This window comes from Poeciliopsis prolifica, unplaced genomic scaffold (assembly GCF_027474105.1).
Source record: "Poeciliopsis prolifica strain line A6 unplaced genomic scaffold, Auburn_PproV2 SCAFFOLD041, whole genome shotgun sequence".
Taxonomy (NCBI): domain Eukaryota; kingdom Metazoa; phylum Chordata; class Actinopteri; order Cyprinodontiformes; family Poeciliidae; genus Poeciliopsis; species Poeciliopsis prolifica.
Window position 1 is genome coordinate 3,515,629 of NW_026562416.1, and position 131,857 is coordinate 3,647,485.

The following is a 131,857-nucleotide window of genomic DNA, read 5'->3' on the forward strand; positions in this document are numbered from 1 at the left end:
AAATTTAAGAAACTCAACTGAGTTGATGTCTTCATTCAAGAAAAAGACACAGCAACACAAAAGAGCAAGACTGGGTGTACTTTCTATGGGGAAAAAACTGAGTGAATGAAAGTAGTTTCTAGTAGTACCGAGAAAAAGGGCAGAAGCGAGTTGCAAAAGCAGGGACAGTTTCTCTTTATGTGGGAAAGAAAATAAAAGGTGGCTGTAAGGCAATTACAGCCTCAGTGCATCAACGTCTTCCTCTTCCAGAGAAACTCACAGCAGGCCAGGCTTACTTCCTGAGGACATGAAAAATAGAGATTTCCCAAAGTTAATAGCAACAACAGTTCCGCAAATGTCTTCATTCAGGAAAGATACAAGAAGCACAAACACTGAGTGAGTAGTGAGTTCTATGGAAAGGTTTTCAGTAGAACTTTGTCTTTTTACTTTGCAGTAAAAGGATCAACTGACAGCCAGATATGAGACATAGTTACTTCCCATGAAACAAGATGATGACAGACTGGCTTTCTTCAACTTCCCTGTTTTATTAATTCATTATTGAGCAAATTGGCAAAATCCAGTTGTATTAAATAATGGCTTTAAATCAGGAAATATTCCAACTTTACCTTAAAAAAATTTGTATTTTAGTAACAATATCAGAGTTCATTCAGGGCAGACCTTTCTGTTGACCTCCTGCAGTAAAAGATTTGATTTTTTGACTAAACTGGACAGATAAATATCAAATGAGGACAGTTTCAGGTTCCAGAGTGGCAGCGAACCTGAAGTTTCTGGTTTAAGTCTCGTTCCTTCCCGGGGATAATCAGGGTGGCTGCGACAGGAGGGGCAAACAAAGTCTGTAGCAAAACAGAGGTAGGAGCTGTGGAAAGTACAACTGTTCTGGTTTCCAATAAAAGTTTATAGCATAACTTTATTGACATTTTTCAGAAACAACAACCTTTAGGGTCATAAACTTTATTAAAACAATTCTTGCTTTCTAAGTTTATTTTTCAGACTGTGACAATCACAACATGACCAAGACTTAAAATTCAAAATAAGAAAATAGTTTTGCGTGAAGCTTGTAATCTACGATGGAATCATCTAAATAAAGGTCCTTTTCAATCACAAACACAGAAGATTTTCTGAAGAAGCAAAATTTATTTGATCCAAACACTCAGTTGTTCCTCATGTGAAGATTGCTGATATGTTGACAACATGCTAAGTACGGGAAATGACTCTCTGTTGACTTTTTCTCTGTTAATGTCTTTAGCACATGTATCTGAACACATCCCAAAAGCTACTGAAGCAAAAACACAACAGATGTTAACAAAAAGGGAAATGAAGCAGCATTATCTTTCACCAGCGTGTGCATTTTCAAGCAGATGAAAGAAATGTTTAGGAGTATTTTTTGTTCATTTATATCCTGACTGTTACCAGTTACCAGGGATGCTGGCAACCAGATGGCCTAAATGTCTTCAAGAGGTCCTGCACACATGGGATGTCTCTGAAAAATGTTCACAGTTTATACAGAAGAGGCAGGAAGTCTGTTCATGTTCTAACATGTTGGGACATGTCTGAATTCACCCAGTTTAGCTGTAATAGGACATGTTTCCCATTTTTCTTGATATTTTCATGCTGGGAAGCAGGAATTCAGAAAGTAAAAGGTTTCATCTACTCTTTCAGTTTTTTTGTTGTTTTTTTTTTTTATCAAACCTTAATCTTCAATATTCAGTGGAAATAAAGCTGACTGCTCTCTGGGCCAATGGTAAATCTTTGCCTAAAGTGGAGGAATTCAAGTGTCTTGGTCTGTTTTTCAGGACTGGTTGTGTGATGCAGCAGTAGGTGGTCAGCTGGATTTGGGCATCATAAATATTGCCATATGTTATGAATTGGTGCATTAAATTCATCTTAGACCTATTCTGTTATAAACCTCCAATAGTGAGCAATCTCTGATCTTTCCATGGAGAGCATTACTGGTCAAAAGCAAAGAGGATTACAGATACAAGCTGATTAAAGACTGTCACTTACAATAAAATTTCCAGGCTAATTTTGCTCACCTTTCTACTCAGTAAAACAAAAAGACCCCATAAAATTAGGAAGTTTCCACATCAATGGAAAGTCAAATCAGCTCCAGATGAGCTAATTGTCTCTCAATTTCCTGCCATAAGTCATTGCCCTGCATCAATCACAACGTTATGTGATTGTTTATGGGTCATGATACAATTATTACAATCAGCTTCAACTGAAATGCATTAACAGGCATTGCTGTCTTATCATCAGAGTGTATGAGCATGGTAAGATAACTTCCCCTTAATAACATAAATGACTTGTGCAAATGTCTTGAGTTTTGTCACTTTGGTTATCACTTCAAACACAGAAAGAGAACGAGTCCTGGAGGAACTTCAGCATAGTGGCAATTAATTTGCAAAGCTCAGAACAAACTGCCTAAGGTTCCTTTAATCCCAAAGTATGCACAGATGTTGCGCAGAAAGCAAACGCAGGTCAAAAGTTGTGATCTATTTGGTAAGTGAAGAAGTCAAAGGATGTTTCATAACTCTTAACATTTCCGTCTTCCAGTGAAGTCATGTCTGACTTCACTGGAATTCTTCAACATGATAAAATATGCAAGAGTTATATGATAAAAGTCTACTGTTTTATAGTATTTAGAATGATAGTTTATAAACATTATGAACCATCAGTCAGTTCACACAAAACCATTACTTTGGTCATTAAAGAAAACGTTAAATAATAATTAGCTAGCTTAAATTCATGTTCAGCATTCAAAATTTGACCAAATAATTCCTCACAGAGTTAAAGTATTAAAAGCAATTTATGCAGAGTACGAATTCTATTATTCAAATTCCATTTTTGTTTATTAAATGTCTTCATAAACTTTATTACAGTATTATCTTTACTTTGCAATTTAATGATTTCCAATGCATAAGGTACAACTTGCAAGGATAAATACTCTACAGGTATTCATATAACTTGTATAGATAAACATGTTAGAGATCACTCTTTAACTACAAAATTACACTTTAGTTACTTGAATTTATTTTTGAAAGACTAACCCAGAACGTAAAGCCTCACCTATATTGGTTGGTTAGACTTGTAAACCAGTGATTTTCTAACTGTTGGCAGCAGTTAGCTGTGCTGCATCCCTAACAACATTCAAACAAGAACAACAGGTGGATTTTTGTTTCAAGGATCTCTTTGCAGGCATAATCAGTTTTCCTTTGTGGTCCTCCAAAGAAATTCAAAATACAACAGAGTCAAAATCTAACATTAACTTAATGAGACTTTTGAAGGATGAATTTTTATGGTTCTAATGTTGCTCTTTCTGGTAAAATTAATTAATGTTTAAGTATTTTCAAATGCCACAACTGTCAGAAATTAGCATAGTAACACTTTGGCGTACAAGCCATATTTTTTATTATTATTTGTTTTTACTCTAGCAGAGAGTTAAATGGATTAATGGATCATCTCAAGAACAAAAAGGCTGTTCAGGTTGAACTTTGTAATATCAGAATGTGAATATTTTAATCACAGGAAAAAAATAATGTTGAAGTCGTCAGAAAAAAAGGCTGACTGATGTGGATGTTGAAATTAGCAAGCCAGCCACTTTCCTTCCCCGCTGGCTTCCATACAAGATTTTAACCAGACAAATGGCTTCAAAGGCGCTGCTGTGACTGAAAAAAAAATCTGTGTCACTTCGGCCTCATTAATTTGCTCTGATTTACAAGCAGGAAAGCTGAAGCCTGCAGTTCCTTTGATCTGTTTTGAGAAATTACAAGTGTGTATGATTGTTTATGGGTCATTTTTCACTTTCAGGGAACCGCCGGAGTGTCGTCAGGGAACAGACGTAAAGCCTGATGAAAGCACGGATTTCTTATATGTGTTCATGGATTCTGAATATTTGCTTCACGTTACATAAGTAAGGAGACATACTTTACATGATTTGAAAATGTCCCCATCTGTAAGCTAATGAAATGTTAACTTTTAACAGAATATATTCAGTCTTGTCATGATCCAAAACGTCAAGATTTCACTGAACATTTCTTACAGTGTTGACAAAACTTGAAGAAAATAAATTTTGTGAAAATTGTTTAGATCAAATTAGAGTAACCTGCCATGATGCAACAATCTCCTTTTTATACCGAGTGATGAAATGACCCTTTTGGGCTGAAGATTTAGTAATATTTTTATAGGATCACTCAGTTCAAGGTGTAGGTGCTTGTCTCTGATTGGTTCCCAGAAGACGACGGAGACATCTAATTGGTGGCCTCCAGGAGGTGACGGATATAAAAGCTGCAGACGCGCACTTCCTGCCATCCATCCCCAGCTCATCTCAACCGACCACACTGTTTGACTGTTATCACCATGTAAAGTTCTGGAGTTTGCTTAGTTTTCTCATGTTTTTATTAATTAGGGAGGTAAGTTTTTGTCATTTGGTTTATTTACTTTCAATTAGGTAAGTTGGTTAATATTCAGATAGTTTCCTTTTCTTTGTTGTTTTTAGCATTAGCTCACTCTGAAGCCATATGCTCCCCTTGTTGTGACATCTCAATCCAAAAATACATGAAATAAATAACATTATAAAATGTTCAACTTTGTGTGTGTCAGTAGATCTGAAGAGGATGGATCCTTCATGTTATGATCCGGTCACCCCTAGACGGGTCGTAACAGTGTATTGAGGTTTGTTGGTATTATAACTGTGAAGCTACTGCAGTTGTGTAATTGTTGAGTCCAAACTATTCAGTAAGTTTTTTGGGATGAGCATCAAAGAATTTGTAAATAAAAAAATATTTTTTTTTTAACTGTTTGCTTCCTGTTTGAACGTTTGAATGATTTGGTGACAGATAATGATGAAGTTCTGCCTCAACCTGCTTCCGGTTCCAAAAACTAATTCAGAACAGTACAAAAGATTTTTGTTTTTTGTAAAATTTTCTGTTTGCTGTGTCTGTTTTTGATTACTGTCTTTATGTTATCTGAACAAGAGCATTTGACCAAAACTCACCCCAATTTTGATGAATAAGATTGAAGATTTTAAGTGAAGTCTACTATTGTGTTTTCATTCTCTCTGCTTATTGATCAAAGTAGCAAACAATTGTGTTAAAATGCGAAAAGCAATGACTTTATGATAAGATTTAGGATTTGTTAACATGTTAATCTTATTTTTCTCTTTCTTTTTCTTGTATGTTGCCTCAGATTTAACTATATGACTAATCTAGTAAAAATTATATGACTGGATCAGATATTTTCCATCCAAAGAGTTGAATTTCAGTGATGCGAACTGACGTGAGCCTGTCTTTGTAAACTGTTGAACTTCACAATCTTAACCTTTCACTTCTTGGCAAAGCTTAATAAGTTGTAGAGCTATTTTTGTCTTCCTCTACCAGGAAGTTACAATTAAATAATTCAGAATTAAACAGTGCTCCAGATTTTTCTCAAAAGCTAATTTTGAAAAGATAATTAGCAGAAGTAAAATTTCTTGGTAGTTTCAGCTTCTATTATTTAATTCAATTTTGTTGCTTCCAACTATGGGAGAAAGCCACTCTGCTTCTGTTTGTTCAGTTTGATCACATTTTTAAGATTGTTGATCATTAATCTATAATGTTGTCACTTTTTCTTGTGTTCATAAACACAAAGGTATACTTGAAGATGATTGGATAAAAATGAAGGGATTTCAGACAAAGGGTTTGTAATGATGGAACAAACTTTAAACATATTTTCTTCTGAGTTACATCTACAAATGTAGTTTGTAGATGTAACTAAGATCACATGCAGATGTTTTCCAGAGAATGAAGATGTTAATAAATTAACTCTGCTGGTTGTGTGACGTCAGCTGAAATTCCTTGCATGTTAATTATGCATCTTTGAAAAATCCCTTCCTCTCCTGCATGGATGACGAAAGCCTCAGCGTCATCTGTTTTTGACTACACAACTTAAAAAAAAAGGTCTACTTGGGCCTCTAAACTATTGTCTGGAAGCTTGGTCCCTTGTCCTTTTGCATCTAAAAATAGTTCTTCATAACTTTGGCTGACGGTTTGGAATATCTGTCATTCTTTAGAAATGATTGGGGACCACTTAACCCAAACATGTGGTTTACATTTACCGGTCTATATGTTTCCAAGACCTCAAATTCTTTCAGTAATAGTATAAGAGAGAAAAAAAACAGATGGAGAAGTTTCTACATTCTTGTTCTATGAAATGTTCAGACAGGGGAAAGTGAAACATATGTCTGTCTTTGCTGGGAAATAGTAGCTTAAAATCATACGTAATATTTATGTGTGATGACATAAACTTTTAGGGAAGAAATATCAGGATGAAATCACCATAATGTGAGTGTTTCAGACAGAAAACTAGATTCCCAAGGAGTAAGAAATGAAAGGAAGGACTGTCGAGACCAGTTCCTTCAGCCTTTGCTTTGATGACATGCTTCAGTTGGTGTCTAAAGGGATATCAAGCGCTGGTTGTCATGGTAAATTCCCTCTAATTGAAGTGCCAGTTAAATTTTTGGGTTTCTGCAGGGGCCACCGGCTGTTGTAATCCCTAAAAATAGCCCTCAGGGTCAAAGTGTTTGCACGCATTGTGCCAATGTGCTGTTTGAAGTGTCTGATAAAAGCCCTCTCTTTTTTGTAAGGGGTCAAAAGCTTTCAAAAATGTTTTTTTTCCGTTTCCAACGGAAGCCTCCTGCTTGTCAAGAGTGATTTAGTAACATTCCTTCAAGAAGATGTATAAACTTTGGGTGGTATCAAATTTAAAAAAAAGAAAAAACCTGGATCTGTCAGTGACTTGAATGATGTCTCCCCCATTTTCCCATTCATAGCTGAATTCCTGCCATTCCTCCATTCAGCAGAGGTCAGACAAGACAAAAAGAGCAGGAACTCCAAAGTGAGAGAGATATCCAGAACGTGGGTGGTTGGGGAAATGATGAAACAAGTGAGTCTGACGGTGAAAACCTTTTATTCAGGACCAGCCCCCGTCAGCGCCCCCAGACACATGCACACACACCCTCTCCATTACCCCATATGGCATCATCTGATGACAATATACAGGAGGTCTGATGCGTTGTTACTTCCCAGAATTGATAGAAAAACACAATCTAAAGCCCAAAAGGATTAACATATTATTAGCTCATTTAACTGCATCCTGGTGGGTGGGAACTGAACTATCAGTGTCTTTCAGGAGCAGGAAGCTTCATCTGAAAAAAGTTGGCGGCTTCTTGGAAACTCTGCAGCGTCACACTGCAGAGGCACTTTGATCCACCCTGACAATGCAGTTTAAAATGAAGCCAAACCATCTACTGAATAAAGTGAGATAATGATGCTCCAATTAGATTGGATTTACAGTTTTTTAGCTGACGCTTTGGTGTGGAGTGACTTAACCCAAGTGAGTAACTTGTGACTTGAACAGAAACTTCAGCAGCTTCAATAGTGTCATCTGCTGACATTCCTGGTAGGAATGTGCAGAGTTTGACTGTTTTTATGAACCAAGCCTAAAGCAGTCACATCTAATTGGTGCCCATAACATCACCAACTGAACATCTGGAGAACATGAAATGTGTGATTCTACTACAACCTGAATCACCATAGCTGTTGTTGAATTTGGAGTCAGAACTTGATGAGTAAAAACAAGAAAAGCAGGCGAAGTAAATTTATAGAAAACATATTCCTTTTCTGGTTTGCACTTTCACTTCTTAGTCCTTGCATGTGTAAAATTTATGGGCAGTTTTTTTTTTTTTTTTGCCAAAGGTGTTTTTAATCCCAAACTTTTTAGATCTATGGAGATCAGTTGTAGACTTGGAAAATTTCTGCAAGTGCGTTGACATTTATAACCATTACAGATAAGATGGCAGAAGTCAATAATAGTTCTGACTCAAACTTTAAAAACCCACAGTGTTTTTAATCTTTTTCCATCGGTGATGCTGCTTACATCCTGCCAACGTCGATCTGTTAATACTCAAACACATTACTGATCAACTGCTTTATGAGACACCTCAGCAAACTAAAAGTAGTCCGAGTCAAAGATGGTGGTATTTGATATAAAAAGTTTCGGAATCATTGGCGTGGCCTACATCAAACTATATGGTGATTATAAACATGAATCATGATTAAAAGCATGAGTCAAATTCAACCATCCGGTATGGAAGTTAAATGTGTTCGGCTTCCACCAAACTTCTCCAGGCTCTAAATGTAGACGTTTAGCTTGTTAAGTGTAATAAAAGCACAAATGAACACTTGCCTGAAGGCAATAACCCCCTATATAGTTATTTTTGGTGTGTATGGCAAAAAAACATAAAAACAAAATCCTTTTTTAGAATTTTAGGAGCTTTTTTGGCTGGATTTCTGAGTCTTTTTTGGAAAGTGATCTGCAGTTTACAACTAACGAAAAACAGTCCTTTCCTTTATCTCACAGAGAACTATTTTTGTTTATTTACGACATGTAGTGGAAAAAACTAAGGTTTCCTGACAGGAAAGTATCTCATCTTCACAATGTGTACATAGCCCTGAAAGTGGTTATTTCTTTTCAAGTTGTGCAAAACGGTTCTTTCAAACTTGGAACCACAATAAAGTAGCAGGGAAAACACCATCTTTAACCGGTGGTGACCTGTTATTATAAAAAATAAACAAAAAACTGGACTTTAGACTGGCCACAAAGAATGGATTCACCTTACAGTTGGTGAGCATGACATTTTAAAATATAAGGGTTAATTATTGTACTGAGTAAACTAAAATGGTCAGAATGTAAGATCAAGTAAATAAATAAAAAATATTGTATATGTATATAACACCTTTCTCACATAGTAGTCACGTAATGCCTGGGTTGGGTAAATTAATGAACAAAATCAGACTTAGTACTGATCGGTGCAACTGAAAGGCAACAAAATTAACTCTTGCAAGAGTTTTTTTTTTAGCAACATAGCAAGCATCTTTGCAAAACAATAATATTTGGTCATAAAACGTCTTCATAATTCAGTGGACCTCCACCTCTTCGTAAATCAGGATTAGCACATTTGCCTACAAGTGGATTTTTCTGCCAAAGTACAGCTCTTGGTTTTCTTTATAGAGTATATCTAAAATATTCTAAACAAATTTCACCTTGAGAAGCTGAAATACATAGCAGCAGTGCTACTTCACAATCTATTAGCTGGTGTTTGCAAAGCAGATAATCCAGGAGCTCCATTCATTTTCTTGGAGATGATTGGCTGTACCTCCAAGAGTGGAAATTTGAAAGATGTTAGCTTCTGTGATAGCGCTAGCACTGTTTCCACTGTGTTTCAATGTGTTATCTTAATTATGCAAATGAGTGTGTAGGTGCCTGTCTCTGATTGGTTCCCAGAAGACAATGGGGACATCTAATTGGTGGCCTCCAGGAGGTGTCGGATGTAAAAGCTGCAGACGCGCACTTCCTGCCATCCATCCTCAGTTCATCTCAAACGACCACACTGTCTGACTGTTATCACCATGTAAAGTTCTGGAGAGAATGAAAACACATATTGTTTAAATTGATCAAAGTAGCAAACAATTATGTTAAAATGCGAAAAGCAATGACTTTATGATAAGATTTAGGATTTGTTAACATGTTACCTTATTTTTTTCTTTCTTTTTCTTGTATGTTGCCTCAGATTTAACTATATGACTAATCTAGTAAAAATTATATGACTGAATCAGATATTTTCCATCCAAAGAGTTGAATTTCAGTGATGCGAACTGACGTGAGCCTGTCTTTGTAAACTGTTGAACTTCACAATCTTAACCTTTCACTTCTTGGCAAAGCTTAATAAGTTGTAGAGCTATTTTTGTCTTCCTTCTACCAGGAAGTTACAATTAAATAATTCAGAATTAAACAGTGCTCCAGATTTTTCTCAAAAGCTAATTTTGAAAAGATAATTAGCAGAAGTAAAATTTCTTGGTAGTTTCAGCTTCTATTATTTAATTCAATTTTGTTGCTTCCAACTATGGGAGAAAGCCACTCTGCTTCTGTTTGTTCAGTTTGATCACATTTTTAAGATTGTTGATCATTAATCAATAATGTTGTCACTTTTTCTTGTGTCCATAAACACAAAGATATACTTGAAGATGATTGGATAAAAATGAATTAATTTCAGGTGGCAAACTTTCATTATTTTATTAATAAACAATATTTTCTTCCTGCTGCTGTTTTTTGACACTATTTTCTTTCCAATATCTTTCAAAATCTTTGCTGTGTGAAGAGATGGAGAGGAATTTTATATTTTCTAGGACTTCAGGTTATTCAATATAAGATTGATTTCATGCAGAATTACCTCAGCAAACAAAGAAATATGGAGCTTGCTCAGATAAAGTGGGGTGAGGAGGGGAGGTTGGACGGCGTAGGCGTCGAAGCTCAGGCGGCAGCTACGGCTGATGACTCAGGTGATGTGTCATACTCCAAGCTATAAAAGGGAACTTTTACATTTTGTCCACACAAACACAACCACACGCACGTACAGTACTCACACTGGACTCAGAGGGACTTTTGTTTACTACAGCAGGAGCCTAAAGATGAAATGTAAGTTTGTTCATCATACTTTCAGAGGAAAACATCGTGTGTGTTTGTTTGTGTGTGCGTGTGTATGGGTGTGTGTGTAAGAGGGAGTGTGTTTGTGCAGAGGAGGTGGTGGTGATGGGGGTGTGAGATTCACTACACGTGGTCTTAACTTTTACTTTTTGCCTGTGAATGTTTTAGAGTGAGAGTTAATGAAAGAATGAATGAATGAGATGTTGTTTTAGTTCATGACTGAAGCATGAGAAGTGTTTTTTATTTATTTAATGTGGAATCTAAATGACCCACTGTTTGGCTTCAGCTTGGCTGTGATTGGATAATCCTTTGTGTGCGACATGGTGTTTTTGTGTGTGTGTGTGTGTGTGTGTGTGTGTGTGTGTGTGTGTGTGTGTGTGTGTGTGTGTGTGTGTGTGTGTGTGTGTGTGTGTGTGTGTGTGTGGTAGGGATTTCCCCAAATACTTCCAACAAAAACTAAATCGGTGTATTTTTCTTTCCTCAAAACATCTGTGGTGAATATTCTCCTGACTTAGGAATAAATTTTCACTGAAATCACTCTTTAAATTTATTGTGTCTGTAAAATCCATTTTAATCTTAGAGCTGTTTGTTAGGATACTCGTTTAAACAACTTTATGTAAACTGAACAAATTTAGCTGCTCTTATCAACAAATCAAAACTACATAAAAAGTTAGGCTTTTTACCAACTAACACCAATCATCTTCAACTGATGTATTGAAAAGTTCAAAATTTAGTTTGTTTAGAGTGAAACTCAATAACTGACATGATTATGATCAGTTTGTAGTGATTCAATGAGTATCATGTAAATCAGGGAGTATCATCCTGGCAGATGGAGTTTGCTCTGTGTTTGGTCTTCTGTATAAGTTGTTGCGTCATTAAGCGGACGCAGTGTTGGTGTTAACTGGGGGAACGAAGGACTCCTCACACCACATGTTGGTCACTGAAAGCAGCAGCACTGACTGGCTTTGTGTTTGTGCTTTGGTAAGAAAGTGAGGCTGGTGATGTTATGATGCCTCCTCTGTTTTCTTTTCTAGCAAAATGAAGGAAAAAAAGTGGTTTTGGGGGGATTTACAGGTCCACACTTATATGTGATGGTGAAGTTTTGCATTGTGTAAAGGCATAAAAGCACAATTCTTCTTGCTTTTGTGCAAGAAGAGAGTTTGGTTGAATTAATCTTTATACAAATGGTGTTTTAATGTATTTTTATTTTAGACTTTGATAGATTTTAAGTTGCTATGGTAATTTTCTTGCTTACCCATCTGGCTATAACACCTATTATAACATTAATGTTACAAAAGTAAATCAGAAGAAAAAACTAATCAAGAAAAGCGAGTCACTTCTGCAGACAGCGATGTCGTCATTGCACATCACCAGATCATTTACAGTAATCTATCCTGTAGCCACATCGACCCTGAATCCTGTGCTGACTCAGCACTTAGCAGATTGCCCCTAGTGATCAAATGTGGTACTACAACTGAAAATAGGAAGCTTGTTGTTTTTTTGTTGTTGTTTTTTTCACCTCTTTGTTTCCATAACTGCTGACGTTGTGAATGCACCATGATTCATGCGAAGGCTGGTGGCTCAGCTTCTTTTATATGTTGTATCACCCAGATGGGGGTCAGAGAAATGAAGACAGAGCAATAATAAGGTTGCATTTGAACTTGTGTCAGGGATAGAGTTATACTAAGTAGTAACGTTACCCTGCATGTGTCAAACGTGTTTATAGATCAGAAAACAGAACACTTCTACTTGAAACTGCATGACACAGCATGGCTGCTCACATCTATCCAGTTACTCAGACGTGACGTAATATAATCAATATCCACTTTTTACAGGGCCAAGGCAGGTGGCTTTGGATTAGTTTCACTTTTTTTATGGAGCCAGAGATCTCAGCTTCCTCGACTTGCACAAAAATCAACAAACTGTAGAGAAATGAAAGTCATCAGATTTACACAGCTGAATAAACTTTCACTTACTTAATCATGACATAAGCCTCTGAAACTAAGCAAAACTCATCATAAATGAGGAACTGCATGACACAGCATGATGCATTTATCTGTAATTGTAATATGAAATCAAAGTCATACTGAAAGCATGTAAACATTGACAATGGAATAATAAATAATAAATAACAATAAACCTTTTTTTTCTAAATTGTACATTTAGGACCTGTCCAGCATAATATAGATTGATAGCAAGCAAAAAATTTACTGATTTAACATCCATTGTCTATTTGCATAAGATAACACTGAGTTTCTCTAAGCTGCTTTTCAAAATGGGAAAGACAAGAGAGTATATCATTCCACTGAGGTAAATGTGTGTTGAAGTAAACAACACATAAACTTGCCCATATACAGAGTCAGAGCAATAGTTATAACATTAAAAACAACTCATGGTGTGACTAACCTGGCTCTTGCCATCACTTATGAGCTCACTCACAGTGAGAACGTAAGGGAAGTAATAAAAATCTGTCAGATAATTACACGGACCGGTGGCGTCTTGGGGTCACTTAAATCCAACCTTTTTGGTTCTAAGCTTGATTTTGCATGTGTATATTTGAGCAAAACACCACTTTGCTTGATAAAAGCTGTGACAGTAAGCAAAAAGATTGCTTGTTTCATAAAAAAATTTGGTTTTGTCCACCTGAATGATCTGACGATAACTCTGTGATGCTAAAGGAAGTGTGTGTTTTAAAATCCACCAGCCGGTTTGTGTCTGTTTTCTGTTTGGTGCAGAGCAGAGTGGGGATTTTCGCTGAGTTTATGGCTGGAAGCAGCTGCCTGTTGCTGATTAAACCCAGACCCCCAAGTTGCTAACTGTCACACGGAAGCAGCAAGTCAAGGAAGTTAAACTGTTGAAAGTTGGGGAAAAATCAGTCCCTAGCTACTAATTTACTGCTAATACCGTTTCAGGCCACATTAATGTTGAATATTTTACTTTCAACAACAAGACCCAGTTCACAGCAGGAGTGTGAAATTAAAAACTGTAAACATTAGCAATGCATTCATTTATGAAAGTCTCTAAGCCAAGACTTCTTTGAAGCGAACAGAGCACCTGTTCATGAGTCGATTCGCTGTCCTTGAGAGCAAAAGCAAAGAGAGCAGAGGAAATAAGGCGTCCACTGAGCACACACAGGAAACTCCAGTGTTTGTTTGTCTGACCCAGCAAAAAAAAAAAAAAGGGGGCACGAACTCAAACGGAAACTGGGGAAGTGGGCGATTATGTGATACACTGCACGCACTTGTTTGTGTTTCATGTTTGAGTGAATGTGTTCTGACGAAACGGCCTGCTCCACACATCAAAGACGGCCCATTCACTCTGCTTCTGAAGCAACTTTACTGTGAGCCGTAATGCTGTCACAGCTGTTTACTCAGCCAGATACATGACTGTACACTGCTCTGCCTCTGGATGTTTTTCTTCAGCTTTTTTTTCTCCCCGTCTCTCCGTTTTGCTGATTTCTTCCTCAGTAATTTTCCAACTGTTGACTGAAGGTATTCCAGTTTTCCAGTGTGTGTCCTTTGGTAACTGAAAACTCCTTCATTACTTCTTGAAACCAAGATAGCAACTGATAACAGATAGCTTCATTTTGATTCATTTTAAATGCCTGGCTAGATGTTAATCTGAAAGAGGACATCTGTTTGTGATTTAATACTTTATTTAGTTTGGCTCTCTCAATTTGGATGCAGTGTTGAACGTTTCTGGTGCAATCAAACCACAAATTTACTCTGTGTAAATAGCTAGACTTTTAATTTCCAGATGTCTTCTCACCACAAGTGCATGCCTCTGAAATTTCTGTCAGACTAAATAGATTTTTTAAAACTGGAGGTTAATGTGACTCATGTTGACAAATATTTGCTGAAACATTTTACGATTCCCCTGATAAGGGACTTTATCTTGTGTTCTACTTTTGCATCCCCTCTCCCACATATCATGAGCAAACAGAGCAGGAGGAGATATGAATAAAACAGAAAAATCTCAGAGTCTGTGATTTCATTCTAGTGGACAGTCAGGTCAAAGGCAAAGCATACATAACCTTGAATCATAATTGTAGCTAAGCTATTCTAGCATTAGATTACAAAATGAAGAGGCCAGCGTTCCCAGCAAACAGAAGATATTTAAATTTAAACTGTAGTATCTTATGCATCATTTACACATGAATAAATCAGATGCACTCAATAGAATACATTTAAAATTCAAGAACTTATCATTATAAATCATCTCTGGACTTGAAAGTTGAATATTCTAGATGTCAATTCGAGCTACAAATCCAGGTTTCTTAATTATCTTCATTTTATTGTAGCCTTTACACTAATATCCCTGACAAATGAGTAGCAAAGCATAGTTTGAAACTTAATTTAGTGCTGCAACATAATTCACTGAGTTTAAAACTCTTCAAAACTTTGAAGACTTCTATATAATGTTTTGTCAAAAAGTCTCACAATTTAATAATAATAAAAAGTTGTTTTTGTTGTTTACGACCTTTGACCTTTTCTAGAAATTAGATTTGGCCCATTGAGCATGAAGTTTGGAAAAGGTCATCTATAAATACATCTTTGTGATATTATTCACTCCTAATGTACCATTTATACAAAAAATGGATCAAGGAGTCAACAATAAGCCTCATTGTTTCCATGAACTTCTTGTTTTTCATTTACTGCATTGATTTTCATGTAAAATCAGTGGCACAGTTTTTGAACCTCCACCTAACTCCTAATAAATGTAAGATTCTTAGCAGATGGAGAACAAATGAACATTTAGAAATTGAAAGAGTTATGTTGAAACTAAAAGGGTAACCGCTGTGGCAACCTCCTGTCTTTTAGTAAAGTCATAAATTAGACTCATTTTAGTGTCTGGGAAGCAGTAAAAGTGTCTGAACTGGCCCAACACCCTTGACAAAGGAAATATTTTCTCTCCAAAGAGCACAGCCCAAGGCGTCAGTCTGCTGATGTCATCACATACAGACCAATCTGAGTCAGAACGGTGGGCTTGCTCGTCTCTCTTACAGCAACAGAAGGCTGAAAGCACGCTCTAAAAAAACCCCTGCATAGCTCACATTCCATGAGCATGACCTAACACATCTAACGGACAAGCCTTTTCTTTGTTGATTTGAGGTTTGGGATTTTTAAGCTTGCATAAATCAGTGAATAGGTTTACAGACAAGGAGCTAATCTTGATGTGAAAGGTATTTCTTCGAAGACAAGCGATTAATGATTAAAAAAGTTTAAAGTACCGGATTCAAGCCATTAATTTTGAGATTATTTTTTTTCCTCTATTTGGATTCATCGAACAAAGTATGAGATGTTTGACCTGAGAAGCTTTTGTTAAAACTTTGGCTCGTATTTTTAGATCGGACTGAAACAACAAAAGTTCTTTTTTTAAAGTGTTTTTTGAAATATTCAAATGTAAACACAATAATGACACTAAATAATTTACAAACTCACAGGCAACAGTGACAAATTCATGCTTTAACAACAAATACACAAAAGAGTTAAACATTTATTTAAATAAACCTCACAACATTTTTGAAAAGCCAAAGCATTGTCTATCCTTGTCTTCATGTCCGTCTCCTGTAAACCACCCATGCCAGCATGATGCATGAAATATTTGCAGATGACAGTGCAGACTGTCTGCACAGCAAATGCTTTGACCCCACCTCAATACCCAGCAGTTGTTGCTTGAGTGGAAACATGTCCAAGCCTGCAGTGAAATGAAGTCAAGTCACGTTTCTGATGCTTCACATCATAAAAACATCATGCAGTCACCAATTATAGTGCAAGTAATAAATATTACATTTTGTCAAATACCATTATCAAAATCATCAAGCAAATAAACATTAAATATGTTGACCAATGTTCCACAGATGCCAAAGTTGGAAGAAGTTGCATATTTTGTATCAGTTTTAGATACAAAGATACTTCTTATAGTTAGGCAGCAGAAGCAGGAAATAACTGTAACAAAGGAGTATTCATTGACATGAAGATGAGAACGGCCCTCTAAAGACAGAGCAACACTCATATTAAACTCTTGGTCTAATTATGAAATTATAATACATAATTTTGGGACCAACATGGGGCCAGTGTGTAGACATCTACCCATCAATGCTCTGTAATTTCCTTTAATAAAAGATTTACCTTTGGGGGAGAATATGGCACCTTAAGCGGCTTTAGGCCAGAGGACCTTGTTCTTCCAAATTTAGCCCTAATTACACCTGCTTTACACTTGCAGGGACAGGGAAAGATTGTGGGTTTATTCACAAGGTCACATAGTTGTACATGTGTAGTGAGCCCTGATGGCAAATTTAGAGAAGCCAATTATACACGGTTTTTTACACTTTGGGAGGAAGCCAGGCTACAGAGAATGTCTAAACATCATGTGAGAACGACCCCCAGAGGGATGGTGAACCTGTATGTCAACCACATTTCATTGTATGTGAGTTGAGCTCTTTATTTCGTCTTTCTGGTTCGTCTTCCCAGAAAGACGAGCCACGATTGGGCAGAATCTGTTTGTGTTTGACGTTTCTGCTCTCTAAACATCCGTCCTCATCACAGCGCCTTTCATCCTGTCACAGAGATCCAACTTCTCACAGCTCTTATCTGATTTTACAAATGACTGTAAATGTCTAGACGACTGGGTACTTTGATATTATCTGATAAAACTGATAATGCAATAAACAGGTGCATTGTAACAGCAAAATAAATGTGAGTGGTAGCTGGAGTTTTTAAAGTGCTTGACCCAGTTCAAGTGTTGTACAGTGTTACTGCTGCTTTGAGAGCAGCTAGCATTAATTATGTCAGCCAAATGGCCTCCTTACTGTCGTGACAAACTACAAGCTGACTGCAGCTGCCTCAGAGCTGATCTTGTGCGTCATGAGGTGTAGAAATGAAAACAAGCATCGATCCAGTCTTGTGGTTTTTCACTTTGAGTAACAACCACACCAATTCTGGGTAAAGGAGGAGAGAGGAAATTTAAGATGCAGCGTTGCACACACCTGTCTGTGCAGCTGTGTGAACAACCACAGCTGGATGACAGTCAGTCAGTTGGACTGGATTTGGTGGATTCTTTTGAAGGAGAATCATTTCTTTGTTGTCACAAACGAGGCTTCAATGAAACCAAAACCGTTTTTCGTGGCTCATTGTGTGCGCCTCTCTCCTGTCTCTGCAGTTCTTCCTGAGACTTCTTCGTTCCTGTTCCACCTGCTGCTTCTGACTGAGCTGTTAGTCCGATCTTCATCTCTTCCCATCCGCAGCTCCTCCCATTGTGGATTTTTTGGATCAATGATCCATCAGGTGGAAAGTTTGATGAACTTATCGAGAAAAATCCATCAGCTGGTAAGGCTTATTTAGAATTTCCTTGATCGCTGGCTTGACATGTTTTTTATTTATTTATTATCTCAGAATCATATCTTATAAATCTTTTTAAACTTTCACTGACGTAGCAACAGTTTTGGCAAGAAAGAAAATACAATTTCCTACTATAGGAATCATGGAACGTTGTGGGGTTTGTCTGGTATATCGACCAAATGAATGATGTTTTTTTTAACTTTTACTTTTTATTGTGTTTTGAACAGAGAACAGAAGAACTCGAACACTTTGAAGATGCCAAATTCAGTCTGGATAGCCTTCCTGAGTTGTATCACACTGCTGACCATCTTAGATCATTGAAGGTATAAAACTATAAAGATAAAAGATTAAATCAACTTATCTCTTCTCTTCATTCCTAAATGAATTAAATATGTGTTTTATGTGCCTGCAGGTTAATGAATCCCTCTCTCAGATGTACGGATACACTCAGTCCTTCAAACTGCATATCGACTGGTTGAAGGCGGCAAAAGAAAATGTCAGTTTGCCTTTCCAGACAGAAGAGGGCGCCAGCTCTCACCTTCAGCAACTGTCCAACCTCATTGGCAAATGTCTTCATCCGGTAGGTCCTCCTGCATTTATGTGAACATTTTCTGTGAAACCAAAGTCCAGAAATTATAGATATTACAGCACAGAAACTGTCAATGTATTGTGAATTAAATCATGTCAAAGGATAGTGAAAAAATAGAAATGTAATGTTTGAGCAAAAGATCACATTTATCTGAAGTTATAAGAAATGCAACAAGCTTATTAAAGATAATTGAAGTAAATGGGAGTAAACACTTTTTTTTTAAATATCAAAATAACTGTTATTTTAGCACTTTAAAGTGGCTACAAGGCATGTCAGGTGTTTTTATATTTGTTATTCTATATTTGTTAAGTTTTGATTATATTATATTATATTATATTATATTATTAAAATGATGTTATTATATTATTATACTATTATTAATGTTATTATTTATAAGAATATAAATATGAATATTCAGATTCTTAATTACTTATGCCAGTAAAGACAGATACCCCTTTATTTTTTCCTGTTACCATAGTTTCATGAATATGCATATTTATTTGAGTCAATCTGATTTCCTTTCCTTTTTTCTTTTTGTTTATAGCAAAACAAAGAGGCTCTTCCGTCATTGGCACCCAACCTTCCTGTTGTCTCCAATGCCTTTGATGCTCTTGTGTACTCTGTAGAAATTTCTGAGAGGTTAAAAGTTTTCTGTGTGTGGTCAAAAAGAATCTTACGGTACTTCCAGAGGCATTCTTAAAAAAAAAAAAACATTTTTCTTGCAGTCCTTTCGGAGGCAGTCCTGCTTTTGTAGACAGCGTAAGCCTTAAGGGGCATTAAAACATCTTCCCCAAGGAAACCACTGTTAACTCCAGAATGTTTTTAAGCAATATTATGTCATGTTAGTGGACTACCTCAAGATGGCAGCGTTAGGTAATCTGCTGTGGTGGTGCTGACCCAAACATCTCAGCAACAACCAGTCGGATCACTATGAAAGCTTAAATAAGGATAAAAATACTTTTTCTTAACTTTATTATCCACTTTTTTCTAAGCCCGCCTGTAGTTTACAAATGTGATTTTCCAAAAGATTCTCCATATTCATAAAGACCCTGTAAAAACTCATCAAAACAAATTTCCAAAAACTTAACGTTTTATGCATCTTTTCTTTTACTAAATAGCTGCAAAAATGTCAATTTGTTTGATTTTAAGAACAGAAGAGAAATGGTGAGAATAAGAAACCTGTCTGGCAGCTTCATGCACACTTGACATGACTTTGGTTTGCATTTAATTGAAGTATTTAAATGATATTTTCTAAATGATTTAAGAATAATTTTGCCATGCTTAATGGAAAGCTACTCTCTCTTATGTATGAGCAACAGCTCATACATAATTGGCATATCAGGCATCAATTATCACAGAGGATGGAAGAAATTCATTCCTGCGCTATTTTTCTGCCTTTGCACCTTTAATCCATATGTGAAAAGTATTTTTAGATAATAAGTTTTAGAAATAGATAAACTGAGAAGATACAGAAACAATAGTCTATTTTTCTTAGATCATTTTGCATATATCTAAATAACACCCTCTGGAAACAAATATGTCAAGTTTCTTATTACTTTTTTCTGCTCTTCTGCCATCATTATGCATCAGCTGTGTGCTGTGATTAATAATCAATAACAAAAGGTTGAAAATGTTATTTTCAGTCATTTTACCAAAATTTCCAGCCTTGCTTAGACTGTTCTTTGCTTGAATGTAGAACTTTTGCTCATATCAACAGCACTAACCATGAGTGTGGCATGACCATTTCACCATTTGATTGAATGCTTGCCAACTATTTTAACATGTCTGTTTAAAATAGGTATGATGAATAGTGTTGATGCAAAAATCTAATCTCTTAATGCTAGTACAGTGTTCAGAACCATCTCCATTTGATGTGACTGAGATTGGTGGTGCATTGTTTACAAAGTATTTTTTTGAACATGTTGTCATATGAATTTTTTTTTTAAGAAAGCAGAATGTAGGTTTATCTTGTAGGCTTGAGGAAATGTATATATTTCTTTTACATGTAGCCATTTGAACTGTACTCATGCACTGTGCCGAGGTAGGATAACCTATGACCTTTACTCCCACTGAGACTGTTTACACTCACAGTGCCTGCCAGGTGTTGATGAACCGAGTGATAAAAAATATGGATTCTGTAACAACTCTTCTGTTATATTTTTTTAACCTATTTAGAATGCTATTTATCAGTTTTTATATTTTGTATTTCAGCATTGAGATGCAGGCATCTCTTATTTTTTTTTATAAATATTGTTTTATGTCATATATATTATTAATATTAATGTGTTATTTTTATTGTAACTTATATTATTTATATGATTATAATGTATTGGTTTTATATGTTTAATGAAATTAATAAAATAATTGAAACATAAAGATTGTTTCAGTGTGGTGAATAAATAATGTCTTGTGATAAACAAATAAGCCAAAAAGCCATTGATGATTTGAAGTAAAATCTATTAACATTTTTCCTCCAAAATGATCAAAATATAGACATTTATTTGACATCTCTCTTTATAAAAATGTAATTATCAGGGAGTCTCATATATAATTTTACAAAGCTACTCAAAATCCTATTCACTAGGTGGATAAATATTGTGTGGAGGTCAACACATATTAATTATTTATTTTTTAAATATGGTAAATTTGCAATAAAATCAACCAAATTAGCTTGTATGGTAGAATTCAAACACATTAGAGATTTAAAGCTTTTTTCGTTTTGGTAGAACGATGGAAAGAATCACTTAACACTTTATGACAGAAAATAGCTCTGATTGTAGCTTATGTTGTTAATAAACTTCATCAAAATTCAAAAGTACATAATAAATGTGAATGAAGTCCAAATTAGGAAGCTTGGAAATTTTTCATCAAAAGACAATGGAGATTATAACCTTAATCTGCTAGTAGAGCTGGCAAACCTAAATTCATTGGAGTTAAAGGTCCACTGCATAGAAATGTGAAAAGTTGAAGTCACGTCACATGTAGTCTCTTGTATTGTCCCACAATGGAAATATATCCATAAAACAGTAGAAAAGTGACAGGCAATAACAGCAAATTGACTTAAACAAAGATAGAATATAAATATATATAACCCAGATTAAAGAATAAAAATACTGTGCAATAAGAGCAACATTTCAACATAAATGTTGCATTGTTATAAAAAATACTCGAGAGGAATTTGCCTCTGAGCTGGTTAATGAAGAAATTGACAAAATGTTCATGTCTCTTTGAGCTTTAAAAGGCAGACTATTAGAACGATGACTATAACACTATGAGTGAGCAGGGCAACAGAGACTTACATAACACCAGCGTGTTGATGCAGGACCTCAGACAGATGATCTCACACACAGACAGACTTTCATTGTAACAGAGCAAACTGTGTAGAGTACATGTAGGCTGAGGCCAGAAGCAACAGCTGACACTGGGATTTACAAATCACATGGGGTCTGGGTGTTAGAGGAAAATCCTTCCCCTGAACACGGAGTGAGGGAGAACATGCTTCTGAGTGCAGAGAGTGAGAAGGATGTGGGAGAATTTACTGGCTGACAGAAGCTAAATACAGATGACTCAAGAGGAACCTTCACATTTTACTGTATTTGCAATTTGGAGGGAACACTAAAACCCCAATGCACTAAATGCAGCAATGCTTAAGGTTTAAAGATCTGATACTGATACTGAATACATGTTTGGCTGGTTTTAGATGTTCTGCAAGCTGTAATTGTACCGTATGCCACACTCCACTTTGGTTTGCAACCTGCACAGATTGAGTGTGTTTCACTAACAGATATAGTGAAGAAGATAATGGTGATGGAATTTTATAGAGCTGCGAATCGATTGTCATGATCTGAAATTTTAGTGAGGCACAAATGAAGTTAAACTTCTCTCAATCATTCTGAATATGAGTCAGTATATAATATTTTATCATATTTTATACTATTTATGATGCTATAAGAGGCCAGGAGACCATGAAAGTAATTATTATTTGATGTTTGCAGAAGAATGTGCAGAAACATTTTCTTTCATCAAAATGTAAAACAATAAGTTTAGCTTTTTGCATCCTTACCATGCCTTTAAAATTAATGTCACTGCATGCCATCTGAAAACACAGGTCTTTCTTTTTATCAAATAAATCAAACTAATCTGGAATTTCTAATGCTATTTTTATTTTTGTCATTGACCATCTTAAACTAAGTTCTAAAATGAACAAAGCAGAAATGTTGAACCAATTGTGCTTTCTGGTCCTTGTTGACGTTATGGCAGCTGCGTTAGCTGTTATAGAGCTACATTTCTTTTAGAAAGTACAGAAAGCAGATTTGGACCGGGAGAACTTAGCATTAGCTGTGTGTTACCACCCAGCCAGCACACCTAGGTGGGCCCCATATGGGATATAAGTGGGCAGGCAATATGGGTCCCAAAAGGGTTTGTCCACGGTTTCCATGGTGGCCCCACATGGGTTTGCCCAAGTAGATTTTAATGGGTGCTGACTGGGTTTTCAGTGGGTCCCACATGGTTAACTCACATGAGGCCCATCTGTGGCCCACTAGGGTGCTGTCAAGAATATTTACGTGGGTCCCAATTGGGTCTGAACTGGGCTAGAATATGGGTACCAAGTGGGTTTGTCCACGGTTTCCATGGTGGCCCCACATGGGTTTGCCCAAGTAAATTTTTATGGGTGCTAACTGGGTTTTCAGTGGGGCCCATGTGGTTAACTCACATGAGGCCCATCTGTGGCCCACAAGGGTGCTGTCAGGAATATTTACCTGGGTCCCAATTGGGTCTGAACTGGGCTAGAATATGGGTACCAAGTGGGTTTGTCCACGGTTTCCATGGTGGCCCCACATGGGTTTGCCCAAGTAGATTTTTATGGGTGCTGACTGGGTTTTCAGTGGGTCCCACATGGTTAACTCACATGAGGCCCATCTGTGGCCCACTAGGGTGCTGTCAAGAATATTTACGTGGGTCCCAATTGGGTCTGAACTGGGCTAGAATATGGGTAACAAGTGGGTTTGTCCACGGTTTCCATGGTGGCCCCACATGGGTTTGCCCAAGTAAATTTTTATGGGTGCTGACTGGGTTTTCAGTGGGGCCCATGTGGTTAACTTACATGAGGCTCATCTGTGGCCCACTAGGGTGCTGTCAGGAATATTTACGTGGGTCCCAATTGGGTCTGAACTGGGCTAGAATATGGGTACCAAGTGGGTTTGTCCACGGTTTCCATGGTGGCCCCACATGGGTTTGCCCAAGTAAATTTTAATGGGTGCTAACTGGGTTTTCAGTGGGGCCCATGTGGTTAACTTACATGAGGCTCATCTGTGGCCCACTAGGGTGCTGTCAGGAATATTTACCTGGGTCCCAATTGGGTCTGAACTGGGCTAGAATATGGGTAACAAGTGGGTTTGTCCACGGTTTCCATGGTGGCCCCACATGGGTTTGCCCAGGTTGATTTCAATGGGTGCTGACTGGGTTTTCAGTGGGGCCCATGTGGTTAACTTACATGAGGCTCATCTGTGGCCCACTAGGGTGCTGTCAGGAATATTTACCTGGGTCCCAATTGGGTCTGAACTGGGCTAGAATATGGGTAATAAGTGGGTTTGTCCACGGTTTCCATGGTGGCCCCACATGGGTTTGCCCAGGTTGATTTCAATGGGTGCTGACTGGGTTTTCAGCGGGACCCAGATGCCTTAATCCTGTAGGAACAATTCTCATCTATGGATGTGAATTACATTCATAGATATGCAATCTTGATCAACAATCCAAAGTCCAGCTTAAAACATGTTCAAATAAAAAAAAAAAAAAGAGATGAAAAATTTATTTTGCTCAAGGCTTTTATTTAGTAATTTAAAATATTGTCAGGAGTTATTTTTTACCTCACTACAGCAATTATTAGAACTTCATTAATACTCAGGGAATGGTGCCACAAAAAGAAATCTGCAATTATTCACGACATCTTTGAAAATAACAGAAGCTAGTTTACTATAACAAACTTATAAACAGATCTATAAATATATATCTATAGATGCACACAAATAAAGACACCTACATATTTTCCTACAGGTCTATAAATGTATACATCTAAATACTATCTATATAACTTTATACACGTATATTCACATTGATACACACAATGTGAATATACACACCTATATAGATCTTTCACAATACATTTTTGTTAAACATTTTTAAAAATAACCTACATGCCATATGCATGCTTAAATTTGAAATCTCTCATACTTTACTGAAACTGTCCATCTTGAAAGACCTCCCCAACCTGAGTTTGAACTGGCAGTCTCTCTAGTCTATTTCCACTTCCACTCGGGCTCCAGTAAACCACTTCGAGAGTCTTTGCTGTATGCTTGTGTGATTCTGTAGATGGATAATTTCTTTTAAGTCCCCTGAAATAACAAGCAAAGGTAGAAATTGTATTAGTGTTTCATTTTAGCACAATGTAACATTCATGAGATTTGCATCTCCCCCTTCATGGGGCAAAAATGCTTGCAGAGATATGCCATAATCAAAAGGACTCGAGTCATCATTATTATGTACAGAAACTATATTCTTACTGTAAATTTAAAATATATCCATCTATATAAATCAACTACTAGGTTCTATCGTGGTTTTGTGGTTATTTTAATATTGTTTGAAATGCAAACAATATTACCTTCAAATTTTTAAGTTCTTAACAACAGTGAAAGAATACTGTTCAAATAAAACCAAAAATTGAAGACTCAATTTTTAACCTAAAAACATTACTAAAAATAACAAAAAGCATAAAACAACCAAAATAAATTAACATATGTTTAAGAAGAAAAGTGAAAAAAAAAAGTTACTCTGACAATAAAAACTGATATTTACCATACAAAACATCAAAGAGACGCAGGTCCAAGAGCTTGTTTCCCATGTTGGCCAAAAGGTTGAACTGGACTTCCAGTTCATGGGACATGAGGAATCGCACAGCTGGTTGTATTGTGTCATCTAAGGATGCTCCTCCAATTTCTGTAGCCATGGCAACCTTAAGTACAATGACAATAACAGGACAACATTTTGTTTTTGTTCATCAGTTTGTCATTATATCACTCTTATGTGCTTAATTTTACTAACATATTAATCTACCTTTTTCAAATCATTATAAAGTGATCTTCACACGCTGATCCTCTTGAAGCCTGCAAAATATATCTTTTATTAGTGCAATATAACATTTAGACTTTTCAAAAAAATAAAAAAATTAAGGCAAAACAGCCTTTGTATGGATTAACTACTGAAGCCTTATATTGTAAACACTGAACAGTTTTGCAATTATCCTAATTTCTTTGTTAACGTGACAGGACTAAGACAGTAGTATTACTCTTAAGAGAAGTTTAGAAAATCACTATAAATGTAACTAATAAAGCCTAAAACATTGCACATATAAAAAAATTAGAGCTACAATTAAATATAAGTACATTTCACATAACTGCTAGCTAAATATTGCAAAAATATCAAAAAGAATTTCTTCATCTTTCAATATTTGTTTCAGGCTTGGCCACTGATTGACATGATGGGTTTCAATTTACGGACCCACATGCAGTAACCACACGTTGGATAGGGATGAGTGAGTGATTTATTTACAACAGGACAAAATAAAATCTATTTCCCGGACATCAGCGGAAGGGTGAGGACCACTCGACCAGGTTGGCCTGAAACGAGAACTTAGTTATGACGGGCTTAGAATGAGTGATCGGAGGGGAAACAGGAACAGGCTTACTTCGGTGCGGGTCTTTCGAGGCGTGGGTGTGAGATGCCAGGTTCCTGAGAGAGGGTGTGCAGCGGTTCCGAAGGTAAATGCGAGGTGGGAATGGAAGAGAGCTGGAAGCTCAAAGGGTGGAGTGGAGGCAGTGGAATCGGCGGAGCGAGCACGCAGGTATTCACTGGTGAGTTCTCGAATGAGGCGACAAAACCCCTAGGATCGAACAAACACAGAGACCAGGTGACTTCTAGTAGACACAGAAACGTTCTCAGAAAACTGTTCACAACAGGAGAGGCCAGAGTGACTACCGGTGTATGCAACCATCTAGCATACACCAGTAGAATCTTCAGTCAATCTAGCGTAGACTGAAGATTCTGCTGCTCCTCCACCTGTGCCAAGCTCCACGGGCTCCTCACAAAGATCCTCGCTGAAATAAGATGCGACACTCACATACACACACAGGAACCCTGACACTGATGACTACTCTAGACCAACACAATAGCGGCAGATTGAAATAAACTATGACATAACAAAACGCTTTAAAGTGTCACACAACAATTAAAAAAATTTAAAAATATGAACTACAATGCCTTCATCCTATTTACAAAAAACCTTTTAGGCCCAATATACTGAAACCACATGGGCCCCATATAGTGTTCCCATTTCTGTCCCATGCCCAGTTAGCCCACGTTAATGCTGAATTGGGCCCATACATTTAACCCAATTGAGCCAACAATATGAGTCCCATTTCGGTTAACCTTTTGAGCCTCACGCAGTTGGCCCAGATAAAACCCATGCCCTCTTATCATTACCTATATAGCCCAAAGCTAAACGATTCAATGCAGTTTTATTGAAAAAAACGACAATAATAATCTTGCATGGGTCCCAGCCAAACCAGCCTGAATCCATACATGAGACCCACCCATGCATGCTGATGTGACTGAGAAAGATTATTAAAAGCCCAAGTACATAGAATGAAAGCACAATAGTTACTCTTTTTAAATCATACAAATGGTTTTATTGTGTCCAGACACTGTAACAACCTCTGCTAGCAACATAGATTCTTCAGTGAACCGATTTCATTCTGCCTCGTTGGCGCTCAAATGAACCAATGGCAGCTCAACAAATAGAATGGCGGCGGTATTTGAAAATGGTTTGGCCCACAACGCTGCGTTTGAAATCGGTCTGCACTAAAATCTGCTTATTGTGTGTAGCTGTGTGTGTTAGCAATATCAGAAAAAGTATCACCCTAAAGAAAAGCAAAAATAACAATAACAATTAAGTCTCTTTTGGGATACTGTCGTCCGATTTGTTACGAGCAACAATTTTTTTAACAAGCGATTTAAAATCTCTCCCTAAAATTTGGTACTAGGTAAAACAGAAGAAACGTACTTACAGATTCTTTCGTAGATCAGCCGGCAGACTCCGCGCCAACGGACTGATGAAGAGAACAGGCTTGATTTTGAAACCGCATATCCATCCGCGGGTCATTTTACGTTTTCCAAGAAACACAAGATTAATTTTTGAGAGTGCTACATCGGTTTAACAAATGTAAAACCGATGTAGCAAAAGTTCTCAATGTAAATAAATACATTTCGTTGTCCTCCTTATTCAAATATGTTTTGGAACTATTTTCTTCAGTGGATGTGTAAAGTGCCTACCGGTACTTCAATTCACCAACCTTTATTGGCAACGGTGCCTCAGAGCAAACAATGAACAAAAAGGTAATTGGAACCAAATAAATCATTAACAGAAATGTTACGTTTTTTTATTTTTTATTTTTATTTATACTGATGACTTGGAAAATGTTTGCAAATATATGAAAAAACAGATGCTCAAAATTTTACTCTTGTCTCTCACTTGCTAATGAGTTTTGTTTATTTTCTAAACATTTTGTGATATTTTTCACAATGGTCTAATCTGAACTATTTGTCCAAATAAAAATTTAAATCTTGCTGCGAACAGGCTGCAGTAAACTCTATGGATGTCTAAACATCCAATTGATAAAAAATAATAATAAAAATAAAATAAAAAGTTATTATTATTAAAAATAAAACAAGGACTAAAGCTCAACCATGACCACTCTGTGCTTAATTTTGAGTAAGCACCAGAATATGAGTTTACGTATATATTTCAAACAGATTATTTCAAAAAAAATGTTTTAAGACATTCAGACTGCAATAATAAAATGAAAAAAAGTTAGGGGTTCAAAGTGTAGCAAGAGCAATACTGAACTGGCTTTTGCTTTGACATACAGTGAAAAGTTTGAAAGTGACAGGGTAACCACATTGTCGATTAAAATGTTCTACAATTTTGTCCCATTTAGACCATGAAAAAAAGTACTAGGGGCTACATTTTCCTGCCCAGGTCCAACCCATGTATGGTTAGCCCATGCTCATGTCATGTTAGTTTAATGTGGACAGCGGTCCACATTGGGCTTCTCATGTGGGGCTCATGATACTGAAACCACATGGGCCCCAAATAGTGTTGCCCATTTCTGTCCCATTTCCAGTTAGCCCACATTGTTGCTGAATAGGGCCCATACATTTAGCCCAAATGGGCCAGCCCATAGGGGTCCCATTTTAGTTAACCATATGTGTCCCATGAGGTTTGCCCAGATAAAACCCATGACCACTCATTACCCATATGGCCTACTACAAACCCAAGGGGGGCCCCTCATGCGTACTGGCTTGGAGACTGGACTGGACTGTTCTAGCATAAAATAATAACATGAAAAAATGTTAAGGGTTCAAAGTGTGGCTAGAGCAATACTGAACTGGTTTAAAAAAATAAAGCATTGTAGAATTATTTTTAATGTTTTAATATCCTGGTCCTCTGGAAGCCTATTGTTTGTAAATGAGCCAGGCATAGATATCACACAGTGAACATGTTTTAGGTTCAAACATTAGGAAGACATGGATGTTCTGTTCTATCAGCAAAATATATCCTTGGGTGATCTCCAAGACGAGGTCACCTTCGTCCTGGAGACCTCGACAATGGTCAAGGTCACCAACCTTTACTATCGTCGAGGTTTCCTACAAGGAAAAAATTAAATTCTACAATTTACCTTACATCAACTCCATTAGAGGCCAGCTGAGTAACAATTGCCTTGGCAAAGACTATAAAGCTGACATCTCGGGTAATTCTTTCCAAGTTTTGAGAATCTTGCTCTTGCAGCTTTTGCTTTGACATACAGTCAAAATTTTGAAAGTGACAGGTTAACTACAGGGGTTGGACAATGAAACTGAAACACCTGGTTTTAGACCACAATAACTTATTAGCGTGGTGTAGGGCCTCCTTTTGAGGCCAATACAGCATCAATTCGTCTTGGACAAGTATGGGGCCAAGGGAATGCCATGATATGGCAGCCCACACCATCAATGATCCACCCCCATGCTTCACTCTGGCATACAACACTCTGGCTGGAATGCATCTTTGGGGCTTCTCCACACCGTAACTCTCCCGGATGTGGGGAAAACAGTAAAGGTAGACTCATCAGAGAACAATACATGTTTCACATTGTCCACAGCACAAGATTTTCGCTCCTTGCACCATTGAAACCGACGTTTGGCATTGATACGAGTGACCAAAAGTTTGGCTATAGCAGCCCGGCTGTGTATATTGACCATGTGGAGCTCCCGACGGACAGTTTGGTGGAAACAGGAGAGTTGAGGTGCACATTTAATTCTACCGTGATTTGGGCACCGTGGTTTTATGTTTTTGGGATACAATCCAGGTTACCACCCAAAATCTCTTTAAGACAGCTTCATCTTGCATCCACAGTTAATCCTGTTAGATGTGGTTCGTCATTCTTGGTGGTATGCTGACATTACCCTGGATACTGTGGCTCTTGATAATCACAAAGACTTGCTGTCTTGGTGAACAATTTGCCCTCTTTTGAACTCCAGTATGTCCCAAATAATGTTATGCATTGCAATATTTTGAGCAAAACTGTGCTCTTACCCTGCTAATTGGACCTTCACACTCTGCTCTTACTGTTGCAATGTGCAATTCATGAAGATTGGCCACCAGGCTAGTCCAATTCAGGCATGAAACCTCCCACACTAAAATGAGAGGTGTTTCAGTTTCATTGTCCAACCCCTGTACATTGTTCTACAATTTTGTCTCATTTAGCCCACTTAAAAAAGGACTGGGGTCTACATATCCACACCCAGGTCCAACCTGGGCGTGGATATGTACTGACCACACTGAACCCACAGTGGGTTCAGTGTGGTCAGCCCACATGGTCTCCCCATGTTGGGCCCATGACATGAGCCCATGCTGATGTCATGTGGGTTCAGTGTGGTCTGCCCACATGGTCTCCCCATGTTGGGCCCATGATACTGAAACCACATGGGCCCCACATAGTTTTGCCCAGTTCTATCCCATTCCCAGTTAGCCCACTTAAAAAAGGACTGGGGCCTACATATCCACACCCAGGTCTAACCCATATATGGTCAGCCCATGCTGATGTCATGTGGGTTCAATGTGGTCTGCCCACATGGGCTTCCCATGTTGGGCCCATGATACTGAAACCACATGGGCCCCATATACTGTTGCCCAGTACTATCCCATTCCCAGATAGCCCACTTAAAAAAGGACTGGGGCCCACATATCCACACCCAGGTCTAACCCATATATGGTCAGCCCATGTTGATGTCATGTGGGTTCAATGTGGTCAGCCCACATGGGCTTCCCATGTTGGGCCCATGATACTAGAACCACATGGGCCCCACATACTGTTGCCCAGTACTATCCCATTCCCAGATAGCCCACTTAAAAAAGGACTGGGGCCCACATATCCACACCCAGGTCTAACCCATATATGGTCAGCCCATGCTGATGTCATGTGGGTTCAATGTGGTCACCCCACATGGGCTTCCCATGTTGGGCCCATGATACTAGAACCACATGGGCCCCACATACTGTTGCCGAGTACTATCCCATTCCCAGATAGCCCACTTAAAAAAGGACTGGGGCCCACATATCCACACCCAGGTCTAACCCATATATGGTCAGCCCATGCTGATGTCATGTGGGTTCAATGTGGTCAGCCCACATGGGCTTCCCATGTTGGGCCCATGATACTAGAAACCACATGGGCCCCACATACTGTTGCCCAGTACTATCCCATTCCCAGATAGCCCACTTAAAAAAGGACTGGGAACCACATATCCACACCCAGGTCTAACCCATAGATGGTCAGCCCATGCTGATGTCATGTGGGTTCAATGTGGTCAGCCCACATGGGCTTTCCATGTTGGGCCCATGATACTAGAACCACATGGGCCCCACATACTGTTGCCCAGTACTATCCCATTCCCAGATAGCCCACTTAAAAAAGGACTGGGGCCCACATATCCACACCCAGGTCTAACCCATATATGGTCAGCCCATGCTGATGTCATGTGGGTTCAATGTGGTCAGCCCACATGGGCTTCCCATGTTGGGCCCATGATACTAGAACCACATGGGCCCCACATACTGTTGCCCAGTACTATCCCATTCCCAGATAGCCCACTTAAAAAAGGACTGGGGCCTACATATCCACACCCAGGTCTAACCCATATATGGTCAGCCCATGCTGATGTCATGTGGGTTCAATGTGGTCAGCCCACATGGGCTTCCCATGTTGGGCCCATGATACTGAAACCACATGGGCCCCACATAGTTTTGCCCAGTTCTATCCCATTCCCAGTTAGCCCACTTAAAAAAGGACTGGGGCCTACATATCCACACCCAGGTCTAACCCATAGATGGTCAGCCCATGCTGATGTCATGTGGGTTCAATGTGGTCTGCCCACATGGGCTTCCCATGTTGGGCCCATGATACTGAAACCACATGGGCCCCATATACTGTTGCCCAGTACTATCCCATTCCCAGATAGCCCACTTAAAAAAGGACTGGGGCCCACATATCCACACCCAGGTCTAACCCATATATGGTCAGCCCATGTTGATGTCATGTGGGTTCAATGTGGTCAGCCCACATGGGCTTCCCATGTTGGGCCCATGATACTAGAACCACATGGGCCCCACATACTGTTGCCCAGTACTATCCCATTCCCAGATAGCCCACTTAAAAAAGGACTGGGGCCCACATATCCACACCCAGGTCTAACCCATATATGGTCAGCCCATGCTGATGTCATGTGGGTTCAATGTGGTCTGCCCACATGGGCTTCCCATGTTGGGCCCATGATACTGAAACCACATGGCCCCCATATACTGTTGCCCAGTACTATCCCATTCCCAGATAGCCCACTTAAAAAAGGACTGGGGCCTACATATCCACACCCAGGTCTAACCCATATATGGTCAGCCCATGCTGATGTCATGTGGGTTCAATGTGGTCAGCCCACATGGGCTTCCCATGTTGGGCCCATGATACTAGAACCACATGGGCCCCACATACTGTTGCCCAGTACTATCCCATTCCCAGATAGCCCACTTAAAAAAGGACTGGGGCCCACATATCCACACCCAGGTCTAACCCATATATGGTCAGCCCATGCTGATGTCATGTGGGTTCAATGTGGTCAGCCCACATGGGCTTCCCATGTTGGGCCCATGATACTAGAACCACATGGGCCCCACATACTGTTGCCCAGTACTATCCCATTCCCAGATAGCCCACTTAAAAAAGGACTGGGGCCCACATATCCACACCCAGGTCTAACCCATATATGGTCAGCCCATGCTGATGTCATGTGGGTTCAATGTGGTCAGCCCACATGGGCTTCCCATGTTGGGCCCATGATACTAGAACCACATGGGCCCCACATACTGTTGCCCAGTACTATCCCATTCCCAGATAGCCCACTTAAAAAAGGACTGGGGCCCACATATCCACACCCAGGTCTAACCCATATATGGTCAGCCCATGCTGATGTCATGTGGGTTCAATGTGGTCAGCCCACATGGGTTTCCCATGTTGGGCCCATGATACTAGAACCACATGGGCCCCACATACTGTTGCCCAGTACTATCCCATTCCCAGATAGCCCACTTAAAAAAGGACTGGGGCCCACATATCCACACCCAGGTCTAACCCATATATGGTCAGCCCATGCTGATGTCATGTGGGTTCAATGTGGTCAGCCCACATGGGCTTCCCATGTTGGGCCCATGATACTGAAACCACATGGGCCCCATATACTGTTGCCCAGTACTATCCCATTCCCAGATAGCTGTCAGGTTCTGTGTTTTATTCTGTTTCTGTGTCCTGAGTTCTCCTCGTTGTCCTGTCTTCCCCTTGATTGTTCCCAGGTGTGTCTTGTTCTCCTGATTACCCTCAGTGTATTTAGTCCCTCCTGTGTCCTTTGTTCCTCGTCGGGTCCTTGTCATATTGTCGTTGTCGTACTTTTGCCTTGGTCTGCCGTTTTGTGTTGTTTAGCCGCCTGTAAGACCAGTTGCTACCGGCGTTGAGCCGGCTTCCGCTCAGCCGTGCTGCCTGGCCGCGGACTCCGTTTATTGACTGTGTTTTTGTGGACTATTTTGTTATTAAATTACACCACCGTCAACTTACCTGGGTCTCCAGCGTGCTGCCTCACCATCTTCACCACCACATTTCATGACAGAAGGACCCGACCAAAAGGAATTACGGTGAGGCCGCATTATGGACCCAGAGGGTTTAGAGGAGCTGCTCCGAATCATTCGCGAGAATGAGGAGTCAAGGAGTACGTCCTCGTTTGCGTTGAGGCGACTGGGGTTCGCCATACGCCTGGGACTGCTGTTGGACTACTGGGTTCCACGTCTCCAGCACCCCGCGCTGGTGGAGCTGCAGCGGGAGGCAGAGGATATACGCCAGACAGCCTTCGCGGCGTGGGATGCTAAACCTCTGCCTCCCAGGCCAGACATCCGCTCCGCCAGCCCAGCCCCAGCTCCAGCCTCTGCTCCTCGTCCTGCTCCGCCGGACCCCGCTCCGGCTGCCGTTCCTGCTCCGCCGGACCCCGCTCCGGCTGCCGTTCCTGCTCCGCCGGACCCCGCTCCGGCTGCCGTTCCTGCTCCGCCGGACCCCGCTCCGGCTGCCGTTCCTGCTCCGCCGGACCCCGCTCCGGCTGCCGTTCCTGCTCCGCCGGACCCCGCTCCGGCTGCCGTTCCTGCTCGGCCGGACCCCGCTCCGGCTGCCGTTCCTGCTCGGCCGGACCCCGCTCCGGCTGCCGTTCCTGCTCGGCCGGACCCCGCTCCGGCTTCGGCTCCTGCTCCGCCGGATTCCGCTCCGGCTCCTGCTCCTGCTTCGCCGGATTCCGCTCCGGCTCCGGCTCCTGCTCCGCCGGATTCCGCTCCGGCTCCGGCTCCTGCTCCGCCGGATTCCGCTCCGGCTTCGGCTCCTGCTCCGCCGGATTCCGCTCCGGCTTCGGCTCCTGCTCCGCCGGATTCCGCTCCGGCTTCGGCTCCTGCTCCGCCGGATTCCGCTCCGGCTTCGGCTCCTGCTCCGCCGGGTTCCGCTCCGGCTCCGGATCCTGCTCCGCCGGATTCCGCTCCGGCCTCCGTGGACTCTGCTCCTCGTGCCGCTGCTCCGGCAACCTCTATCCCTAGTGCTCCTTCCGAGATCCCTAGTGCTCCTTCCGAGATCCCTAGTGCTCCTTCCGAGATCCCTAGTGCTCCTTCCGAGATCCCTAGTGCTCCTTCCGAGATCCTAGTGCTCCTTCCGAGATCCCTAGTGCTCCTTCCGTGTCCCCTAGTGTTCCTCCAGTGTCCCCTAGTGTTCCTCCAGTGTCCCCTAGTGTTCCTCCAGTGTCCCCTAGTGTTCCTCCAGTGCCCCCTAGTGTTCCTCCAGTGCCCCCTAGTGTTCCTCCAGTGCCCCTAGTGTTCCTCCAGTGCCCCCTAGTGTTCCTCGGCACCATGGACGCCCTCCGGACCTCCCCTGTGGGGTCTGCCGCGGGCGCCGAGGACGCCCTCCGGACCTCCCCTGTGGGGTCTGCCGCGGGCGCCGAGGACGCCCTCCGGACCTCCCCTGTGGGGTCTGCCGCGGGCGCCGAGGACGCCCTCCGGACCCCCCTCGACGCCTCTGCCCTCTTTCTGTTTAGTTTTGGACTCTTGGCCCCTCCTTGTGTTTCCGCCCACCTTTTGTGGGTAGTTTTTTGTTTTCTGGACTCTGGCCCTCCTTCCGTCGCCCCTCCGCCCACCCTGGTTTTTGAGTTTTGGATTTTGGTTTTGGGCGTCTGGTAGCCGCCCTTTAAGGGGGGGGTACTGTCAGGTTCTGTGTTTTATTCTGTTTCTGTGTCCTGAGTTCTCCTCGTTGTCCTGTCTTCCCCTTGATTGTTCCCAGGTGTGTCTTGTTCTCCTGATTACCCTCAGTGTATTTAGTCCCTCCTGTGTCCTTTGTTCCTCGTCGGGTCCTTGTCATATTGTCGTTGTCGTACTTTTGCCTTGGTCTGCCGTTTTGTGTTGTTTAGCCGCCTGTAAGACCAGTTGCTACCGGCGTTGAGCCCTGGCTTCCGCTCAGCCGTGCTGCCTGGCCGCGGACTCCGTTTATTGACTGTGTTTTTGTGGACTATTTTGTTATTAAATTACACCACCGTCAACTTACCTGGGTCTCCAGCGTGCTGCCTCACCATCTTCACCACCACATTTCATGACAATAGCCCACTTAAAAAAGGACTGGGGCCCACATATCCACACCCAGGTCTAACCCATATATGGTCAGCCCATGCTGATGTCATGTGGGTTCAATGTGGTCAGCCCACATGGGCTTCCCATGTTGGGCCCATGATACTGAAACCACATGGGCCCCATATAGTGTTGCCCAGTACTATCCCATTCCCAGATAGCCCACCTAGTTGCTGAATAGGGCCCATGCATTTAGCCCATATGGGCCAGCCCATATGGGTCTCATTTTAGGTTAACCATATGTGTCCCATGCAGTTCGCCCAGATAAAACCCATGCCCACTCATTACCATGTAGCCCACATCAAACACAAGTGGGGCCCACTCATGCGTGCTGGCTGGGCAGGTAGGAAAATCAATGATGATTCCACCCAACAGCAGCATTTAGAGAATAAAACCTAAAATTGAGCCTTCTGCTAAACCGTAGTTTTGCTCCTGCAATTCTTAAAAATCAATGGGAAAACGTTAATCTGAAAGACGAACAATCCAGATGAGATTAAACAAAGAAGAATCACATATTAAATGTAAAAGTCACACACACACATACACACACCCTCTTTTGCACAGCCCCATGCAGGAACTTTCATGACACCCTTCAGGGTCTGTCCAGCAGTGCAGCAGCAGCAGATTAAAGGTGGGAGAAGGAAAGGACATGAGGACAGAACAGCAGCTGCTGAAGACATGAAAACGTGCATTTAATCGAGTCCAAAATCTGGTGAATAACTGAATACATCAAGACCAGAATTCAGAGCTTGTTTTTTTTTTATTAGAATTATAGCACAGAAAACCAGGGAGAGAAATATTCTGACTGCTGCACCTGCTGCATGAAGTCCTGTGGTGATTTCTGTTGGTCAGATTAAAGGAACATCAAACCAGGACACCAAGATGACAGTAAGTTGAAAGCAGTGCAGTTATTGTCACTGATGAATGTTGCAAATTAAGTATAATGTGTGTTTTCAGCAAATAAGTTTGTCCACTTCTTGTAGACAAAAGTGATATTTAGTGTCTCCAGTGCTTAGATTCTGTTTGAGACACTTTTAAAGAACATTTTCAGAAACAGTATAAAGTAATTATAGAAATTAAAAATCAACATTCACTGCACTAACATAAAAATAAAAATAACTTGTATCTTCACATTGACGGTTGAAAACATCCAACATATCTTTTCAAAATTATAACATGAATTTGCTAAGCAGAAAAAAAATACTGGAAATCTAAATCAAAATGGTTCATTGCAGGTTAAAATAAAGCTTTAATATTCTTAAAGTTTGAAAGTATGACATTTTTATTGCTGCAATAAGAAGCTATCAGCAGTTGCAGATAAAAAAAAAATACAAAACATCACTTGAGACTGCAAGGATTGTCTAATATTTTTGACAGTTTTTTTATTGCATCATTTACAAACTTCAGAAGATTATGGAGAAAAGCATATTAAATATTGCAAAGTATAAATAGATTCTTTATATTAAATTCATGCTTGCAACTAAGTTAATCTTGTATCAAAATTACATCAAAATATATTGCAAATTTTTCCCAAAATTGATCATACCTCTAGCAGATTTTAAATTGAATTTAACAAAGATGTGTTTCTCATAGCAAGTGAGACAAAATATCTTAATAAGTAATTCAGATTTAAGTTTTTACTTAAATAAAAAAAAAAACTAGTATAACAATCATCTACACTCTTCTCATTAATGAAAGGACATTTGTGTTGACTTTACAGTAATTAAACTTTTATAACTGCTCACTAACCTCCTGCAAGTTTTTTCATTTTATTCTTATGATTTATGTTTTGTAATGAGATCCAAGTCTTTGAAGTTGGAAGGCCTCCTTGCCATCGCCCTAATGTTTAGCTCCCTCCAGTTTGGACTCTGGTTGGGCCTCAGAAAAACATAATATTATTCCAAAGCAGAAGAAACATAATGGTAAAAACTGAACCTAAATCTGTCAGCAGTATGTTTACTTTTGTGCCTGACTGTCCTACTGTGATTGTTTCTATTATTACAAAAGACTTTGTTTTTCTGCTCTGCTAACATAAACCCAGCATCAATGAGGTTTGAGGAGCACAAAACATTCCTCCTGCTTTCAGAAGCTGTTTGGGTGACCTAAGCTGAGGAATTCAGTCTCAGTATGCAGAACATTTGCAGCTCTGATTTGGACTCTAATGACAAGTAATGAGCTGGCCTCTGTTTGGATCTGTATGTTGACACCTAATCTTGGCCTGAGAGGTGCCAGCTGCAGTGGAAACATAAACAGACAAAACCAAGACCAGTGTGTGTGACAGGATTTCATGTGGCTATTAACAGACATGTTTATGTCCGTGGATAAATGTTATCAACGTCACCATGGCGACAATCAGAGCTGAGGTGTTGCAGGACTTCAGTTCATAAGACGAAACTAGTCAGAGAGAATGAGAATGTCTACTTTTTCCAATTGAAAAACCCACTTTAAAAACCTTAAATACACTTTTCAGTTTTAATGTTAATCCATTTAGATTTTTGACCATCTGTTTCGCTGAGTCTCATTTGAACTGTTTATCTGTTTCTCAAGGCTGCCACAAAGCTTCTGGATGAGATGTGCCATCTGACGGCTCAATCTCTGACAGCGATGGACACGTCAGAGCACTTCCAGGTCCTGAAGCAGCTGGGCGAAGGATCTTATGGGAAAGTAATGCTGGCTGTGCACAGAAAAAGAGGTGAGAAGTTAGTCATCCAAAACCAAACAGTTCCAAGAAACTAAACTTGGAAATGTTGTTCCTTCTGTTTCCTTCAGGAACTCCAATGGCGTTGAAGCTCTTCCCACGGGACTCCACCTCACTTTTCTCCTTCCTGAGGGAGTACAATCTCTCTCTGTCATTCTGCACCCATCCGTCTCTGACCAGAGCTCTGGGAATCGCTTACTCCACCCCGTCACATTACGTCTTCGCTCAGCAAGCCAGCCTGTTTGGTGATCTCTTCGATGTAATCACACCAGAGGTATGCAACGAGGTGTTTAATTTGTCATATAAACTAAGAAAGAGACTGATAAGGACAATGTTTCAAAGGAATAAGCAGTTTTAATGAAGGACTGTCAGATCACAGTAAGAAATAAGAGAATATGGACAGAAAGACAGATGAAATATTGGTCCACCTGTTCCACAGGTGGGGATGGAGGAGGACTGCTGTCAGCGGGTGGTGTCCCAGCTGTGTGGGGCTCTGTCCCACCTCCACTCCCTTGGTTTTGTCCACAGAGATGTCAAACCTGAGAACGTCTTTCTGTGTGACTCTGCATGTCGATGGGTCAAACTTGGAGACTTTGGCATGGTCAGACCAGGATTATCACATTAAAGCACAATATGTCACTACAAAACAGTCTTGCCAAAAGAAACAGTAATCAACTGTTTAAATACGGCATTTAAGTTGTTTTTTTTTTTTTTTTTTTGTCCCAAGGTGAAGGCCAGGGGAACCAGAATCCCAGAGGTCTGGTATAGTTCTCCTTACTGCACCCCGGAAGCTGAAATTGCTCGAGGAAACGAGGACAGCTGGAGCAGCACAAATGACGAAAACGGTAACTTTCAGGAGGATGGGGATGGAAAGAAAACAAGGAAGCAGAGAGTTTGGGCGTCTGTAGAGCCCAGCACAGACAGCTGGGCGCTGGGCATCCTCACATACGCCATGCTCACCGGCAGTCACCCCTGGGCTGAGACAGCCAGCGACTGCTGCTCATACGCAAAGTATCGAGATTGGTTTGAGAGTGCCAAAGGTCCTGATGATGAACTGGATGTGTGGGTAGAACCTGAAACACAGGGAGCTACTGATCTGAACGGAAACAGACAGAAGGACTGTTCACCTGTCGCCCCTCAGTTTGCCTGTTTCACACAGTTAGCCTGCTCCTTCTTCCAGTCGCTTCTCGACCCCAGGCCACAACTTCGAGGACGACCTGAGGATGCTCTCAGTTACCTTGGAGACCACTGGATGATGGAGAAAGAGAGGATGAGGCAGGAGAAGGAGAAGAACAGTGGAAAGACTGCAATTAAATCGGTGAAAGAGATGGAGGGGAGAGGAGAGCGGTGAGCAAAGATGGTTGATCACAGTCATGCTTGTTACTTAGCATTGCACTGTTTTAAAATGTATTAACCAATATTCATATTAATGAATATGAATATTGAAAGCTCTATTTTTGTAATTTTTGTAATTCAAGCAAATATTTATTTATAAATTTTGGGGGATCTGGAACGTGTGAAAAAGTTAGTCACTGTAGAAAATGCCATAGAAACCAAGCTATGCAGTCAGGAAAAGTATGTTTCCTTAATTTTTCATAATAAACTCTCCAAAGTTATGATAGACTCTGTCAGTGTGTAATTTTGTTGTGGCCAGTCATAAATGACAAAACACACTCCTGTCCTAGAGCACCAACTTCCTGCAACCTTTGAATGCATCCCAACACGACTACAGACAGAGCAGAAGGTCATTTGAGTCTAAGGTCTATAACATTTCCAAAGTTTTGGAAATAAAATTAATAAGAAATGCCATGGGTCGTAGAAAAGTGTGGGAGTATCAAACAATTTTCCTCACTTTAGATAATTTGAAACATCTGCTAATTTGCTGAACAATTTAATTTTGAGGATCATTTGTCTTAATGGCAGGATTTTAGGTTGCGGTGGACCCAAACAAAGAAAACATTCTGGCAAAAACAAGGAACTTAGAAAACTCACATGAGGAGGAAAGTACATAGACCTAATAAATGTAACAAAGAAAATCTGCTCTGAATGGCTGGAACCAAGAAACCTTGATCAAAATGTGGAGAGTGAAACCAGGTGAGCTTAATCAGAGGAAACCATAACAGCTGTGGAAGAGTGTGAATCAGAGAGACAGTGGAAACAAACACAGAAAACACACCAGGACCTAAACTGAAACACAGATCTACAAAACAAAAAGAGGACAAGTCTTCAAACCCCTGTGGATCTTGACTGTTTGGTGGAGATGTAACGGTACCATGTCCTTGTAAGACTCTGTCTGTTGAGCTCTGTGATATATTTGGATCTAGACTGGAGAATACATCACACTGGGTGATGAGTGCTATGTCGACTAGAAACATGTCTAGAGTTCAGTTTCATTACAATCACAGTTAGATCTCTGCATTTTTTACAAAAAAAATTACCTTAAAAATTTTATCAAGTTTTCAGTGAATCAAAGACATTAAGATTTAACAGCTTAATCATTTTATTATTCCGCTGTAGTGCGTTTGTAAGATTATACACCAAAGTGAATATACCACACACTGTGAAGTCCATCAGGAAAGCTTTCCCTAGGAGTTTTCAAAAATAGACACTCAGTAATCAGTTTGACATTAAGACCTTTCAGCACCACAGTCGTGCCAGAATCTTTAGCCTCATCGTCCAGCCAAGTCACACTCTCAATGATCATGCAAGCACAAACCGCCGGATCATTTTTAGATCTCAGAACTGGCATGAAACACTGAGACTTGATAACCATCATTAAAGGAATCACTTTTTTTCTTTCATTTATATTTTGTAAAGGTCACAGCTGCACTGAGAGAATGACACAACCAGGAAATAACGTAGATGGGCGTAGTTTTAGCCTACGCCTTGTTTCTCTGCCAATAAATAGCAATCTAATATCCTGACTGTGCTTCTCACAATGAGAATGTGGGGAAAGGCTACCATGTAATGTGTTTGCCAGAAAATATCTGATCTTTAGCAAACGTGTTGAAAAGAGAAAAACAGTAGAAGTGGGAGTAAGGTCAAAGAAAGGTCATCTGCAACAGCTGAATGTTAAACTGCTGCCAACTTAGAATAAAATGTAAGGAGGTGAAGACAAAAACATAGAAGAGTTTTCTTCTGCAAAAAACTATATAAGCTCAAAATAAACTTAAAAATAAAACACCTCCTTTAACACCTTGTTGAATGTTATTTTCAGAAGGTCCTGAAAGCATGTCTAATTTAAATAACTTGACTTTATGTCATAATTCCATGTCGGAATGAGAACCAAAAAAGGATGAAATCTTGTAACTGTTATCTCTTCATTGCTCCAAGTTCTCTTCCTTCATCACTTCCACAGAGAGAAAACACCGTTGCAAATAGACTGGCTAAGGTTGCACTATAAAGACTGACATGTTTGGTATCTTCATTGCTATCTCACCAATGCAATAAATATAAAAAGACACAGATGAGGAATTAACTAACAAACAGTCCCAGAAGTTGACCCAATAGACATCCAAATCAACTTAAAGAGTGCGTTTAAGCCACCTTCAGGATGAAATGTCATAATTCTAGACTTTAATATTTGGCCTTCTAGCTCTGACCCCATGTCCGTTACAGCTTCACCCAGCAGCTCCTAAATCTTTTCAGCAACCAGTCATGAAGTTCAGCTGCTCCTGGTTTGACCCATCAACGACTTCCTGATCTTGCAGAGTCACAAGCTGGGGGCCTTTGAAGTAGCCTGAGCCAGGAATTTCTCCTTATGCACAAGAATCCATACAATTTCAGTAACGTTTAATGGATTTTAGGAAAATCGACCAACACAAAGCAGTTTCATTGGATAAATAAATTTGAAAATGTGGCATCCATTTTTATTCGTTCCTCAAGATAACCACTGTATAGATCCTCCTCTCACTGCAGCTGTGGATTTTTTGGGGGATTTCTCTTACAGGTTTGTACCCTTACATGAATTTTATGCCAATTCTTCTTTACAAAATAGTTAAAACTCAGACTTGATGAAGCGTATATACAATTAATAGTTTTAACTCATCTAATCTAAATCTAATCTTTAACCATAAAAAAAAACAGTTTTTGGTCTGAACTATTCAGTTTCAGCTCTAGTTTTATGTTTAGCATCATTATAAGAAACTGCTGCTAATAAGAGCTCTCTGGAAGAGGAACCAGAGAGCTGCAGTGGTGCTGCGAGTAAGAAAAGTCTGTCTGTAATTCAAACTAGACTTTTAATAATCAATCAAAATGACAAATGAGGCGGCTTGGAGGGAGGTGTTGGATGTGTGACAGCATGCGTGGGCCGAGCCACGATCAGAACAGCACCGAGGTCCAGACATACAGTTCCTGTCAGACATTCATATCCACTCATCCAGTCATAACTGATATAGGAAATTTATTTGAATTAGTCTTTTTCAAGGGTGAAATGATACAACCAACAGCTTTAATAATTGTCTGTATGTTTGAATTTAAATCAGATTTTCTCTGATTTATGCAAACTTAAAATACAGTCATTGAATGGTTTGGATATTATTGAGAAGTTTTTGGGTTTTTTTGGCTAAATTATCTAAATGAAAAATATGATGTACTCTTATATAAATGAATTACTTAATGTAGGGATGTTTTCAAGTCTTCATTTCTGTTAATTATTATGATTTCCTGCTTATAGATAATAAAACATTTATTATTGGAGCATTACATCAGACCAATAAAGAATGTTTTAATACAGAATTTTGTGCTTCAAAAAAGTATGTTTAATGTCTAATTTAAGGTTAAATTTATAGGTGCTTTTAATCTAACAAAATAACCTTCACTTGAAGACAATCTAATTTATTGAATATGGCTGTATATGCATAAATTGCCTGTAATATTAGGTTAAATGTTTGGCAACTTAGACCTCGACCAAACTGTTTTATATCCGTCAACAAGTTTCTTGTGACCAGATTTCTGAACATATTTCCTTTAAGAAGAGCTGATGAATTTTCCTTTCACACATCAGGTCTGAAGCAAATTGCTCCATGTTGATTGGAGGCAACTCTCCAGTAATAAGATACCACTGTCATAGTATATTCACCAATAAAATATGACACACTCTTAAATAATGCCAATGTGAAGAACTTTTCACTAAACCTTCTCAAACTGAGCTTTCCCATCATCTGACTACCAGGCTGATCACATTGAGACAATGATATTCCATATTTTGTAAACGAATACCAGGTTAGATGCAACCTGACATTTGAGTGTGTGATCTGAGTTGATCACACACTCTGAACCAGAGGAATCAAATTCCTGATGAATCTTTACGGATGCTCTCGCCGTCTGTCCAGCTGTCTGATGCTCTCTGTTTCTGTCTGTCAGCAGAGCTAAAAGCTGCAGCTCAGTGAAGTCATGTCCGAATGTCTCACAACATTTCTCACTTCTACTATGACTGTCTCCGTTTCCTCATTAACAAGCTTCTTAGAGTACATAGTGTTTATTGCCAGCTTGAGGCAGCCAGAACAGATAGGGGTGAATAATCTGAAGAATTTAAATGTAGGTATATATATCCTAGGATTTTTCATTCATAAAACCTTTCAGGCTATTTTGTCCCGCTTTAGCTTCAGGGTCATTCTGCATCTGTGATGTATTTAGAAGTTAGAGAAAATTAAAATATCAAGTATTTTTCACAGTTAAGGCAGAAAACAGAAAACACTGCAATCTGAAAAAACTGAAATATAAAAAAACAAGTACAGACCCTTTACATATAGATATAATAGTTAATAATTTATCTGTTACTACTTCACTTGTTAGGCCTTGTGAAGATCTTGGATCAGGAAAAGGGAAGCTAACAACTCTGCAGACTCTACACATCCTGGACACAAACTGTTAAGAGTTTAACCTCCAAGTTGTCACAGAAACAGTTTCTTCCACCACATTGTTTCACTTACCAAAGTTAATTTGATACATACTGGCAGTAATTCAGCCTTGTCTTCCTCTTTTTATAGTTTACATTTGAAATATCTTGACTGAGAGAAAAATGGAGTCAGAGTCAAGCTTCTCGTTTGGATGCATAAATTTCAAACTCAATTTTGCTGTATTGCATTGGTCTCCATAGTCACCGGATCTCCATCTAACAGCGTATAGATGGAGATTCGATAGAGAGGAACGATGGAGCCCTGTGATGTCACTCTTGCCCAGTAGAATTATTGCTGCATACAGGAAGTCATGAAAGCAAAAGGGGGTTCAACCCAATAGCAGCAAGGTGTTCCTAATAAAGTGGCAGGTCTGTGTGTCCCTATCACATATCAACGTAAAGGAGACGGGGTACAAAAATGTTAAAGAAAAGTACAAACTTCATCCATCCTTTTGAAGGTTTTATTGCCTCTCTCTCATTAAACTGGTCATAAATCAAGTCCAGCGAATTTACATCCAGAATGGAAGAAGCAATAAATGAAGGACATGATATTTGATCTGGCAATATGAGTAATGTAAACATAACACAAGACAACATAAACGAGTCAGTCCTATATTTCAATGCCAGTCAATTACAGTTTATGTGATCTGATCACAGCACATCTTCGATATCTATGCAGATAAGTTTAAATCACAGTCAATAATAAAATTCAAATAAATGAATGTAAACTTTGTTTAAATTAATAAGACTTTTAGAGCAAGAAGATCAACATTTCATCTGCTGCCATTGACACATTCAGAATGAAGCAACATAATCATTTTGTTTTTCCTCCAGTGCTCAGGCTTGTCCTCTCACATCTCCTGCAGCAAACAGCTCAGTTCATTCTAGGACATGTTGACACATCTGGTGAGTTTTAGGAATCCTGACTGGAAAATGTTTAATTTTCCAGACCACACCATCATTCCAGTTTTTATTCATGTCCAAGCTCACAGGAAACAGCTTCACCAAAAATAAAAACGCCTTCTGCAACAACTTCACACATTTGCAGTCCAGCCTTCAAGGTATTTCACTGTTAAAATCTTTTTTATGATAACTTTCCACACATCAGAGGGCATTGAAAAATTTACAAGTCCAATTGTGGAGCAATTATTTGTTTTATTGTGCAGCACAACATCAGCCCGCCAAGGCAAAAAAACTTGCATCTGAATCATATATTTTACTTTTAGTTCACTTTTTCTTTAAACTTATATTAATCAAAGCAGAAGGGATGTTTAAAAGGTGTAGCAGCACTGCTTCCTTTAAATTAAATTTCACAATTGAGTGACAGTGATGATATCGAAAGCATTAAATGCCAAAAGCAGAGCGACTTGACGACTTGACAATAACCACCACTGAAGAGCCTCCCTATGATTTCCTGAAGGATATTTTTTTCCTCTGAGTCAATATGTTCGCCAGATTACATGAGATTATGTATTCGTTTTGAGCAGCAGATGCACATAAGGTTATTCCATATTTTATTTAACTTATGTGCTTCTTTAAAATACAGAGTAAAGATGGAAAAAACACTTGGAAAGTGGATGGATGTAGAAAGGGGAACACTGTAAGACATTGACATATAATTTTACACTATATTACCATAAATTTATGGACCTAATAATCCCATATAAATACTGATGTATCTGTATGTCTATGAGGACATCTCCCCAATTTTGTTTTTCAAAAAATAAATAAATAAGAGCTAATCCTAACTGAATATAGACATATTCATATATTAGTGTTTTTCTGTTGCTCATTTTGCTTTTTGCATATTTTCAGCTATTTTAAAAGGACGCTTAGAATCTGTATTTGTTGACATTTTTGTTGACTTTTTGGTGCCAGCAGAGGGCGCTATCATACAGACAAAATGTAAATCCATCTCGGTCCAAAAAAAGAAAGCTCTGCCCAGAGGGACCCCTACAGGCGAATTGATGTAAACACATGAAGGAGTAACACCTGCCACATAGCCCTTACATATTGTTGCAGATGGCTCATATAATTTCATGGCTTTAAGTCATTAATGCTTCATTTGCTGTCAGCAGGATTTAAGGGGGAATACACACTTTGTCAGAACAATGGGGTTTGTGATCTCTGCTCTGAGGGTGATGGTGTGGGAGATACTCTCAGTGAGGGTCACAGGAAGCCATGGACACGAATGCAGCGAGATGAAACATTGCATCTGACGTGAGCAGCGACGGCTCAGAACTGGATCCAGTTTGTGGAGCTTTGAGTCGTTGATGGAGCAGGAACAGAACTGGAAGTCCAAAACACACAAGCTGATCAGTTTTTTTGTCTTTTTTTTCCAAACACCACAATAAAAGCAAACAGTTTTCTTTTTGAAGATTAAAAATACATAATCATAATTTGTGAAATTATGACAAGAATAGAATATAAAAATGAAATGACAAAATCATCAAATGTATTATTTTTATTTGTTGTATTATCAACGTATTGACACCCGGACAAAAAAAAAAAAGACCACTGAAAAATCATTTTAAAAACCCTCTTAACTTCATTTGTTGTGAAAAAAATGTGGCAAGATATTTGGCCATATTTATATATATGGCCAATAAATAAATACGTAAATAAATAGATAATAAGAATAAATCTCCAACACAGGAAAGTCATGGTCTACCTTGCTGGAGCTGAAAAGTCTCCCCAGAGTAGATCTGAGTTCTGATTGGACTGAACCACTGTGTTGGAGTTACTGCTGTCCAACTCCAAGAGGCAGCCTGAAAGAAACAAAAAATATGGAAATCATTTCATGCAGCTCACAGATGACACACTTTCTAAAATGTATTTCATGCAGCCGGAAGACAAATATTCTCTAATTAACATACTGACTGAGAAAATGGGTTACTCATGTAGGTTAAAGCTGCACAAGGTGCGATTTTTCCATGATTGCCAGCTCTGATGCACAGAGATTATTCATTTTTCCTTCAATTAGTTTTCATATGAGCTCATGTATACAATATAGTCGTGGTGCAGCTGTAGCACAGTGCTGCTAACCTGTAGTTATGCCAGCTGTCTGGGGAACTGTGTTGTGGTTTGATGAGACAGACGAAGGAGGTGGAGCGATCTTCCCTCCAGGTGGTGGCGGCAGGAGTCCAACCCCCGCTGAGCCTTGTGGACGGGGCTTATCCCTCTTTTTACCCTGCTGTTTGTGGAACAAAGAAAAGGCCAAGTTAAAGGCTGAAGAGAGAAAAGAAATGAGCATGTTTATGGTCAGAAATTTAATTTATTACTTTGCAAACTTTGCAAAAAAACAAAAAACAAAGTTGTCAAAACTGAGTTTGATCATCAGCAATGATATTAAATACAGTACCATAGCTGGTTTCACTGGTGTTTGTTTTCAAAACATTTTAACAATTAAAAGTTTTGACAAGGATCATATTTATTGTGTATCTTAGATGTATTTCTGTTACTGTTATACCTAATTTATCAATGGAACTGCATTAGTTTGTATTTTTAGTACCACTTTATGTTTTATTAAGGGTTTCCAGAAATAAGGCTTCAGCATTAGCTTAACTTTTTATAAAAATCAAGGAATCAAGGAAAATCCAGATATTCCCTTACTCCTATATTCAGTGTGATTGTCTGTCCCTCCTTAAAACCCAAATCCAGTTTTGGTCCTGAATCCCCGAGCTGGTTGCTTTTACTGATTTCACTCTCCTGTTTCACCCACCTACAAAGATCCAGAAACACAAAGAATTTTCACTTCGAATAAAAAAAACTGTGAAAACTTACATTATCAGATCATAAGGAAGTTTAGACAAAAATTTTATTCTTTAACATTTTTTTGAAGCTGAACATATATTTGCACATTGAACCTTCTTGCTTACTTGAAATGATCCTGCAGAGCGACGTTGAAATCAAAAGCGTCTCCTCGGTCCCCAAAGCCAACTCCTATGAAAGCACTGCGGCCTGCATGCAACAGATGATGTGTGAAAATGTGGATTTGTTTTCAGGTTTCAAATAGGAACCTGGGATAAAATGACCAACAATGCATTGCAAAAAGAATGTATAATCCCTGATCCATCCATCCATCCATCCATGACAAAATATATCTTTTTATTTTACAAACAAACAAAATCAAATGTATTTACCTAACATCTCGTTACTTCAAGATAAAATCCAATGCAATCAGGTGCCTTCAGAAGTCACCTAATTAATTAGACTCAAAATATCCAAAAGCTATAAAAATCTATTTATGAAACATAAAGAAGTCCTATGTTTGCATAAACCTTGTAAGGGAAACAACAAATGTGATTCGGTGAGACCAAAATGTGACTTTCTCTCCATTTTCAAATGCTGTTATTGGCAGAAATCCTGCAATAAAAACCTTTTGAAGAACAAAAAGAACAAAAACTTCAAATTGGAAAAACAACCCTAAACATGCAGCCCTGTCCTTCAATGTCACCAAGTTTCTCTACTTTGAATTGATAATACAAAAAAAATAATAAAAAATTAAATACCCAGAAGTTTGTGGTTGTAACATGACAAACTGGGAAAACCTTTAAGGGGTGTAAATACTTTTACGGGGCACAGTCAGTATCCTCACCGCTGTCATCCTGTATCCTCAGAACAAAATATCGGCTGGAATCACTGACAGTTTCCACAGCAACACCGGGGTACTCCTTCACAGGTGCCTGGGCAAACAGCTCCCCTGCAGCACCACAGGGCACATGTGTTAAAAACTGCAGAGGAATAATTGCTCCAGTTCATCTGCACAGCTTATTTGTTTCAAACTGTATAAGTGTCAAAAGCACATGCTTTCAATGACCGCAATGTAATGTGCATGGAGTTTGTGTGACCTTAACACAGTTGTGTTTCCATTCTCTGTGGAAATGTCAGCGTCAGCAGGAGTTCCACTACCCGAGGAGTCCGACTCAGAGCGACAGAAAACATCAAGTTAACAAGCTTCATATCCAACCTGAGACTTTGTCTTCTAGTTTGATGTATGCTACTGTTCCTCTGGCCGTTATTCTCATCCGACCGGACCAGTCCGGAGCGTCCAGCTTCCAGTCAGCAGCCCTGCAGACAAACGGTCGTGGTGCTCAGTCACAGAGCTGCAGGTCTGCTGGGATTATACAGTCTAACAGCATGATTATCCAGTTTTCCCCAAAAGTGCAGCGATAAAATGACTTAACTCAAGGCATTACTTTGCTCTGATGTATGAACTGTGAACATTTTTAATCTGAAAATATATTATAAACAATGAGCACCAAATAGAACTGAGCTTCATAAACATTTTACTTTCCTGAAAGATAAACAGAAAAAAAACAAACACACCCCACTTAAATTCTGGGACGTGTCTAGAGCTTCCAAAAGGCCCTCGACACCGGTGATTATTGTTATTTTTTAATTTTGGAGAAATGTAGAACAAACAAAAAAAAAAACATAAATATTAGCTACATGGTATGTGATTCTCTTCAATATAAAAAAAAGTTATATTTTTATTATACTTAACATTTCTGTTTAAATTCAGTCCAATTTCTTTATTTCAGGAGAGAAACTCCTGAAAATAAGTTCAGGGGTTTACTGTTATTCCTGCTGCTACATTCATCCGTTTCATCCAAGGTCCTTTTGATAGTGACAAATTATATATTTTTTAAATTACTTATGTTTTAATCTTATAAGTATTTAAACAATATTCTGCACTGTTATAATATTAGGTATCCTTGCTAGATTTTAAGGATCTGTCAAAAATTGACTGATTCTTCCCATATATAATGAGATTATTTATCTAAAAAAATAAAAATCATCTTGCCTCACAATCTTGTTGCACAGCAAAAATGAAATGTTGAAATTAGCACAGGTTCTGATAACACAAAAATCTTTTTCAGATTAAAAATGTTCCTCAGAACAGCCTGAGGCCCAAGTTTCAATTTCTGCCCTCAGGATCCTCACATGGGGATTCCGCCCATGCAGCGTGATGAACACGCAGCAATCTGAAGGTGATGATGAAAGGAAAACAGACTTTCGATTTAGTTTTCAAAGTGTTTCCCGGATCAGCAGTTCCAACAATCAGTTCCAACCTAAGCAGAGTATCAGGAACTGTCCTGGCAAACTGCCCGCATCGATCCAGGCAGCATGACGACAAACAACCCGAACCCTTTCACCGCACAGCGCGTCACGCAAGAAGCCAAACATGGAGCTCTCCCACAACTGGGACGTGTTTTAAACAGAAAATAAATAAAACTGAATTTCTACAGTTTCACTTGCATTAGAGGAACTCTGTGGCTTGGTGCACATGTGAATGTAGGACCACCAGTAAACCCCTTCCAGTAGTTCTGCCTTGACCTCGCAGGTGTTGGCTTACCTGTACGCGCGGTTCGAAGCACGAGGCGGGATGCGGTAAACATTGACATCTGGTTTAACGCACAGAATCGACTCGTACTCTCCCTCGGCCGCCATCTTATCCCGACTACTGATGTGGGAGGACCGTGGTCGTGAGTCATTTATTCAGCTCTTTTCTAACGGGTTCGTGAGTATGGCAAGACATGTTGTCATGAAATAATGAGCCCGGATCTTAAATTGCTATAATTCAGTTCTTCATTGGCCAGGTAAGAAGTTCAGCAATCCATTTGTGTTTTAGTTCATATCTGAAATAATCAAGAAGACTAAAACTGTCAAGTGCATGCTTTGTCTTTTCTAAGAAATTCAAATCATCTCAGCTTTATTTCCATTCCTAAACAAATAAACCATGTAGAAGAACAAGACTTGTTTTGTGTTGACTGAAGCTGCATTTAACATGTTCAAACCAGCGTACAATAACACAGTCAAATGACATATCCATTATATGTTACAATGGCCTGCCATAAAGACCTCTTTACTTCACCTCGGCGTTAAACAAGCTGGTGTCAATACTTTATGCTTACATTGTAGTTATGGAGTGAAGAAAGCAGGTTATACAAAGAATAAGTTAATAAATAAATAAATAAATAAATAAATAAATAAATAAATAGTAGGTAGCAGTTTTGGATGGGGAGCCACGTTGGGGGCGTGGACATCTGCGGAAGCGGAAACCGCAGCTTCGCGTCGTCTGCTCGAAGACATCTGACTATCTCTGGTCAGTCTTTTCTCAGATACGTCTTGTTTTATTTACAAAATATCCATACCATTTAGGACTGCTTTAAACTATCAGAAGTGCCTGTTTTTTGACATAAAAGAAGTCATTTGATTAGCATTTTGTTTTATATGTAACTAATTCCTGCAAACTTGACACCAACGGTCGACCGTTAGCCATGTTGACGGTAGCGCCTCGTCTTGAGTCGCTCTCCGAGGTGCTGAAATATGATTCTTCAATGTTATTCTTGCAAGGGCATCTGCGTGTAGCTGCTTTAGGTCAGAATTAACATCCTGCTTTATTATAATATGCCAGGGTTTTCCTTGTTTTTGTTCTTACACCCATGCTAACTAGCTTATAGCTTAGCAAAAACAGTTGGCAAACCTACAGTAGGTGAGGATCTGTTTGTCGCAGAAGGGAACAAGCTGAGATCTCCACCGGAGCCAGTTTACCGTCACTGTCATAATTATCTGCTCTATTCAAACGTTGGCGCAGCATCTTTTAATGTTGACTGGTTGCATCTCTGCAGCTGCTGGGATCTGGTTTCTGACTCCCTGATACAAAACCCAGTAAAGTCAGGAGGCAGCGAGAACAACAAGATGAAAGGTCATTGATCTACAACCTGCACGCAAGCAATTTAAGCTAACACTTCAGTAAAAGAGGCAGCATTTACTTAAGGTATCTGTCGTTATCCATTTATGTGTGATTAAATATGCCTGATATTGGATCTGTCCAGCATTGCTTGATGTTTTTTCCTGAACAGACTGTGGTGGTCGCATTCCCCACCTCTGCTGGTCAACATGACATCTTCAATGCTTCGAAGGCAGCTGAAGAACCTGGTCCAGAATTACTCTGAGGCTGAGGTCAAGGTAAAAATAAAAACCAACACGTTTTGGGTTGTTTTTATGTGAGTCAGCAGGTAGCATCAAGCAGTTTTTAAATGTTTCATGATGATGTTGGTCCTGACATGAAGGTAAATCGAGATTAATATTCAAGCAATTTATAGACTTTTGATTGTTTAAATGGTTAACTAGCTAACCTGCTATTAAAAATTTAATTGAAATGAAAAAGCAGAGCACCAAACACCAATTACAGGGAAAATCTTGAAGATTAAGAAAATGGAAAAACACATTCAGTTCAGAATTTCAACAGTAAAGGTCAGTCTTTAAATTGCTACACACCTAGAGGGGTTTTAAAGTTGCAATGTGAAATGATACACTGCAGTCAAATCTCTCACAGTGCGGAAGTCACTGTTTCTTAACTTCTTTTCAGCTGCTACAACTGTATTCCTCCTTTTGCTTTGCAGCACCCTTACACTTTTCCTTTTGCTTCTTCTGCAGGTTAGAGAAGCGACGTCCAATGATCCATGGGGTCCTTCCAGCTCTCAGATGGCTGACATCTCTGATCTCACCTACAATGCGGTGGCTTGCAACGAGATCATGACAATGCTCTGGAAACGCCTGAAAGATGACAAGAACTGGAGACATATCCACAAGGTGAGAAACAGAGCATTTTCTGTTCATGAGAGAAGTAATTGTTTAGCATTGAGATCTGTTTTTTAATCATTTAATGCCTGAAATGTGGAATCCAACACATTAGCGATTGATTTTTCTTTTTTTCCTTTTCAAAATTGGTAAAGCAGCTATTCCTACAGAAGTATTTCATAAATAAATGCCAATAAATGATGACGTTACATTTAAAATTTTGGCAAACACTACTCCTCTGTTGGATCACTTAATATCAGACTTTTCTCTCATTGGAAATAGTTGCTGTGACAAGTTTTTAATTGTTTTGTTTGAAACAACAACATTCTTCTGCACTTTTTATTTTATTAATCTGAATAATTCTATAAAACTTAGTAGTGTATTAAAATACTATTATGAGCTTTGAAGTCCTAATCAAGACCAAGATATTTAATTAAGCTTCGCATGTATTCATAATTGTGACATTTGTCTGGCTAACGTGTCATCACTGCTCCAGCTAATCTGCAACTTTACATGGTAAAGTTACTTGAGTTGTATTTTTCTTCCCAGTCTCTGACTCTGTTGGAGTACCTCCTGAAGACTGGTGATGATCGTGTGATGCTGAAAATGAAAGAAAACATCTACATTGTCAAAGCTCTCACAGAATATCGTTTTGTGGAAAAGGATGGGAAAGATCAGGTGAAGCTTGTTTTTTATCTCAAGCATTTAGCATTCCGCCTGGCCGGTAGGGAGTTTATTAAACTGCATTAAGAGCATCCATTATTGATACTAAAATATTCATTGCCTTTTACCTTCATAACCTTCTGGTCTGGTGTTAAACAATATTGGATTGAAGAAACATTCACAATTTGGAATTCTTTGGCAGATTTTAAATGAAGATTCTTAAAGATAAACATTAGTTTGGAAAATGTTTATGTTTCCTTACATTTTCTTCCATATTTGCAGTTCTAAACCTGTGTTGGTATGAGAATATCATGGTACATTAACCTCTGTTGAAATTATTCATGATGGTATGGACACAAAATAATCAAAGTTATTTTAATCAGTGTTATAATAAGATAACACCAATTAAATCCTGATTGCTGCTTCCCAACTATAAACCGTGTCACCCTAAATTTATAGGTGGTACCCCTCTAGTTTCAACAACAATAATCATTGTATAGCGTTGTGTTGCTTCATCACCCTGGAACTTTCACCTGCATGAACCACAGGAGAAGCAGGGGATGAAATACTTGCAGTTTTGACTGCTAACCTGTGTAAAACATTGCCATATCCTGTGCCTCGTCTGTAACTTGTCAAACCAACTAAGGAATAATATAACTACATTTTTCATAGGGAGTGAATGTAAGAGAGAAGGCCAAGGTAGTTCTTGTTCTTATGGAGGATGATGAAAAACTGAAAGAAGAAAGAGAGTTTGCTGTGAAGACCAGAGAAAAGACATCCAAAGGTTCTGCTGGTAAGACATTTGGACTTGAAGTATGCCTGCTGAACAGTTTCTGGTTGCCTTGTTACCTTTACTTGTGTCAACATCTTATACATACTTTGATCATTTCTTTTCTATCTCTTCCTGCTAGCATCATCCACAGACAATGTCAAGGATCCTAACTACAAACCAGTTTATGTTCCTGGAGCTTCGGGACTTCCATGCTTAGAGAACATTCCATCTGTGGCCGACTTGACTGCTTCTTTTGCTGCCCGCAAAGAGGAGCGACTTCGACAAGAAGCAGAGAAGAAGGAGACTGAGAGACGAGTGAGTGAGACAAAACAAGGTTATGGACTGAGATGTAGCCAGGGAAATTTTGTACATTTTAAATATGATTATCTGAGAATAAGAAATTAAGTAAGTTGATTCCTCATCAAAACAAAATGGTAGAGAGCTTTCTGATCAACAGTTTAACTTTGTTTTGATGGGTACTCCGTCTTTCTATTCTAGGCCAAGATGAGTGAAGATGAGCTTAAATGGGAGGATGCAGGAAAAGCTGAAAATGCAGCAAGTGAAGCATGGGGTGGAGAGAAAGACGAAGAGAAGAAGGAGGAAGTGAAATCAGACGCATGGGGAGCTCCCAAAGAACCTAGTACTGATCCATGGGGTGCTCCAGCCAAAACTGAAGATCCATTTGTGGCAGACAAAACTGAGGAGGATCCATTCACAGCAGCAAAAGATAAACCAGATTCCTTCAGTTCTTCCAATGGGGATCCATTCAGTGCTCCAAAGGAAGATCCATTCAAAGCTCCAAAGGAAGATCCATTCAAAGCTCCAAAGGAAGATCCATTCAAAGCTCCAAAGGAAGATCCATTCAAAGCTCCAAAGGAAGATCCATTCAAAGCTCGAAAGGAAGATCCATTCAAAGCTCCAAAGGAAGATCCTTTCAAAGCTCCAAAGGAAGATCCGTTCAATGCTCCAAAGGACGATCCGTTCAATGCTCCAAAGGACGATCCGTTCAATGCTCCAAAGGACGATCCGTTCAATGCTCCAAAGGACGATCCGTTCAATGCTCCAAAGGACGATCCGTTCAATGCTCCAAAGGAAGATCCGTTCAATGCTCCAAAGGAAGATCCGTTCAATGCTCCAAAGGACGATCCGTTCAATGCTCCAAAGGAAGATCCGTTCAATGCTCCAAAGGAAGATCCGTTCAATGCTCCAAAGGAAGATCCATTCAATGCTCCAAAGGACGATCCATTCAGTGCTCCAAAGGAAGATCCATTCAATGCTCCAAAAGACGATCCATTTAGTGCTCCAATAGACGATCCATTTAATGCTCCAAAAGAGGATCAGTTTAAAGCCCCCAATGGTGACCCATTTAATACTCCAGAAAATGATCCATTTAATGCTCCAAAAGATGATCAATTTAGTGCTTTAAAAGAAACTCTGAAAGATGATCCATTTAATGCTCCTAAAGATGATCCATTTGAAGCTTCAAAAGACGATCCATTTACAAAATCAAAAGACGATCCTTTTGGTGTCCCAGCAAATGACCCTTTCACTGCTCCAGTATCAACACCCTCTAAAGAGGAGCCAATAATATCTAAGGCTGACTCTTTCACTGGTCCCACAACGCCACCTAAAGCATCATTTTCATCACCAACCAAACCTGTTCAAAATGATAATTTTGGTGGACCAACAACGCCGGGTAAGGAAGATCCGTTTTCTATAACATCAAGAGATGACCCCTTTGCTGCTTCATCTGAACCATCAAAAGAGGACCCATTTACAGTGCCATGCAGTCCACCAACGGAGGCTGCTTCAGATCCCTTCAGTGCCCCTGATGCAGGTTCACCCCAAGAAACTGCAGATACATGGGGAGCTCAAACCAGTTCTCCGCCTACCAAAGGCTCTGATGCTTGGGGGGCACCCAGTGTTCCAAAGGAAACCAAGAGTGCCGATCCCTGGGGGGACGACCCAAGTGTCTCTTCGCCACTTGGTGACTCTGACCCATTTGGAGATGCAACCAAGCCGGACGAGGACCCATGGGGAGCCCCTGGTAAGAAATATTTAAATCGGTTCTTACATTTCCAGTTTCCAGTTTGATCAGCAGTTGGATAAGTCTTAGTAAGGGCTTTAACATAGACTTCTTGACCGTTCTAGCATTTAATTTTACTATTTTTAGCTATGTTGGATGTGAGCATTCCTTTTAGAGATATAAAGTCTTCACTGGAGGCTTATGGAAGAATAATGCTGTGGTGTGAACATTGTCTACAAAGAATATAACTTCAATTTTTATGTTGCTGTCGGTGCAAACAATTGAAATGCCCACAGATATCTGAGCCATAAGTCGATTCTTGTCATCAGGTGACAGAAAGACATTGCTTTCCCACGTTCAGTCTTTGGGAATCACAGCAGACTTCACAATATTTATATTGATGTGTTGGTTTTCTCTGAGTACCTCTGCCTCCTCCCACCGTCTAAACACATTCATATCCCTCTCTGCTTTGTGCTCCAAGAGAACAGGTGGTGTGTCCTTCACAGATATTGGGGGAAGTGGCGGATGCAGACTCATCAGACTGAACTAAACATGCAACTGTTGGAATTAGAGAGGAATATGAAGCATTCAGCAGTCTACACTGTTTTTTGAATTAGTCTGTTGTCAGATATTCCTACTTCTTTTTTCAAGGTTTTACTCATGGTTGCAGTAGTTTATGAACAAGAAGATGTGTATATCTAAGGCTGTGTGTATTTTAACTCAGTTTTTGCTTCACAATCAGTGGATATATTTATAAAACTACTATCTGGGGTAATTGACCACTTGGGGTGCAACCCACATTTGTGCTTCCTATTATGAAGTTTCTCTAGCTTTCAGATGAAGCCTTTCACATGTGACTCCATTGGGAACATGGGTGAAAGGCTGCAGTCGTCTGTACAGCCTACAGATAACAGACTGTAGTGTTATCTTTCACTACAGCTGCCTCATTTGTAAAAACCCACTGGTTATCCTTAACTGCAACTAAAACACACACAGTTACAAGATACTGCAAGCTTTTGGTATGCCATTGAGGGATTTTAGGCTTTTTACTGTCAGAAGGTTCAGATAGCAGCCTGCCTGACAGATCCAATGTCTCAAGGCCATGAGACTAATGTTAACTTACTGTTGAGATTTTTTCTTTACCTTTTGTTGAACAACCTTAGCATCAAACAGCAAATACTTGTCTTGCAAACTTTATTTATTCTCCATTGTGTCATTTGGAGAATGAAACGATGAATATATTAAGATATATGTTAGACTTAATATAAATGGGGGTTTTTCCCTGTTACTTTCAAATCAAACTCTTGTATACATGTTTGTCACTGCAAAATTCCTACAAGTGGCTTTTGTCCTCAGACTTGTTTTCTTTCAATTACATATTTACAGTGAAATACCACAAATAATGTAACAAATTTGACAAATCACAATAAAGTGTTCTTTGTAAGAGAATATGCTTTTCAGTATAGAACCTTGACTTGAAGGTCAAAATCACTATTTTGTTCTGATTGTTCAGTACAAAATGCTGAACAATCTTTATAGAAAGGAGTGATTTTATCTTTGCATCCAATATAATGTATACTTGTCTCTTATTTTGTATTAATATCCTAATGAATATTTTTTTACTATAACAATGGACTGAGCTTGGGTTTCGCTGTTGCTGTTTTTTAAACATATACTTCTGTTTTGTTTTTCCATTCTGCTTCAGGTCCAGTAACATCAGATGATGCATGGGGATCCCCGGCTCCTCCTGCAGACTTGTCCCCATCCGGTGACCCATTTGGAGACGGAGCAACTAACACCAATGATCCCTGGGGTGCACCAAGTAATGCTAGCGGTGATGGTGCAGGTAAAATATGGCTGCTTTTTATGTATATATCTGTCATCCATCATTTAATGAAACATACCGTGATTGTGTCTAATGTGCTTTGCTCTGATTATGTCACTGTACCTCTGAGTAATCTAATGAAATGCTTAATTTTTTTTCTGCAGCTCAGTGCAACGTGGCAAATTGTGATTCTATAATCTAAGATTTGTGGCTCTGTTTGTGCATGAAAACGTTTTTTCTGTCATTGTGTGATTTTCATCTCTAAAGTAAAGCTTCTGCATGTGAAACCTTTTACCTTCAACACTTTTTTCTGTACTTTAGCCATCATTCAGCTAACAATCTTAACCAATTAACCTTCTCTTCCACTTTGCTCTCTCTTCCTCTCTGACCTGGCCCCTAAAGAAAACACCTTTTAGAGTAGCATTGGACCTTTATTTGATTTCAGGAAAGCGCACATCAAAAGAAGAGGAGATCCGTAGAAAGACTGCTTCATTTCTGGGCTCTACGGGGGCGTCACTGGTTGACATGGACGATCTGTTTGCCCCGAACCCCAAAACCAAACAACAGCCCCTCATCAACCCGTTCGCTGCCCGAACACAAGCTATCGGTAAGGTCAGAAAAAAAGCATCACTCTGGGTCACAAATACCCTTAAGGACACAACCTGTGTGGAGTATTACTTGCAGATCACTTGATTATTAAGAAGGCATGATTCATTTTCCTGGGAACCAAAACGTTGCTGTTTCCATGGTGATTTTCAGAAGCACCTCAGAAGGAAGTGTTAATAGAAAGAAGATAAGATTGACCAACAATCATTAATGTGTTTATATGGAAACTCTAATTTTGCACCAACCCGTCCCTCCTTTGAGGTCTTGCTGTCACATATAGATGTGTGTATCACCTGTTAGCGTTAATGATCTGCTGTAAAGTCGCCCTCTGTAGATAGTAGTGTGTAGTAACCTGCCAACATCTTCTCATTCCTCTCTTTGCTCTACTTTGGTGTCTCTTTTCTGGAATACTTCAAACGGCATAACCCACCCTCCCTCCTTCCCTCCCTCCTCTTACCGCTCACACTCATTTCCCAGGCACATCCAAAGACATGACATCTGGTCCTTTGGCCAGATCAGGGGCATTCACTGAAACTTTAGCCCCAAACTTTAACTCCGTTGGTCTCAGCCTAGCACCCACTCCTGGTGTAACTCATTCTGCTTTTGGAGCTGCCGGTCCCGCTGGTGAAACTCTCCAGTTTAGGGAACCGTTACACACCATGGGAACTCCTCATTCTTCTGTGCATGTTCTTCAAGCAGCTCAGGACGCTCCAAAATATGGAATGCCACCACCTGCGACACAAGTGGGTTTGGGAATGTTGGAGTCGGAATATAATGTGGGGAATATTTTGGGAACAGGGGACACTCCAGTTGGCTTTTTTGGAGCAAACTCAGCAAGTGTAAATCCATTTCTATGTGCTTCTCCACAGACAGGCAGTGAACCAAATGAGATGATCATAATCGATACCAACACATTCTTGCTTTAACAGATTTTTTAATTGAGTCAAACCAAATTGTCATAAAATATCAATAAATAACAATAACCATTATGGAGCTTTTCAGTTTTATGACCATGGTGTTATTTAAGGCATGTTTCTACTGCTATGTCTGTTGACACAATGAACAATGGTCAGAATCTGCTTATGAAATAGTAAATTATTCTATTTCAGTTAAAGGATTGGACTTCATCCAATCCTTTAACTGTTTAAATAAAACAACATGTCAGCTGGATAAACCATTACATTTATCTGGGAAAGGAAACATTCAAGTGTCTTTGGGGAAACACTAGAGTAATTGTGTATCTGTGTGGTTTTTGTTTTCTTCAGGTGTGCATGTGTTCAAAGGAGATTTGTGTGTGTGAAGTGTATGCAGGTGTGCACTCTATAGTTCTCTATATATAAATATATATTGTGCTGATGTAAATAGTGGAAGTAATTACTGCTAAACCTGGAATTATACTGTATATCAAAGTGTTACAATCAAGATTAACTATTTATGGATATATTTATTGATTTGTTTATTGCTTCATACATTATTGATGCAACCGGGCCCTGCAACAAAAGAAGATCAGGTGAACTTATATGACTGGTTTAAAATTCAGCTCAGAAACTGTTGGTGTGTCCATTGTATCCTTTCTGATTAGGATTCATTATGTAGTGGAACATGTCTGCGTTGTATGTCCCAACAAATTGCTTTCTGTTACATGCATGCACTCTGAGCACATCCTGTTATCGTATATATGTGAGTGAGTGTGTGTGTGTGTGTGTAAGAGTGAGTTCGGCCTTGACAGTTTTGGTGTGTGAGTGAAACAAAATTCTGTATTTTAGAAAACACCTGCTGTAAGAGTAAATAAATATATTCAGCTGATGCCGTTCTGATTCCAGCCACATGGAGCTGGACAGTAGCAGCTGAAAGCTCTGAGTTGTGAAAGTTTCAACTTATACTGAGCCATGCAACTTCTCACAGGTTGCTTCATTTAAACTGTTTGCATTCTTTTAATCAACTCGGGGGTACCTGTTCATGTTCTGCTTTATGTGAACGAAATTAAAAATTTTGATTGAATGAAATCTGAATTTATGCTCACTTGGATTCAAAGTGTTTCATGTTTTGCTCATCTTAAAGGATTAAACAGACGGTTGCTCTTCAAAGCCTCACACAGCAGATGAAACATCTGTGTAAAGATAGAAAGAAGGTCAGCCTCTGTCTGTTCTTTGGCAGGTAGACTGTGTAATTTTCAGATTTTATTTTGTATGAGATACATTTATTTTGCTGTGTATTTACCTTTAAAACTGTGTTGTAGACTGTGACAGTGTACAGTATGTTTGAGAAATAAAATGGATTTTGTTGCCTCTATGTAGTGTGATCTGTCAATATTTGTGTTTTAAAACAATGTAATGTCATTTTTTATCTCTGTTGATCTAATTGGGAAAATTACAAACAACACAATTTTGTCATATTTTTGTTACTACTTAAACAAAAAGAGCCAAAGTATTTAGTGAAGGAAAAGGTTGGTGCACTCTGCCCTCTATTAGGAAACCTGTGGCTTAAATAGCTTCATGATGTTGCTTCTTGTCACCTTTTACCAGAAAGTTGGAGCTTATTATAAAAGACAAAAACAAATAAAAAGTGGAAACATGTAAAAAAAAAAAGAAAGAAAAAAAAAAAACTTTCAGCATTAACAGGATCCATTTGATTCATAAGGACCCAATGAAGGCTTTTGCACTGATCAATATAAAGGCTTATTTTTTTACTCCTGTCTTTATACCACATTATTTTATTTTAGGAGGTGCATTTTCATATCCTATGATAAAGAGAAAACATTTCCATTCAATGAAAAATAGTTATAGTTCAAAATCTGCCACAGAATGAATAATTTTGAGTTCAATTTTATATTTACATTGACGAATGATACTGTTAGTATCAGAAAACACCACAAGAGGGCGATAATGAGCCACTACTACACCACGTTTTCATGTTTCAGCACATGATTATTCACATTTTGAAGTAACACCAATTTTGTGTATAATATCTAGAATTGTATTTATAAATAAGTTATTATTTTTAAATTGTGATTTAAGGTCCTTGATCAAAACTGGCTTTGTGTATGTTACAGTTTACCATTTATGTTTTGATCTTTGAGGTCAACCAATAAAAAAATATAAATTTATTACTGTATCTAAATGCAAGATTTTAGTAAAAATCATAGTTTATAGAAATTTCTCCATTCACATGCATGTTCTGAATATTCCAGAGGTGTAAGACAATATAGAGGCCATTACAGAATTGTTTTTTGAGTCATTCAGGATATCCAGCTGAGCCGGATCTCAGTTGTTACATTCATGGAGAAAGAAGCTTAGAGTCTAAAAGCAGAGAGATGTGTCACATCAGGATAAAATGGGTTGGTCAAGTTGATGTGTTACATATTTTTACTCAAGCAACTTAAATAATATAATCCACAGGAAAAGCTCCTTTTGTAGCAACCCAGATCCATAATAATTAAAATTATGGAAACATAATGAGTATTTTCTACGCTGATGAAAAACCATTTAATTAATTGAGCATCTATAAGATTAAACTGAAAATCTGTTATAAGGTGTTAACAGTCTTTTCGAAATCAAATCTGTGTGATAAACCTTCACTGTTGTCAATTTTGACATTTAAAATGTATGATTTTGGGATGGCCTATTACAACTTGAATATAAAAGCCTTTTGGCTTAGATGGACTCTGTGGGAAGTAATAAGTTGAAATGGATTGTCTTCCTGATGCAGAGAATTTGCTTGTGTAACTTTAGGTGTCAACTAAGGTAAACTGCTAATTTACTTTATAGTGTTGCATTGTTGTATAAGATTAATAAATAATACATGTCTCTAATGTTATAAAGAAAAAGCAATGTCATAGCGAAGGTCACAGCAGTGTCCAGTATAGATGAATTTTTACCAACCTGTGGAGTTTAAGCTGAGCTACATCAAAATGTTTCTTTTCGCTACATTTCATGGTTAAATTCTTGGTGGTGCTGATTTTCCATAGTGGCTCTGTAATCTGTTTGTGGGTCAGAATTATTTCAATTTCTATTCATTTCTGCTATAACAAAACCACAACATTTAGGTTTATGTGTATACAATTTTGAATTCCTTGTTTCCATCATAAAAACTCAAAAACAGCTTCAATTTAAGGTGCATTTTAAAAATGCCTTCATCTGTAAATTAAGAAAATTCATCACTGTCTGAGTCAGATAAATAGCATAAAATTAGATGTGTGTAATGTTTCACAGCTGAAGCATGAGGATGTTTGGACAGTTTGTGGTTTAGCAGTAGCATGGCTGCCCCATCCACTGAGGCTATTAGTCCTTGGATCCTCTACCCATTTCCTGTGTGAATACTATAAATATCACACAAAAACTTTTTAACATAAGACATTAATGAATGGGACATTGTGGAATTTTGGTTCTTTGACCTTAACTTTCAAATTATTGTTTGATACCTTCTCAAAATTTCATTTTGTTGACAGAGGAAACTTTGTCCTGTGGTTTGAACTTTTTTTTTTTGTTTGAATTCATAATTTTCTCTTATTCTGCTAATGAATTGCCCAAAGATTCACGTCTTTCTTCATTGAAACAAATGCGCAAAGTATATTATAACCTAACTACGTAAACAAAAAAGTCCAATAATACCATGACAATCAGATCCCTGACTAGTGTGTGCAAACATCTGGCCACAACGGTGCAGCTGCACTGGATTGTGTTGAAGGGTCAAAGCTTAAGAAGCAGCACAGACCATCAGAGTTTATCACCAGTGCACTCATCCAGCTCCCAGCTGTTCTGAGTCATATTGGGTCAGGTTGGATGAGAGAGCCAAGAAATGAAGTCAACAAGAGAAAGGAAAAAGCTGTGATGGTGGAAGGGTACGAAGAGCGAAGGGGTGGGAAAGTAACAGATGGACTTGGGCGGATTAGAGCGAATCTGGGTGGGTTTCCACTGGAAACCAGGCGCAATGCAGGAATCGAGAAAAATTCAGGAAACCTGAATCTATTATTCAAGAAGGTTGAGACAAACACAAAGTGAACGTTATCTAGCCTGCAGGCATTGGTAAGTGACACTTCATTCCTAATGTGTTGCTTTGATTTCTTGCTGTGTGAGATTTTTTTGTTGATCAAAAAGTTGAGCTTTTCCAGCTGCAGCTGGATTTTCTAATCCCACCCCTAAGGAAAATGATTTCAGCTCATTCTGATGAGATGCTTACAGAAGAGATCAACTAACACATTACTGCATGGTATTTCATGTGAACATTGGTGTTATTCATTAAAAATGCATTGCAAAGTCAGATCAAATGTGTGAGAAAGCCTGAAAGAAAACCTGAATGATGAGCAAGCAAACTGTAGGGCTTCTGGAACAACATGCTAACTTGGAACAATAGAGCATTTAATTTAAAACAGATGAAATTACCAGGTATCTTATTACACATGTATATTTTCAGTAGATTATTGATTTAAAAAATGATCAGAACCTCCTTAAGAAAAAGTATAAATTAGATTTGATTGAACGAGAGAGTTGCCGCCAGGCAGACATTAGATGAGATCATAGCATGTTCACTTCTGAAAAGTTATTGAAACTGAGTCTGAACTCCACTTATTGCCTAAATTAAACAACTTAATTGTTTAATTGATCATTGTTTGCATGTCCTCTACAAAGTATATTGTTTTGCTCAATATATCTCAGAAACATTCAAATGACAGGTTCTGTGCAACAGAAATGAATGGCTCTTCTGAAAAGTTATGTTGGTTTAATTTGAAACCATCTTACGGTTCATAGAAGCTACACATTAATTACAGTAGTTAGGTTGAGAAATGAATGTTATTGGTTTACTATTCTAATTCATTGTAAAAACAGAAAAAAATAAATAATGTTAGCAATGTTAGCATCCAAATCTTTTTATTTTGGATTTAGATGCTTTTATTTAAAATTATTCCTCTTGTTTGCATGTCCTCTACAAAGTTTAATGTTATTGTTTTTGCTGTCTGATTTCTGGGGATTTAGAGTAATTTAGAATTATTAATAGAGCTGTACATAAATGTCTGTAATTTATTTAAAGGAGCAATGTTGTCTTAAGGAAGTCTTGACTACTAAGTCATGGTTTCTGGTGTTTATATTATTATTTTTTTTTTAATTGTTGCTCTTTCAATCAATTTCTGTCCTTACGTATTCCTTCCTTTAGCAATGAAATATGTGTGGTCCACTTCAGATAAGCAGAGTAAGAAATTAGGGAATAAAAACCAAAGTGTGAGACCGAACAGAACTTTGGTACCTGCAAAACCCCCACAGTGTCAAGAACAGAACCTGAGAGATTCATCATCCAGTGATCAGACTTGTCACAATTTGTATTGATTATCTTTAATCATTTTGCTTTCTTTTTACTGTTTCTGTTTATTAAAAATGTTCACTCTTAACTTCATGGAAACAACACAAATCTTCTTCTTTGAAATATTTTATTGTGAGGTAAGGGAACCAGATAAAGGTTAGGGAAGTAGGATTTGATGCATAAAGGGTAAATGGTGGGATTTTCGGTTGGATTCAAAGTTCGAATAAAATCTGAAATGAAGAAAATATGATCAGTGCATCTCTAAAGTTTAGACATTTTTATAGATTGAGCAAGAGAAATTATAATTTATTGAATTTATTGTTGAATTTATTGAATTTCACAATTCATAATATTGTTCAAACTAAATGATCTAAATCAAGTCTTCTCTTCTAGGTGGTCAGCTGAAAATAGGCTTAAAAGTCCAAAGAAAAACTTTTAAAGACCTTTGGAAATATTGTACAGCTGTTGATTTAGAGAAGAAAACGATGAATTATCACTTTTCACTTGCAAGGGCTGGAACAATTGTTTCTCTATGAGTCATCATGTGAAGGCTGAAGATGCTACAATAAGAAGCAAAGCTTCATTTTATCTCACTAAAATCTGTTTTCACAAAACTACATTTTCAATCCAGTCGTTCCACCGCAGACAGATGGATAAATAGGTCAACAGCACAACAGCTCCTCCAGTACAGATGAGCCAACATGAACTTTGCTTCACTTAGAGCTTTGCAGATAAGAGGTGAAATGTCTTCAGGAACCAAAGATTATTCCCAGTTGACTTCGGGTTAATCTGCCATGGCTACCATGACGTTATAGACTTATAATCTTTGCTGCAAGTTTTCTTGATGATTTTGGCCAGATGTCAACCGTTTTCTTCTCTTGTTTCACATGATAGGTGCAGCATGAGAGTCACCGGCCATTAATCTCCTCCACCTTACCCAAGATTAAAGCAGATTTACCGGGACCCAGAGGCAGGCCTGAGATCCTGGACTAATCACTCCTTCTTTAACCCAATCCCTGTCGGAGAGGTGAGGGAACAGGTTGAGAAGAGGGATGTACCATGAGGCTGGACCTGATTAGATGTAAAATCCGGATTCTAAGATTTAAATCTGCCTTGGAGCGGGAAGAAGAACTCATCAGGAAGAAGGATATGTGAGGAGCCTCGTGGCAACATGAAGCTCAGCTAGACAGGCGTCTGGTGCTGTAATACTCTCAAGAAACAAAGATCTTAAATTTAAATCTGATAACCTGCTTTGTTCGCCTGGTCAATTCCAAGTTTCTGTAACAGACACGAGAGCTGGGATCCTCCAGTTCGATAAGGATGCAACAGCTGGAGCTCCTCATGCAACTTCCAGTCGGCACATCTGTCGCAACTTGATTAAAACCCAGCACTTTCTTTCTCTCTCTGTCCTCTGACCTCTCATCAGATATCTTTCCTCAGACCCCGCCCTCTTTCCAACTCTTCACCACTGCTCATCTTCCTCTCTGACCTTTGTTTCTCTTCTGAAACATCCTTAATCTCCTTATTTTCTCCTCTTCTGCCCTCCATGAGTCACTTTTAAACTGCCAATCAACCTTCCTGCTTCTTACTTTTCTCAAAGTTGTCCTAATCTTGTTCTTGAGGATGCTTCAGCATGCTGACCTTCATCCCAAAAGGTCACCAAAACTGGTTGCCATTTTAGGGCCATCAAGGTAAAATCGTCCCACCGCCTGCCGCATTCCTCCACTGGCTTCAGTCCGGTTGAGCAGTGACAATGCTGGAGAAAATGTCCAGACGTAACCGGACCCTGCTGTCCCTGGGTCTCACCTCTCTGGCCCTGACATTGTCAGTGTCAGCTTTCTGCAGTTCCTACTGGTGTGTAGGGACACACAAAGTGGTGAAGCCAGTCTGCCTGTCACCAGTCAAGATGAAGAACTGTGGAAAGAACAACAGCCAGCCGTACACAACAGGTGAGGCTGCAGGGGCTGAGGATGATCAAAATACCAGCTACAAGTAATCAGAGTTAAGGGGTTAAAACTGGGCCATTGAAACTTTGTTGCAAGCAACCAAAATAGAAAAAATAATCAATGGAAAAACAGAAAATTACAGAAGCATTCAACTTTCATATTCGAAAAATAAAGATATGGACAGCATCTCATTAAAAGGGTTAATATTTTAAGGTTAAGTATCATTAAAGCATTACAAAACCTAACACTGAATACATTTTAAAAAAATTTTTTTATCAATTATATTGAATTCATCTATCATGTTCTCAAATACCAAGTCAAATACATCATTTGTGTGCACAGCTTCTACCCTCAAAGTCTGATGTGATTTAAAATGTTTTTACTAAATTATTTACAGTCAATCTCAAAAGTTTTTACATCCTTGTTAAATTGACAGGTTCTTGTGACGTAATCTAGAAATCATGCTCAATACTTTTGTAATTGTTCACCCATCTTGACAAAACCTTCAATAATACCTGGTTAAATGTAACAGCAGACCATGATTAGGGCACCACTATGCTTTATCTTAGGTATATGTCTTTGTTGATGCTCTGAATGCTTTTTCCCTCCAGGCTTTAGGATATCTTAAATTATAAAAATGAGCAAATGTCAGGATATCCCTACTAGAATTGTATTTCTGAATTCATCCTAATTGATGGCTGGTTAAAACCCAGGTTAGTCAAATTGTGAAAATGAATCAAAAGATACTTCCAGAAAGTATTATCCGATGGTTGTGGGAACATATGTAGCCAGTTTGCAGCTTTTCACTCATTTTTATTAATACGTTTAACTGAGATGGCTGTTGATTTGTGCACAAAAAATATTACATTCAATGTGGGTAATGTTTTGAAATAATTTTTTATGGTTTTAATCAATTTCTTGCAAGAACCTATTTTAACTGGTGCACACATTTGCACATTTTTCAGCCATTTGGCTCAAACTATTTGGATATTCTGTGCATAATTAAAACCCGTCTTTAATTTGTCATCTTATGTAAACATGTAGCATTCTGTGACAAATATCACAAAGACTCTATGGTATCTCTCTGCTCTGCACAACACATCATATGCAGCAGCATAATGTGAAACTGCAGGGTGTTCTCTGTGAAAAAATAATCCCCCAGCCAGTCATTTAATAAACACGTTAAATTGGTTACCTGAGAGCTCAGTGGCGAAGCTTTGAATGTAGACATTTTTATACATAATTCACATAATCCCATGTATCCTCTAATCTCAGTTGCAAAGTAATAAAAAAAACACCACAGCTGACTTTTAGAGCAATGTTTGAGAGCTTTACATGATGTCACTCAGATGAATCATCACTTCATACAATTTTCTCATTCTCCTGCAGTTACTGCTCAAGAATACTTAAAACAACCAAAAGCTGCATTTCTAGATTGTTTTAGCTCATATAATCTGAGTTTATTCTACTTTATAGAATATATTGTACTCTTTTAACAGATTGATCATCTGTATTATATCCTTCTCAAATAGAGGCTCCCACCCTGGACCCCAGGAACCCGGTGTCCAATGTGACGCTGTCTCCACAACAGAAGGAGGAACTGGCCCTGATAAGGAAAAGGCAGTTGGCCAATGCTGTGCAGTATCTCTGGGAAACGGGCGAGGACAAGTACATGCTGAGATATTTTCACACGGGTTTCTGGCTTTCCTGTGAAAAACACAACGAAGGTTGGTGAGACAGAGAGCCAAGAGGCTGGAAACGGGTTCAGATGATTACTCAAACTCATTTCTATTCAAACTGAAAAATGAAAACAGTAATAAACATGTCCCAGAGCATTTTCTTCATAATTTAAATAAATTCCCAAAATCTTTAAGAATCTGGGTTCTGAAAACATTTTCTAAGAACCAACTGAATAATTTCTTTTCAATGCAACATTTTATGTTATTTATGGGAGTGCAAAGCACATAACTGATCAAAAGAAACATGTTTTCGACAGTCTAAGATTTAAAAAAGTAAAGTTTGTTTATCATAAACAGAAAAATAAAGTTGATGACAAACTTAGAACCTTTATACTTGTCTGTCTTACATAAATGTAATGTAAATTAACCTTACATTTAGGTTAATTTACATAAACCTAAATGTATGCAGCTATGTAGTAAAAATGAAGACTAAGGTGTCTGATGTGCAGAAACAACTGTGTGGTTGGTGCAACTAATACCTGCACCATAAAGCATGTACAGAATCTAAAGAGCAATCACTCAACCTAGATCAATAAAATATTATCGTTTTTCAGAATTTATGTTTAAAGCTGACAGAAGGTGGAAGCGTTTGCACTGCATGTGCTCTATTTTAATACTGTTATCTGAATCTGTTCATAAATCATTCAGAAATTAAATTAATTCAGGGAACCAGGTGACTTAAGGTTGTATATGGAACATCTTGTTTTTAGGAGATGATCAGGAAGAAAAGTGCCGCAGCTTCATTGAACTCACCCCAGGAGAGACACAAGGTTGGTGCAAAAACAGTTGTCGACCATATAAAATTTTATAGAAAACAAATAATAAAAACACATTATTTCTTTTTTACACTTGCAGGTGTGCTGTGGCTATCGGTTATCAGTGAGTTCATGTACATCGGCCTTCTGGCGATGGGTTTCCTCCTGATGTGTGTCGAAGCGATGTGCCTCTGTGCCAAGAAGGAGATGAGCTCCCTGAAGATCAACGCCTTTGCTGCAATGTGCACCGTCCTTTCAGGTCAGTGGTGAAAAATATTCTGGTTCAGTAAAAGTGCTGGAGTCCAAACAAAAAGATTTGAATAAGTTCAAAAGTTTATCTCTGTTTTTATACACTATGTTAGGTCGATTTTTCTTTCCTCATCTCTTTTTTAAAACAATTCCTTTTCCATGTTTACCAGGTATGATGGGAATGGTAGCTCATATGATGTACACCACAGTGTTTCAGATGACAGTGAGCATCGGACCAAAGGACTGGAGGCCACAGTCTTGGGACTATGGATGGTCTTTTGCGTGAGTTAGTTTTTTTGTTTTCTCCTTGCTTTGAATGTTGTCCAAGGATCATAGATTTACTTTGACTCTCACTGGTTTTTGAGATCGATAAAAAACTTCCTGTGTCCCTTTCTGTAAAATAAAGGCAGAACCAATTGAATCAGAATTATATTATATACATGTTTTTTTCAGTGTCTTATCTCAGGAGCATTTCAACCAACTTTGAATAAATTCCCAAAGAGACCCTTTAAGTCCAGGTCTATCTCTGCATTGCTGTTTTTATATCGCCATATCACGTTGTATTGGGAAATTAAATTGATACAATGCTCAGTGTTGTTTTCTTTACTCTTCATGTCTCAGGCTAGCATGGCTTTCCTTCAGCTGCTGCATGGCAGCCGCTGTGGCAACACTCAACTCGTACACAAAGACCATCATTGAGATGAAGCACAGAGCCAGGGTGAGGCTGGAGGAAGCCCGAGCTGCTACCATCGCCCCTTCCTATGAGGAGGTTGTTCGAGCCGGAGGTGGAGGGCTTTACTCAGTCAGTCAGCTGATTCATCTCGGCCAGCAGGGGGCCCTCATGGATCCACTGTGGCCAAGAGGAGTGGGACCAGCAGTTGGACCTTTGACATGCGGTGCTGGTGGGGCCCTGCTGGTCGGAGGTGGAGTCGGGGGCATCGGGATGGGAATGGGAGGAGCCATAGCTGGAGGAAACACAGCTATTGCAGGAGCAGGTGGGATCGGTGTTGGAGGAAGTGGAGTTGGGATGGGAATGGGAAGTACTGGTGGGACAATGGGGGCAATGGGAGGAGGTGGAATGGGAACAGGAAGAATGGTGGACGCTCATGGAGTCGTAGTTGTGGAGGGATGCACCACAGAAGGATGTGAAGAGTGTGAGCGAGAGATGGACGAGATAGATTACACTCTGCAGGAGGAAAGAGAGGACTCCATCTGCTAGGACTTAAAGGATTAAGGACTGGTAAACAACACAAGACTTGAAGAATCACCTGTATTAAATTTTTTGTACATAAACTGTCTTCGAGTTTTTAGAAATTCACTGTCAGTTTCATTATCGCTATACAAAGATTTCCAAACTTAAATGGCTTGATTAAATGTTTTTTTTTATCATCATGCCTCTGAAGTTTGCAATTACAGTTGGGATTTATTCATATTTCAGTTATATAATAAATATCTCTCAAGTCCTGAAGAGCTAGTGAGTATTGTCACAGTACAGCAAAGATAATAAGATATCTTCAAAGTGGTATAAAAAAAAAAGACGCAAAGAAAAAGTCACTTGGGGCGAACTATCGGTGGCATCAACACAAGCTTTGACATGGAGCACAGCGCTGAAGGGAAACTCATCATTACTTAGAGTCATGGTGAAGTGGAAGTGCCATCTTTCTGGTTTCAGTGAATAAATTATCTGGCTTTATACCATAATTTATTTAACTACTCCCTCAAGGATACAAAACCAAACCAAAGATTTTATATATTTTAAGAGGACAATTCTCTATCCGTAATGCTATAGATTTAGCCTGACCTTGCTCATACTCGTATTAGGACATTTTCTGGTAATTAATCTAAGGCTGGAAAATCCAAGAAATTTTGTGAATAGATGCTACAAGCTGGTCATACTGACATCCCACAGCAGCTTCTTTACTTTTACTCATCGTTATCAGGATAAGTAATAGAAAACTGAACCAGGTTACTTGTGTAAAACTGGCCTTGCACTGACGTTTTATGTGAATCAATGTGTTTTAGCAGTGATTTAGTTAATCAGAATTCAAAGTTACAACTTCTCAGGGCAATTATGTACACTTTAGCCACAACTTTTCAGAAATACTTATGGACATGACAGCAGTTGCACATATGCACATGTAGTGACAGAGTGACAAGAGACATTTTGAATTTAGCCCTGCTGCCTCCTGCTGCCACAAGGGAAGATATGAAAAATTAAAACACAACACTGATGAAAGTTAGAAACACCAATTTTTCTGCTTGAATTTTTATTAGTGTTTTGCAAAAACTGTGGGTAAAATGGTTTTTCTTTTATTTGGAGGGGTGAGGGTTGGGTTGTGTTGGAGCCTTGGAGTAGAGTGACTCAGTTGAGGCTTTTTGGACATCTGGTCAGGCTGATCCCGGGGTGCCTCCCAGGGCAGACCCAGAGTCAGCTAGAGAGACGCTCTAAAAGCTTGGGAAAAGTTTTGCGTCCCACAGAATAAGACAAAAAGTTTCATTGGGGGAATAACAGACCTGAGACCCTCACAATCCAATCTCAAATACAACACAGTACTCTTGTTTTGGTCAAATATTCTCAAATCAGATTTTTCTGTTCCCACAACAAAAGACACAAACTGCCAAGCAGTGTCAAAAACTGCTTGTGATTCCTGCTGTGTGGTTCAGTTTCTGCTTCTGAGAACATAAAAAAGTCTATCTAGGAATACCGAAAAAAGTGAGATGACTGTGGCAGAGAGGTCTGGATTTTGAGACAGATGTTTTTTAGATGTTGGACAGAAGATTATGTCAGTAATCTCTACCAGTGATGGAAATAAGACAGAAAGAGAGAGAGGGATTGACTTAATTCAGGCAGTGAGGCAGAGATAAACTCAACTCCAAGGTTATTGAATGGCACTGTATGAGGACAGTAATTAAAAATGTAATTTAAGAGGTTAGATAATGCAGCAGTTATGCAACCTCATCCATATGGACAGTAACCAGTTCCTGTAACTTTAACTAGCAGCAGAATAATGTTTACCACCGCATTTTGATTTTTAAAAAAATATTTACAATTTTTTTATAAACTGAAACATATTTCTCTGACTGAATAACAATTTAAGTTAGGAGATTTTGGAAGAATATTCTAACAAGAACAAAAAACAGAATACTTGTAAACCTTTTTTTTCAAATGTGTTTTTGCATTTTATTTGACATTAAAGCAAACAAATTCTAAAACCTCATTGAATCAGAATTTTATTGTTTCCATTTATTGAATATATTACAAAGGAACATGCAGGACCATCGCTAATTTTCATATTCATCACATAAACAACAAATATGTAAAATTGTGCCCCGGGGTTAAAATAAAAATGGTAAAAGACTAATTGAGCTAAAGTAATGAAGCAATATTGTATGTCAGTCAGGGTTCATACGCGATAATAATTATTATAGTCAACTACTGAATTGAATACGTCTTCATAGCGAAATAAACCTTCATTATATCCCTTTTATTTGCACTAAATAATGGCTGCATCAGTCATTCATGATACATAAATGCATGTGTTTAAGTGTCAGATGGGTCCAGAATCCTGTCCACTAAGCAGCAAAATGGACAGACAGCAGTTTATAAATACCTGTTTACAGATACTTGCATACTAATTTTTACAGTCGAAGTCATCTGTTTGCACTACTTCACTTTTTTCCCAGTTTTGATTGGATCCTTCATATTTCAAACTACAAACAACGTGGACAGCACACGAAGACAGGCAGCAAAACCAGTAGGAAATCACACTTCAAAACTTTTCAAGGGGCATTATCTACAGTCATGTGTTCACATTGTGAGGACACCATCCGGTGCCACTGCATTTACAGAAAGACCGGAACCAGAGGGAAATGGATCAGTCAGGTAAAAAAAGTTATTTTAAAGGCTCATACTGAATCAAACGGAGGGCGTCTTCATTTTGCAACAATCCTTTGATGAACTCTCCCTCTGCAACTCGGTCTAGAGAAAACAAAATAAAGAGCAAAACAAAGTTATAGCATGACTTATGTATATTCATCCATTTTTGTGCACACATTTAATAATATAGAGTCTAAATCTATTTCCTAAGAAATAAAAGATTTAAAGTGTTAATAAGTAAAATTGTTTGGTCAAACAGGAACAGAGATTTCACAGATATTGAAAACAATTTGTCTGCAGTTTTTAAAATGCTTTTGCATTTATGACCTTAATAAAAAGAAAATCAATTTCTGGCGTCAGTTACAGACAATTGAAGAAGAACAAGATTTTAAAAAACAATTTAAAACAAAAACCACTTGAGACATATCACCACCTTGTCTATTTATCACTATCAATACAACTTCATCGTACCATTGTCACCCTTATCGAAGACTTTCCAGAGTTTGTCTGCCCTCTTTTCAGGTGTGTTTTCATCCTCAGGTAGATCGCCCACTTCATCTGTCGGTATCAGCTTGAAAATTGACTGTAAAACAGAGAGGAGAGCAAATAAATTGCTCAAGTCAAAATAATGAGTTTTTCTGTGGATTTTCATATTGCACTGTATCCAGTTTAATCTCATTTCTCCATTTTGTTTATCTTCATTTATTTACAACAAAACTAACATCCTTCCATAAAGCCATTTATTTGGAGAGCACCTCTGGTTTTATCTAATTATATTTTCTCTTATCTTTTACGTTTATATTTAGCAACAAAACATGCTTCCATGGAAAGTGGACACTTTTATATAGTTACAGCAGTGCTGTATAATTGCTTAATAACTACAACAAGAATGCCGAAAGGACACAGAAAGAGTGTCAGTTGAATTTTTGTATAACTATTTTGGATCAATTAAATAGTGCATAACTTCCCTACATAGAGTTTTTTCTGGTGTTTGAATGTTCAGAATGATTTGAGACACAAAGTCTCAAGACCTGCTTTATAACATCCAGTCATTTGCACACTGATAATGGTAAGCTACAACACTGCAGCCACAGCTACCATGGGGCAGTCTGACAGAAGTGAGGCTGGTTCCAACGGGCCCTGACCACCAGCAGGCCCCTGCACCACAAATAGCAGACCAGGTGAGTGAAACACTTTGTCCAAGGACACAATGACTAATACAGACAGATCATGGGTCTGAATCAAAAACCCATTACAGGATGAACTCTTTCCACCACCGCCCTCTTTTTTACGTTATCTAATTGCAATATCACTTTATCAAAATTTAAAATAAAAGAAAAAAATGTGCCGTCTCAGCAATATTTTGTCTTTTTAGATATTAGCTGCTTTATTGCTGTTGTAAATTTACCCTGAAAAGTGCATCACTAAGCTGTCTTCTGACTCCAGCATAAGCTTAAACTGTTTATCAGCGTGAATGAAAGTCTAATCCTGAAAATATATTATCTAACCAGTGGAAGGGCCTGACCTTTTGGCTAAAAATAAATTAGGGAACAGACTTCAGATCAGACATGGACAAGAAGCAAGTTCACCATGTGGTCACAAAACAACAAATACTGTAACAAAAGCAGGTTGGGAAATTTAACTAAATATACATTTTTGGCAATGAACATTGCAGATCAATGTCCAAAAATGTTGTATTATTAAAATTGGATTTTAATAATCCAATTATTAAAATCTGCCATTAAGAATCAAATTGCTGAACTTAGAAAGTCAAAATCATTGGAAACTTATATTTGTGTGTATAAATCTACATCAACGCAGTGGCTCTACAACTTTTCTAAGAAAAGAAATGTCATGGTGAGAAACCTGGGCAAGAATTGTAGGCTTTGTGAACCAAATCCATCAATACAGATGTGATACTTCCTTCACAGATCACAGTCAGGAATGTACTCTTTGCCATGGAATACCAATCTGCAACTTTCCAATCATGTCCAAAAAATTTCATGTAAAATGTAAGGCAGATGTTTCATTATCCAGTTATCAATTGATATACTTCAGTTGTTTATGTTCTGCTCTGAAAATATTGGAAAATAATATAATAATAAAAATATTTACAGTTTCACAGTCTGAAAATACATATGGGAGACTCTATTGTCAAACTCTATGTTGATGACACATTTTTCTTCAGCTACATATCCAAAACTCACTGTGCAGATTTCTGTGACCTCTGACTTGGTGATGTATCCGTTCTTGTCCACATCAAACAGCGAAAATGCCCATTCAAGTTTGCTTGTGGTTTTCCCCGTTGCAGTCATGTGGAGGGCGATGATGTACTCCTTGAAGTCCAGGGTGCCGTCGTCATTGGTGTCGAAGGAGCGGAAGACGTGCTGGGCGTAAGTGTTTGCATCGCTATCTGGGAAGAACTTGCGGTAGATATTCTGAAATTCATCTTTCGAGATGCGGCCCGATGGACACTGCTTTTTGAAGTTCTCATACCACTGGACAATCTCAGTTTCTGAGAACTTGGTGTTGAGTTTAAGGTCCTCAAGGATTTCCTTGGACACAGCTCCACTCTTGCTGTTACCCATTACTGCTGGTGTTGGAAATCTGTTTATAGGTTTAACTTGTCGGCCCTTGGTTTTTCAATGGCACTTGTAGCACAACTTCAGCCTCTGAAGCTTCCTACTCTATTTTATAAATTAGTAAAAGGATGACTATTTAGAAGACACAGCTAAAATGTTCTTGATGCTGGTGTTGGCCTTGTGCACAACTCGTAGACGCAAATGCTGTGAAAAGAGCAGAAGGCACTTGGTAAGCTCATTAGGCCTACGAGTAGATCCGGTAAGAGGTGTCAAGGACATGTTTTATCTTAGGTCAAATCTCGAATGCTTGTTTTTCGTTCAGTATGAAGTGGGTTCTCTGACAGGTTTTAGAGTCAAATCAGGTTAAAAAGCATTGAAATGCTGTGAGATGAGAAGTGCTGTGAAGGCTGAACATGTTTCACGTTACCCTAATAGCATCTCATGTGCACCGCTGCTAAATGCAACGTGAATATACAAGAAAGATGAACAGCTGAAATAATTATTTAGTAATTTTCATCTTTGTTCACACATTTACCCACTTAGTGCTAATTATCCCAGAGGATTGTAAAATATAATCTCTTTCCTACATATTTCTGGAATTGAACTGCATTTTAAACTACCATTATTCTAAAGTGTGTGGGATTTTTAGAAATCACTCTTCTAAATGGTCATTAAATGGGCTAAGGAAAAAATTTAATAAAATGAATCGAAAAAACAAACAGAAAGAGACTTGAAATCTCTATACACTGGTAATCCTCTATTGCTGCCATAATCCAGAGTGACAAATGACTTGGAGTGACCTCAAATACAACCTGTAAAGCTGTGAGAGACACAGCAGAGGTAATGGAGGCTGAAACCATAAGCTCTGCAGGCAAAAATACCTGGCCGGTGATAATAAATGGGAGGAAACTGATTTCTATGACGTTTTGGTGTTAGGAGGTGACCTAGCTAAGCATATGCTAGTTTGAGAGTAAATCCCCAAACTTGATTCCAGGTTGTTGTTTTTTTTTTAGTTCTTCAAAGAGTTGCATCACAATGTTTTGCTGTATTCAAGAAGGTATTATGTAGTAGTTATATTTGCATAGGATGCTCAGTCACAGTAAATTAAGTGTCCAGGTAACATCTGTCTGGCGAAGTGTCCAGGGTGTCCCCTGCCTCTCACCCAATGACTGCTGGAGAAAGGCAAGAATGGGACCATCTGACAGGTAACTGAATAATGACCCTCCAGACTTCTTTTCAAATGTTTACATTTTTGTTTTTATGATCTCCATTTTTCTACTAGTCAATGGAGAGCTCCAAATTTCCACCAGGTTTAGAAAAAGGTTACCAATTTTATTATTGGTAAAGTTGTCAAATGGTTCAAACTATTTGTGGTTTGATAAATGTTCTTCCACTTAAACCTCTTATTTTTAAAAATGTAACATCGCATTTAAGTGGTATTTTGGACCGATTACAGATGCTTGCTCAATGTTTTTTTGTTGGGGGTTTTCAGTTATGTATTAACTTGAATTAGTTGAACAGACTTAATTCACATTGATAAGATACATTTTTAAGCAAAACTTGAAACTGGCCGTTTCTGAATTGTGGCACAGTTGATAATAACATTGATATAAATATTTGTTTGAATAAACAGAAAGTATATGAAATAAGTTTTTCAGAATTCTTCAAAATCTCAAACATCTATAGTTGTAGACCTGAAAACAATGTCATTATGTCATAATGGGTCCATCTCCAACTCAGCTTAATGGGATTTTAAAATCACAACAAACATTTTAGGAGTTCCTCAGTCAAACTGAAGTGATTAATGTCTCATTATGCTGTGTCAACCAAAGAAAACAATACTATTCCAAGATTTTCTCTCAATCATTTTTTTAAATAAATTCTACATTAAGAAAATGTCAATATTTCTTCAAATTAATCTTCTCAATCAGAGCATTTCAAAGCCAGTTATCATCCCTGAATCTTACAGCACATGCTAAACAATTTACTTCCACACCAGCTCAGTTTCAGGTGTCTCAGATAAACACACAGAACCACCAGACCAAAATAAATAAAGGACAAGTCACACTTATTCAACAGCAGCATAAAGCGACAACAATGTGAACAAACAGCTTCCAGTTTGGTTTGTGTCCTACCTGTGTGATCAGTGGAGCAGTTTGGTGCTAACAGTGATGCTCTGACTGTGAACAGCAGAGGAAATCAGGTTCCACCTGCTGAGATAAGTCAATTGGACCGGCTTCCCCCTCAGAGGCGGAGTCACACTAACATCCACCAGAACTCTGACAGCTTCAGGAAAATGAATTTCCCTTAATTTGACAAGTAGCTGCTTTGGATTTCTAGACCACCAATTTGGTTAAAGTCCTTTTTCTTTTTAAAATTATGCTTTTTCCCCAAAACATAGAACAATACATTCATTCTTAGTTAGGAATATTTTTTAAAAAACTGTACAGCATTTCATGAAGTTGAAAGGGCAGAAAGCAATAATTAGCCACAAAAACTTGTTTTTTGAATAAAAAACCTTTTTTACATGCTCAACTACAAACAAAACAAGGAATATTTTATTGAAAGAATAGAGCTATACGAAGTCACCCCTTGCCATACCAACAGCTGTTGAGCCGCACTTTTGAACACCGTTGTCACAAAGGGCTCAAACTTTGAACAACGACTAAAGTCTAACAACATTTACTAAATATGGAAACAATTACTATGACCTAAACTTAAGCTTTAAGAAATACAGCACTCAGGCATAGCATATGCACAACCTCAGCATTTCTTGTCAGCTTTTGACAACGTCAGTCATGTTGAATAAATGAAATAATGTGCAGAGTTCTGAGCCAAATAACCTTATTAGGGTTTGTAGCGGCAGTGTGATAGAAAATCACTGATGTGTGTATTTGTGTGTGAAATAGTGTCACTTCACTCAGCTATATTACTTTAAAGGTAACATGGGTTCTAAATCTCCAGTTTATCTGGCAGATTTCCAAGAAATCGCATCAGCTAATGGTGCTAATGTGGAGCCAGAATCCCAAAGTCGATGAGTTATGCTGTTGTTTACTATAGAAAAGAGATTATTATTGATTTTTTTTAAAAAACCAAAAAAGATAACCATAGCGCTCAAACTACACAAACAGTGTGTTTGTGTAGTTTGTGTAGTCTGATCAGTTGGATGCTGCATGACTTGCCTAAAATTTCCAAGTAATTTATTTTATCTTCACAGAATGTAGGAAATATTTTTCATAATGTATTATATGGGTTTCATAATGCTATGCACCTATAAAACCTTTTTTAAGCAAATGTGTATTTTTGACAATCAAATTGAAACTACACAAAAAAATTTCTGAAACGGATTGGAAATGATTTGTGATCTCCGAGCCGCCTTCACACCTGCCCAGAGCGAGGTGTGGGTTTCCTTATGTACAGATCTGCAGTTACAGCAAAGCAGATGGAGGATTCAGCAGTCAACACTTAGTTAATTAAGCGCATTTAAATCCCGGACCGACTGCAGCAGAGCCACCCTCTACCCACCGGATTTAAACCATTAAGTCCTGACCTGATCAAAGGTTCACAGTAGTTTTGGAAACAACTCTGCTTTATTTTTACCGCTGCTAAATCCTACAGAGTAATTGTGGTTCTGTCAACTGGCTTATTTTAAGCTGAAGTTCAATGCAAGTCAAAGCGCTGCAGGATATTTACTACCTGCTTGTCTGCACACGTCTTCCCTCCCTAAAAGCTTCAAACAATGTCCACTGGACAGACATTATGTTATCAACGGTGCTTTTCTTTACAGCTATGGTTAAAAGTAGAAAAGATATTTCATCTAAGCTCAACTGGACCAGTGCTGGTCTAAAAATGTGTAAAAAATAAAATAAATAAAATAAAAAAACGCTATTGTCAAAGGAAAATCAATTAAAGACCATCAGAAAGCCCAAAGAGTGGTTGATCAAAACCAGTTGAAGATATTACACATGTAAACATTTAGAAAGCAAAACATGAAGAAAAAAATATTAATCAAGACTTTTTTGCTCCAGGTACATTTCCTGTGTGTTAATTTTTTATGCAGATAATCGCCAAAATTATTAATATTCTCAGCCTTTAATTGTAAACAAAATAAATCATTTTGGGAGAGGGTGGAGTTAGGGAAGGCTCCAAACAATGTCCTTTTTCATAAGTAGAAACCAGGTTTTTAAATACACAATTCTTTCTCACAGTCTGACATTATGTAAAAAAATATCTAAATAAAGAGAAAATATTAAAATATTCATTTGTAGAAAAAAACAAATATATATATATACATAAACACAAATCTTTATACTCTCAAATATTTTGACCTGGTCAAATCCTTTTTCTCTGTCTTTCCCACTTCTCTTGTAAGCCATATTTTTGAACCACTTTTTCTGATCTGGGTCATGTTTGAACTTTGCTTAAGCTCTATGCTTAATCCATTCTACAATATCACTCCACATACATAAAGGCAAACGTGTTGCAATGTTGCTATGACAAAATGTTTTACATTTCACATTCATCTCAACAAGAAAAACATATTTGCATCCAGTTAGGGAATAGTTTGTTTATTGCTTTGTACGTTATTTGTTCTGGCAAAAGGTGGAGGGGAGCAGATAAATATTTCATATTTTTGGTATCACTGCAGTTGCTTCACTGGAATGTGTTTCAGAAATGGGGAAAAACTACAAATAATGAGTTCGAGTTTGTTGGGAGCAGTGATGGTCATAAAGTCTCGGAGCTGAGTAAGGATCTGTGACAACACTCCTTTGTGGACCTGTCACTGAATGAGCTCTCCAGTTCAGCAACAGCTTGATGCACCAAGATGGAAATACTGTCTGGATATTATTTTAGCCAGAGTTCTTCTGCCTCCCATCACCTCCGACGAGTGCAGGGGGGCATCCGACTCAGACAGAGCTGGCCTTCCTAATGAGCTTATCTAAATGCTGCCTTTCAGCAGTAGATAAGCTGCTGCTCCAACACAAAACACCATAAAAGATGTCTGATGCCATCGCAGAGTCAAAAACAAAATGGCTTCAGTTGCACGTCATGCACTTCAACAGATCTCCTCAAGTAGAATTTGCTCTGACTTTTCTTGTAATGAGCCTCAGTATAGTGACTCCAGTTCAGGTTGTTGTTCAAGTGAAGACCGAAGCCCACTGTTTCTATTTAAGTTTCCTGGATATTTTCTGGTTAGAACTATGATGGAGTATTAGGGCAAGACTAAGAAAAATAAGAATTAAGGTATAAAATTATGAGAATAAAGTGGAAACAGTATGAGAGAAAAGTCATAATAATGTGACAATTAAATCACAATATTTTGAGAATGAAGTTTTCGTATTACTATGAAGTCATTTCATCATGAGAATGAGTTTTACTATAATAAAGTCAAAATAATAGGAAATAAAGTTGCAAAAGTGTGAAAATAATGTAATAATAAAGAATAAAGCTGTATTATGAACTGAAATGATCAAACCTTCTTGGTATTGTTTTACTTTTACTTATGAATACTCTGTTTTCTCTGGTGTACCTCTGACTTGCTCCCTTTCTGTAGCTTCTCATTCGGTATCCATCATCCTTCCTCTTCCAGTCAGGATCCCCCTACTGGCCTCACACTGTAAAGAATCTGTATTTATTGGATAAGCAGGATTTTTGTTTTGTGGCTTTGTGGACCAGTCTTTACCTCACACAATCCACAATCTGACCTTTGACCCTTAACTTGGTTTGGATTAAGTTCCAAGAAAGGGAATCCTTTAAATCAGAGAAGCCTGGAATTAAAGTTGAAGCAGAGCGAGTCAAACAGCAGAGGTGGTGACGCAGTGCAGTGTAAGGAGGATTTGGCACCAAGCAGACAGCGAGCCTTAGAAACCTGGTGACTGTAATAAAGTTGAGCTGAAAGTTTCTAAAAGCTCTTTGGCCAGACGTCAAGATGTCTATTTCCAGAAAAAGGAAAGTTTAATCTGGAAACACTGAGAGTCACATGACCTGAAGTGAGGTCAGCTCCAGGACACAGTGGAGCAAACAGGGGATGGTTGCAAGTCTGTTTTTATTTATAGCAAAGCCTGGTTCCTGTAGGAAGCCATTTAAAGTATCCTGTCACTATTGCTGTAAACAATCAAATTATCAAATATATCAAATTGCTGGTCTAGATATGGCTGACATTTTTATGAACAATGCATAACTTAATTTTGAGAGGCTGTCAAAATTGTCTCAAAGATGTTTGGATGTATGATTTACTTACTAAGTTTTGGTAAGAGTCTATGTTTTTGTTAAAAACTTTCATCTACGATAATCAGCTTGCACTGGGAGTGTGCAAGAAGCTTAAGTGTTTAACCTGCGCCACATTTAATGTAAAACAGGTCAGGGGTGTGTCAGTCTGTGGTGGAAGCAAAAGTGAAGGATTAAAGAGGAGTCTGGATCCAAGCAGGAAGAAGAAAAGAAGCATAAATCATAAATTTAACAGCTAAAATCCAGTTGCTAATCATGTTTATTCAATGAGAACAAAATGTCAAGAAATATAATAACCTTCCACAAGATTAGAATATAAGAGACAGGAGTCTTATTTGCACAGTCTCTTTCATTCGTCTCACAGCATATCAATATTACACCAGAGAAATAAGACTTTATATCTGGAATATGTCTCATGTCTGAGATGGATGAGGAACAAAGAGGATGTTGTGTCTACAGAATCCTTTTTGTGTTGATGCAGGCCATTTGTTTTAGATCATAGTCCTGTTGGAAAACCTAACGATGAAACATTTTCAGTTTTCTGGATAAACATGAAATTAGACTTTATTGTCCATTCAGGTTTTTCCCAACACAAACAAATGTGTTGTACCTTTAAATCCTTTTAATGCATTTCTAATGCTGTGTTTTCCAACATGTTTTAAGGACAGTTTGTAATTCTTAGAATATTTTTGATTGGCAAAAAAAAAAAAAAAAGAAAATCACAGAAAAGGGTAAAAACGTTTCCACCAAACTTTTATTCACAAATTCTGGAATACTTTTGGCTGCTGAAAAAAATGAATGAAACTTACATATGAAGATACTCATTAGATATGTGAATTTGACTTCTATTGGAAATATTTTTTGTTTTAGTGAGTATAATTTCTAAAGAATTACAGAAGAACAACAGAGCTGACGTTCCAGACCCATGTCTTCTTAGTTCCCTAAATTTTCACAACAGAAGTGAGTTATTGATCAGAGATCACATCGTGGATCACCTGCATCAAAGAGCTTCTGGATTTAATCCTGCTCTGGCCACTGAGAAAATGCTGCTTTTTGTAGAGTATGTTTCCCTCTACAGGACAAACCAGGAAGATGTAATGAAATTACCCCCGTACAGGTCCCTTTTTTTTTTTTTAAAAGAAGAAACAATTAACATAAAATACCACTTTATTGAATGATAGCTAGAAAATGCAAACACTGGTTAATAGTAAACATTTGAGTAAATACTTGGCAGGTAAAGGTGTTCACTTGCTGAAATGATGAATATATATATATATATATATATATATATATAATATATATATATATATATATATATAAAAATTCCCTTCTCACCCACCGCGGGTGGTTCTTATCCTCTGAGCTCGGGTCCTCTACCAGAGGCCTGGGAGCTTGAGGGTTCTGCGCAGTATCTTGGCTGTGCCAAGGACTGCACATTTCTGGACTGAGATGTCTGATGTTGTTCCTGGGATCTGTTGTAGCCACTGCTCCAGTTTGGGGGTTACTGCCCCGAGGGCCCCGATGACCACAGGCACCACTGTGGTCTTCACCTTCCAGGCCCTCTCCAGTTCTTCCCTGAGGCCCTGGTATTTGTCCAGTTTCTCGTGCTCCTTTTTCCTGATGTTGCAATCACTTGGTATTGCTACATCAACCACAACGGCTTTCCTCTGATGTTTATCCACTACCACAATGTCTGGTTGGTTCGCCATTACCATTTTGTCTGTCTGGATCTGGAAGTCCCACAGGATCTTAGCTCTGGCGTTCTCCACCACCTTTGGGGGTGTTTCCCACTTTGATCTTGGGGTTTCCAGTCCATATTCTGCACAGATGTTTCTGTACACTATGCCTGCCACTTGGTTATGTCGCTCCATGTACGCTTTCCCTGCAAGTATCTTGCACCCTGCTATGATGTGCTGGACTGTCTCAGGGGCCTCCTTGCACAACCTACACCTTGGGTCTTGTCTGGTGTGGTAGATCTGGGCCTCTATTGCTCTGGTGTTTAGGGCCTGTTCCTGGGCGGCCAGGATGAGGGCCTCTGTGCTGTCCTTGAGTCCAGCTTTTTCCAGCCATTGGTAGGATTTACTGATATCAGCCACTTGGGTTATTTGCTGGTGGTACATCCCATGTAGGGGTTTGTCCTCCCATGATGGTATCTCTGGCACCTCAACCTCCGTTCCCTGTTGTCTGAGACATTCACTGAGCACATTGTCTGTTGAGGCTTTGTCCCTGATGTATTTATGGATCTTAGTTGTTTCGTCCTGGACAGTGGTTCTCACACTCACTAGTCCTCTGCCTCCTTCCTTGCGGCTCGTGTACAGTCTCAGGGTGCTGGATTTGGGATGGAACCCTCCATGCATTGTTAGTAGCTTTCTGGTCTTAATATCTGTGGCTTTTATCTCCTCCTTGGCCAGCTAATTATTCCAGCAGGGTATCTGATTACTGGCAGGGCATAGCTGTTTATCGCACGGATTTTGTTCTTGCCATTGAGCTGGCTTCTCAGGACTTGCCTTATTCGTTGGAGGTATTTAGCTGTGGCTCCTTTCCTTGTGACCTCATCGAGGTTGCCATTGCTTGTGGTATACCTAGGTACTTGTAACTGTCCTCTATGTCTGCTATTGTTCCTTCTGGGAGTGAGACTCCTTCTGTGTGGATCACCTTCCCCCTCTTTGTGATCAGCCGACCACACTTCTCTAGTCCGAATGACATCCCAATGTCAGTGCTGTAGATCCTGGTGGTGTGGATCAGTGAGTCGATGTCTCGCTCACACTTGGCGTACAGCTTGATGTCATCCATGTAGAGTAGGTGACTGATATTGGCCCCATTTTGAGTCTGTATCCGTAGCCAGTCTTGTTGATAACTTGGCTGAGGGGGTTCAGGCCTATGCAGAACAGTAGCGGGGACAGAGCATCTCCTTGGTATATGCCACATTTGATGGACACTTGTGCAAGTGGTTTGCAGTTGGCTTCAAGCGTGGTTTTCCACAGCCTCATCGAGTTTGCAATGAAGGCTCTCAGAGTCCTGTTGATGTTTACATCTCTAAGCATTCAATGATCCAAGTATGCGGCATTGAGTCATAGGCTTTCTTGTAATCAATCCAAGCCATGCACAGGTTGGTGTGTCGGGTTTTGCAGTCTCGGGCAACTGTGCGGTCTACGAGGAGTTGGTGTTTGGCTCCTCTGCTATTTACACCGATACCCTTCTGTGCCGTGCTCATGTGTTTATCCATGTGTTTGCTTATCTTGGCCGCTATGATGCCTGACATGAGCTTCCAGGTTGTGGAGAGGCAGGTTATTGGTCGGTAGTTGGGTGGGACTGGACCCTTTGATGGATCCTTCTGGATTAGGATTGTCCGCCCTTCAGTTAACCATTCAGGGTGAGTCCCACTTTGTAGCAGCTGGTTCATTTGGGCTGCCATTCGCTCATGGAGAGCAGTGAGTTTCTTTAGCCAGTAGGCATGGATCATGTCAGGCCCTGGTGCTGTCCAGTTTTTCATACCTGAGACTCTTTCTTGGACATCTGTCACAGTGATGGTTACCGGGGCTTGCTCAGGGAGGTTGCTGTGGTCCTCTCGTAGAGAGATCAGCCACTGTGCATTGCTGTTGTGGGACGCCTCCCTTTCCCATATGCCTTTCCAGTATTGTTCCGTCTCCAGCCTTGGTGGGTCTGCTCTGTTGTTATTGTTACCCTGCCATTGAGAGTACACCTTAGCTGGTTGAGTGGAGAAGAGCCGGTTAATCCTTCTGGATTCATTCTCCCTTGTGTATCTCTTTAGGCGGCTGGCCAAGGCTTGGAGCCTCTGTTTAGCACTTTCAAGTGCTTCAGGTATGGGCATCTGCCTGTACTTTCTGGGTACTGGTCTTTTCATTGCACCCTTGTGGAGCTCTGACAGTTGGCTCACTTCCCTCCTTGTTACCTTGATTTTAGCCTCTAACCGTCTTTTCCATGGTGGGTATTGGGTCTCATGGTTGCTCTTATAGCCAAGTATCTCAAGGATCACTGATGCTGAGTTGTAGATCAGCTCATTGGTTTCTGTTATGGTGTTGGTAGGGATCGTTCTCAATGCTGCATTCACATTCTCAATGAGACTTTCTGATGGTACTTCACTCAGCCGTTGTAATTGGCGCCGGGGAGGCCTGGTTGTCATTCGGGTCATGATTCTCTCTCTCAGGTCAGCAGCTGTCTCGTTCAGCTCTGTTTCGCTCATTGGGGCCGTGTATCCCCTCACTGGGTGGGGACTTGTAGTTAAGTCCCCACAGTCCTGACATCCGGGTTCCTCCCTTTTGCCGTAGCATTTGTGTTGTATCTCGTCAATCTCAAGTTGTGATAGCAGTTGCCGTTTGCGGATGTTGGAACACTGAGCTACTAGTTGTTTAGCGCTTAGTGTTGACTGGGGATGTCGAAGTAACCATTCCTTCCCAGTCTTTGCATGTAACCTCTCTCACTAGGGTTACTTGAGTAGTAGCATTCCAACAGATCCACATTTTCATCTCTCGCCCATTTCCGTCTTGTTCCAGTAGCCCATTTGTCATCAAGGTGCTCTGGTTCCCCAACACCTGACGCAGACCTTGTTTGGCCGGGCGACGTCTGAGCCGGCATGTTATGCAACTTAGTATCTCTCATGGTATGAGGTAGGCAGTAGCTTGAAGGGTCTTGCCTAAGGACCCAGACTGGATTCGAACCCTGCCCTCTCGGGTGATATACTGATGCCTTATGTATTGAGCTATCCAGTCATATATATATATATATATATATATATATATATATATATATATATATATATATATATATATATATATATGTATATGTATATAGATATATATATATATATATATATATATATATATATATATATATATATCTAACACTTGTTTTGATTCTGTAACTTTTTCTGAAAATACTGTCAGACACGACTTGACTGTGAAGAATTGCTTCTCCGATGGGAGAAGATCTTCTTGCTGACTCGGCGGGCGAGTCGGTCGACAGTGGAGTTGAGATGTGTGAGCTCCTCCTTGGGGGGCAGGCCCTGGATGTTCCCACTGTACCACAGCACCCATCCAGCCAGAGACGCAACTATGAAAAGGACTCCTGAATAAATGTTATACAGAAACATATGTTGAAAATTCTTAACAGCACAAATCAATTGGCATAATAAGTTTTGGATCAGATTTTAGCACAACTTTTAAACTGATAAAGAAACAAGAAAAACATTTGGGTTCAGAGGAAAATACCTCCAAGTTTTATACCAAAAATATTCCATCCTAAACATTCAGACTACACACATTTAAAGCACAGTTCTCATACAGTCGCTGTGCAGGGGAACTGCACCAAATTAATTTTTTTTACAGTTGACATTGTAAAAATTAAACAAAACTGTCAGTTCTTGGGTTTTGCAAATCCAGATATAATCTAACACAAAAACTTCCTCATCAGGCAAATTGGTTTATCTATTTTGTATATGAATCGTTTACCAACAATGGCAATGAAACTGCTTTCTGTATTTAATAAGATTCTCTTTTTCCAATAATTTCTTGCTAGTGTTTTGGTAATTTGATTACATTAAATTGCCATAAAATACAGCAAAAACATGTCAGCATTAAAATAAAAAACAAATTTAGATAAATACCGCTATAAACCAAGATGTCTCCGCATTCTTCTCCATTTAACTTCAAAGAGGCAAAGACTCCCATCAGCAGAGAGACTCCACCCAGCAGGTCCATCAGCACAGCGATCACCAACGCCACCTTGCAGTGAGACAGGTCATCACAAAGACCCATGGTGAGGCTGCAAAAGAGGAATAGGATGTAACATTTTATTAGTAAAAATATCAACATTAACCAAAGCAATTAGAGCTTCAAAAACACATAAAATCCAACATACTCGCATTTCTTTTTGAGTGGAAATGTCCCACTATAATGGTAATCATGTGTATAGATGAAATTACTTTTTTCTGTTACGACTATTTTATCTTCTAGAATCTTGATGTACTTGTTATTTTCTCCCATAATAAATCAGATGTATTCACAGTGCTAATATCCTTTTTAACTGTTACATACATAATCTGAATCTAACAGGATCGTAAAGAAATAATAAAAAAGATAAAATAATTTATTTTAAAACAAGGGAACTATCATTTAGTGGGATGCTAAATGAGATTGAAACAGATCTGGAGAACAACTTTAGTGCAGGAAACTGGAAAGATTTGATGTTTTGGTTTTTGTTTTGTTTTTTTTTTTTTTTTTGGTGTTTTAAACTGTTTTATAGATTTTTTTTTTTATCCTGCTCACATTGATAAGCTCTTTAATATTTTAGCTTTATGATTTGCGGTCATGCAAATATTTATCCAAAGCTCGCTGAGAACAAGCTGACTGGTAAATACATGTGCATATGTGTAATATAAAAACTTTGTTCAATGCATTAACAGATGATAACACCCACTGGATAGATGATTAAATGACTAACTGCAGCATGAATAGATAATGTACCACCGCAACATATTTGAGATAACATTTCAGACAAGACTGTTACTTGAGAGAAGAATTCAACTTTTTTCACGTTGACGTCCTAAAAATCACAGAAAGCAGATATTTTAAAGTTCAAGTAAGATGAATTCAACACAAGTCTTTAAACTGCCTTACTTGTTCTTTCGACTCGTGGCGATGAAAACGGCTCGGAAAGAGAGTTTAGTTTGAACTTTTCTCTTCTGTTTCTGTACTTCCGTGTTTCCTGGCTTCACTTTCCTCTGCTACCTGAGCCCCTCCCTTCAGGTGAGACGTTTCATCGGGCGGGTTCGCCGCGTTCACTGACAAAATCGGAATTTTGGCCTTTCACATTTGTAGAAGGCGACACAAACTTTACCATAAGCCAAAATACAAAGACTTGTCACCACAAACTCATTTTGCATCGTTATCTAAATTAAAGAAGAAGAGGACCTTCGTTTTATTTTTTTGTGCTTTTTTTAAAGCCCATTTTTTTTAAATAACAAACTCCTTTTGGGAGATTTTTTTTTTCAAATAATTTATTTATTTAATAAAAAGAGGAGCACACTGTTTTCTTAATCCAAACAAATCCGAAAACCATCAAAACAAATGTTTTCTTGAAACTTTTATATAATATTGCTATATGTGTACACAGATGGAAACCTAAGATTTTTTATCTGCGATGCACATTCAGTAATTATCATCCTTTCAGTAATAAAGCAATGAATAAAAACGTGTTTTTTTTTTTTTATTTTTTTTTTTTTTTTTTTTTGGTTAAGAGTTTGCAACAATTCGGCGGAAGTTTATTTTTGGAAAAATGTTGGAAAAGGAACTTCATCCATTTAGCATGCCGAGTTTTTTTCATGTGTGTAATGTAACTGGAACGTGCTCTGCGCATGTGTGAGCTGATCCAAACTGAGCGCGGTCCACCTGTGGAGGCTGAGTATAATCAGGTAATTGCTGCTGCAGGTCGGGATTCTGCTCTGCGGCTGATGTGACGCCGTTCCAGGCTGTATTACAGAAGTATAACCGCGAACAAGACGCCTGGAAATAAACTGTAACAAGTTACTGCGGACATCTGCCTTGTTATTGAGTCACTTCATCATTGCCTGTCAAGCTCAGCTGTCATGAATCCCGCAACCAGCAGGCACGATACAAACACGCCAGGTAACAGCAACTCTTGGTCGCGTCCACCCGAATCTTTAAATATCCCAACTCCTTTGCTGTGAGCAATTTTGATCTTTCTTTGTCAGTTAATATCCATTTTGTTGACTACTACGGTTCCTATATTGTGACAAATCATGTTTTCTATGTAATAACTGTTTCAATTGACTTTGTCAGCTACTCTCGCGTGATTTCGTTTGTCTTGTTTTTTGTTTTTCCTTGTGCAGTGAAACAGCAGTTAAGACAGTTTTTAAGCTGCGACACTTCTGTAATGAATTGGGTATTTATATTCAGATAGAATCACCAAATATGATTTTATGCAATCATGTGAAGTAGCTACTGGTCCTGGAGATTCTGCCTATTCTATACACTCTCAGAGATTTTGATTTATTTGTGTTCTTTGCGTAGTAAAGCTGCAGTTTTAATACTTGTATAATTTGGGGGGAAATACCAGCAAATAATTTACAACAGTCTTGAAGTCTGACATGCACTTTTCCGATGTGCCATTGAAAGAAAAAGTAACAGAAAGATTCAAATAGGAAAATGAAAAGTTTCTCTTTGAACCCTAACCCCAGTATCCAGGATGGCCACCATGCTAATAAAAGAGTGATAACTGGATTTAAATACAGCTGCAGGACTATTTAATAAGATGATTTTAAAGGAAAGTCAAGCTGGTTTCAATACAATTCTATAAAAATGAGAAAAATTTTATGACATTTCCACTGATTTGTTTTAGCAAAGACCTGTAGCACTTGATCTTTTTCTACTGTATCGATGATGTGTCTCTCAACTTCTCCAACCAAATATGTCACCTATTTTTCCAAATGTGACCTTCCCATATATCAGAGCGCTACACCCCCCAGGCTTCGTCTTCTTCATCAGGAGCAGGAGGAAGTGAACAAACAGGAGGTTTGTATCTAAATGCCTATGAAGTCTCGTTTCCCCTTGAAGAGAGTGTGGAGCGCCCAGCTGCCTACCACCTGAACCACGGTCAGCAGATGATTGAAGGTAAGTCACATTATGAGAACTACATTTATTATGTATCGGTAAATGGGAAAAATAAAAGATTCAACTCTGAAGAACAACTTTACAAAAGGATGGAATATTTATCAATTTGCCAGGTTACAACCACAAACGTCACTTGATTTAATGTGATACACATATTAGTGTACAAGTGTGAAGTAAAACAAAATTGTGATTCCACTACATCAGTGGTCTTTAGAAAACAAACAAACAAAAAACTGAGCAGTTCTGTTGAAGCGCAGAAACTATGACTTCATGTCTCTTATTATTAAAATAATAAATTGATATTGTTAAATAACAATATCAAACCATGTATACATTATCCAGTCCTTTGTATTTTCCTTTGCTTTTCCCTGCAAGTTGTTTATATATTTATTTCCTCTGCTTTGAAATCAGAGCCGGTGGTACAGGAGTCCCTTCACTCCCAGTACAGCCCTTTCATCCTGATTTCTAACCTGCGGGCTCACCTCTACGTCTCTCTGGAGAAGAATGCCTGGCTGCAGAAACGCATTGAAGAGCTGGAAGAGGAGCGAAACTTCCTGCGCTGTCAGCTGGACCGCTTCATCGTCAGCATGAGGAGTCCAGATGGTGAGGGTGGCCGGTTTACAAAAAATTTTTAAAATGTTACACTTTTCAGCTAATTTTTCTGTGTTACAATTGTTGTTGAATTCAGTGGCAGACTGGAGTGGAGACGCCCAGCGTACTGTGAAAGTCCAGCCTGCCAGCTCTCCATCTCCTCCTTCCCCGATGACCACCAGGTCGGGGATGGCCCTCAAACGCCTCCAGGGCCCCGGAACTCGGATCCGCCGCAACATCGCTGTCCCTGGTGAAGAGCGTCACAAAAAGAAGTTTTAAAGTCCAAGGAAAGGCACTTCATTTTCTATTTTTATTATGTATTGCATTTTATGTTCTCAGTCAAGCAGGAGTTTCATCTTGAAGAAGACAAATATTACACAGAGGAAGAGTATGTTGAGGAAGAGGGGGAAGAAGAGGTGGAGGATGAGGAAGACTCGGCTGTGGAGAGCGGGTCAAAGAAGAAGAGCCGAGGGCGTAGCAGCGGCGAGCCGAGGATGAAGATGAGGAGGATCTTCAGGATCACACATGGGAGGGAGAGGCAAAGAGGTAAAAACAGATCAAGCAGAACTGATAGCAGAAAGAAACATAAAACTGATGTCAAGTTGTTAATGAGTAATCTGTCCATTCTATAAAAAAGTTGGTGTAGTTTATACTTTTTCAATGCTTTCCAAGCTTAGCCCTCATTTGCATTTCATTCCTTTTTAACTCAATTATTTGACCTATTCTAAAAATGCACATGTGATATCTAACACTGTTAGACATTTATCTCACATTCCACCTGCTTTTTACCTTCTGCTGTCCAGTTAAAGACCCAGATGGGGTTCTGATTCGTTATAAGAAGATCCTGTCCACATACCAGCGGGTGAGGAGCATGTCCAAAGCCTTCCAGATCCACGGAGTCGACCGAAACACAATGGCCTCCACCTCCCCGATTGCTGAGCTCCTGCTTGTGGCCCCAGAAAAGGTGTTACTGTCACTTTTATGACTCGAGCAGCAGGCACACCTAAATATTTTACATTAATCAAAAATTCTCCGGGTTCTCTGAAGGCTTTTAGTTGGATTTTGAATGCTTTAAAATATCCAGTATTTGAATGGACTTTATTTTCGGTTTTAACATTTTTAACATTGTTTAAATAAATGATGAAGAAAATAACCTATAACGTTCACAAATTCAGGAATAACAATGCCAGCAATTCACATGAAATAAAATGTTTTTTATAGGTTTGTATATGAGCTCATCAGAAACTACAAGAAGTTATCAGTATCTTTATGGAAGATAAAAACATTCATGCCAGATGGGCTCTCTGCTTTCAATTGATTTAGGACATAGACTGTCCTTGTTTGGTAATTTTCCTGCTGAATTTCTACCACTGCTATAGATTTACGCCTTGGTGAAGACTTAAGCTTTTCTCCTGCAGGTGACTGATGTAGGAGAGTTTGAAGCCTCCAAGGAGAAGCTTCTTGATTATGCCAGGCGATGCTACAAGACTATGGATGAGGAGACACACGCTAAGGTCCAGAACATGAAGAAGACCAACAAGCTGCTCCCTATCTCCTACAGGTTCAGAAACTGAGGAAGGAAAGTCCTGTTGGAAATATATATATCTTCTTTGCCTTAAAAATAAGTTATGTAAAGTATATTGGCTACTAGCCAATATACAATATTTGTATATTTTGTCTACATATAAGCGATCCATTTGATGAGTTTTTTTTTTTTCACATGTTGGGCAGATTTTACTTTCAATGGATTTTTTTTCCTTTTTTATCTGCAATAATTTAAATATAAGACACAGTAATCTTCACTGTCTGAGCTGTTTTGTTCTTGTATTATTGTTTTTGTTTGTACATTAACTGAATATCTATATTAACTTAATAGAATATAACAGAATGCCCCTAAATATATTTTGTTTTTAAGGGGAAATTTTTAATTTTACTCAATGGTTACTGCATGACATCTACATACCAAACTCTGGAAGTTTGATTTCTATTAGACAAACTTTTTTTTTCACTTTTTCACTTTTTTCACTTTGTCTTTTGCACTCTGAAAAATAAATGTTAGATCACATAGTTTGTTGGTTTTCCTGTCTTAATTTAAAACAAGTTGTCAGTTTTTATGCTTCAGACATTTTTTTAAACTTTTTTTTGTCAGGCTAAACAATAGGTAAATTTCAGGCATTTCTTACATACAACAGACACTTGTCTGAATGTCCCCCTGAATAAAGGTGAACGTCATAATATTAATTTGTTTTACCAGCAGCCAGTCAACAGAAAAACAATGGTGTCCTTTTAGGATTAAAGCAACTGACAAACATCTGCGCCCTCTAGTGTATTACAGGAGTACTGCTCATTAGGAGAGCCAAAAAATGCTCTCCTAATAAAATGAATCACACCAGACATATTGTTTATAAAATTACAAATTTGAACTCAACTTCTAATTTATTGCATTTTAACAGTTTAAATCTCTATGAAGCATACTCTAAACTTTTTGCTCTGAATTTTATACAGTAATCTAATTTTGCAAAACTTCCATGAAAGAAGGAACTCTGTCATGAATAGGACATGTGGTTTTGTAACAAGAAATTGGATTTACAACCAGAAAACTAAAATAAAAATAAATACAGAAAAAGGGGAAAAATGTTCCAAAAGACTTCAATAATCAGCTATGAACTGTGGATGATTTAATGATATATTGATGGATCCTTAGTGTGTCCAGGGAAATGATGCCGGATTATTTTCTTGTTGGCATCTCATTATTTTCTTGTTGGCATCTCATAAAAAGAACTGTGAAAAATTTTATAATTTTTTCTTTCTTTTTTTTTCCTAGTATGCTCTGTACTAGAGTTGAACATTTTCTGCCTTATTTACATTTTGTTTTGTTAAAATAATGCTCGCAAGTCAAACATAATTTTCCTTTCCTTTGTTTCCAAGATTATTTTCTCAATTAAGATGTATTCAGACGGTTTTGACTCGTGGAAATTAAATCAGCAGATTTTTATGACCAATCTATACTGCAATATCCACAATCCAAAAGTGGGTGTCAATGTCAGTAATGAGATTAAAAATATTCTCTATTTTTTTTTATCTAATTTTGAATTTTTGCAGAAGATTTTTTAATAAAGCAAATCCCAAAGTTTCACTGGCACAGGTATGGTTTAAACTTTAGCTGTAGCCTAAGACACCAACTTCATAATTTCATTTTTGAAGCTTAAAATTTGTCAAAGAATCTGAAAATGTATTGTTTTTTCACACAGCTGTCCTCTTTGTGTTGTGTGAACTTGCAGACTAGACAATATAAAGCAGATTAGAGTAAATATGTAAAATTTCAAAGTGCATTTGCACGTTGTGGAAATGCAGTATAACATGGTGCAGCATTGAGAGCGACAACTTCTACAAACAAAGGACATTAGCAGCATAGTAGCCTACAGCATATTGAAGCTTTTAAAGTCCGATCAATAAATGGCTTTTTTTCATTGATCACAATAAAATCTAACCATCAGAGGGAGAACGTATGCCAACATTGACGTATGAATTATTAGGTGTCAGGAGCTGATTTTAAGGGTAAGAGAATTTATGTCCAAATTTCTAAAACTAAAACGTTATTTTGCAAATTACCAGAATATGTCTGTTTTTGAAGCCAAGAGGAATTTGTAACTGATATTGATGAATGTACTTTTTCCTCAGTATTCAAAGTTAAAGATGACTTTACACTGAATAACACAACTTGCCCCAACCCATTTTGTACAGTGGAAATATGATTGATGTTCATAGATTAAATGGGGAAAGCTGAAAAATATTATGTTGTTTAAAAATTACTGTTTGACAAATATAACAAAATATATACAAATGTCAGGGTGCTTTTAAAATAAAAGAACATATAGAGAATGAAACAGTTACTTAATAGAAAAGAACAAAACAAAGCAAATCCTTTAAAAATAAAAAGTAAACAACAAACTTTTATTTGTTTTATGTGTGTTTTATGTAAGAAACACACATAACGCTTTTATTAGAGCTTTATGTAGCATGCATTTATCCCAACTTAATATAATTGTCGGGAATTACCATAGTTAACAGTAGCTATTTATCTTTAAAAAAATTAGGTTACTGATTTCTTAGTTGTATGAAGATTACAATAATGATTATGTAGTCACCAAAGTCCACTGACTGACAAGTTTTCATAATAAAATTGAATGTGCTCCAACTTAAATGTGGTATTTTCCAAGATTACTGACAGCCGAAAATAACACAATAACAAAACTCTATTTCCCATGTAAACCTGCCGCCTGGTTACCCTTTAACCTCTCCAAACGATCCAATCATAGCCCAAGTCAGCCTGGAAGTAGTTAAAGCACACTGCACCGACAGACGGCTGTGTTGAGCCAATAAAAGCAGGGAGTCAGTGGAAGTTGCCCAATCACAGGCGAAAGGGGCGGGATCGTGGCCGCCAGGGCATCCGAGGAGGAGGAGGTGTTCCTGGTAGCCATCTTGGATGTGCGGGGTGATTGTTTAGCGAGAAGAATTGACAAATTTATTTTAAAAACCAAGCCTTAATATTGAAGTGCTGAGGATTAGTTGGAGCTTACCGACAGAGGAACTCAATCTCAACACGGAAAAACGCAGGTAAATTAGAAGCAGAAGTTGAGGAATATGGTTTTAGGTGCCTTCTCTGCTCCTCTTTCCCGTTTCCAAACTGAGTCTCCCACATCAAACAGCGCAGCCGGTGGGAAGCTGCTGGTCTCACTGACTAACAACAACTTAGACTCAGTGTTGTTGCTTTTAAAGCAGAAAACTTGAACTTATTCCGGAAGTGCGCGGGAGAAATACGAACTTGAGTTTGTTTTGGAAGTGTGTTCGCTCCGAGGCTGCTGTTGGCGCTGGTGATGCCCGCATTGTTTATAAACATCCAGGGCTAGCAAACGCTTTTTTTGCCCCGCTTATGAAATCAGGCGATGCACTTTTTGGTTGTGCAAGTCCGCAGAGAGGAGCAGCTTTTTAATACCTGAATAGTTGTTAAATATGGAGGTCAGGTTGTGTTTAGACTCAGCAGGTGAGTGAATGTGTGTTTCCAGGACAGTGGTTTGCACCTGCTTGAAAAAAAGTTAACTCAAAGTCAACACGACGTGCTTCAGGCTAATGCTGACCTTGTTTAAAAACTAAAGCGAGCTGCGAATTGGGCTGTTTATGAAAACAACTCCAATGTAATGTAGACAACAATGTCTTTATCAATTATGTAGAGATACAAATGCATATTCCACAGACACTTTATTACACACTAAAACTTGTAAGCATCTGCATTGGGAACCATGCTACTTCAGGTAGAACAAAAACTGTAGTTCAGAAACATATTTGTAAATCCCACTTTATGCAAAACATAATTTATAAATAAGTAATTTTTGCAGACTGGAACATTTCTTCTGATGACATTTACAAAAAATGGTGTATTGGTTGCTTTTTCTCGCTGTCAGACTCACAAATCCAGCAGCTGTGTTTCTACTGGACAACTTTCATGCATAGTTCAGTGTGATATTTTAGAATAAAAATGTGAAATATTTCCAAAAGGTTTAATTTATAAAAGAAATTCAACCATAGGTGTGGTTTAGCAAAAGTTTTCTATGTTTAGAAGCTTTGGCGTACTTCATTTGGAGATCAGCATGTGTTTATTCTTTAGATTTATTTACACTTTTTTGTTATGTAGGGAAAGTGATTAATGCATTAAACTAGCTTCCAAATATTTTATCATATCAAGCAAATAAAAAGCTCTATAAATTCCTATTTCTACATCCTGTGTTTGTCTCCTCGACTCCCCATATCTCACCGCCTCCTATCAGATGTGAGAACAGAGCAGTAAAGGACAACCACTTCACATTCTGAGCAGTTTTTGTAACCATTGTTGTCCACTGTCGCTCCTGCGTCAAGCAGTCGCTTCTCTCTCCAGGTGCCAATTAGACATTAAGGAATGCTTTTATAATATATAGCTGATATTAGTGATACATTTTTACAGAATATAAAGAAACGCTCATGGTGTAATTATAAAAATATTTGTAACATTCCTCCAAACTCATATCCAGTTCAAAGCTGTCTGTTGCATCTCTGGTCGTATGTTTAGATTAGTCACGCATGTTTTGTTGCTGTCAAGCAGATTATCTTCTCGGACTGACTTCCAACTTTCTGTTACCTCTGACCAATTTTCCCCACAGCATGATGCTTCCACAGGGATGATGTGTTCAGGGTTTTAAGCCGTGTCAGTTTTTCTCCAAACGGTGTTTTGCTTCTAAGGCAAAACATTTAATCATGTGAACAGAGCACCGTTTTTCACACATCAACTGGTTTCACCAAGACTGCTGGTGGCTTTCCTTAAAATTGCTTCTTCTCTGTCTTTCCTATTTTTTAAAGTTATTTATGCTGGATTGTATTTAGGAGTATTGTACTAAAGGCTGCTAAAAACATGCTTGCAATACTTTTCAGATTTTGAATTCCAAATGAATTGAAAATTGCATTATTTTTAGAACCTTTTATAATTAAGGTGTTTATACAATTTGTGCTTCATGATGAGTGATCAAAATAAGCTGTGGGAAAACAAGAGTGTCAGCTTGTACTATTCTGATGCTAATCTGACATTTTATTATTGCTGGAGCAGAATGTTCTTACTTTTCATTTGTTTTAAATTGGGTAGATCAGACATTTAGATTTTCTGCTGCTCCTGATGATGAAAGCGGATCAGAACTGGTGTGAGGTTACATTGGTAGAAACATAGAGAATGCAGTCTTTGACTCTTTAAAGGCTTCCTAAGCTCCATTAAGTGATGGTTAGGCCTAAAAGAAAAGCTGATCTTTCAGCATCCACACTGTGTCTCTCCTAAGTGTCTTTCTTTAGGAAATCATTATGTTAATTTATTATTGCTTGTCCACCATTCAGTCTGTTTCAGATGGAGCAGCTAAATAATAAAAAAGCCTGGTTGAAATGACTAATTAACTGGTTAACACAGTAAATCTATTGAGACAGAAATGAGAAATTATTAAGCAGCTCGTTGAGTCAAGATGCTTAATATTTTACTATAAATCTTGTCAGCATCAACGTAGAGCAGGTTGAAAAAGTCATTGAAGGTTTATATATGTGCAAATTTAAACCAAATCTGGTGTCAAATGTGCAATAATGACTCGCATAATAAAATATGTGAAGGACTAGACTTCAAAATATTGAAATATTAATATGTACCGTCAGTTTTATAGATTTAAAAGTTGCCTGGGTGCTAGAAACAGACATTTCTAACATCCAGAAGATGAACCAGGAAAGTTGATGATTTGACCAGAAATGAACCATCAGCCATCAGCTCCAACTGGTTTCCAGAGGCCGTTATGGTGCCTGAAAATCCTCTGGTACTCCAGTTTGAATGCGTCTGATCTGAGCCCAAAAGGCAGCTGAAATGTGAACCATCAGAATCCATGCATGTCGTGTGCTGACTTGTTCTAGTCATCCCTTTTCATTTCTGTTCAGTGTATATCTATTTCATTTGTGCTTTCTTCATGGCAATAATCTAGTTATTGATGATAAAAAAAAAAAACTTCTTTCTCAAAAATGTTTCTCTTAGTAATTTGTGTTTCTTTTTTTCTACAGTGAAAGAAGGCATGAAGACATCATCTTAGTCATCAGTCATGGCCGATAAAAGGAAACTTCAAGGTGAGGCCTTCAGACTGAGCTCTGGTGTGTGTTTGTGTGCCCTTCGAAACACCCGGGTTGACGCGGATAAGCGTTGGGATTTGTTGTGGTGCTATCAAGTGTCCGCTGGGTGAGGTATACCACAAATTATACCATCGTAATCATTATGGTCTCCCTGCAGCACTTTACAGGTGGCGTGGTTGTAATTTATTATGATTTGATGGCACCTTTAGGTGTGTCGGTGTGAGAATGTTGAAGCCAATGTTCAACATCATGTGTGGATGTTTTTCCTGTGTGAATACACCTACCACTGCTCGACCCGACTGTTTTCTGTAACTGTTTATTTTTAAGAGTCGCAGGCCTTGTAAACAAAAATCACATGCTCTCACAAGTAAGTTGTTTGCTAGGTTGTGTAAGATTGCTTCATTGCCAGGTTGGAGATTCATGACTGGAGCGGAGATCAGTGTGGCACATCAGGAATCATGGACTTTTTATTTTTTCTGACAAAACAAACAAGAGATTCACTGATCAGGGTTTCCTACCCAGTACCAATTAAGATTTTCTTTGCTTTCTGAAGCGACACCTTCACCTTTCTATGACACAGAAAAGTTATAAATTCAACAGAAAATGACAAATTTTAAACGCATCTGTGTGAAAACACATCTCTAAGCTTTTAAATTAAAGCAAGGATGCATCAAGGTACAGCCTGGTGGTCAATCTATTTATAAGCAGAGAATGATCTAATACTTGACTTGTGGGTTATTGATGAGAACAGATCATTAGAAATTTTTATTTCTATTTGACTGATTGATACACCTCTAAAATCAGCACAGCACAAATTTTTCGAAATTTTTCTAAAAAATCTAAAATGAAAAACATTTGAACTTGCATAATTGGAAGGAACTCAACAAACGTGTTTTGTATCAGCTGTTGTTGTTTTAAAGTGCTTTATAAATAAAGTTGGTATGGTATTGTTGGCCGCACACATCCTTTTGCTCTCACGGCAGAGCAAAAGGAGACAGTGGATGATTTTCAGACATTGCAGATCTGCGGATAAGATTGGCTTCTCATGTAAATGTTGGCATTTTGCAGATCTCCCAAAATTAAAAAAATTAGGGCTGATTTATTGGTTGTACTCATAAATTACAATATTAACTAATATCAGAAAATATTGGAAATAGACCTAAATTTACAAATCTGTGCAACCTTAGCTGAGTAAAATGTCAGTCAGTAAGTATAAAGTGCTTTTCATAAATTCAACATTTTTGGACATAAAATCCAGTTCAAACATATTAGATAGAAATGATCATGTTTTTAGAATAAAACCATCCCAAAATCAACTAACAACCTCCTATTGAAAAAATTAATAAATGAGTATCATAAAAAAAGTTAAATACTTTAACTTTTGCGTTAAAGTATTTTACATAGCATCTCATTCATATTATGTAGATATCCTATCAAAATTCAGAGATACTACTATTATTGCCATCTACTGGCATGTTTGTTTGGCGTTTGTTTAGCCTTCAAACTGCCGCCCTCGTGAGTTTGATGTGTTAGCTTGTGATCCTCGGCAGGCGCAGCTGTTAGGTGTGTTATCTTCAGTCTTGTGATCGTGAAACAAAAATCTGATAAAACCGGTCTGTCAGTGTGAGCTCCTAGTCTTTTCAAAATCTGTGAATACTGAAAGTTGGATGATGTTTTCCTCAGCTCTAAAGTGGGATTTTCTTTACTGTACTAACTTACTATGATGTAACAGACAATTTGAAGCCACTAAAGTTTTGTATGAACAGCTGTTGCCTTCAAAGGGAATTGCATACTGCTTTTAATGTGAACATGAACCTCTCTATGTGAAAGACAAAGGTTGTTCAGTGTTTTAGGGGTTTTTTGCCCACAGGACTTTTCCATCAAGCAAAACTTTGAGTCACTCTAAGACATCATCATTGTCTTCTGTGACTTGAGACAGGAGATAACTCGCTGCTAACACACTAGCTAGCAAAATAACATTTTTGCGTTGATCACGGTCAAGTGTTAATTTCTCACCAGATGGCTGGATGAAGTTCATACATTTGTGTGGCCTTAAATTCCATTCATCATGGTGGTCTCACTGCTTCTCCACTTATTCTCAGTACTTACATTTTAAGAAAAGAATGAAACACTGTAGTGACAAAGATGAAGTTGATCTCAGCTGATGTTTGAAGGGGTTGCAGAGCATCGATGACTATGCTTCTCAAGCAACAGGTATTGTAACCCAAATCAAACCTTTTCTAAAGAAGACAGTAGAACTAGAGGCTTCACTCTGGTCTACAGAAACATACTTTGATTAATTTTCAATCAATAGTTGTCACTGGAGGCTAAAAGTTCATTTTTGACTGCATTTTTGGCGTTTGTCACAGTGGCTTCCGCCTAAGAGATGCTGTTATATTAAAAACAAAACTGGAATGTGGACATTTGCTAAAATGTCTCCCTGAAAGAGAGATGATCTAGCAGCAGTGCTGCTCTGGCCTTCTCAGATTGTAATGTATTATTACAGAGGAGGCTGCCTTTCATCTAAAAATAACCCCCCTCTGAAGTATCTGAACATCAAGACAGTTTAAACCCCGACCTCAGCTGGAGTTTATTCAGACAAATTGTTTCAAGCTGTCTTTACTTAATTTGCCTGGTTTTAGTTGTAAGAATTACCAAATACATTTCATGAAATGATATAAAAGCTGTAATTTGATGTTGGAGATACTGCTTAAAAAGGGTTAAGGATTCCTAGAACTTGTCATTTCCATCTTTCTTTAATGTGTCATCATTTGTTTTTGATATAATGGCAGCTGGTAATTGCATAATTTTCCATAATTTTTGTAGTCTTTCATATTGATAGTCATTTCAATAAAAATGTAACTAAGTAAGTTTATGGAGAACATAGTGGAATTTTCACTGCTGGTATAAAATAAAATAAAAATTCTGTCCATGTAAAAATGTTCTGCTGTCACAAATGTTGCATAGTTAAGTTAGTCTGAGCTCCTTCCTGTTTGTTTCATTGTGAGTGAATTATCAGATCCACATGACAAAAGTTGACATAAGTCACCTGGGATATGTTGTTGTCCCAAAAGAAGCCTGATGTAGACTTATTTGTCTCAGATTTTGCTGTCTTGTCATAAACACTCATATTTAACATAGCAATATATACTTGTGTGTGATTGGGGGATGTGTGTCACCTTTAATTCTCAAGCACTGTGGACCCTTTTATGACATGCATATTTCATGAGATGTCAGCTATAATTTGTAAGTGTGTTGCTTTTATGTGTTGCAGTTGTTTTTTGCAATGTCCTCATTTAAAAAGGAGAAACTCCGCTGGGGAAGACCTGCCCGACAGGGAGTGTCTAATTTATTCAATACAAAAAAAATGTTTTTTTCACTTTTTATGCAATTTGACGTTAGAGTAAATAAAAGCTATCGGTTTTGAAGAACCAAATAATTTACCAGATAAAAGCAATTTCACTTTGCACACATATTAGCATCGGTTTTTATGCAGATAAGAAGGAATTCACATTCTTTAAACAGAACCTTGTTGTGTTTTTATTTATAGTTTGTTTATTATTTTTTTCTTCCAGGGGAAATAGATCGATGTCTGAAAAAAGTAGCGGAAGGAGTGGAGCAGTTTGAAGACATTTGGCAAAAGGTAAAGCATTTTTAGCACAAGAAGAAATTAATCAATTATTTAGTTTAGAAATACAGAAAATGGCCAGAAATGCACAAATGTTTTTAGTCTAATAAAGCTTTTAAATTGTCAAAAAAGTTCTCAACATATTGCTACTTATGCTAATAAGGAACATTTTTATGATTCATACACTAATAAAACTGAAAATATTTTCACATGAGGATTGCTAAAAGAAAATGGCTAAAATAATCAATAATTAAAATACTTTCCTTTTATTCTCTGCCAACAAAGTGATAGATTTCCCAACTGTTTTTTAACCTTTCTGGTTTGAGCTTTGACTTGACAGTAAATGTCATGATGAAAAGAAAATATTTACTTTTAAATTTTCATCAGGAGCTGCTGCTTTTGTAGTTTCACAAAGGCTATCATTCCCTGAAAAAGAGTCACATGCTGCCTATAGAGCAATAAGTATGTGCAGAGACTTAAATAGCAAATTTAATAAAATGGCAGAAAGTCATTAATTGGGTTTGTTTGGCAAAAGAGATCCCAGTTTATTTGTTTGACTTAATTATGTCCTGGAATTATTTTTGATGTTGTTAGCGGTTTTGCTATTTTTTACTTTTTAATAACATTTAAGTAATTCATTATTTTTGTTTTTCTAGCAGAACCATGCTACTATTGAAGCTAAAAATAAGAGTTCCTCCAAAAACAGTAATTCAAATCAAACTCCCATAACTGTGGAGTAATTGGTAACTAAAGTGGTTATTTAGTCCTGTGCAGCGTTTACTGACTTGCTGATATAAGTGTATTGCTATTACTTATTGCATTTCTGATTTGTTTCAGCCAGCACTTGCTTGAAACTTCATCTCTTGTTTATTTGCAGCTTCACAATGCAGCCAATACAAACCAGAAGGAGAAATATGAAGCGGACCTCAAGAAAGAAATTAAAAAGCTGCAGGTATGATAAAGCAATCATTAGAAACACTTAAACTAAATTAAATACTTGAGTGAGTCAACAAAAATACTTTTAAGAAATTAAGGTTGCAGAAATTACATTTCGTCCTGGTGTAAGATCTTTTTGATTAAAACATTGAGCCATTTTCTCCCCAACCGAGTCCTTTAATTCCCTTGAACGAGTAAAGTTCACATGAATGGAAACGAGTAAAGTTCACATGAATGGAAACTTTAAGAACATGTTGCTGGGTCATTAATCTTCCCAACGTTCTTCTAATAAACTAGTTTGGTAATTTAAGGATACCAGGAAAGCAGAAACATAAAACATGGGGTCGGAGAACAGCCAATCTCAGTAAACTTGTACTCTAACGCTTGTTTCCAAATGTTGTGTGAACTGCACAGGCTGGCGTACGGAAACTGCAGCACCTCTACTTTCACAAAAACCCACATGTTGTCATAAGCTTTGTCATCACTGATCCAAAAGGTCCAGGGCGGTCATATGTACAAACAAACAATGTTAGTCAGTGATAAGATCACCTCACAAGCTCCTGGATTAAATAATTAAGGCTCTTTAATATATATATATATATAAAACGTTTTTTTTTTTTATTAGTCTAACAGCCTTGTTTCTTTTTGTATTTTTCCTCATCATGTCTGCGAAACAGAGACAGGAGAGAGCGCTAGTGAGAGGCTGTCATGTTAACAATGAGAGACGGAAACTGTTCTGGACACCTGTGTCAATACATGGGCTGCTGTTTTTCTTTTTCTGTTTTTGTTATTTTGTGTTCATTTTTCCACAATCAGCAAGGAATCCAAACAGTATGTCTGGCGATAGTCAGCAGCTTCTGATAGGTGTTGCTACATGACACATAGCGCATCCGGAGGTATTCACAGTGTTGCCCCTTTTCCACAGTTTATGTTACGACCTTATTCCAACTTCAATTAAACTCTTAAAAACTCTGCACATTAATACCCCATTACAACAGTGTGGAAAAAAGTTTGAGTTTTGGAAAATTTCTTAAACATAGAGAACCAGGAGCTGCAAAGAACAGACCAAACTGATGTGAGCTAAGATTGTAGCATCGCATTCAAAAAGACTTCGGTCTGCAATTTCTGCCAAAGGTGGATCAACAATGTGTTGTAAATACTTGAGTAAATGTGATTTCTTGGTTTCCTCTTTCTAAGAAATGTGCAGAAAAAAAAAACACTTTCTCATAATGAGGTATTTCTGCGTAGAACTTTGACTTAACTTTGAAAAAAGGGTGTAACATATAAAAAGGTAGAAAATAATGAAGGGTTGTGAAAGGAGTAGTTGTGGTCGGGTGAGTCAAAGCGCTGCACTTTAATCAAATGGAGAACCTTTGGAAAAGATTCAGAGTGCCTTAAACCAGATGCACTCGGTTGAATTTCACTGAACTGGAGTTATTTTACCAACCAGATTGCTCAGAAAATTCATTGCAAACTTTTATATTTTTGTAAAATTTGTTTAATCTTTTCTGTGTGAATTTGTGTAAATGTGTCTTAGTTTGACTTCAATCAGCAAGTCGAGATAAAAACTGATGGACGTGACTCTGTGCACACCAAATTGAGAGTTTACTGTTATGAGTGTTAAATTTCATCTCCTTCAGCTTAAAATATAGATTTAGATTTTTGTTTCTGTTGTCATGAACTCCAAGCGAAGCCGGCATCAGCTTCACCATCTGACTGTTTAAGACAAGTCCATGCATGTATTAATAAGTTTTTAATGTTTTTGTATCCTACTCTTCCTCCCTCCACTGTTTCTCTGTATCGTCTCCTTCCTCTATGATCGCGCAGCGCCTTCGAGACCAGATTAAGACGTGGGTGGCATCCAACGAGATCAAAGACAAAAGGCAGCTAATAGAGAACCGCAAACTCATAGAAACGGTGAGTAGAAACCCCTAAGAGGGAGGATGAAAACTCTCTGTTGTTAAATGACAAATAAAATTGTAGTTGATTGACAGTTTTTTACTATGTGAACATATGAGATGGAAATTATGTTGGTAATCAGCAAATTAAATTAGTATTTTTTGTGTAAAAATATACAAGTCTTTCTTTTATGTGATAGTTTAATGAAATATGCTTATATAGGATGTATTGGTTTTTAAGTAAAATACAAAGAGAAAGAAATTAAATACATATTTAGTAATGAGGAAAACATTATCAAATGTTTTCCACACTCTTTGTTTGTTGTAAACAAAAAGAAACATCATTTAACAAACTGTGTTTAATACCATACTTTATTTAACCAGGTAAAAAAACTGATTGAGAACAGATTTCTTATTTAAAACGGCAGCCTTTCAAAAGGCAAGGTCTTTTGAAAAATATAATTATCTTTTACCACATTTTATCTAAGAGTGCTTAGTTTTTTTTTTTTTTTGTTTTTTTTTACAGTTGAAAGCTTCACATCCTACATCCTTAAATCCCTCTTTGATTTAAAAGTTCTTAATTTCCTCATGCTTTAGAAGTAGCTGTATTTATGGCTGACGGCCACTTCCTCAGCTTCTGTTTCCTGCTTCAGCTCAAACCAAAGTTTTGTTAAGCTCATCTACAGGACACATGCGACTGCTGTGTGTTATACCCCAAAACCTGGACTGTTTATGAAGTTAAATTTGATTGGAATTTTGTGATATTGTAATGGTACAGTTAGTTTGCCCTGTAATGAGCCATGCATCTCATTCAATTGAAAGCTTTATGAACTAATGGTAAACTAACTTTGCTTAGAAGAAAAGACAAGTGTGTTTCTTTATAATCGGCTAATATTGACTTAGATGATCAGCTAGGCTTTATTTTGCTAGGCTTTATTTTGAAATCTATAAATCTCCAGCTTTGTAAACTCATCATTTGTGGTCTCATGGACTGTTTCCGCTGCCATCAAGTGGCATAACAATTAATTACTTCTGGTTTGAGATATTAGATTTGCATGAGAAGACAAAGGAAGCATTTGCACTTGGATTAAAAGATCTGTTCCCAAAATATGTTCATTATAACACAAGATAGTTTGTTAGCTAGCTAACACTGTGTCTTCAGTGTTGCTGCTTTGCCTGACGGACCTCAGAACCTCATTTACCTTTCAATGCTAACTATTCAGATGGATTACATGCAAGACACCTACTTTACACCGAAGGAAGACAACTCACCAGAGCCCCATCTGTCACACTTGAGTTTTGGTTTTTATTCTATCCCCACGCTGATAATTTATTTTTTATATGTTTTTTTTTTTTGTCTGATATAAAAATACAGTGTCGTGGACAGAATTTGTTATTATCGTCTTTGCTCTGCTGCAGGTTCACAGAAAAATATGGGGCACTGATAAAGTTATAGCTGAGACGGTTTATATGCTAAATCAACAAGTTTATAACTAATAACTCTTAGATATTTACAAAAATATTGTTGGTTTGCCTGTCAAGCTTTGTTTAAATGCAACTGCAAATGGGCAGCTAAATAGATTTTTTGTGACTTTTAATAAGGTGCCAAAAAACTCAAATAGTTTCTTTGATAAGTTATGCAGCATGTTACTACTTCTGTGGTTTAAGAAAAATGTTCCCCATATTTGAGTTGAACACCTAGACCATAGAAAATTTGAAAAATGCATCAAAACTATTTAGTGTTGTTATAAAAGCAGTATTAGCTCACGAAACTCAAGATGCAACGTCATTGGAAACAAGTTTTATTAAATTTTTGTAGGTCTAGTAATATGTCTTTTTTTTTCTTCAGGAATTCTATCTTCATCCATTTTCTGTGTTTTATCTTCTTGCAGCAAATGGAGCGTTTTAAAATAGTTGAAAGAGAAACCAAGACAAAAGCGTACTCAAAAGAAGGACTCGGTCTTATCCAGAAGGTGGACCCAGCGCAGAAGGAGAAGGAAGAGGTTGGCACCTGGCTAACGGTGAGCGTCTGGATCAACCGGACTGTGGGGCTTTACCCTTCACTCTTCCAAACTGCTGAATCCTAACTTTCCCCAGTATGTCATAAGTGAGGAACAAGACATAAAGATGTATAAATGTAATTGGATAGGTGGAGTCAAATTTTGCTCACCAGGGAACGTTTTTCCCCTAAAAGATTCTTAAAAGTGATTGAAACACGGAAGTGAAAATGATAGAGGAACCAAAACTAAATGAAATAAAAAACAAAGTGTTTTTAGTTTTCTGGGCAGCACTAATTACAGACCAGCTTATTTATGAAATAGACATTGACAGAATTACCTGATTACTTATTCTTTCCATTTTGATTGTTATTAATGAAAAGCTCCAGTTGGATTTTTCAGTAAAAATGCTGATTCTCAGGCATTATGCTTCTCAGCTCCATAACATGCCCTTAGATGCTATCTTTTGTGAATGCCCTTAATGAATAAGTTTAATTGAATTTATAATAGCAGTAAATGCTCATTCTGTATTTATTCAGTTTTTTCCTAAGTTTATGATAATAGTTTATAATTTTCCCAAATTTTTTTCCTCATTCTCCTCAACACCTAAGTGTAGTTAGATTTTTTTTTAATAATTGCAAAAAAAATTATAAAACTGTTTTGTGAGATCAAAGAAAAGCAATCATTTCGACTGAACAATGGAATTATGTCAAGAGAATCCCAGAATTAAAAAATAAATGTGTTGTTTTTTAAAATACTTGATGCTGTTGTTTGACCTTTTCCTCTTCTTTTATCTCAGAACACGATAGACACGTTGAACATGCAGGTGGACCAGTTCGAGAGTGAAGTGGAGTCTCTTTCGGTCCAGACGAGAAAAAAGAAAGGAGACAAGGAGGTCAGTCTGCTCCCCTTTCTGAATCATTCATGTATTTTTACCTCTTTCATTGCTCTCCCACCGCTGCTTCCAGATCGGTTGGCTTGTCATCCCCACAGCTCTCCTCCTTTTATCTCGCTGTCTCTTTTTTTGGCGGAGAGGTCAGATATCGAACCCCGCTTTCATCTTCTGTCTCTGGCCAACGACGATAACCTCACTGACCGAGTCTTTCTGACTCCAACTTTCCCTTTAAAGTCCTCCCCTGGGACTTCATTTATCGGAAACTTACTGAAGTGGCAGTGCAGTCTTTTCAGAGAACCTACAAGTTCTGAATTAAGAATGAATACATCATATCCATATGTCACAGGAGCTTATTTATAATGACAGTGAAATGAAAGTGTGCAGCAGACATTACGTTCCCTGAAAGTCCCTCCTGTTTGTCTCTGTGCAGAAAGTTTCAGATTGAGAAGCAAGAAAATTCATTTTGTCTGTTTCTTGTGCAGTTAGCAAAGCTGTCCAAAATCAGTGAGTTCTTGAATGCCGATACAAGTTTGTCCTTTAGAGACCAAAATATCAAGACCAAAAATATGAATAATATTTATAGCAATTGTTTGACTCCTGATGATTTTGGTTGAAGACAAAATGATAAGCTTGGTAATAAGCATCAACGGTGTTCAAAACAATATCACTTCAGACTTACAATTCCTTTGCTTTTGTTAAAAGATTTACAGAGTATAAAGTTAGAGAAGTGAGAAAATAAATACTTAAACATACATAAACATACATAAAAGCACCCTAAAAGGATATTTTAAAACATCCTTTTCAAATATGAATAAAAATTTGCTTATGAAATAGGTTTTAAACTTTCTGACTTTACATTTGTACATTGCATCTCAGTGTTTATGTAATTAAATAAATGAATTTGCTTCTAAAAAAGCTTTTCACCACAGGTGTCAAACTACACCTTTGACACTGGATGTGTCAGTAGCCCACACCGCCTGAATCAAATTACTATACACATTTACTTTCACAGAATTTAGTAAAGTTCTTCAACAGACCTGAACCAAATTAATTGTTTGGTTCAGGTCTGTTGTAACAGAGAAACATCTATAAGTTGTAGGACATCAGGACTGGCATTTGAAACCTGTGTGAGGAAGATTTTGAGGATTTTTTAACGTTGCGTCTCATTTCTTTAGGATTATGAACCTATTTTTAGAGGCTAGAAGGTGCATCTCCCTCACTGTGTGTGAATTATTAGCCTTCAGCTGTCTTCAAGTATTTCAGAAAGGTTAATTTATTTGTTAGAAGTGACCTTTAAGTGTTCACATAGACCTTACTGAAACATATGTAGTTTGAGTCTACATTTTACTTCCCTTTGACTTCCACAGTTCCTGTTCGTTTTCAGACTCTGGACGTTATCCAGGCAGAATTGATGAGGGGAAAAAAAGAATATGGAAAAATATATTTATTTTAAGACTTCATGCAATGTCCCATTGTCTAAATTTTGCATTTGTCCATTTTTTTAAACCTTGTTATATAGATTTTGACCTAGATTTAGAATAATAAATCAAATTAGTAAAGAATTTTTTAATTCATTCTCAAATATTGGTCTAAAAAATAAACAATTCCTGTACCATTTTCATGATAAGATGAAATGTTTTAGGAAGTTTGGTTTTGCTTACCTCCTCCATGCAGACTAACAACAAACACCCCTTAGTGTCTTTTAAGAGCTTTTGTGTTTTAATAATATCCATTTAGCCGGTTTGCTATTTGCACACCGAGCCCACGCGTTGCGTTCTGCCTAAATAGACACTGGGGGCAAATTAGGACAATTAAACATTTGAGTGTTCTCCAACCTTCAGAGGATGTGTGAATTAACAGTGAAGCACTTGGAGAATGAAATATTGAAATCAGAAGGTGGCACTCTGCCTGTGTGCTGTGATGCATTAGGCTGCAAAGTGCATATGGCGGTCACTAATGCTCTCACAGCTTTAAATCACTCGTGATCTCCTTTCTGCACATTTCACTCGTTAAACTTTAAACACGCTTTTATTTTTGTTTTAGAAGCTGTTAATATTCTCAAATGCTTTCTTTTCCCCCCCTGTTGGAGTTAAATTATTAATGAAGCTTTGCATTGTGTGGAAGAATATATTTATCAAAATAAATCACCTTGCAGCCAAGAGTATAAACATATGGAGCCTTTTAATGGGGAAAATCTTTCTTTTGTTTCCTTGGAATAAATTTGAAAAAGACAAAACTTGTACCAAAAAAACTTTATGTATTCAAGATGCTGCATGAACAGACAAGTAAATACATTATTGTAAGAAAAATCAAAAGTATTGCATGGGAATGCAAAACTTTGGTGAGAGAATGCAAAACTTACTGCATAGGAATGTAAATCCATCAAAAGGTAATGCCAAAAAAACCTTTGTGGCTGGATAAAAACAGCTGATTAATTTGACCTCCTGTTGTCCTACAGAAGCAGGACCGGATCGAGGAGCTGAAAAAGTTTATCGAGAAGCATCGGTATCACATCCGAATGCTGGAGACAATACTGAGAATGCTGGACAATGACTCACTGCAGGTTGAAGCCATCAGGAAGATCAAGGTTTGTCAAAAAAAATCGCAAAAATGACAAAAACCAGAGACACGCAGCTTTATTATTTAATATTTAACTAAGACTGACGTATTTGTGCTTTCTTTCCAAAGGATGATGTTGAGTACTACAGAGAGTCATCACAGGATCCAGATTTTGAGGAGAACGATTATATATATGACGATCTCGACCTGGATGAATTCCGTACGTGTAGAAAATATTAGTGAAATATTGAGTAAATAATTACAGGAGTCTTAGGTGCAAGCATTGACTTCCCTTAAGGGGAAAAAATCTTGATTACACATCAAAACAAGTACAGATGTCATCCTGTGCAAATCTGGTAGTATTGTACTCCACTGGATGTCTTGCAAAAAGTCACTTTAAGCAAGTATAAGCAGTTGCATAAATAATTTTTTTGATAATTTAAGCATAAGAATGTGCATAAATCTTTTAATTACATGGACTCATGGTTAAATAATAAATATTTATTTAACCGTAATATCGAGAAGCATAATAAATAATAAATATTTAACCATGAGCTCAATAAGTTGAATCGATCTAGACCAAACCTTGACCTACAATAACAGAAGAGTACAATAGACTAAAAATTCAATAGTGACTGAAACCTTTCGTGTCTTTTCCGTTTCCAGCTCAACCATTACTCGCCACCTCCCCGCCAGGACCCTCGCACTTGGAGGACGAGATCTTCCAGAACTCCAGCAGCACCCCGACCTCCACCACTTCATCCTCACCAATCCCTCCTTCGCCTGCCACTTGCACTACGGTGAGAAAAATTATCTTTTTCATTTTATGCACGTCATCAATTATTTTTCCTTTTTGATTATCTAGCAATATGAGCTTGAAAAACTGTAATCCACCCATTTGTATAAAGAAAGAATGGCTTAGATTGTCTCATCATTGACCTGAAAGATGTCTTAGTGTAACAATGGTAATCATGAACAATTAAGTCAGTTATTACATTTAGCTCAAATCAAGGCACATCAGCATCTAAAATATGTGTAGAAGATAATTGCACCATTGTAGAGCCTTGCCATCTGCTCTTTATATTCTCTTCTATTGGCTTCATATCATCTCCTCTGCTTCTACACTCTCATTCAGTGGGTAAAAGGAGTTATTATAAGTCTGATATGTAAGTGGGAGTTATGGTATTATTCACTGCTGATCAGTAGAGTGTTTTTCCCGGATTAAATGTGAAAAATATTTGTGCAGGATACTACAATTACTCATTGAAAATGTAAACTTAATCTCAAAAGTTTCACTTTTGCATGCCAACATTGACATAAGAGAAGCAGAGTATTTGCTTCATTCCAAATTACACTAATCAGAAGTGGTTTTTACTGTTTTTGGTCATGCAAACTCTAAAGCAAAAACAAATTTAAAAAGACATTTAGAAGAAAAAAACTGAACTGGTTTCGACTGGTATAGTACTGACCTCAAAACTGGGAAGTGTGTAGAAATGCTGCAACAAAAAAATCCCCTATCTCTCCCAGAGAGGCCCGAAGGCTTAAAGCTCAGACCACTTCTTTTTGTACTTATTCAGTTATGTAGACTCCAATCTCATAATATAGCATCTTCATTTATTTATTTATACTTTTGTGCTTTGTAGATAAATTAAAAAAATTATTCTTGTAGTTTTTCTTCAATGAAGGTAAGGAAAAAAGTACTAACTCTCCTCTGAATCTAAAAGTGTGAATGTTTGTCTTCTAAGTAAATTTATATATTTGGTCTTTTTGCCCAATTAATGCATCTTTGAAAATATTCACTCTTTTAAAACATCATCATATTTTAGCAAGTCATTTTTCAAAAGATAATTGTTCAATATTTATTAGAACTGCAAAAGAATTAGTTTTTTTTTAGTTTTATTAGAAATAATTTTGATTTGTGGTCATATGCACTCTTTAGAAACATACTGGATCACCATATTAAGTTACTATAAAATAATTCAATTAAATTTTGAAAGATGTTGACTGTTATGATGAATGTCATTTTAAAAATGACTGGTGTTTAATTTTTTAAGGTAATTTGTGATCCTGTTTCCGATGTCAGTCCTTCTCTGAAACCTAATTGTGATTAAATTTCCAGGAGAACTCGGAAGATGACAAGAAGAGGGGACGTTCGACAGACAGTGAAGTCAGTCAGGTTGGTATAAATGCTAATGTAGACTACTGTAATGATGAAATTTTGTTTAGGGGTTTTTGAGGTTTTAAATATGAATAATTAGAATAAATGGCATCTCATGAATACAATTTTAACATGTTTTTATGATGACAATGCACGGTTTTTATTAAAATATTAATTAATTGCCAGTATTATCTTGAATTTGTGCAGCAGAATTTAACAAAGCTCTTTTCGTTCCTTTTCCAGTCACCGGTGAAGAATGGAAATCCCTCCTTGTCATTATCTTCTTCCTCTTCTTCCTCCTCTTCGTCTTCTTCCGCCTCGGGGCTCACCTCATCCTCTCTGGTTTCTGTTGCGGGCGGAGGCATCTGCAGCTCTGGAAGCGGTCATCTTAGCACAGTGGGGGGTCCTTTCTCCAACACTTTAGCCAGCAGCTACAGCAACGCCACGCAGCAGCCGCCTCACCCGTCGGTTCAGCAGCAGCAGGCCAAAAACTCACCGAGCTCTTTGGCTCCCATCAACTCCAGCACCTCCACCAACAGCCACAACGCCTCGTCAGCGTCCGCGCCACCCAGCACACAGGGGCTCCTGACTTCGAACTCCCTGCCCCAGGCGCCTTCGGGTCCCACAGTGACCTCCAACAGCCTTGGCCTCAGTCTGGGGCCCTCTCTGGGGAAAAGCTCCATCTCCACCAGCCCCGGCCTGTCAGGGATGCCGGCGTCCCTAAGCAATATGGGGGGTCTTCTCCCAAGCTCCACCCCGACTCCCTACGCTCAGGCGGCCGCCTCGGGCACGGCCAGCTCAGGGTTACCGGGCTCTCTTGGCAGCATCGGCAGCACAACGACCAACAGCGGGGTGGGAGCCATCGGTAGCGGCAGCATCGCGGTCGGCGGGCCGACGTCCTCGCAGGGAGGCATGCTCGGCACGCTCGGCACGGCTTCTATAGTGGGGAGTGTCAGCTCGGGGATTCTGGGTTTGGGTTCAGGTCAATCGGGGGTGCAGGGGTCTTCCCTGGGGCCGCAGAGCCCCATCGGGAGCTTAGTTCCTGGAAGCGGAATAGGAGTTATCGGAAGCAACGGCGGCAGCTCAGGATCCACAGGGAGTGGAGTCGGAGGAGGAAGCTCATCCCTGTCTGGTCGACCGCCGAGCAGACAGAAGCAGAATGGTAGCACCAGTGAGTATCTGATCTCCTCCCAAATCCGTTCACCTAAATGTAAATAACACCTGATCTTCTGGCATTTGGGTATATGTAAACTAGAAACTGAACCAATATATGAAGTGCATTTTTATGAAATCTAAAACAACAAAACAAGACTTTTGACCTGACATTGTTCCTGTTATTGTTTCTATTGATTGGTTGGTAAATGCTTTCCTTAAACTATCACCACCATTTCCTGTCTTACAATGTATATTGGGAAATCTTTAAAAAAAAAAAAAAAAAACTAATTTGAAAGTAGTCTAGATGTTAGAAAGTGAAATGCATCTTGTTCGAGATTCAACCCAGTCATGTTTTTGAAATATGTTTTGCGTGTTTTGATACTTTCTTGATTTCCATAGCGTATGGTTATCGGGTTTAATCTGCTGCAGAATGGAACAACGTAACTCTTATTTATTTTATTTCTTGTCCTTTTCCAAGCATCCGTTAAAACACTGTGGTAAAGATGCAGGACTCTGAATGACCCTGAAGAAGCAAAAATGTTTTAGGCCTGCTGTCATCTACAAAAGCTTAGCTACTCAAAATCTTCAGACTAACACTCATTAGTGCTAATTAGTCAAATGTTTGAATAAAGTTAAATATAGCAGACAGTTTGTCTAACCTCAGAGTTCATCCTGCTCACCAATAAACCCAAACTCTCAAAATATTTTTCATCTTAAAAATTGTGGCCTTAAAAAGTGGTTTTTAATTTTTAACAGACTCTTGAACTCTGATATTCTGAAACATTTAATATTATATGTGTTGCCTCTGAATGATCATTTGTGAAGAGTCTGACATTTTATTTATTGAGCTCCGTAGTTAATTTTGATGGTTTGCTCTCTCTCTACAGGTCTCAGTGCTGTGGTAACAGATAGCACAACAGACTCCGCCCTCAACAGTGCCACCCAATCACAAAGCAGCCAATCCTCATCTCTGACCTCCACAGCCAATCAGCAGTAAGTTTGAAGTACAAGAAGAACTTTGGAAATAAATGTATTTTTCTTTATTTATTTTCTTCACCCTAACTGATCTTCAATATTTGTTTATTTATTTATAATTTTTTATATTTGCTTTTTATTTTTATTGTTATGTTGCTGATTGGCTGAGCAACATGTCACATGTGAAAAATATAAATTAGATTTTTCGTGTCACTGCTCCTCCTTCCCAGTAAAGACACTGGTCCCAGTTTACTTGGCTCCATGGGTTTGTCGTCCAGCTCTCCATTGCCGGCGTCGTACAGTGAGGCTAAAACAACGAGCGGTGGAAGCCTTCAGAACGGGCCGCTGTCCTACTCGCAGCCACCCGACAGCATCAAGGTGAGGAAAACGCAGCTTGTCTGCTGTGTTTCCTGATCTTCATCCTACCTTTTGTTCTCTGATGTTCTCTAAATGTCTCTAATTAGCTGACTTTTGGTGGTTATTTTTTGCACAAGCTTTTATTCAAGGATAAAAGTGTAAAGAGGGGGTGGAAACAAATGCAAACTAAGCTTCCCACATTGATTGTAAAAACAAGAAATTAAAACAGTATAATTTTCCTTCCATTTAACAATTATGCAGCACTTTATGATGTCCTCTGGAATGTTTGAGGCTGTAATGTGAAAAAGGCGAGGGACATCATTAATTTAGCAGAGTTGTCTTAATTGATAATATCCTAGTTTTCTAAAGGTCTTGATGTTCTTCTTTGCCTTTTGGCTGCCTTTCCAATCATTTCCAAAGTTTCTTAATTCAAGAACTGACCAGTGTTTTGATTTATCTATAACAGACAACAAACATGCCTTATTAACTGATTTGAAATGGGATCTTGGGCAATTTTTGCTAGCAGTTTGCGACAAACTATAAACCCACCAGACACCATTTTAATCCAAATTTATCTCTCTTTGGGGAGCACTTCTTGGATGCAAATGTAGAGTTTTGTTCCCATCAAGCTGTTATCTATAGTTGTATTTGTGGATAGAATTTGAAAGGCTGGAATAGCCTTTTTGTAGCCAAATGCAAAACAAAAATTGTTCCTTTAATTTGTGTAGCACCGATTCACATGCATTTTCACAGTTGTGTGTTCATCTGCAAAGTGTACAAATCTGGGAAGTGTAAAATTTACCAGCTTTTAAATGGATGTAAATGTAACATCAATTGCACAAAAAATATCTACAAATTTCACTTATTGTTTTTTAAATAACTTCAAGCCAAAATGGCAATAACATGTTTGAAAAATTAAGGGGAACATGTTCTAGAGAGAAAGTAGCAGACTGTTAATTGATCACCCTCTAACTGCGCAAGTTTTCAGTTTCCTGGTTTAGCACAATGTCAACCAAGAAAAATAGCAGCAATAACCCATCAAACGTAGGGTTGTCGAAAACATTGTTTTCAAGCAGTCTTTTGTTGAATTTTCTGCACTGAGGAAAACAATCAGATGCCAATATTCTCACGAGTCAAAATCTAAAAGAAATTCAATGAAAGATCAGAACACTGAATGCTCCAAGAAATTGTCAAAGATCTCAAATTTCAACATCAGATTCCACGCGCCTCATTTATCTTGTAAAGTCAATAAAATTGATAAAGACAGAAAGATACAAATGTTGCAGGGAGAGAGCTTTGTTTCAAAGAAATAATGAAAGGACCACTACAGTTTTGCAAGGTTTTATGCAAATGAACTTTTGAGAATTTTGAAACAAAGTATGGAGGAGGGGAGCTGATAGTAAGTGCATGTTTTGTGGTCATGGCCTGTTTCTGCTGTGGGTGCAATTTTTCATTTCGAATTTGGTCAAAAAAAAGAAAAAAACGCAATCTTTTGGAAAATTAGATTTCAAGGACAAATAAAAATGTCCTCAAAATCGGGGTCACACTTATTTTGTTGTGTTGAAATAATCCTCTGAACCCAGGGGAGTGAAAGAAAGAGAGTTAAAAAAAATAGTCCAAGAAGTAAAATATAACACATTTCCTTGGCAACCTGACCAGTGAAGCGGGAACTGTAACGCCCAGAACGTTACAACAACTCTGCACACACATCCAGGAGAATCTGTTTTCCCATGAGTGTCCTTGTCTGTCCTCATCAGCCCCAGGAGCCTCTGAGCAGGTCCATGGCCGAGCGAGCAGCGCCCAGCTCAGGGATTGAGGGAGATGTGTCCTCCCTGCACCTTACTTCAGGTAGGCTTCACACCAACATGTGCTGCAAGGAGAGGACCGAGGGGTTCCCACCAAGCAGGAATAGAAACACAGCAGATTTAATGGAACTAAATGTCATCTCCCTTCCCACTCTCAGCCGCTTCTGAACAAAGGCTGCAGCTGATATAATCATCCCTGACTCAACTTTATTTCTTGTTGTCTCTCCTCCTGCTGCATCATCTTTTCCCTTCCCCCCTTTCCCTTTCATTCCTTCATTTTTCCTCTCAGACATCTTCCCAAGCAGCACTACGGCCCCCTCAGGGCTCCCGTCAGCACCTCAGTCCTCCCTGTCAGAGGTCAGCATCCTCCCGTCACTGGGTGTCTGTCCACTGGGGCCAGTTCCCCTTTCCAAAGACCAGCTCTACCAACAGGCCATGCAGGAGGCGGCGTGGACGCACATGCCCCATCCGTCCGACTCAGAGAGAATCAGGTGCAGTAAACTTCTCACAGTTCATACCTTTTTATTAAAATAATTACAGGTAAGAAGGATCAAATGTTTGGGTACAGGACGGAGACTAACTATGGGACTTGTTGCCCTCAACACTCAATGAACCTCCATTGTGGGCCCATTTTGAGAGTTGATGATTTAAAATAATTTCCTCTGATCTGTTCATACTGTAAAATTTGACTCTACTAAATGTTATCTACAGTCGCTCATTGCCATTTCATAGTTCAACTCATGGCTTGTTGAGCTTCTAAAAGCATCCTTTTAAGTTTTTTTTATTAAAACAATTGATGTTAATTATGTCTAGATGTTCAAAATGATAGTTAAATCATCAATATAACTAGTCTGAATGAGAATCGAGATAATAATACATGGAAATGGGATGTAAAGACTGCCAGCACATTTTTACCAAGTATTTGTGGTTTAGTGCAAATATCTTAGTAAATTTGAGACAAGATAAAATCCAATTCTGGATGAACAACAAGATTTCTTTTTTGTCTATTCTACAGATGTGTGTTTAAGTTTCTGAAAATCTGTTAGAAAAGTTATGTATCTTAAATATATTAAAGACATGGATACTTTTTAAATTATTTATACAGTAAAAGGACAGGTCAAGACCAAGTTAACAAATAAATTTGGCTTCGCTTGCTTTCCTTAACAATAAACCAAACCTAAAGGTTAGCAAACATCACTCAATAATTTATTAGGCTTGAATGAAAAACACAAATCAATGCACTTGTACCCTTTCAAATACAGCAAAAATAAAAATGTATTGACATTTTTATGTGTCTGTATTTTGCATTTGTTTTCTGGGTTTTTTTGTATTTTTAGAAAGAAATTTTAAGAATTGTTCAAATTCATTGTTAACTGGCATTCTAAATGCGCACATATCAGTCTTTAATCTCCAAATAAAAAATCTTTTTACTTTACACTAAGCCCTGATTTCTATGCAAATTAAGCATCTTGGAGACTCTTGGAGTCAGCAGAGCGTTTCATATTTTCTGAAGCTCAGATGTTCTCTGTAACGAAGCACACCTGCACACAGATTCACAGTCAGAACCAGGTTTGCTGCTGCTGCATCTGCAGCCCACGCATCTGCAGCTGACATTTAAATCCAAACACTCTACAGCTCTTTTCCAACACTACCTGTTTATGTTTTACAGTCGCAGCAGAAAAACGCTTCTGTCTGTTTCTGTTTCTTGAGTCTGGTTCACTTCTAATCTCATGCCGTTATTTTTCTGCTCACAGCCATAATTTCTGCTGCTTGAGTTGAAGAGCTCACATTAGTCAGATATTCCGAGCTACCACTCTATAAAGATTATGATGTGGTGATTATTTTTCATGCCACACAAGATCTAAAAATACAGAACGTGGCTTAAAATGCACTGTTTGCTCAGCAGCTTAAAATGAATCAGCAAGAGCAAACATTGTGGTTGTAGAATCTCTGTTCAGATTCGATTTGAACTCAGTTGTGTTTATTTTATCTTAAAAAAAACACCCACAGTATGTCACTACTGATCTATAACAAAAAAAATTGGATTAGTCATATTCTCATTAATTATATTTCTTCAAATTAATTCCTGTTGGAATTGGTCCATTAGTTTCATTTGATTAGAGTTAATTAATCGGCAAGAAACAAAGCCAAACTGCAATATGAAAAGAAAGAAGATTAAGAAAAACACTACAAAATTAAACTGTGAAATCATTAAAGGAATAAATTGAATAAATGTTCTGAAACGGTTCAACAATGGTTAAAATCTGTGTGCAAAGCCCTGCTGCCTGATAGAACGCCTTTAAAAATGCATGAATGCTTTATGTGGGCCAGGAGCGCGACACTTAGAAAAATTAATAGGTTTGTTTTTAAATATTGCATATATGATCATTTTAAATAATAATAAGAAATCAATTGAATGCTTGTAATATATTAAAATATGTGTAAAGCAGCTCTTTTGTGGTGTGAGAAAGTATTTTTGAATTCAATAAATTTACCTATTTTGATAGTTCAATAATTATTTCATGAACATGTGCTGCAGATCATCAAACTTAGTTGGACTGGTCAACTCTGTTGTAGAAGAGATGATTGTTACTAAGTCTCTGTGTCTCCGTTGCAGGCAGTACCTCATGAGGAACCCCTGCCCCACCCCACCTTTCCACCACCAGATGCCACCACCTCATTCCGACACTGTAGAGTTTTACCAGAGGCTTTCCACAGAAACCTTGTTCTTCATCTTTTACTATCTGGAGGTAATTTTGTGTTCATGTAACACGGTTCTAATGAAGAGTTTTTAATTCTAATTAAGCCAGATTATCTGATGATGAATGCTATGAACACAGCAGCCTTTCCTGATTAACTTCATGTCCCTTCTGCTCCCCGCTGTGTGCAGGGCACTAAGGCCCAGTATCTGGCAGCGAAGGCCCTGAAGAAACAGTCATGGAGGTTTCACACAAAGTACATGATGTGGTTTCAGAGGCACGAAGAGCCTAAGACCATCACTGATGAGTATGAGCAGGTCAGTTTAAATTTATGATCATCTGCTAATCAAATCCAGTTGCTGCTGTTATTGTCCTTGGTGCTGATTGTCTAAAACGTCAAGAGCAGAAGTAAGGAACATTGACTGTAGAAATTATCCTCTGGTTGTCCTAAAATGCTCCCCACTCTGTGCATTAAAGCATAATAAGGTATATTTCATATTGAAACTATGAAAATAGGCAGTTACAAGCATTTTTAGAAAGTCTGCAGTATTTCAATTAATTAATTGTGTGTGATTGTGACTCCTAACCAGAATATTCAGAAATATTTATTTCCAGAATTTAGTGAATAAATAGATTTGTAAAATCCCTAGTTTTATGTACAGCTGTGTGTCTTGGGTTTGACTTCAGTTCAGAGAAAATATGTAAATAAAGATTGGAAGTGAGCTGAGGACCAGTAAACCAGATGTTAACATTTTTCCCAATGTTTACTGTTTTTGTTTAGGGAACATACATTTATTTCGATTATGAGAAGTGGGGCCAGCGGAAAAAAGAGGGGTTCACCTTTGAGTACCGGTACCTAGAGGACCGAGACCTCCAGTGACTCACACAGACACCAACGAACGGACAGCTGAGAAAGTAAGAGGAGGACAGACAGACAAACGAATGAAGACGCGTGATCCACCTGCTGACATTCCTGGATTTGACCTCAGCTCTCTGGGGGGAAAGGAGACTGGAGGGTCATCGTTGGGGTGGGGAAGGGGGGTGGCCAGGTTTGCAAATGCACATTTGAAGCCCCCTTCCTCCTGCCTGACCCTCCAAACCCGCCTTACTATCCTCACACTGACAGAGACAATTCCTCCCACCCTGTCATCTCCTTCCTCCTTCTCTTCTCCTCCATCCCTCCATCATATTATTTTTATTTGCGTCCTTTATTAGCAGCCAGACATAAAATCAGTCTTGGTTATCAGAGAATTATGTGCTTCTCATGCTCTTACGCTGGCTTTACTTTCTCTCAGTCCCATGAGGACCAAAGAGATTTTATACACACAATTATTCAAGAAATTGGGGAAGTAACCTTCAAATGCTGCAGTGAGAAACAATTTCTGCCTCTTTTTCCACAAACAATTTAAGTAAACATGATTTAAGTAAAACTTCTTCAGATGATTGAAGAGGTTCATAATTGTTCAATTTAGACTCAAAATGTTAGATCGTGTCATTCCACCCCGCTGCTCCCTCGAGTGTTTGTTCTCGCCTCAACAACCTGACTTCACCTTTCCGTTAACACCACCGCCGCTCCGGCGCCAGTGGCTGTTTGTCGTAGGTGGCACCACGGGCCTCGCTCAACTCTGTTGTGTTCCTTTATAAGAGCCCAAAGAGCATTTTTCCGAGGTCCAAAATAATCCTGCGCTGCTTTTACTTCCGTCAGGCCTGTGGTGGAGGAGGGTGACAAACAGCCAGAGAGGTGCTGGTAGTAACCGACTCTTACCTGGTGGGCAGCGTTATGTCACGCTCTGCAAACAGATCCACAGAAATAGAATCCAACTTCAGGTCTCTGTCCTCCGGCGGCATCTGTTTACATGGATTGTTTTTCACACCAACAAGGAGAAGGTGAACCAAAACAACAAGACAAAAATGTCCTGGATACACTTTTTTCATTGACTGCGACCTTTAAAGCAAACAAATTCCTAAACAAAAAAAAAAAAAAACTGTGTGTCGAGGAATAGAGGTTGAGAGCAACTAAAGCATGTGCAAAAACATAAAATTCAAGAAAAAATATTTTATGAAATCTACAACAGTGCTTCAAATAAAACACAACTGAATAGTTTTCCTTCTTGAAAATCTCACAGTTAAATCAAATCGAAGTCATCTAAGAACATAAACTAATAGATCAGAACAAGTTTTTATCTTTTGAAACAAAAGCTAAGATGCAATATTGTTCTTTTACAATTTTTTTATGAATTTGTTGTGAGATTATATAACGCAGATCTTATTCAATTCTGTTGTATTTGCAGAGCACTTCTTTTCCTGTTTTGGCCATAAATTTGAAGCTCTTGAGATGTTTTATAAAGATTGGATTCGCACTTATTGCACATTGTTTAAGTTGCTGCAGAAAATTCAGGGCATATTCTACTGAAGCAGCAATTTGAGTAATAGACGGCATCATATCTGGATTTTCTGATAAATTGGGAGAAATTTTAGCAATTTGTAATTAATCCTAATTGAAAAATTTGCCCAATGACGCCTATCATCGCTGCGGAAACACTTACGAGCTTGTTTTCTGCTTTCGGGTGATTTCTAACGGCAAAAACGAAAACTGCCAGCATGACTAAATTTAGCCAGATTACCAGAGAGGATCCTTGAACATGAAAAGCTGCAGGTGTGATGAGTGTTGCAGGTGTTGGATGCTTCCAGCAGCTGGGTTTGTTTTCTCATTCAGGCCCAGGTCCTCCTTTCCTCCCTCCTTCTCCTCCTCTATGTGCCAAAGAGCACAAACACCAGCACTGCTGCCCACTTCTCCTCTGTCCTGCAGGTCCCTGCTTCATGTTTACACTCTCATGGATCCAATTAAATTCACAATGAATTCACACATAAATAACAACCCATGTACCATCCTGGACACCTGGACCACTTCCTTGTTTTGTCCCTCTTCCTTTGTTTCTCTCCCTGCCTTCCAGACTCCTGCCTTCCTCTTTTTCTTCTTCTTCATGCCAGGTAGATATTTCCTTTATTTCTCAGGAAGTATTCATATTGTGAGGAAATGTATCAGCCAGCACAACAACAAGCGAGCAACCTTTCAGCAGCAATTCGTACTTTTAATTTTGGCCTCATTTGGGAAGTGTTTGCCTGTATTCGTACTCAACAGTGGCCCTTTTCATTTCACCAAAAAAAAAATAAACAAAAAGCATTTTTCTTTTTTAATAAAATAAACAAATATTCTCCAATGTTTGGAGCAGCTGCTGAAAGAGAAACCATCTTTATATTTTGTATTTGTTGTGGTAGATTGTATATAACTTTTTTTTTTTCAGAAGTGAGGAAAATCATTTTAAAGAAAACACAAGGACGGAGCTCTGTGTCCTTTTTAAAGATCAGTTTCTTCTTGACAGGAGTTTGGGTTGTTTTTTTTTGTTGTTTTTTTTTGTGTTTTTGTTGTTTTTTTAAGCCAAACACAAAGACGAGACACAAACCCAACACGTATTCACTTGACTGACAGTCCTGCTTTTAACCTTTTTTTGTTTACTGATTTTTGACAAGTGGGCGGGACGAGAGGTCGAGCCCAAATGTGAATCTCTTTCTGCTCCTTGTCAAAAGTGTTGAATAGACTTTCATTCTTTGAACCTGTCCTTTTTGTTTCGTTCATTTGTTTTTTTTTTCCGTTTGTTGTCGTCAGACAGCATGGAATAATGACACTTGCAAAGTGGCGCTAAAAAAGTAAATAATGACATAACCATGATAAAAGGATTGTAAAATATTAATAAAAGAATTACTTTTCAGAAATCTGTGGTTGCTCTTTTTTTCCCCCCTGAAATATGTTTGAGCTGAAAGTGGAAAAAATACATCTTCAGGTTCCCATGGAGAACAGAAAAAATTGATTGGCAGGAAAAACATGTAAATAATAACATACAGACATTTTTTATAGATTTTTAATACAGATGTGTAGGCATGAAACAATATAGATGACTACCTTTGCATAAATTACTGTTGCTACAAGTGGAAAAAAAAAACTCATGGCAGAATTAAAAAAGGTTTGAGAAAAAAGTTCTAAGTTTTTGTAGCTCGGAATAAATCCAAATAGGAAAAAATTCACAATACAGTTTTTTTTAATTTTACATAGAAATAAAAGAAAAACATTGCATGCATGCTTTTATTTTGGCAATTTTGATTTTTGCTAGTAATTAAATTTTCTCTTGGATAAACGATGTTTTGGAATTGAGTAAAAAATAAAACTTAAATGTAATTATTTTTTTTATGCCTGGAATTGTTTTTGGGTATTATTTGGTATTATTGGTGGATTGTCATGAGAACGGGGCTTTAACAGGACAGCTGGGATATTGCGGGTTTAGCAGCAGATGTTCTCTGTTCTTCTGCCAGACTTTTGTAGTTGAGTGGATAAAAAGCTAAAAGATGACAGGGAGTTAAATATTTCTCTCATTCCGTGTTCACAAAACACACCTGGGTGTTTTTCACATGGTTACATACATTAACACCAGCAGCTGCCTCTGCTGCCCACTGAGCGGCTCCCTCACAGGCAAATCAGCTTCACTCTGCCGCTATAACATACCTCTGCAGTATATGTGTGTGTGTGTGTGTGTGTGTTTACCCCACTACCCCCGCATCCTGTCCTTCACCTCTGGGCTACCTCCGCCCCACTTATTAACACTCGGCCTGCTTTCATGTGCGTGTTCTGCAGTGATGTTTATTTACTCTTCGCGGTTTTCACTCAGTTGTTTTCCACAGTCAGACATATGGAGACATGCGGCCATATGGCCGTGTTTTGCAGTTCTCCAGAGTCAGGCCGCAGCAAACCGCTCTGTCATGCTGCTTTTTGGATGACTGACTGCATGCACCGACCATCACAGCTCCTTGACCAGGGCTACTGCCTGCAGATGTGACATCCAGTTTAAATTCTCTTTTGTCCACGGAAATTGTTCTCTGAAGCTTTCATGAATAGAGTTTGAATGTGCATTGTGTGGAGCTCTGGGAAATTATTGTGGTGTTAGTATGTAAGTAACTGTGCCAGTTTCAGGAAAAAATGACCCAGCATAAAACACACCGAGATGTTAAATGCAAATAAAATCTATTCAGTTTTCAGTTGTAAGGAAAGTAACCTCATCCTCAGAAAATGAAGCTGCAAAGATTATTTAGACGCAATTCCTGGATCTCTATATCCAAAGCCAGACAGCCCAATTATAATATTTGGCATTGGAGAAATCTGCTTTTAGCTTGACGTTAAAGGGTTTTTTTGGTGTTTCTGTCAAAAAAGGTACATTTTGTTAATCGTGGAGGATTTGTAAACATAGAAAAGGAGTAAAAGGCCCAACTGGAGTGAAAACATTTTTTAGGCATTGTAAATCTATCCATCCTTCATCTAACGCCAAGCAACCTGTTTTTTTTTTTGCAAATTCCCTTGAAATTACCAACCCAACTAGTAGCTCTCTGGAGATCTTGCTATTGCAGATTAAATCAAGCCTAAGATGGTCAACCTATGTATTATTTGAATTTTTTATTGATTTTACTCAATAAAAATGGTAACCAAAAAACCTCTAAGATTAAAGTTGAGACCAGGATCTGCTAAAACTTCTGTTGTGTCTGAATGCACCACTGTTTCATACCAATCTGCTGGGTTTGCTTTGGAACTTTTTTGTCAACTTTGAATAATTTGATAACTAGGATTAATTGGAATGTGTGTGTGATTGAATTGAAAAGATTATTTGTAAAGTACATTGATACAACATTTATTGTAAATAAACTGAATTGAATTGAGTTTGGGAGCTTTTTCATTCCTGAATGATTTTCAGATTGAAATTACAAGATTTAGAAACACAAAATCTGAAGAATGATAATAGAAAATGAGTCAAAAAAAAAGTCCAAAGGAATTTTTATTTCAAACCTTTGGGGATTTTCAGCTCAGGTCACAAGGAGAAGCTCCTCTTTTCAAACCCTTACAAGTTTCCTTTTCAGCAAGCATCCATACTTAGCATGACATATGCATGTTTGTGTGTGTCGTTCGTTCATGTATGTGGTATGAGTGACGCACTCTCTGCCAGCCTGAGGACATTTTGAGTCATCCCTGTGTGTTGACTGTACTGAAGTCTGGCAGGGCGACCACTGAGAGCGGCGCTGCGACGACTGCAGCGTCAAACCAGCGCCCCTCCCTCGCTCCCCTCCTGCCCCGCAGATAATGATGTAAAGGCAGCACATGATGAAAATGAGGGAAAACCAGAGATTTTCACTCGCTTTGAGTGAATTTTTATAAATATGAACTCATTTATTTTCATACTACTGAGTATGATATATTTCCAAGCTTTTCCGACATCTGAATAATGTAAATATTTGTCACATGTACATGTTTAATAAGCCAAGCGTTGCCTTTGTGTTCCTGCATGAATACCTTGCAGCAAACCAGAACTCGAGAAGACGCCATTTTTGCTTTGACCTACATTCTACTGTCTTATCCTTTCAAATGTGCTACTACAAAGATGCACGATGGAGGTGGTGATGCAGACACTGAGGCAAAAGGAAAAAAGAAAAAAGAAAAACCAGGCCCTGAGAAAGTTTCTCAGCAGCACTATCAAAGTCTGCAGCGCCGCAGGCTGTGGAGCAGCTGCTCGCCACAGCAGCTCCAGAAACTCCTCAGCATCATCACAGAAACATTTCACAGAGATTCCCAGCCCGCAGAGTCGGGTGAGTAGATGGTTGACGGTTGGTCTGCTCCACATTATCTCGTTGTCCGGCCTCTGACCACAGAGTGACATGTAAGCAGCGAGCAGGGTCAACTAAACTATGACTTAAAAAACAAGCTGTCCGTTCGTCAAGTCACACGAGATTCCAACCGAATCAAAGCAAAATCACTAACTCAGGAAAATGCACATTGTTCATAATGACTGGATCATAACTGAGATAAACCTCTGGAAAAAAACAGTTTATTTTTTAATATACAGACACCTGCTGTGAGCTGATGAGATGGAAAAGGAAAGAAAACATCTGTGTCATTTTCTCAATGTGGCTGAAAAGTTTATTTCAGTGTTTTGACATTTTTATTCCAGCATTCAAAACACTTCCTAAAGGACATGGAACCGATGCCTGCAGCAAGCAGGAAAAGCATCTAAACCTGTGGCCTTCATCGTCACAGAGCTGAAAAAATAGATGCAAACATAGATATGGAACTGAAAGAGTCGATCCCAAAGATGGTAAACAATATTTCTGATCCCTTTACGTTCACATCAAAATTTAATCAATGTGAAGTTGAGCAGAAAGCCTTTGTTAAGCTTCTCTGTAGTGACGAGATTTATTTGTTTTTCTAAAACAGCTATCGCTTCACTAAACGATAGTTGCTTAATGAGGCTTTTTTGGTGGAACATGAAGATGAGAATTGTTTTACATGTTAGGTAAAAGTGAAAAATCCCATTGCAGATTTTTTTATTACAATTTTTATTTTATTTTTTTGGCCAAATTGCAACGCTTCGGATTATCAAACATTTTTCAAATGTCAAAGATTAAATTAATCAGAATCATAGAATTGTTCTTATTCATCAAAAAGTTTTAAAATATAGAGATATAGTGGTCCAGTTTAACAACCAATTCACTCAACAAAGAGAGTCACTGGAACTGACTGCCTTTGTTGCATAAAGCAACATCTTGTTTTTACTGGAGTCCCAAACCTTCAGAAATGTTTCAGAAATGTTTCAGAAATGTTTCAGAAATGTTTCAGAAATGTTTCAGACAGGACTAGATTGTTTTAGACATTGTAAAGTCCACAAACTCCATTATATATTAACTCCGGTCGTCTTTGCTTTACATAAATATTTCTTTGATCGTCTGAAATATGCCAAAAAGAAAATAAAGTGAAAGAAATCTGTAAGGGGCTTAATAAATTTAAAAAATGTGTATATCTTCATGTTGGTAGCCACGGCAACTGATAATGTAAAATCCGACATTTTGTGGTTGTGCATTTAGACAGAAATCAGAAAGATCTATTGCCACTTCTGTTTTCACATACAGGGATTTGTTTTGGCATCTGGTGCAAACATATTAAAATAACTAGAGAGAAATGTAAAAACCTTAGACAAATAAGTTTAACCAGCCCAAACGCAACAAGCAGCCTGAAGGCATCCTAATCACAAACAGCTGGAACTGACTCCCTTCATTGCATAAATCAGTTCTGTTTCAGCACAAATGTTTTTTATTTGGTCTAGTCCAATCCAAGCGTAAAGCTGAAGCTCATGGCTCTGCATGCACAGAAACATTGGAAGCGTCCATGCATGCTTCCAGCCTGACCAGATGCACCTAAACGCTTCACTCTTTGGTGACAGTTTTACAGTTTTCAACTAAAATTCATCGATTTTGCAACTGTTTGTTGAGAAGAAAACATGTTTCAGTCATTCAGCGCCAGGAATACAAGATATTTTTTCTGCCCTTCTACTCCTTTGTAAAATGTGGCTGAAAGTTTCTGTATTATGTTTTCATCAAGGGATTTCATAAAGAATCAAAAAATTAGTTTTGATGTTCGCCTGCAAGCCAACCCCAATCGCTTTTCCATTGCTACATATTACCAATGTTTTCATCAGTAAACCTTTTGATGTCACAAATCCTGACAAATGCATTGATCTAATTTTCCTGTGAATGCCTGTAGACTCATGAATTGTTTAATTAAAGAATATGAATCAATAGTTTTCCATGTTCTCTGAAGGCAGTGACTTATAAACCAGATCAAATCCTTGCATCTTAAGTCTTGCAGAGGATTCTTCACCCACACTGCCAGCTATGTAGCTGTATTGACTGCAGAGGGCCTCTGGGGAATGTTACTGATTTCCTGTCCAGAGGAGACAGTTAGGGGCAGAGGGGGTCTGAGGGGTGGGGCGGCGTGGGGCGGATCAGGAAAGCCAGAGAAAAACAGTCGATGCGTCTCCTGTTACTACATTGTTGGCTTGATGAATCCTGTGAGTTTGAACTTTCTTGTTGAAGCAGAACAACAGAATGGTTCGTCGTCTCCCTCTGTCAGCCGGACTGGATCCCCGGGGGGATCATTAAAGGTTCATTTCTCCTCGATGTGCCTACCATCATGCTGCCCCCTCTGAATCATATCTGCTCTGCAACGTTGTCCTCCTCCACACGCTCTAATTTTGCTCTTGAAAAAAAAAAAGGAAAGAATCTCTCTCTTGACCTTTTTGCTTTCTCGTTTCAGCTTTCTCTTGTTACAGTTTCAACCAAAGCTCACTGAAATATGGCAAGTGTGACAATTTACTATTCTATTCTGCTTCAATCTTGGAGACACTCACAGGTCTGAGCTGTTTGTTGGCGATTATCCATTGATGAGAGAAGATTCAGATGTGAATTTGACCTTCCTTTGATCCGATAAAAAACTCAAGACACGAGACCATTTATCTGCTAAATTTGACATTAATCTATATTCTTGTTAGTTTTAATACATCTTATATTCATTTTGTTCCAAGTCTTTTTGCAATAAGAAAGATAAACTAAAAGAAAGTAAAACAAATCACCATCTACCCTAAAGACTCTGATCTGTTATTATTGTAATGAGCATTTAATAATAGCTCTGTAAATGTAAATTTAAGATTAAGATTGTTTTTCTTGCTATGTATCCAAGTAGCTCATTCATAAATGTAACTTGTGTAAATTGAAATCCTCAACTGCGTCTAGACCAGCTGGGTTGTAAAGTTGCAAAGTTTGTGTAAAATCTTACATTTTAGAACTGCACCAGTCCTTTCAGAGTTTCATAGTCGTTGCCATTGCATAACCAGAGAGTGAAATAAATATAGTCCACATAGGAGCTTCACATGAGGTTTGGACATTTAAAAGCTGTAAATCTGTATTCTGAAAAATAAAACTGGATGGAGTGATGAGAAATGATCATTTATTGAGGCAAAGAAAGTTATTAATGAGTAATTTTATGCATTTAGCATGGCAGTGTATATAAAGTGTTTTTTCAATCAGACATTGTTTAAAATTATCCAACATGCAAACTGGTTTGAGGCTTCACATCATGGTTGAGTGTAAATTTGGTTTTACAACAAGCAGTGGATTTTCTAATGTGATTAGGAAATATTTCACATTTATTATTTATGAATGCTGTAAATGATTAATTATGACACACGACAGCAAATGAGCCAAAACCTCCTTATGAATGCTGGGTTCTGGCAGATGCAGATGAACTCTCAAATGTCATTTTCAATTCAGTTTGTTGAACAGAAATGATTCCTTACCAAGAAAATTCTGAGTTTAATACGACTCTTCATCCATTGATGCTGTAGGATGGCTTTAAAATTCACAGCATGCATAGTAAACATGAGCGACTGCCACTTCTGATCTCCATGGAGCTGCCACTTCAGTAATATCTTCATCTGGCCGTGTGTAGTTTTCATTTGCGAGCTGTGATATGTGCTGCGAAGGTCTAAATTAGAAGATCATCAGAGCTGCCTTTAGTGAGGGAACAGCTGGCAAACCGTCGGGTCGATACGCGCCAACTCCTCTGGCTGTTTCCTGCAGAGACCATCATGCAGCCTGTCCATCTGCGGTTCCTCCGCAGCCTCCTCTCTGCTGACCCGAGTTCAGCGGCGCGCTTTCCTCTCAAACCTACAGCCACACAGATAAAATATTCATCTGCATGAAAACGGAAGACGCACTTGAAAGCAGCTGGCAGGAGTCTATCTGAGGACAAAACAGCAGATTGGAGGAACATGATTTCATCTAGTGAGGATGCTGAGATTTAAACAGTGTAAATGAGGTCGCTCGCTTCTCAGCTCCTGGTTTTCTGAAGTTAATGGTATGTTATAAATATTGAAGAGCCACATTAGTAGTGGTAATATATTATATATAATGTTGTCATTAAAATTTAAATGCCAAAAAATCACAAGTTGTTGAAGAAAAAACTCTCCAGAGATACATCAGGTTATGAGAAGCATCCAGGGTGATGATATGTTATGAAAATCATCTTGACTGCATGTATTTTGAGGAATATACAATCCAGTCCCAAAGCAAAATGATGAAAAAATAATTCTTAACCTCTTTTTTTGTGCTAACAAGCAGAGATTTAACATCCCAGAGGAAAACATTCCTGAAAACATGTTTGGTAAACTTTTGCATGTTATGTAACAGGCTAAAAAATTTAACATTTGTATAATATTATACATATTTTGTGGATACATCCTTTTTTTGTATTGCTGGCACACAATTAGCTGTTCATGTAAGGTCACTATCCATTTGCACAAAACACAGTAACTGGTAAGCGGAAGACAACAAAATCTGAAAAGTGTGGCATGTAGTTGTATTGAGCCCATTTTACAGTGATGCACTTGAATAAAATCAGCTGCCAGAAGTGAGTCAAACATA

The 131,857-nt window shown here is 38.3% G+C and overlaps 9 protein-coding genes and 3 long non-coding RNA genes across 19 annotated transcripts; 6 read left to right on the forward strand and 6 right to left on the reverse strand.

Annotated features, from left to right (window-relative positions):
- The first annotated feature begins 10,443 nt into the window (after positions 1-10,443).
- il11b (interleukin 11b) lies at positions 10,444-19,166 on the forward strand. Of its 2 annotated transcripts, XM_055055316.1 has the most exons (5): positions 10,444-10,509; positions 17,680-17,846; positions 18,086-18,181; positions 18,271-18,438; positions 18,992-19,166. In XM_055055316.1, exons 1-5 carry the CDS (start codon positions 10,503-10,505, stop codon positions 19,145-19,147), a joined length of 594 nt encoding a protein of 197 aa, XP_054911291.1. In that variant the 5' UTR covers positions 10,444-10,502; the 3' UTR covers positions 19,148-19,166. The 2 variants fall into 2 exon arrangements, with proteins under 2 accessions (XP_054911291.1, XP_054911290.1); XM_055055315.1 differs by lacking the exon at positions 10,444-10,509 and having other exon boundaries at positions 17,553-17,846.
- On the reverse strand, positions 16,072-21,800 carry LOC129375933 (uncharacterized). Its single transcript, XR_008607685.1, has 3 exons — positions 21,747-21,800; positions 18,397-18,469; positions 16,072-16,215 (listed from the first exon to the last, which is right to left on the reverse strand). It is a non-coding gene; the product is annotated as an uncharacterized LOC129375933 (long non-coding RNA).
- Positions 21,801-24,254: 2,454 nt separating this feature from the next.
- LOC129375709 (uncharacterized) lies at positions 24,255-25,356 on the reverse strand. The gene is made up of 2 exons (XR_008607661.1): positions 25,300-25,356; positions 24,255-24,839 (listed from the first exon to the last, which is right to left on the reverse strand). It is a non-coding gene; the product is annotated as an uncharacterized LOC129375709 (long non-coding RNA).
- LOC129375707 (uncharacterized) lies at positions 25,353-26,719 on the reverse strand. The gene is made up of 3 exons (XR_008607660.1): positions 26,189-26,719; positions 25,558-25,607; positions 25,353-25,456 (listed from the first exon to the last, which is right to left on the reverse strand). It is a non-coding gene; the product is annotated as an uncharacterized LOC129375707 (long non-coding RNA).
- A 9,655-nt stretch (positions 26,720-36,374) lies between these two features.
- Positions 36,375-40,104, forward strand: si:ch211-171h4.3 (serine/threonine-protein kinase SBK2). Its single transcript, XM_055055279.1, has 5 exons — positions 36,375-36,673; positions 38,333-38,477; positions 38,555-38,757; positions 38,923-39,084; positions 39,211-40,104. Exons 1-5 carry the CDS (start codon positions 36,668-36,670, stop codon positions 39,832-39,834), a joined length of 1,140 nt encoding a protein of 379 aa, XP_054911254.1. The 5' UTR covers positions 36,375-36,667; the 3' UTR covers positions 39,835-40,104.
- A 4,725-nt stretch (positions 40,105-44,829) lies between these two features.
- necap1 (NECAP endocytosis associated 1) lies at positions 44,830-50,864 on the reverse strand. The gene is made up of 8 exons (XM_055055383.1): positions 50,741-50,864; positions 49,352-49,452; positions 48,980-49,084; positions 48,261-48,342; positions 47,995-48,103; positions 47,428-47,575; positions 47,054-47,150; positions 44,830-46,672 (listed from the first exon to the last, which is right to left on the reverse strand). Exons 1-8 carry the CDS (start codon positions 50,833-50,835, stop codon positions 46,618-46,620), a joined length of 792 nt encoding a protein of 263 aa, XP_054911358.1. The 5' UTR covers positions 50,836-50,864; the 3' UTR covers positions 44,830-46,617.
- A 544-nt stretch (positions 50,865-51,408) lies between these two features.
- On the forward strand, positions 51,409-61,155 carry LOC129375791 (epsin-3-like). 6 transcript variants are annotated; one of them, XM_055055069.1, is made up of 12 exons: positions 51,723-51,940; positions 52,017-52,165; positions 52,251-52,356; positions 52,828-52,983; positions 53,521-53,649; positions 54,307-54,427; positions 54,546-54,721; positions 54,905-56,453; positions 58,138-58,278; positions 58,703-58,864; positions 59,341-59,606; positions 59,733-61,155. In XM_055055069.1, the coding sequence occupies exons 3-12, from the start codon at positions 52,288-52,290 to the stop codon at positions 59,787-59,789; spliced, it is 2,826 nt and encodes a 941-aa protein (XP_054911044.1). In that variant the 5' UTR covers positions 51,723-51,940; positions 52,017-52,165; positions 52,251-52,287; the 3' UTR covers positions 59,790-61,155. The 6 variants fall into 6 exon arrangements, with proteins under 6 accessions (XP_054911042.1, XP_054911043.1, XP_054911044.1 ...); XM_055055067.1 differs by lacking the exon at positions 51,723-51,940 and adding an exon at positions 51,409-51,490 and having other exon boundaries at positions 59,341-61,155; XM_055055068.1 differs by lacking the exon at positions 51,723-51,940 and adding an exon at positions 51,497-51,704 and having other exon boundaries at positions 59,341-61,155.
- A 2,482-nt stretch (positions 61,156-63,637) lies between these two features.
- On the forward strand, positions 63,638-73,008 carry LOC129375793 (germ cell-specific gene 1-like protein). Its single transcript, XM_055055072.1, has 7 exons — positions 63,638-63,887; positions 66,052-67,106; positions 68,636-68,830; positions 69,553-69,612; positions 69,698-69,856; positions 70,017-70,128; positions 70,468-73,008. Exons 2-7 carry the CDS (start codon positions 66,911-66,913, stop codon positions 71,063-71,065), a joined length of 1,320 nt encoding a protein of 439 aa, XP_054911047.1. The 5' UTR covers positions 63,638-63,887; positions 66,052-66,910; the 3' UTR covers positions 71,066-73,008.
- A 51-nt stretch (positions 73,009-73,059) lies between these two features.
- LOC129375794 (recoverin-like) lies at positions 73,060-78,538 on the reverse strand. The gene is made up of 4 exons (XM_055055073.1): positions 78,441-78,538; positions 75,931-76,509; positions 74,195-74,306; positions 73,060-73,825 (listed from the first exon to the last, which is right to left on the reverse strand). Exons 2-4 carry the CDS (start codon positions 76,309-76,311, stop codon positions 73,740-73,742), a joined length of 579 nt encoding a protein of 192 aa, XP_054911048.1. The 5' UTR covers positions 76,312-76,509; positions 78,441-78,538; the 3' UTR covers positions 73,060-73,739.
- Positions 78,539-87,379: 8,841 nt separating this feature from the next.
- Positions 87,380-89,265, reverse strand: tmem238a (transmembrane protein 238a). The gene is made up of 3 exons (XM_055055344.1): positions 89,169-89,265; positions 88,157-88,314; positions 87,380-87,618 (listed from the first exon to the last, which is right to left on the reverse strand). The coding sequence occupies exons 2-3, from the start codon at positions 88,305-88,307 to the stop codon at positions 87,434-87,436; spliced, it is 336 nt and encodes a 111-aa protein (XP_054911319.1). The 5' UTR covers positions 88,308-88,314; positions 89,169-89,265; the 3' UTR covers positions 87,380-87,433.
- A 759-nt stretch (positions 89,266-90,024) lies between these two features.
- LOC129375951 (coiled-coil domain-containing protein 106-like) lies at positions 90,025-93,407 on the forward strand. 2 transcript variants are annotated; one of them, XM_055055341.1, is made up of 6 exons: positions 90,025-90,176; positions 91,020-91,181; positions 91,593-91,784; positions 91,870-92,022; positions 92,112-92,318; positions 92,576-92,757. In XM_055055341.1, the coding sequence occupies exons 1-6, from the start codon at positions 90,137-90,139 to the stop codon at positions 92,755-92,757; spliced, it is 936 nt and encodes a 311-aa protein (XP_054911316.1). In that variant the 5' UTR covers positions 90,025-90,136. The 2 variants fall into 2 exon arrangements, with proteins under 2 accessions (XP_054911316.1, XP_054911317.1); XM_055055342.1 differs by lacking the exons at positions 90,025-90,176; positions 91,020-91,181 and adding an exon at positions 93,191-93,407 and having other exon boundaries at positions 91,723-92,022; positions 92,576-92,736.
- Positions 93,408-96,245: 2,838 nt separating this feature from the next.
- cnot3b (CCR4-NOT transcription complex, subunit 3b) lies at positions 96,246-124,285 on the forward strand. The gene is made up of 19 exons (XM_055055328.1): positions 96,246-96,389; positions 99,384-99,446; positions 103,025-103,092; positions 103,955-104,029; positions 105,841-105,930; positions 107,804-107,932; positions 108,708-108,803; positions 111,262-111,390; positions 111,492-111,582; positions 112,029-112,162; positions 113,482-113,538; positions 113,764-114,691; positions 115,563-115,668; positions 115,881-116,028; positions 117,765-117,855; positions 118,102-118,303; positions 120,430-120,562; positions 120,703-120,828; positions 121,293-124,285. Exons 2-19 carry the CDS (start codon positions 99,422-99,424, stop codon positions 121,389-121,391), a joined length of 2,727 nt encoding a protein of 908 aa, XP_054911303.1. The 5' UTR covers positions 96,246-96,389; positions 99,384-99,421; the 3' UTR covers positions 121,392-124,285.
- Positions 124,286-131,857: the final 7,572 nt, after the last annotated feature.

Excerpts from the sequence above, each read along its gene's own strand:
- il11b (XM_055055315.1), top strand. The coding sequence starts at position 17,622 with ATGAAACCAAAACCGTTTTTCGTGGCTCATTGTGTGCGCCTCTCTCCT. Across the intron at positions 18,182-18,270 it reads ACCATCTTAGATCATTGAAG|GTTAATGAATCCCTCTCTCA; the intron begins GTATAAAACTAT and ends ATGTGCCTGCAG. Across the intron at positions 18,439-18,991 it reads TTGGCAAATGTCTTCATCCG|CAAAACAAAGAGGCTCTTCC; the intron begins GTAGGTCCTCCT and ends TTTTGTTTATAG.
- si:ch211-171h4.3 (XM_055055279.1), top strand. Across the intron at positions 38,758-38,922 it reads TCGATGTAATCACACCAGAG|GTGGGGATGGAGGAGGACTG; the intron begins GTATGCAACGAG and ends CCTGTTCCACAG. Across the intron at positions 39,085-39,210 it reads AACTTGGAGACTTTGGCATG|GTGAAGGCCAGGGGAACCAG; the intron begins GTCAGACCAGGA and ends TTTTGTCCCAAG.
- necap1 (XM_055055383.1), bottom strand. The coding sequence starts at position 50,835 with ATGGCGGCCGAGGGAGAGTACGAGTCGATTCTGTGCGTTAAACCAGAT. Across the intron at positions 48,104-48,260 it reads GCTCTGCAGGATCATTTCAA|GTGGGTGAAACAGGAGAGTG; the intron begins GTAAGCAAGAAG and ends GGATCTTTGTAG. Across the intron at positions 46,673-47,053 it reads GACTTTTCAGCTCCAGCAAG|TTCTGTTCCTGCTCCATCAA; the intron begins GTAGACCATGAC and ends TTGGACTTCCAG.
- LOC129375791 (XM_055055067.1), top strand. The coding sequence starts at position 52,288 with ATGACATCTTCAATGCTTCGAAGGCAGCTGAAGAACCTGGTCCAGAAT. Across the intron at positions 53,650-54,306 it reads AAAAGGATGGGAAAGATCAG|GGAGTGAATGTAAGAGAGAA; the intron begins GTGAAGCTTGTT and ends CATTTTTCATAG. Across the intron at positions 54,428-54,545 it reads GACATCCAAAGGTTCTGCTG|CATCATCCACAGACAATGTC; the intron begins GTAAGACATTTG and ends TCTTCCTGCTAG.
- LOC129375793 (XM_055055072.1), top strand. The coding sequence starts at position 66,911 with ATGCTGGAGAAAATGTCCAGACGTAACCGGACCCTGCTGTCCCTGGGT. Across the intron at positions 67,107-68,635 it reads CAGCCAGCCGTACACAACAG|AGGCTCCCACCCTGGACCCC; the intron begins GTGAGGCTGCAG and ends CTTCTCAAATAG. Across the intron at positions 69,857-70,016 it reads AATGTGCACCGTCCTTTCAG|GTATGATGGGAATGGTAGCT; the intron begins GTCAGTGGTGAA and ends CATGTTTACCAG.
- LOC129375794 (XM_055055073.1), bottom strand. The coding sequence starts at position 76,311 with ATGGGTAACAGCAAGAGTGGAGCTGTGTCCAAGGAAATCCTTGAGGAC. Across the intron at positions 74,307-75,930 it reads AGGTCACAGAAATCTGCACA|TCAATTTTCAAGCTGATACC; the intron begins GTGAGTTTTGGA and ends TCTGTTTTACAG. Across the intron at positions 73,826-74,194 it reads CTTCGATAAGGGTGACAATG|ACCGAGTTGCAGAGGGAGAG; the intron begins GTACGATGAAGT and ends TGTTTTCTCTAG.
- tmem238a (XM_055055344.1), bottom strand. The coding sequence starts at position 88,307 with ATGGGTCTTTGTGATGACCTGTCTCACTGCAAGGTGGCGTTGGTGATC. Across the intron at positions 87,619-88,156 it reads AGACATCTTGGTTTATAGCG|GAGTCCTTTTCATAGTTGCG; the intron begins GTATTTATCTAA and ends ACATTTATTCAG.
- LOC129375951 (XM_055055341.1), top strand. The coding sequence starts at position 90,137 with ATGAATCCCGCAACCAGCAGGCACGATACAAACACGCCAG. Across the intron at positions 91,785-91,869 it reads CAGCATGAGGAGTCCAGATG|TGGCAGACTGGAGTGGAGAC; the intron begins GTGAGGGTGGCC and ends TGTTGAATTCAG. Across the intron at positions 92,023-92,111 it reads CCGCAACATCGCTGTCCCTG|TCAAGCAGGAGTTTCATCTT; the intron begins GTGAAGAGCGTC and ends TTATGTTCTCAG.
- cnot3b (XM_055055328.1), top strand. The coding sequence starts at position 99,422 with ATGGCCGATAAAAGGAAACTTCAAG. Across the intron at positions 111,583-112,028 it reads TCTCGACCTGGATGAATTCC|CTCAACCATTACTCGCCACC; the intron begins GTACGTGTAGAA and ends TTCCGTTTCCAG. Across the intron at positions 114,692-115,562 it reads GAAGCAGAATGGTAGCACCA|GTCTCAGTGCTGTGGTAACA; the intron begins GTGAGTATCTGA and ends CTCTCTCTACAG.